Source organism: Chlamydotis macqueenii, chromosome Z, assembly GCF_036417535.1.
Source record: "Chlamydotis macqueenii isolate bChlMac1 chromosome Z, bChlMac1.mat, whole genome shotgun sequence".
Taxonomy (NCBI): Eukaryota; Metazoa; Chordata; class Aves; order Otidiformes; family Otididae; genus Chlamydotis; species Chlamydotis macqueenii.
The window spans coordinates 32,288,090-32,432,268 of NC_141593.1; the positions used below are offsets into that span (position 1 = coordinate 32,288,090).

At 39.3% G+C, this 144,179-nt stretch overlaps 2 protein-coding genes and 1 long non-coding RNA gene across 3 annotated transcripts; 2 read left to right on the plus strand and 1 right to left on the minus strand.

Moving 5' to 3' along the window:
• Positions 1–17,621: 17,621 nt before the first annotated feature.
• On the minus strand, positions 17,622–75,185 carry LOC147596300 (uncharacterized). The gene is made up of 4 exons (XR_015261493.1): positions 75,097–75,185; positions 73,083–73,200; positions 41,524–41,575; positions 17,622–17,719 (listed from the first exon to the last, which is right to left on the minus strand). It is a non-coding gene; the product is annotated as an uncharacterized LOC147596300 (long non-coding RNA).
• On the plus strand, positions 38,455–48,599 carry TYRP1 (tyrosinase related protein 1). Its single transcript, XM_010117834.2, has 7 exons — positions 38,455–38,852; positions 41,556–41,878; positions 43,228–43,432; positions 44,392–44,559; positions 46,160–46,339; positions 47,700–47,846; positions 48,394–48,599. The coding sequence occupies exons 1-7, from the start codon at positions 38,471–38,473 to the stop codon at positions 48,597–48,599; spliced, it is 1,611 nt and encodes a 536-aa protein (XP_010116136.1). The 5' UTR covers positions 38,455–38,470.
• A 251-nt stretch (positions 75,186–75,436) lies between the features above and the next one.
• On the plus strand, positions 75,437–97,913 carry LURAP1L (leucine rich adaptor protein 1 like). Its single transcript, XM_086771114.1, has 2 exons — positions 75,437–75,976; positions 97,004–97,913. Exons 1-2 carry the CDS (start codon positions 75,767–75,769, stop codon positions 97,376–97,378), a joined length of 585 nt encoding a protein of 194 aa, XP_086627240.1. The 5' UTR covers positions 75,437–75,766; the 3' UTR covers positions 97,379–97,913.
• The last annotated feature ends 46,266 nt before the right edge of the window (positions 97,914–144,179 follow it).

Below are 144,179 nucleotides of genomic sequence, written 5' to 3' on the forward strand. Positions count from 1 at the left end.
CACAACATCCTTCTCTCTAAACTAGAGAGACATGGGTTTGATGGACGGACCACTTGGTGGATAAGGATTTCGCTGGATGGCCGCACTCAGAGAGTGGTGGTCAATGGCTCAATGTCCATGTGGAGACTGGTCACGAGTGATGTCCCTCAGGGGTCCGTGCTGGGCCCGGCCCTGTTCAACATCTTTGTCGGCGACATGGACAGTGGGATGGAGTGCACCCTCAGCAAGTTCGCTGATGACGCCAAGTTGTGTGGTGCCGTTGACACGCTGGAAGGGAGGGATATCATCCAGAGAGACCTTGACAGGCTGGAGAGGTGGGCCCGTGCCAACCTCATGAAGTTCAACCAGGCCAAGTGCAAGGTCCTGCACCTGGGTCATGGCAATCCCAGGCACAAATACAGGCCTGGCGGGGAATGGATTGAGAGCAGCCCTGAGGAGAAGGACTTCGGAGTGATGCTGGATGAGAAGCTCAACATGAGCAGGCAATGCGCCCTTGCAGCCCAGAACGCCAACCACATCCTGGGCTGCATCAAGAGAAGTGTGGCCAGCAGGTGGAGGGAGGTGATTCTCCCCCTCTACTCTGCCCTGGTGAGACCCCACCTGCAGTACTGTGTCCAGTTCTGGAGACCCCAATACAAGAAGGACATGGACCTGTTGGAGAAGGTCCAGAGGAGGGCCACGAAGATGATGAAAGGGCTGGAGCACCTCTCTTATGAGGACAGGCTGAGAGAGTTGGGGCTGTTCAGCCTGGAGAAGAGGAGGCTCCAGGGAGACCTGATAGTGGTCTTCCAGTACCTCAAGGGGGCCTAAAAGAAAGATGGGGAAAGGCTGTTTAGTAAGGCCTGTTGCAATAGGACGAGAGGTAATGGTTTTAAAATAGAGGGGGGTAGATTTAGATTAGAAATTAGGAAAAAATTTTTTACGATGCGAGTTATAGAACACTGGAACAGGTTGCCCAGAAAGGTGGTGGAGGCCCCATCTCTAGAACCGTTCAAGACCAGGCTGGATGAGGCTCTGAGCAACCTGATCAAGTCAGGGATGTCCCTGCTCCTTGCAGGGGGGTTGGACTAGATGACCTTTGAAGGTCCCTTCCAACCCTAACCATTCTGTGATTCTATGATCCTTGTCACAATTTAACCGCAGTAGGTGGCTAAGCACCACACAGCCACTAGCTAGTCCCCATCCCCTGCAGTGGGATGAGGGCGGACTTCAGCCTCTTCAGGGACCTGATGGGCCAAGTGCCATGGGAGGCGGCCCTGGAGAGAAGAGGGGCCCAGGAAAGTTGGTCTGTATTCAAGCAGCACCACCTCCAACCTCAGCAGAGGTGCATCCCGACGAAGAACAAGTCAGGCAAAAAGGCCAGGAGGCCTGCGTGGATGAGCAAGGAGCTCCTGGACCAACTGAAAGTAAAGAAGAAGCCTATAGAGGGTGGAAGCGGAGACAGGTAGCCTGGGAAGTCTACAAAGAGGCTGTGCGAGTGGCCAGGGATCAGGTGAGGAAGGCCAAAACCCTGACAGAACTGAATCTGGCCAGGGATATAAAATGCAACAAGAAGAGCTTCTATAAGTATGTAGGGGACAAAAGAAAGTCCAAGGAAAACATAGCCCCCCCCCCCCCTAAAGGAAACTGGTGTCCTGGTTACCCAGGACACGGAAAAGGCTGAGGTACTCAATTACTTTTTTGCCTCAGTCTTCACCAATAAGAGCTCTTGTCCCATCACCCAAGCTGTAGAAGGCACAAGCAGGGACGGCGAGAATGAAGAACTGCCCATTGTACTCGAAGAGCAGGTTTGGGATCATCTGAGGAACCTGAAGGTGCACAAGTCCATGGGTCCTGATGAGATCCATCCGCGGGTCCTGAGGGAACTGGCGGATGAAGTTGCCAAGCCACTGGCTATCGTATTTGAGAAGTCGTGGCGGTCTGGTGAGGTCCCCGATGACTGGAAGAGAGGGAACATAACCCCCATTTTTAAAAAGGAGAACAAGGAACACCCCGGTAACTACAGGCCGGTCAGGCTCATCTCTGTGCCTGGCAAGGTCATGGAGCAGATTCTCCTGGAAACCATGCTAAGGCACATGGAGAGCAAGGAGGTGGCTGGTGACAGCCAACATGGCTTCACCAAGGGCAGATCGTGCTTGACCAATTTGGTGGCCTTCTATGACGGGGTGACAGCATCGGTGGACAAGGGATGAGCAACAGGTATCATCTACCTGGACTTGTTGCAAAGCTTTTGACACTGTCCCGCACAACATCCTTCTCTCTAAACTAGAGAGACATGGGTTTGATAGACGGACCACTTGGTGGATAAGGAGTTGGCTGGATGGCCGCACTCAGAGAGTGGTGGTCAACGGCTCAATGTCCATGTGGAGACTGGTCACAAGTGGTGTCCCTCAGGGGTCTGTGTTGGGCCCGGCCCTGTTCAACATCTTTGTCGGCGACATGGACAGTGGGATAGAGTGCACCCTCAGCAAGTTCACGGATGACACCAAGTTGTGTGGTGCCGTCGACACGCTGGAAGGGAGGGATATCATCCAGAGAGACCTTGACAGGCTGGAGAGGTGGGCCCGTGCCAACCTCATGAAGTTTAACCAGGCCAAGTGCAAGGTCCTGCACCTGGGTCATGGCAATCCCAGGCACAAATACAGGCCTGGCGGGGAATGGATTGAGAGCAGCCCTGAGGAGAAGGACTTCGGAGTGATGCTGGATGAGAAGCTCAACATGAGCCGGAAATGCACCCTTGTGGCCCAGAAGGCCAACCGCATTCTGGGTTGCATCAAGAGAAGCGTGGCCAGCAGGTTAAGGGAGGTGATTCTGCCCCTCTACTCTGCCCTGGTGAGACCCCACCTGCAGTACTGTGTCCAGTTCTGGAGACCCCAACACAAGAAGGACCTGTTGGAGAAGGTCCAGAGGAGGGCCACGAAGATGATGAAAGGGCTGGAGCACCTCTCTTATGAGGACAGGCTGAGAGAGTTGGGGCTGTTCAGCCTGGAGAAGAGGAGGCTCCAGGGAGACCTGATAGTGGTCTTCCAGTACCTCAAGGGGGCCTAAAAGAAAGATGGGGAGAGGCTGTTCAGTAGGGCGTGTTGCGATAGGACAAGGAGTAATGGTTTTAAAATAGAGGGGGGTAGATTTATACTAGAAATTAGGAAAAAAAATTTTTACAATGTGAGTTGTAGAACACTGGAACAAGTTGCCCAGAGAGGTGGTGGATGCCCCATCCCTGGAAACGTTCAAGGCCAGGCTGGATGAGGCTCTGAGCAACCTGATCTAGTTGGGGATGTCCCTGCTCCTTGCAGGGGGGTTGGACTAGATGACCTTTGAAGGTGTTTTCCAACCCTAACCATTCTATGATTCTATGATTTTATGAGGGAGAGAATCGTAAGGGTAGAAGTGCAAAAATGCATGGATTGATATAAAGCTAGTTCAATTTTTTTTTTTAAATGAGGTAAAAAAAAAAAAAAAAGCCCAAGAAAGAAAAAAACAAAACTAAGAAAAACAAGTGATGCAAAACAAAACAGTTGCTCACTACCAACTGACCAATGCCCAGCCACTCCTTGAGCAATGACAGCTCATATCAGCCTCCGCGGGCCTCTAGTTTTAATTGCTGAGCACGACGTCATATGGAACAGGATATCCCTTTCATCAGTTGGGGTCAGCTGTCCAACCTGTGTCCCCTCTCAGCTCCTTGTGTACCCCTAGCCTACCTGCTGATGGTGCTGTATGAGAAGCAGAAAAGTTCTTGATGCTATGTAAGCACTGCTCAGCAATAACTAAAACATCCCTGTGTTATCAACACTGCTTTCAGAACAAGTCCAAAACATAGCCTCATAAAATCTACTACGAAGAAATTTAACACTATCTCAACCAAAGTTGAGATTTAACACTATCTCAACCAGTACAACCGTTAATCAGTAGAATCTAATTTCTATCCCCTTATCTGAGTCTGTGTAAAGGTACACGATGAAATAAATTTGAGCACACTATTAAGAACACCAAATATTTCTATTAGTCCCATAAAAGGGACCTAGTTACAGGCATCTTCATTACAGAGTTATGCAGTGGTGTTCTCAGGGAATCAAGAATGGGAAACAATTGCTCACCTTGTTTCACTACATGGTGGCCAAGCAATTAAAGCAAGCAAAGAGCATCTTATATTATGACAAGAGAATTTTTATTGCCAATGTCTTTGTTATAAAATTTTCAGACTCCAGACTGCCACTACTTATGAATCCATAAATACACCACTAAGTCTTTTCTGTTGCATCCTGCCAGATCAAAATAGTGCTCTTTGAAGCCAGTCCATACAGTGCTCTCACTCCATTGCTTATTTTTAAAAAAAAAGTTTGGGTATTCCGTACACTTTCCACCACACTCGTCCTGTTTTCTTCTTCCTCTTTAAGAATCTTTTCTTTGGGACTTCTCTGAGATCTAAGGCCAGACTTCTTAATCTGCTCTTGTACCCACTGTTCCCTCTCCAACACCACCCATTCTGTCAGCACTTCCTTTTGTGTTCTCAGCACCACATTCCTAATGATGAGATCAAAGGATAAATCGAGTAGGAAGTGACTTCAGAGCTGTCTCATCTAGCCTCATGCCCAAACTAGAAGAGCAGACCAGTTTTTTAAGGTGTTTTTCAAGTCAGGGCTTGAAAACCTTGAACCATGGAGATGGAATAGCACCTCTGATTCCCAGTTTCAGCTTCGACTTTTGTGATCATGATAAAGGCTCACCTATTTTTCCTTCTGCTGCTGCCTCTCATCCTCCCACGATACAAACACTGTGAAGACCCTGGCTGCAATTCCTCCATCCACTCCCACCAGTGCTGGAGATGTTGCTATGTGCTCGCTTCTTCCAGCTGAACCAGCCTTACTACCACCTGAACCAGCCCTACTTCCACAGCCTCTTCTCGCAGAGCAAGGGCTCCAGCCTAGAACTGTCTTGCTGGCTGTTTGCTGAACTTGACCATGTTTATCAACATCCTTCAACTGTTTGAGGCCTCAAACTGTAGGCAGTACTCAGATGGGGTCTGACAAGCACTGAGCCGAGGGGAGACTCCTACCCTCTCCTGGTCCTCAGGCTCATGTCCCACTCACACTACCCAACATGCCTCTTGCCCTTGTGGCTATCTGGACACATGGTTGGCTCATGCTCAGCTCACTGCCCACCAGGGGAGACTTAGGCTGAACATTAGGATATCCAACCTAATGGTCCATCTAGTCCAAGCCCCCTGCAAGGCGCAGGGACAACTTCAACTAGATTAAGTCTCTCAGAACCCCACCCCACCTGGCCTTGAATGTTTCCAGGGATGGGGCTTCCAGCACCTCTCTGGGCAACCTGTTCCAGTGTTCCACCATCCTCATTGGAAAAAAATTCTTCCTTGTATCTAATCTAAATCTACCTCCCTCTATTTTAAAACCATTACTCCTCATTCTACTACAACAGACCCTGCTAAAGAGTTTCTCTGCATCTTTCTTATCATCTGCCTTCAGGTACTGAAAGACTGCAATAAGGTCTCCCCAGAGCCTTCTCTTCTCCAGGCTGAACAGCCCCAACTCTCTCAGCCTGTCCTCATAAGAGAGGTGCTCCAGCCCTCTGATCATTTTCATGGCCCTCCTCTGTCTCGCTCCAAGAGGTCCACATCCTTCTTATGCTGGGAGCTTCAGAGCTGGACTCCAGGTGAGGTCTCACGAGAGCAGAGTATAGAAGCAGAATCACCTCCCTCGACCTGCTGGCCATGCTTCTTTTGATGCAGCCCAGGATGCGGTTGGCCTTCTCGGCTGCAAGGGCGCATTGCCAGCTCATGTTGAGCTTCTCATCCACCAACACTCCCCTGAGTCCTTGTCCTCAGGGCTGCTCTTGATCCGTCCTCCGTCCAGCCTGTATCTGTGCTTGGGATTGCCCTGACCCAGGTGCAGGACTTGCACTTGGCCTGGTTGAACTTCATGAGGTTTACATGGATCCACCTCTCAAGTCTGTCAAGGTGGCGCTGGATGTCATCCCTTCCCTCCAGCTTGTCAACCACACCACACAGATTGGTGTCGGCAAACTGGCTGAGGGTGCACTCTATCCAATTGTCCATGCCACCAACAAAGACATGGCCAGTCCCAATACCGATCCACCAACTCATCGCCAGTCTCCACTTGGACATATGCTGTGCTGTGCTGTCCATCTGGCAGATATTGAGGTGGTTCAAGTCCACCATGAAGACCAGGGCCTGTAAATGTGAGGCTGCTTCCAACTGTCTGAAGAAGGTCTCATCCACTTTTCTTCCTGATCAGGCAGCTTAGCAGACATCCACTATCGTATCACCTATTCTGGTCTGCTGCTTAATCCTTGCCCAAAAGCTGTCACTAACTCATTATCCATCCCCACATGCTGCTCTCAGATAAAGGACAACTGCCCATACTTGTCTTCCCAGGCAGTTGTCACGCTCCGATTTCGGGTGGGAGGAAGGCCCCCTTGCGTTCTAGCCGACCTCAGACGAGTCTGGGAGGCTAGGGGCGGCTAGACCAACCTCACACACACCGGAGCATGGTTTTGTTCGTATTTCTCGGGAACAGAATTAAGACTCAAAACGGAGTCAAGCGCCAGGTAACTTTATTAACCCGACAAGAAGTTCGCAAATGCAAGAGAAAGGAGAGAAAGAAAGGAAAGAGGGAAAAGAGTTTCAGTTGCAATAGCTACCACCACGGAGCTGCGGCGTCCCGACAGTCCAGTTGACTCGGTGGGGGAAACGTTTCGTCTGATGTTGGTCATTTCTGTCCTTTTATCGTTCGTCTTATCCATGTCACATATTCCAAGAGCGGGTTTCCTTGGCCGCACCCCTCACCTGGCGGTGATACGCATGCCCAATACCGTCTCTGGGCCCCTCTGTTTTTCTGGCCTGGGTCTGGGTGCATACGTAGGGGTAAGGCTAAATTTTGCAGAATCAGCTCTGCATTCAGGTTTGTGGGAAAATAGGAGGAAAAAACAGGAAGCTTCCAGTCCTGTGGCTTGACTGGCTTGCAAGATAAGGGAATCATCTTGCAGGAAAACAGGAAGACTCCAGTCCTATGGTTTGACGGATGTACCATTGTTTAGGTGATGGTTTGACGCTTCAACAATGTTGAGACAAACATTCGACACAGTCTCTCACAGCAGTTCTTTCTAAAAAGCCTATATCCATCCATTATAGCATGCCAGTCATGGGAACCATCCCATCACGTCTCTGTGATCCCAGCAAGATCACAGCCATGCAATTCCACATGGAGTTGTGTTTATTCTCCATGCTGCAACCATGTAAGGGCACCTCAGAGAGGCACCCCAGCACGCTGATTTACAGAAAGGATCTGTGGTTTTTCCCCTGAAGTGATGCTGTGTAGACACTTCCTTGTTTACATGCAAATGTTTGAGGTGATTCTACTTAAGCCCTGTTTTGCTGATTATGCGTTCCCTTTTTTTTTCATGTCACTGCAGGCCTTTTGCTTGTCAGCGTTTTCCATTGCTCCCTCACAGGGCTGGGAGCTGGTTTAAAACCCTTCTTGTCACATCAGTTTGAGTCGACTACTCTGCTCAGGAGCAGAACAGTAGCAGAACCCAGCCAGTGGCAGCTCATCCAGTAGAGGGCACCCTCCTTCTGCACTGCATGAAGCGTGCCCTCACCAGCCACTCCCTCAGATAACAGCTGCCGGTACTAAAGAGGGACAAGAAGAGAGAGAGGAACTCTGATGAGACCTCGGCTTTTAGCAGACAGTCAGAGTCTCGATGTCATCTCTCCTTTCGGGGGGCGAAGTGGAGGAAATGCTTGTTTTGCTTTTACTTCTGTGTTTAGTTGGCTAACAATGGAAGCAAAGAGGTCTGGCATTTCAAATACCACACACACGAGTTTGTGTGCTTTAGCTAAGTGGAAATCAAATATCTTTATGTAGCAAAGAGGAAGGTCTTTAGAGGTATATACAGGGAAAAGAAGAAGGTGGGACAAGTTTGGCCAGTACTTGCTGACGTTTGCTGCGTTAGTGTCTGCTGCTGTTCAAGAAGGGTCTAGAAGTCATGACAGTCACTGGTGCTGTGTTCAGGGACAATCCATAACTTACTGACATCCTTTCCCATTGCAGAGTTTCAAAGGCACTGGACTAAGCAGTCTCTAAAAGTTGTGAAAGAATAAAGGAGAACTACTTTAAAACAATTGCAAGTTCCTTTTTGGTGAAGCGACTGCTGAAAGCTTTGGTAGAAAGACAGACTTCTGAGTTCTCATCCTGACAAATATATTGACATGGCAAACACATTGCTTTGCTGGGCTTTTCTGCACAGTATCCATTCTCTGAATGCCACATTTTGCTGTTACTAGGTGGAGAATCCTATAGATGGTCACCACCTTGACTCTGCAAATTTTAGTCTTGTTGGTGTTGCATGAACTGCAAAATCTGGAGACCTTATCACATGTGAATATCTGCTTCAGATATCTCCTGTGGATAAAAGTCCCACGATGGGGCAAGACGTGCAGCATCCTTACTGCTCCTTTTTTCCACTGAGCACTCCCTACTAAATGCTGAATGACCAACCTGTACAGAAGTTACCTTCACGAAGAACAGGGACTTGCAGGTCTGTAAATGACTAGAAAGAATACTGAAATATTGAGGGAGCTTGGTACACAGTTTAATATTACACAGAATTTTCCACTCTTTAATTCCACTCCAGAAGATGACTCAGACAGAAGTGCCTTTCCCCTTTTCATCCCCAAGCCCTGATTTGCAAATCACCTGTGTTCAGAGCTGAGCAGAAATATCCAGTCTTTGGTATTCTCTTAAAATTAAAAGAAACTACCAACTGAAACTATTTAATGATCATATTTTTGGATTATTTATTTTACATTCTTTCAATCTATAGCTGCCAGGAAACAAAGTAACAATTCAAAGTGCAAATCTCTTGTAAACTTGCAAAGCTCTAAGGAGCTTAGTCTCCTTGTCGACTTCTTTGCATACAATGCGACTTCACTTAAAAGACAAAAGGAGCATTGTTAGAAAAAAAAAAAAAAGGAAGCAATACGCATCATGCTAACAAACAAGAAAATCAATGACAAAATGCCTAAGTATTAAGCACTGGCTGAGATACTAAAGCAATATTGTACAGTCTTAGGAAAATATATTAAAGAATAGGGTTAAAAATAGGACTGGACATTAAAAAAAATTAGCTTTCTTGCTTCCTTTCTTCCTTCCTTCCTGCTTTCCTCCCTCTTTCACTGCCTCTCTTTCTTCCTCCTTTCCTTTTGTATTTCTCTTCCTTGATTAGCTTCTTCCTTTCATTTCTTTCCTTCCCTTCCTGCTTTCCTATAGTATAGCAGCTCCAACTGGCAATAAATCCTGTGTGCAAACTCATACTTCATAAGAGAATCAACAGGTGATTAATTTCCTTGTGAATGAGCAGCACAGGAAAAAAAAAAAAAAAGGACTGAAAAAAAGCAAAACTGGTATTACACTTAGTGGCACTGGTCCGTACAAAAGGACCTCTTAAAAGGAAGCAAAGCTTCAGAAAAAAAAATGATAGAGTAACATTTGATATTATTTCCCAACACTTATCAGCAACAATTTCACCTATGCCCTTACACTTAAGGACAGAAAGGTATACATATAATACAAGTTGTGTTTATTTTTTAATTTACTTGTCAACATTTGACCTAAAAAATCCAAATACTTTCAAGTTAGACTTTCTCAGTTAGAATCTGTTTCCACTTACTACCAACCTACTGATTTTTTTCCCAAAGATTTCTACTAAAAATAGTAATAATCTAAAGATATTATGCTTGTATCTAGGTCTAGTAACAATGTAAGATAAACCATTTTCAATAGATAAAATTAATTCTTTATAAATAGTCAAAATTTATTTTATGTGAAAGCAATGGTCATAAAATTTTAAGCTTTGTGATGCTGTGGTAGATCAAGTAATGAAGTCTCTTTGGCTTTCCTTTTTACTTTCTACATAATTGCTTTTATTTTCCATTGCAGAATATCTTTATTGTGTAGAACATTATTGTTTATTCACTTACAGTTTGTATAAAGGTGGAAATTTAATCTCTTTAGCTGATGATCAGCAACCTGATCTAGTCGGGGATGTCCCTGCTTCTTGCAGGGGGGTTGGACTAGATGACCTTTGAAGGTCCCTTCCAATCCTAACCATTCTATGATTCTATGATTCTATGATCTCCATTTGATATGAGAAAAAACACACTATGTCCTTTATTCATACAGTAACCCATGATATATTTTCACAGAGAGATTCTGTATTACTTTGTGTCACTTGATCGGTCACTCAGCAAAACTGGGTTGCTAATGTCATCAGCAGAGACCTTTCACGGCTGTTGATTAGCTCTCGCTTCTCTTGCCAAAACTGTCTGTGTCCTTTCACTGTTTATATCCAGTTTGCATGACTTCTCTTTCCTTCCTTCTTTCTTTTTTTCTTCCTTTCTTTCTTCATTCTTTTCTTCTTTTCTCTACTTCTTCCTTCCTTCCTTCCTGCTTTCCTGTCTTTCTTTCCTGTCTTTCTTTCTTCCTTCCTTTCTTTGTTTGCTTCTTTCTTTTTTTGCATTCTTTGGGGCAACAGAAATTTGAACCAGTTTCTCTTAGTTGGCAAGAATAATTTTTAAACAAAGCAGAGATATATTTCTTCAGCATCATGGTCTTCTATAGGACGTTTTTTATATTAAGAAGCCTATGTACCTAATTTTAGGTTGCAGTCACCATTGAATTAAATGGTCCGATGAAAAAAAAATTACTAAAAAAAAGTTATTTAGTTTACCATTACAAGGTATGTTTTCTTTAAGTACATTCTTACAGGTTTTTCTGCTTCCTTTCTTCATGAAATCTGGCAATAGTATGAAGAAAAATATGAGTAAAAAACAACAGGTTTTTTTTTAATATTGCATTTTCAATTCCTCTCCTTTCTTCCATGTATCACCAACAGCGTTTTCTTCATACAAAGCTGTGATCCTAGAATAGTACATTGTTAAGATATTATCAATGCCACTTTCATCCATGAAATAATCTGGACGATACCAACTTCATTAAAATGCTATTGCTCCTAGCTTCCATAACCAACCATGTATCAGTGATCTGCTTCTGTTGTATAGGACTTCCTGTATGTTTGGGTCATCCTGTTGTAAAGGAATAACTTATTTTCTTCCAGATATGTGGTGAAAAAGGCTGATATAGCTTGGAAGATGTACTCAAATAACATACTTGGAGATAAGGAAGAAAAGCTGATTTATCTAATAATTTGGCCAATTTTAACTAAAAGTATTTCACCTTCAACTTTCATCCATCGTTCTTATTATCTAATAAGAATGTGTGATATAAAGGAGGTTTCCTTCATAGTAATGCTTTACAAGGGCTACATCATAATTTGGTTCATGTTGTCAAGCTACCAGACTGTACTGTTATAAAATATATTTTCCAATCATTTATCATAGTAGATGAATTAGGTACAGCTTTTAGGAGTATCTGAGTGGCTTTTAAAACTTTCTGTCTGCTTCATCTCCTGCTGGATGTGCCTCTATCGACACACAAAATGGAGCAGAACAGAAGGTTTTCATCTTTTTCATCCATAGTACTACACTTATGCTCATTTAAACTGCTTTTAATTTCAATTCATGTCTGAAGTGGAGGTGGGAATTTTCTAGCAGAACAGTGGACAAAGTTGCCAGGAACATCAATGTCTTCAGGCAACCCAGAAATAAAAGTTGAAACACATACACTGCATTGGTAGCACTTAGTTTAATTGGCAAGTATGTTCTTACTCATTGTGACATTCTGCTTCTTTTGAAATAAAAGACATTAAAAATGAATGTCAGCTTTCCAGAAGAACAAAAACATCTTGACAAATCACCAAGAGAATTAGCAACATCCCAGATCCAAGCTCTCAGCAAGGAGCAAAACTCCTTAGACAGCAATTCAGGTCAGCAAATGGGAGATTTTTTTCCCCGACTAGAGGAAGTCGCTCAATACCACTACATATACTCTTCTTGGTGCTGTTATGTGGCTTGGGCTTAGCTAGATCTGGTGCTTCTCCAAGCTAAGCTTTCTCTCACTCATCTATTACTAGGTTCAGTGGCTGATACCAGATGAAGAGAAAAGATCATTCTGGTCAGTATATGGTTTCCATCAGCTGGTGGTATCACCAGTTGACACCAAGCTGGTGACAACATCAAGATTTTGGCTTTTATTATCGCAGAACCTTTGAGGATAAAAGACTGCTGGGGAGAGATGTGTTAGCTCTGGCAAAGTGGAGCAAAAGCACTTTTGCCAACCTGGTCAGTAGAAATTTAAACTAGGAAAATGGAGGAGTGAGACTGCAAATCACAGTCAAGTACAGAGATAAATGGTAGAAAAGGGTGGAAAGCAAAGGACACAGAGCAATGGTAACAAGAGAGACCTAAGAAATTATGAAACAAGGTGGAAGGGGACCAACGTCAAGTACATGCTCGCAGATGTATGCAGCCTGGGCAACAAGCAGGAGTAACTAGAGCTCTAGACACAAAATTGGGATGTTGTTTGAAAAAGTGAGATGTGGTACGACAGCTGCACAACTGCATTAAGTGATGGACAGGTGCAAGATCTTCTAGAGAGACAGAATAAGGAGAGAGGCTGCCCTTACTGTGAAGGAGCAACTTGGATACATGGGGCTGCTCTCTGAGATAAGCAAGAGGCACGGTGAGAGCTCATAAGGCCACATCAGAGGATCATGCCAGTAAGGATGACACCACAGTGGGATTGTGTCCACCCAACCAGGGTGAGGAAGTATACAAATCTTCTTCAAACCATAGAAGGACTTCTCTGTGTCACAAATCCCAGTTCTCATGGGGGACCTCAACATCCTTGACATGTACTGGCAGGGCAGTGCAGTGAGCTTCAAGCAGTCAAGATTTCTGGAAGGTGCTGGTGGTCACATCACGATCTTGGGTGACATACATCTGGATCTACTGTTTACTAACAAGGGAAAACAGGTGGTGGATGTGATAATCAGTGTCTGGCTTGTCTGTAGTGAGCATGATAGAGCAGAATGGTTATAAAACAGGATCTAAACCAATTTAGTCTTCCAGAAAATAATGACTGTGCCAGAACAAATAGTGCAAAGGTATGTGTTAGTCTGTGAAGGCAGCTGACTTTTTTACTCTGAAAAAAATGCCAAGTGATTACATAATTAGAATGATGTGCTCAGGTCATGGTTTTCAAGATCTCCTAGGAACCACATAAAATCTAGGAGAGTGAAATTTAAAAAAAAAAAAAAAAAAAAAGAGGTTCAGCTTGGAAGAATGATTTTATTACATGTTAACAGTCAAATGAAAAGTCTATCATCTGCAAGGTACTGAAATGGCAGGCCTGCTTTCTTCCTCTGCATGTTCACATAGTGTGTGTTGAATTTTTAATAATTGTTATTTTAACAGCAAGGATTACTCTCTTGAGATCACATCAGAATCACATGATACGGATTTTCATTTTCTTTTAGTGCATTTAAAACTTTGTCTAAATGAAATGAGCTTTGTTGATTGCCGTGTATGAGATGTAAATAACTCTTCTTGCATTTTGCAACAGAAATAGGACAGTAGAAGAATATTTTCAGCCAAAAACACTCTGGAAGTGCATGCAGATGACTTTAAGAGATAAACCGGTATAGACGGTAAAAAGAAAAAAGAATACTTAAGTACATATACCTCATTACTAAGTTAATATTAATTCATTATCAGTAAACAAATTATTTAGTAACTGCATCAAAACAAATGTTTAAGCTATTTAATTATCTTGACTTGTCAGGCTGCTTGCCTATAAAGAAAGTACTATCTACTGTAACTACGTAAGATGGACCACATAATTACAGTGGTTTTGAAATAGATGTTATTAAAATAACAACTCATGAGACATAAAAAATAATAAAAAACTTGAAAATGCAATTATTTATGTTTACATAGGAATACACTACATTGTTATATGAAATGTAGAACTGCTTGCACTGAAGTCTCAAAAATCATTAAAAAATCTTAAGAATCATAGAATGATTTGGATTGGAAGGGACTTCTAAAATAGTTTAGTCAAATTTCACTGCCATAGTCAAAGGCATCTTTCACTAGAGCAGGTTGCTCAAATCCTGTTCAATTTGGCTTTGAACACTTCCAGTGATGGGGCATCCACTTCTCCAGACAATCTGTTCCAGTGTTTTGACATGCTCACCATAAAATTCCAGGATAGGACTGATTTTCTAGGCTCCAAGCACACATTGCTGTCTCATGTCCAATTTTTCATATACAATTACCTGCAAGTCTTTCTCTGCAGGGATGCTCTCAAGCAATTCATCACCCAGTCTGCACTGATGTTGGAAATTGCCTCAACCAGGTGCAAGACCTTGCACTTGACCTTGTTCAACTTTATAAGGTTCTTGGCAGCCCACTTCTCAAGTCTGTCAAGGTCCTTCTGGATGGCATGCCTTCCCTCAAGCATATGAACTGCACCATTCAGGATGATGTCATCCGCAGAGTTGTTAAGGGTACACTTAATCCCACTATCTATGTTCCTGTTGAAGATTAAAGAGTCCTAGTCCCAGTATAGACCCTTGAGGGGCACCACTCATCACTGATTTCCTCTTGGACATTGAGCTGTTGACTAAAACTCTTCGGATATGGCCTTCCAGCTAATTCCTCATCCATCAAATAGTCCATTCTTCACGTGCACATCTCTCCAATTTAGAAGTAAGAATGTTATGGGGAACCATATCAAAGCTCTTACAGAAATCCAGGTAGATTACGTCAGTTGCTCTTCACTTGTCCACCGATGCAGACACTTCATTGTAGACAGCCACAAGATTTGTCAGGCGCAATTTCCCTTTTATAAGTCCATGTTGGCTGTTTCTGGTCACCTCCCCATCTTCAATATGCTTCAGCATAACTTCCAGGAGGATCTATTCCATTATGTCACTGAGCACAGAGGTAAGGTCAGCAGGTCGAAAGCTCCCAGGGTCCTCCTTTTTATTCTTTTTAAAAATGGGTGTGATGTTTCCCTTTTCTCCAGCCACTGGGCCTTAGTCTGAGTCCCATGACTTTTCAAATGTGTTGGAGAGTGGCTTGGCAACTAGATCTGTCAGTTCCCTCAATACCCTGTGCTGCATCTTATCAAGTCACATGGACTTATGTGTGTCCAGATTCCTCAGGTGGTCTTGAACCTGATCTTCTGTTACAGTGGATGAGACTTCATTCCACCAGTCCCTGTCTTGAGGTTCAAGGCCTTGGAGATGTGAGAAGAGTGATTGCCAGTGAAAACTGAGGCAAATAAATTGTTGGGTATCTCAGCCTTTTCCATGTTGTTATCATTAGTTTTCTTGTGAACAGGAAAATTATTTTCGTTTGTAAAGACTATATATTTATTATGTTGACACCCAAAGAGAAATTCAGGATAGTATTTGAACTGTTGGACACAATGCTATTTTCCGTATTCTCTAAGACAGAACATTTATCTTCACTGGGTTGACACAAGTTTAAATGCAGGGAGGGTTTAAGGAGGAAGTTGCTGCAACGTAAGTACAAACAAGGATATGCTCACTGATAACACAACTAAAGCTGTTTTGCCAAAATCCTACCTCTAAATGAATTCAACTAAATAAGCTCAGGAATACAAAAACATTATTTCAATTTTATAAGTGTCTTTTTTTTTGAAAAAGTATAAAGTGCACACATTATTTCTTAATACCTGTAAGTATAACTTTTAACTGAAATTATATTATAATTGTAGAAAGCTTTTTTTTCCCATATGATTTGGAAAATATATTTCAGTTATGTTTATATTTGTTTTAAAAATATTAAGAGATGTTTGGTTCTGACTCTCCAAGTTCATAGTTACATAAGTATTCCTTGTTGATACAAGAACTGTATGGAGCTATTTGTTGTGCAAGAATTGCTGATTTGCATAAATTTGTCAGTCTTTGTCTTTTCTGATGTCTTTTTTTTTCAAGCTGTTATCAATATGACTTTTGTCTCTCTGTTTCACAACAGATTCCGTAAGAAATTAAATGTACTTTTCCTTTTGATATTCATGACAAGAAGTCCATTTGCTTGCTTCTATGAGAGATTATGTCCTTGAGTAGAATAAGCACAGTTTATCATTTTATTCCCCACTGAACTCATGAACTTGAAGTATTCTTGGGCAGTATGACAAATCCCACATGGTAAAATTAGAAGATAATATATCAATGGTAATCCATCGCAAGTACTCTGTTTTCTTGACGAGGAGTAATCTAATTACACCTCTACTGATAATTAAACTTCTTGTTGTTGTTGTTATTATATTCCCCGTATTTCCCAATATAACTATTGCACTGGGAAAAAACAATGGCATTATTCTTCTCTTCATTTTTTTTACTTCTTTGAGCAATGAGTACATTTGAAAGCTGATCATGCCATTCATACATTTGACATCTTCTAAAGCTAACATATGAGCCCTGAGTACACTGTAAAAATAGCCCCAAGAAGCCCCATTTCATATAGCAGCAAAATCTAACTGGTTTTATTTAATGCTTGGTTCCATCTATTGCTTTGATTCTTGCCTAAAATATACACAGCTCCTTTGCCCATAATATATTTTATTACACATTATAGCTTTATTTAAATGCTGCTTTTGAACGACAGTGCAAAACCAAGCTGCTAACTGAAAAAAGTTTGAGGTCTGAATGCTCAGTATCTCTAAAAATCAGACTTTCACTGTAGTTCAGGGAAAAGAGTAGTATAATTTATGGATTGAAATTAAAGTAGACCCAGATAACAAACAATCTGTAATCATAGTTTAGCCAAGCTCAGTTCTATCACTTGGAAAACAGAGCTCATTTTCCACCTATGTGATGACCGCAGTGTTGATGACGATTACTACAGAGAACTCTTTTATGGAAAAGAAGTCAGATTTTATCATAGGGCATAAAACAAAGATCTTTGTTTCAAATGTCCTTTCATAAAAATAAAAAGCATTGCACTGCTTAACATACTTTTTAATGAAAAACTCTATTTCACATGTTTTCTTTTTGGTGTTCCACAATAAACCTTTTCCATGAGATAAACTCATGACTGGTGTCAACGCCTGCCCATATCTGTCTTAATACCTGTAAGAATTCCAATCTCCTACTCCAGCCATCACATGACCCAAAAAAACCTCTAAATGTTTAATATCTACAGTGAACACATAAAATTTCTGCCAGTGTTCAGGAGTTTAAGACCTAGTGGGACATGTACACAAAATACAGGAATAAAAAAAAAGTAGTGGGGCAATCAGCAATTTTAATTTTAAAACTCTTTGAAATATTTCATGATGGTAAATTTGACAGGGTTTTAAACCGTTATATAAAGCTCCAATAGTTTTTTTTTCCATATCAAATGTGTTCTGAAAGATTTAAAGCAAGATGATGTATATTTACCAGCATTTTTAGCCTGCATTGGATTCTGCTTCTGTTTAGCATGAGTCTGAATCAATTTATATAGAGTCTACACATCATAGTGAAAAAAATCCATTTTTTTCTTGTCTTACTCTAGATTGGGGAAAAGTCTTAGTGTCAAACTTTATTATGCTCCTATTTGGTGAAAATAATCATAAAACTTACTTTATTCTTTTTGTTATCCTCTTCAGTTTAATAGTGGGGTATTTCAATGTTTATAGATTCCAGCAGTGTCTCTAAATAACTTCCTTCTTATTCAGGTCTCGTCTCTGCAAGATGGGAGTGCCTAGGAGAAGATAACATATGCATAGTGGATGGGAAAGCTGAATGCACGAAAGCCTGTGCTGCTGACAGCTGCTCAACTGACACTCTTGTAATATCCAACACAACGGAGTTTTTGCCTAGGCTTGAATTTGAAAATAGATATGGTTTAATTATATGCTTGCTCAGTTTCCTGAGCATTTGTATCAAAAACTGTTTCTGAAAGAGGACCTGCATACATTGATTTATTATTCAGATTAGTTTTCCAGATACACAGGCCTTAAGCAAGGAGTACAAGGCAGGATATTTTACAGAGGATGCAATAGGAGTACTTATTCTTCTCTTCTTGCTTATGCTAGGACCTGGAGAGAATCAGTTTGGTCTCTCACTCAAATTAGATTTGCCTCAGAAGTCTCAGACTGCACCACCATTAACCTCTCAATGTTGACTTTATTATGATGCTTTAATAAAGTACCTGTTACCCCACTATACAATCATTTTAAATGTTCTTATGAGATTTTCTTACCCTAACAGTAATTTTTTTTTCCATTTACACATATTGTTCATATCAATCACTGTCCCTGTTTTCAAATAACATAAATATTCAGCCTTCTGTTTGAGCTTATCTTCTATTTATTAATTTTAATCTTTCCACTATTAAAACATCATCCAGGTGAAAATCAGATAATGATACATATTCGATTTTTTTAAGATGCATAGTTGTAATTCCTGACACTTAATTATTGAGAATTAAGTGGATTTTGCACAATGATAATTAATTAAATTGGTAAAGACAATCCTTGCTGGAACTATTTGTTAAGATATGATTAATTTGATCATGGACATATGAATCTAATCTTACTTTATCTTGTGTAGAACAGAAATAACTTTCCTAAAATTTCACAGATATGTAAAACATGAACTTGTCATATCATTGCTGTCCAAAGGAACTTAGCAATGCTGAAAAGAACTGAGAAAAGTCTGAAAAATACTTTAATGATGTAAGTCCAGTGAATGACACTGCTTTTTTCCTAGGCACTACTATCATATTACGAGTAGAAGAAGCAAAAGTGTTGGTTGCATCAAAAGTGTGAGAAAAAGACCAAAGTAATCACTCTTTTTTTTTTTTTAATTTTGACTCAAACATTCCTAAGAAGTGTTCAAAGGAATTTCTTCATGACTAGAGGTATATATATTTTCTTATCTTAAGTAAAGTAGCTCTACCTTTATTAGCATTTCTAACTCAATACAGCAATTCATTATGATTATGATTCCCTTCCCCAGCTGGAACATTCCCAGATAAAAACTTGGTATGTCCCCTCTAGAGAGGCCCCCACAGAAGAGAGTAGTCCCTAATGTAGTGAACAACTGTAACAGTGAAGACTCATCCTACAAGCCTAACACCTGCCTGCTCTTTGAAAACTCTTGTACCACTTTCTCCATGAGTAAGTGGCTGTCATTCTCCAGCATTCAAGACAGAGAGCCTTTCTGGCCTTACAACTCATAATCTAGGCCCATCACAAAATATTTTTAGTGTTTGCTATTTAGTAACACTTCGGAAAATTATCATATTGCAGTTATGATGCAAGACATACATAAGTCATACACTGTCTGTTAATAAAGGGACCAAATATTTTAACTTTTGAAAAAAATGCTAAGACTACATCTAGGTTTGCAGCTTCCCGAAGCATATCATAACTGTAGCATGGTTTTACTAAAAGTAAGATACCAGTTGATCTTCATTAATAATTACTTTTATTGCAAATAAACTTATTATACCTAATGTTAAAGACATAATTTAAAGAAAGAAAAGATTACTTTTTATGATCATTGTAGGATATAATTGAATTTTTTAAAATTCTACATATATAAAAGAATGGCAAATGTACAGTGTAAATAAATGTCAGTAAGATTTTTTGAATAAAACTAGTGGTCAGGAGCTCAAGGTTCAATTCGTGTCAGCTAACTAGTCTCCTGAACCCAAATTAGATGTGTGTGGCTCTCGCTGCAGGAAACAGTGCAATCTGTTAACCGTAAAATGAGCCTACAGTGACTAGTCAAGGTGTTGACATCCACAGCTTGACATTATAAATCCTAGGCCTGGTGCCTGATCTATATTGGCCATCATGTTGAGCCTTAGCAAGTATTTCTGATCTGTTGTGTGTAGTGTATCATTCCCTTTCTATTCAACCCTCAAAAGCAAAAACAGTCTGAAGAAATAGATAATCTTAGCAAAACACACAAAATCAAAAGGCTTGGATACTTTCAAACAGAAAATTGTCTTTCTTTCTGATATAGGCAGAGACTCCAAAATTCAAACAAGCTAGTAGCTCTCAATTGTCAGAGCCTTCTTGCAGAAATTGCTGATCACTGATACACAACTACAATTGCCTTTTAGTACCAGATGAGCTTCCAGACTGATGCTGAAATACAGCTATGAAAGTTCATTGCAATTTGAAAGGATCAGGGCAATGAGACAGAGGTGCTCTGAATGAAATCTGTACCACGTCAGCAGTGCTATTTCCATCTTACTGAAGACATCTTCACGAAGTGAAGGAGAAAGCCATCCATATATCTGACTTCGTTCCGTTTTTTTTGGTCCCCCCTCTCCCTAGATATTCAGTGGCATGGGTAACGGGTCTTATTCTCTGTCACATTGATTAAATTGTTTCTGACAGCATCTCTAAATTCCCTTTCTTTCAATAAACACATTTTCTGAAAGATGATACAAAATATAGTTATCAATCCTTTTTTTCCCTCTCCAATAACAGCAAAAAGTACATATATAATTTACGTTTATTTTGTTTCACTTTTTCTGACCACATTTATTGATAAAGGCAAATGTAAAAATAATATATTCAGTGAAATATTGTGAAAAATCCTTACTAAAGTCCATCCGATCATCCAGTCTTAATATTTATTAAGCTAAGAGTCTGAATTCATTACTTTATTCCTGCATGTGAGCTGTGTACTGTATGGATTCTTGCTGTCAAAATGACATCACTGCATTCAGAGCATTCTGTGACCAGAGAAGTAAAAAATAACTCACTCATTTGGAAATGTTCCAGTGAGCACAACTGCGAGGTACATCAATTTTTATTTCTTAAAAGTTGTACTTATTTTTTTTCTCTGAGCATCTTGCCATAAGAAGTACTAATTGTAAACATATACAAAATTAAGAGTGCTATATTTGGTTTTAGAAAAAACTGATTTCTTTAAAATTTTGACATCAAGATTAATTTACAACCTCTTTGACAAGTCTGACTTTCCTAAAAAGAAGAGCTGTTCTGGGATATATGAGGTACACACAGAGATAGGGAAAGAATTTTTAAGTATTTTCAGGTGATATATTTCTCTTTGTAGAAATGACAAACAATGTTTAAAAACATTGTCCATATATGGCTTTCTACTGGACCACAATAACACTTTCTTCTGGAGGAGGAAAAAATCCGTCTTTCCTCAGACTCAGCAAACAGTTTTCCCTTCTTGCAAATTCATTATGGATTTAAGATATCCGCTGTAGATAGTAAGTGATAGACTTCAGTCTTACTTAAACTCTAATTCAGCTTTTACGTTACTGAACTGCTTTATAAATACTGGAATCACATCACTAAATCTGGCATATGTTCTCAAACATTCAGGTATTTTTATACTGAATTTTACGTTTTCTCTGATTGACATAACATTATTCCCAGTGGTACACTCCTTTATAAATATTGTGTTTCTCTATCAGAAGGGCATAATGAAATACATTTGTCTAAATTAACTCAGTATTTACTACTACTTATTCAGGGGACAACAGTGAATAATACTTAATGCAGATTGAGAAACAAAACCTCTTGTATTACATATGGACACATTCTGTATTGTTTGCAACCTCACCTTCACAATTAATCCTTTCACAGGGTGATAATTATGGAGATTTTTGTCTTTAATATGAACATATGAAGTTTTCAGATTGGAGTGATATTCAAATGTTACATAGTCTTTGCTAATTTCATGTCAACATTTTTTCACCCTTTGCATTGATTTCTCTGCCATATCAAAAAAAAAAAAAAAAAAAAAAAAAGCAAATCTTCTTCCCTTGAAAGAGCCTTTCCTGCATATTCCCCTCCCTACAGACCATGTTTCATTCACTACTGGGAATGACTATGTCACCTATTTTTGTCTGCCCACAAGGCCAGACATCATTTTCCCTTTTTGAATGCAAGCAGACATGGTACGATCACCTTTACCTATGCATAATGTTTTTTCATTTATTTTCTTCCAATTTTCCTAGCTGCAATGTCCACTAAAAAGACTAATAACAGCTAGTCTGCTATTCTGCTGAAGCTATGCCTTTTTAGCATGACAAGTATTGTCCTGTGTAAGTGCTTTATCTGTTTCTGCACATCTACAGTTTCTTATTTTTTTGTCAGGTTTGATTTTGTTCTGTGTTGTTTACAATATTTGACATAATTTATTTCTAGACAAAGCTTCTAAATGCAATAATTAAAAAAAATTAATTCATCAATTTAACAATGAGCCCAATGCCACCCACACTCTGCCTTAAAAATCAGTATGAAGCATGATTGATGCACTTGCAGTCTTATGGAAGGAAGCAGAACAGATTAAACAGTGAACCAGGAGAGGAACTTTCATCTGGAAAATGAAATGTAGTACCTCCAAAACACTGCAATGCATTTTAAAAGCCCTAGAAAGTGTAAAGAAACAGCAACATTAGAAAGCAATTTTATTCTTATTTTTTTACTAGTGAAAATATCTTTTTTGTTTACTAGATTAAATTTTTGAGGATAACATCTTACATTTCCTGTATTTGATAATATTTTGTTTGGAAATAAGGTCATTGTCCTCCTTGCATTCAAGTCTACATGATCAGGAAATGTTCTTTATATACACTGAAAAGTTGCATAAAATGCATACATGTAGTTCAGTTTATTGAAACACGATAATGCTGATGCTAAGAACTTTGCAAGATTCAAGAACAAATAGATATTGCTATTAAAAACAAGAGTGAAAATCCCATGAAGAATTGTTTCTGCTTGAGATTCCAGCAGGCTGGAAGTGTGCTGATGGTGAAATAGCATGCAAAAAGAAAAATGAGGATGACTAGGCTGGTAAACTTCATATCAATCCCAGGGGAAAAAAAATACAGAAAATTTAATAGAACATCTAGTTAATACAGAAAACTCAATAAAATACTCGCTAAAAGAACCATAGAATTGTAGAATGGTTTGGCTCATGTTGAGCTTCTCATCCACCAACACTGCCAAGTCCTTCTCAGGGGTGCTCACAATCCATTCTCACCAAGTCTGTATTTGTGCTTGGGATTGTTTTGACCCGTGAGCAGGACCTTGCACTTGGCCTGGTTGAACTTCATGGGGTTTGCATGGGCCCACCTCTCAAGCCTGTCAAGGTGGCTCTGGATGGAATCCCTTCCTTCCAGTGTCTCAACCGCACCACACAGATTGGTATCATCAGCAAACTTGCTGAGGGTGCACTCTATCCCACTGTCCATGTTGCCAACAAAGATGTTAAAAAGGGCTGGTCCCGATACCAACCCCTGAGGAATGCCACACGCCACCAGTGTCTGCTTGGAGAGAGTTTGACCACAACTCTTTGAGTGCGGTCATCCAGCCATTCCTTATCCACTGAGTGGTCTCTCTGTCAAATCCATGCCTCTCCAGTTTAGAGAAAAGGATGTCGTGTGGGACAGTGTCAAATGACTTGAACAAGTCCAGGTAGATGACGTCAGTTGCCCTTTTCTTAACCACCAATACTGCAACCTCGCAAGGGTTAAATTTAAAAAAGGGTTGAATAGAATTATTGGAAGTTCATATCAATACAATAATCTTTAAGATTTTTTTTCCTTCCAAAAATCTATCACAAGCATATAAACAAGTGGGTTTAAAAATGCAGATGGATATAAGCAACAAATTATGGTTCTCCCTTTTACGTCTGACACAAAATCAATGATCAATCAATCTATCTAAAAAGATCAACATACTCTGAAAAACTGAAAAATGCATTCCTTCTTAGAAATATTTTGTTCAGCAAATTTCTCAGCACTGTCTAAAGTTATATGTCTGCCCTCATTAGACACATATTTGCCCTACATGCTTGTTTGATCCTCTTGAGTTCTTTGCTCAGTCATTTTTTCAGAAGTTATCACAGAGCCTTCTAGTCAATAGATATTATTATGAAGTTTTAAGGAATATCTGTGACATATCAGAAAATCTTTCTGTATATTGGAGCCATTAGTATTTAGAAGTAGTCTGTGATCCTTGCCCGAAATGCACTTATACAGTTTTGACCTTTAGTAGTGGAATCGGAACTCATAGTTTATTTTTCTTGCGAGGTGAGACCTCTGGGGTTTAGCTTTAATGTATCACATTTCATTTTTAAATCTTCACTCAATTAAGGGTTTTTGAGCAACCAGTGACAGTTTCACCATCAAAAATATTTCATCATTTTGTCTTTTATTAACTGCCCACAGACTGGAACGTGAGTCAGCATTTATTGCTGGTTTGCTCAGGGAGATTTTCTTTTCAAACACAACCAAAGTAGAACCCTAAAACCACCTAAAAACCACGTAGACAATGCTAAGAAATGGAGTGAGTGTGTAGATAAGTTAAAACTGCATTCATAGCTTCTTAGATTTAATTGTATAATGTTTATACTATATTGCAGTAGCTAATATGTTTTTATAAAAGAAACAAGTTTTTTTTCAAGCTAATAAGATGATAGTTCATAATATACAGTAGGGGATAATATGAATATCCTCTACAGATTATTATCACGTACCTCAAGGGTTTAGATCTGATCTGTGACCTTGATGCTATAAATTATGAGTGAGATTTTTCAGAACTGTTCGGTGATTAAATTTCCAAGGGCTTTAGTTAGAGTTGTGGGACTTACTACACCTTAACATCAATTCTTAACATACAGCAACTTCAGTCACAACTGGAATGAAACATTTTCAGACTGAATGGTTCAGTAGTAGCACTATAGAACAGTCTGCATCTTGAAATGCAAGGAACCATCCTATTTGACTGAAAATACTGAGACACATTAGATGAGCATAATGTAGTTCAGACTGTTGATAAAGGACACTGTCATTTTGTTGCAAAAAGGTGTCACTAGAACTTTGATATTCATAAATAAGAAACATGAACTTCTATTTCAAAATCTGTCTTCGGATATTTCTTCTAGGAAGTAAACAGTTAGTACTGTGCAATGGCAAAGGATAGTCTTAAAGGACAGACTGCCACTGTTACATCATTAACATTATCGCTCACAGCAGCGTCACTTGCTCTTCCTCGTACATTTTGACTTAGTTGTGAGACCTTATCTAAGGTAGCTGTAAAAATGTAAAATAATACTTTGTATGGTGATATATGGTTTTGAAAAAAAACATATCTTTTTCCTCTAATCAGGAAGGATTTAAATCATGTCTTTTAGTTTTGACGTCCAAAGCACCAGCATCAACTTCTAACTCAGCAACTGAAAACACTTCTGAAGCTATTGGGATGACAAAAAGTATCACAGAGTTTACTTAAGATCAGAAAATCTTCACCCATTTAATTAATAAGAGTTAAGTGATTTTTATCAAAGCTATTAAGGTAACTTATAAATCTTGGTGGGGCAGATTTAACATTGTGCTTCTTAGAGCAAGTCATTTGTGGTTGCACATTAGGAAATTCTGTCAGTCATTACGGACCTGGTCTACAGTCCAGCAAAGTCAAAAGAAAGACTGCTATTAATTTCAGTGGGCTCTGAGAAAAGCATTGACCCTGGAGATAGTAGCTGTTAGTTAGTTATGTCTTCTCTATAAATAGCTAAGTGGCTTACCCGGCACCGAGCTTCTGTTTTACCTACTTTGCAAATATATCAGTAATTACTCTTTAAAGAGAATTTACAAAGCAATAATGTATTAGCTCGGTACAATAATTCTCCACAAAGTACTTTTATCTGTGAAACTTAAGATGTGGATCATTATTACCCAGTGCACTATTTGCTTCAGACCCAAGGCTATGTAGCTATCAGTGGAATAACACAAATTTAAGAAAAAAAATTAATCTACTGCCAGTAATTTTTGCATTTTCAAGGCCTAGAACAAAATGCCACGTAACAGAAGGTATAATCCAGTGGGTCTTTCATCTCATAACACTGGAAGATTTTTTTTCAAGCAAACAACAAAGAACATTTCAGCAGAGGAAAATACAGATTCCTTTTCTTGAAGCACAGGGGATCTGATCCTCACTAAATATAAATCAGTGTGACTTCTTGGATATCAATGGCCACATCCTGAATAGTGTAATGGGTTGGAACTATGACAGTTTACTCCAAACAATGATCTGGCCTCTTGTGCCTTCAATTTCATGGTGCTTTATAAAGGATAAAATGCTTTAGACAAACACTATCTTCATCCTTGAAGGTGATTTGATTTGAAAGGGCAGGAAAGAGGATAATATAAATCAACAGAATCATCTAGCTTGCTTTGGGTTTGTTTTACTTCGGTTTTTTTTTTAGAATATGGTGTTTTCATTGTTAACTTTTAAATAGGTAACAAAACTCTCATTTACTTAGTAGGTTCGGATCTTGCCCAAAAAACATCTACAATAAAAATGAAGCATATAATGCTAGCCCTCTTGATAAGCAGCTCCTCCGACTGGGAGCGGAGGAGAGGAATTTCCTGAACATTGTGTTGGTAGGTGGATAGATGAGAGCATGGGGTAGGGTGGCACGTGCATGGCAGTGTTGGTGACACACACCTTAATTCCTGTAAAGTCAATCTCTGTGTGCAGAGACACGCCCCCAGGCCTCATTGACAGCCATTCTGGGCCCAATGACCATATGAAAGTATGTTAGACAATTTCTTATATTAAAGTTCAGAATTTTACGTTGCCCAGATGCCATTGCAGTGTGCCAATCAAAACAATATCTTCACTGTATATGCTCACAACACAAAGTCGACTTTAATATCAAGTTTGTCCCTAGGTCTATAATATACTTTATTTCCTTCATTTTAGGCTACTAAAGAAGTCAGATTTCATCAACAGCTACTTGCAACTAGAATTCATTACTCCAGGCTCATTCTATATATTGCTCTGTAAACTCAGGAAGCTCTATCCAATCCCACACCTTTGTCAGTCAACTGTTTCTCTGAAATACTGTTCTCAAATCTTACCTATATCATCAAGAGGCAATGATGATATGTGTTATTCTGGAGCTATTTCAAACTCTTAGGCAAGTGCTACTTATTTTCATTTTATGCCTATCTGCAACACTCTTCCAGGTCTCACTCATTTCTCTGTAGGCAGTCATTTGTCACCTCTGTTGCATCATTCTGAAACTGCAGATCTCTCTCTAGGCACTCGACTGTGTTTGGTGGAAGTAATAAAGACTCCAATCACTTATATATGTTTCCCTGCTGAAGGTGAACTCTTGAACTACAGACATAAACTAAATTTTCTGCACTTTGCTTTGCAGAAGCCACTGCAGGGCAATTTCATCTTTCAGCCATACTTAAGCTCATTGATATCATCTCAGAATAAAAAACACAAGAGAATATGGAGAACATGTTCAGAAATTATAAGCATAACTATGACAAATATTTAAGTACACTGGCTAAAACTTTAGTTTAGTTGAATAGAACAGTATTTAACACATTTAATGAAGTAGATATGACTGAAATTACTTACCCTGCTTTAAACTGTTTGTAGCCTATGTGAGACTAATCATGAAAATTTGGTACTTTCAGAAAAGCAATATCAATTTGTCTAAAATATGTTTTGACTTGCTTTAATACTTTTTTTTTTAATTTGGTTATCCAAAACTTCAATGAAAAATCTTGTCCTTTGCCTTATTTATTTTTGCTACATAGTTGGTCTGGCTTTCAAGAAAACTAATATGGATTTTCTCTCAATAAAACCAGAATTAGCCTTATCTCAAAAAAAAAAAAAAAAGTGGTTAGTAAGAAACTGAGAAAAACATCATTCAGTCTGCTGGATGAAGATGAGAAAATTATTATTCATAAGACAGATGATTGGTTAATGCTATTTTAATTATAATTAATCTAGATTTCAGTCTTACACTAGAATACAGTACAATGTACATGATTTCCTAGAAAAATTAATAAGATTGCTATATGTATGAGATGTATCTCAGTAATTATGGGGCTCTCAAAATTTGACACAATAAAGGGAAGATATGAGGAGGAGGCTAAACAATTTAATGAGTGTGTAGAAACCTCACATATAATCCAAGCCATGCAAAAAGTCTTTCTACTTCTATTATTTCAGAACAGTATTTCCAATTCTGTAAGGTTTCACTAAGTGGTAATTTTGTGTTCACCACTGATTTAACTTTCAATTCTCTAACAAAAAAAAAAAAAAGGAGAGAATATAGACTAGGACAATACATAATAGAACTAACTAACTGCAGTTTCTTGTAACAGTTAAGTATTAATTTTGTGTTCTAGATGGCAAATAAGTCTACACAAGTTAACCTACGCAAATGAGCCAAGTCTACACTGTAAACTGCCAAGCTCCCTCAGGCTCACTGTAATTCTGTCTGTTATTAAAAACAATGCAGCTGTGTTGATTTGCATTATCCAAGACTTGCACACTGTCTTTACCACTACGGCAAATTGGTTATTTAACAGACTACTAAAGTTTAAATGTTTATATTTGCACCCAGCAATTGTAGTTGGAAGTAATTTGCTAAAATCTGAAGGTTAGGCAGCCAGGAGAAATAAGACTTTTATGTGCTACTTATAATCGTATGTTTTTACAATTTGGATGATAAATATCAGTAAGACAACTTTTTACTGGTTTCACTGCATGTGCTAATCTAAGTAAAAGACTTCAAGCAGTAAGTTGGTCATTGGTTATTCTTCCAATTATAAACAGAAATTTATCTGCTTTACATCAACTAATGTCAATGATATTTGTTGCCCTGTCATTTCATAATTTTGTATAAATTCATACTCTTTTGCATCCACATGTTCTGCTAATGAAACTCCAGCACCTTTTCCTGAAATCTGGATAACTGTTGTAACCTCTGCAGCTGTTTACCAATGCCTTGAGACAGTAGTTTTGACTGCTTAATGCTTATTGTATGCCAGAAAAAAAAAAAATAACATGATAGGTTGTTCTTTTTTTTTTTTCACATTACTTTTCAGGAAAAAAAATATTGGGTGAATTTTGCTCTTCCTTAAGTTAGCTTTGCGCAGATCTGAACAAGCTTATGGCAACTGAAGAAGTGCAAAGAGATGGTCTACCTCAATAGATAACCTTGTTCCACTATATATTCTCTGTGAGTTTGCTGATAAGGATCTGTTTCCTGGCACTGACCTTTAATGATTCTTTAAGGTACCGTTTCACAGGAATAAAAATACATTATACAGATGATACAGTATCATTACAATCATATGTCTTTTCATGTGTTCAGTAACGGAGCTTATGAATGAATACGGTATTCTGATGCTCTAAACAAGCAGATGTGTGTATTCTAACTTCAGACTTTCTGTCTACGTTGATAATGCACTAAAAAGGTTTTTTTTCAGTAGGCTGCTGTGGAAAAGATGAGCGTTTCATCTGAGCATTATCTTCAATTCCAGATCTAGCCTTATTTCAGAGAGAAAGTGACTTTGGTTAACCGGCCATGTGTGGTATTCAGTGCTGTTCTTCAGTGCTGTCTAGTTGTTGATCGAAGACATTTATAACAAGAAATGCTGAGCTGATCCAAGATGAAAACATTTAAGGGCAAACACCAGACTCTTCAGAAGTCGATTTACATTTTACAGTAAAATCTATGAACCTAAGCAACTGGAGAGGAAAGGGGGTGAGGATCTTACAAATTCATTAGTGTAATGTCTAGGCTGCACTTGCACAAGTGATGATGGGAGACTCCCAAGAAGAGAGGGGTTGAAAGCTTATGATATCTGATAGCAGGAGAATTACTTGTCTGCCTTGAAAAGTTAATATTCACAACTGGTGTAGCATCTAAAGAGGCAGGAAAGGGGAGAAAACTCTACCAGAGGTGTTTTGAGAACCCATTGCACCTAAGCACCAAGTACAGGAAGAAGAAATGGGAGGTGAAGGTGGCTGGAGCTTCCCTTCTGCAGGAAATGAGGCACCTGTCTGCTGACCTGGCATGTTGTCACAGGTGATTTATTGATTGCCAGATCCTCAGATTTGGGATGTTGGAGGGATACTGCCAAGGTTTGTCTGGATCTCAGACTAATACCCCTTGTTGGTCATCCACACAGGCAACAATGGTAATGCCAAGGGACATATGGACTAAATTTAAAAGTACTACAAAATTCTGGATGCAAACATGACGTTCAGAAGTGGGATTAGACAGCTACCCGTGGAAGCCTAAGTAGTGTTCACCTACATCCTACAGACAAAAAGGAGACACTTGAGTAGAAAATTGCACAACTTATAAATTAACAGCTGGCTGAAGGTCTGGTGTTACAGGCAGAACTTCGGCTTTTATGGTCATGAGTCCATCTCTGAGGAATTATGACCATTGTCAACAGATGGGATCTGCTTGACAAAGCAGAGTAAGAGCATATTTGTCAACAAGCATGCCAGCCTGGCAAGAAGGATATTAAACTAGGCAGCAGGGAGGCTGATGATAGCAATTTAGTTAATTTGCAATTAACTCAAGAAGCAGAGCTCACAGGTGCAACGAATGCGAGCAAGCTTTTTGAAAAAGTTAAAACATGTTGAAATGAGACTCACCTCAAGTGCCTGCACAAGAACATAACCTTGCAGTTAGAGCTCTACATATTGTCACAGAGCTATGTCACCACTAAAATGACCAAGACACTTCACAGTCATGGAGTTCTCTGATGGTGGGATACATGCTGTTGAGAAAAGACAGGCAAGGATGATAAGGAGGATAGGTTGCCCGGTATGTGAAGGAAGACTTCAAATGTATGCTTTTTCATGGGACGGATTACAGGCTATGTGGAAGCTTAGGACTCAGGCCCAGGCCAATAATAGTGACATCATGGTGGTAGTGTGTCCACTCAAACAGGATGAAGAAGTGGGCAAAAACTTCCTCAAACCAATGGAGGAAGTCTCCAAATCAAAAATCCTACTTTCCACGGGGGAATTTAACCTCCCTGATATCTGCTGGCAAGGCAGTATAGTCAAGAAAATTTCTGTGTAAGACTTCTGGATATCAAGAGAGTATCAAGGATACAGGTACCTGGTGGGTCAACCAGGGCTGGCACACAATTGGATCTGTTATTCAGTAATAAGGAAGAACGGTTTCTGGATGTTACAACCAATGTTTATAGTAATGATGGAATAGTGGATCTTGAGGTTCTGAGGAGAGAGAGGACTGAGAACAGCAGACTCTGGATTTGAGGAAAGAAGACTTTGGATTATTCACAGAACTGGTGAGTTCCATTGAAGGCAACACTGAAGGACAAAGAAAATCTAGCACGTCTTCAGGGTGGCATCTTTCAGTCACAAGAGCCAAGGAAAAAGGAATAGGCACAGCAAGAGACCAATGTGGCAAAACAGGAAACTTACAACAGCTGTGACAGAAAAGGAATGTGTCTGGGAGGTGGAAAAGAGGATTGGTAATAAAAGAGGAATATAGAAGCACTGCCTAGTCATGCAAGCATGATATTAGAAAAAAACAAAGCTCAGCAAAACTGAAACATTCAAGTGACATTATGGGCAAGAAGAAGAGCTTCTATTCTCACACTAACAGTAAGAGGCTAAACAAGGAAAATGTGTTCATGTTCTGGTGCATAAAAAGCAGGATATCACAGGGCCTATTCTGGAACTTGTACCGCTTGACATTTCTACCAGTGACCCAGAGGAGCGGACAGAGGGCAAGTACATCAAATTCACAGTTGGCACCAAAGAGGGGGCAGGTGGGGGCCAGCAGGGACGGGGAGCTGCTCTAGGGCATGGCCATGGACTGTCCTCTCTGCCCAGTGCTTGTCAGATCCCCACAGTAGAATAAGTTTAGAAGTGGCCATCAAGATGGTGGGGCTGGTGCCCTTGCTCCACAAGGAGAGGCTGTGAGACTGGAGCTGCTTCAGCCCGAAAAAAAAAGGACAGCTTTGAGGGCACCCAACAACAGCCTGCCAATGTTAGATTCCAACAGCACCGAACAGGTTCTGGCCTAGAGTAAGGAAGAAATAATAGCTATCCCAAGAATAGCCCAGTAGTGGAACAGAGAGGTTGCGCCATTGCCATCCTTTGAGTTTTCTAAGATCTAGCTGGATACACACTTGACCAGCCCATTATGAATTCATTGTCAACTCTGTTTTGAGCAGGAGTTTGGACTAATGAGATCAAGCCCCTTCCACCCTAGTGATCCTCTCATTCTGTGATTTTTCTTACTTGGACCTCGGCACATAAGGTCTAGACAGATACTTCTTCTTCTTCTTTTGTAAATCTTCTTTGAAATGCTCCAGTTCAAATCACTAATAATAGTAAATTCAACTCTTAGGAAAAAAAAAAAAAGTGAGATCTGATGTACTGAGACATCTTCTTGACTACCTATAATGTCTCTATAAATGGGTATCACTAGTACAAAAGCTACAATTTATTAGAAGAGCAAGAAAGACAAATAAGAGTTTGTAAGAAACACAGATGAGGAAAAGACCTGAGGAACAGACAATTTAATAAGACAAGGAAAATAGAAGTAGAAATGAAGGCCTGATTTTAATCATGCTGCTTGTTACTGTGCTTTATAAACTACTAACAAATCTTCTTTAGGGACAAGCAGTAAGAAACAACCCAAGACCCCATAGCAGGTGCTTGCAACACAGAGAAAAAGTTCTGAGGCATAAAAATGGAGCTGTCGAAATAGAAAAAGAAGGGTGGTATACTAGAAAGAATGAAAGAGAAAGAGCAGATGTAGAAGAAGACTGGAAAAAAATATTTTTAAAGTGAGTAGGCTGGCATTAAGGCAGAAAGAAAAAAAAAAAACCATTATCTTAGGATCCAGTATAATTACTGTATGCTGACATCTTCTTCCTAATTATATGGATGTATGTGACAAGGAAGTCCTTAATTTTGGGATGATAAGCATTCATCAGTGGACACTAATCCAAATGAAGTGTGGAAAAACTCGGCTTGTACTGTGAGCAGCCAGACTTCATTTTTCCATTTTGGTTCATACACATCAAGAGATATTTCTTCAAAAATATCAAATGAAAAAGTGGAAGCTGAGGAAAAAAAAAAAAGAAAAGAAAAAAAAAAAAGAAAAGAAAAGAAATAATCTTTAAAATATTTGGGCTGTCAAACTCAGGACGTTGACATTTACTCAAAAATGCATTTGAGTCATCTGGAAATGTGCTGTTAGTGTTGTTACCACCTATCTGTGCCATCAGTCTCTGTGTGCTTATCGAAAAACCCTACTCTTTTGGAAACTCAAATGTTGGGTTATTTATGAATATATTCTTTCATTGTTTCTAAAATAGTTTTGTCATTAAACTTGTTTTTTTTTTAACATGTGAAATATTTTCAATTGGTTCCAAAGATTGCCTAGTTCATTTCACATAAAATTCTACATTTCTGTAGCTTACTGAAGTAAAACGGAACAATCTTATAGCTAAACCTGTAAAATCTATTCAAATGTGTTCATTTCTGGAATTTCTTTCTTCTCAAAACTGAAACTTTCGTAATTATTTGGTTTTTCAGAAAAAAAAATGCTTTTCAAAGAAATATCTTATCAGAAATCGTATTAAAATTAATGATCCAAGTGGTTGTAGTTATGCTATGTCTTGTAAAAGATATTGCTGGGCTCACTGTGAAGCTGGTACCGTAATCAAGAAATTTAATATAATCTATGGCTTAAAATACTTTTCCTGCAGATGCAAAACATATGTTTGGGGATTGTTAAAGAACAAACTGTTAAAATCACAACTTTAACCAATTTGTTTTGCATGATCTCGCATTCTCTTTATCTGTTTCAGTTATATAACCATTCAACTTTACATTGTGATGACATATACAAACAGGTAAACATTGCTATTGAGGGATACAGGTCAATAGCAAGCACAGTGCAGAGTCCCGGATTCTCCGCCTGGGTAGCACAGAGCAGCTGTCAGGCTTAGAGCACAGTGACATCCTCGTAATGATGGAAGCACAAGGTTGGAAGGGGAAATTGTCAGGGAGGAACAAGAGCTGGCTGCTCTCCACAGGAAGGGAGCCAGGAGTTGAGGGTGAATACCAGGCAGCCTGGGCAGAGACACGGCTGCAACATGGCTCAGGCAGGAGCAGCAGAGACAAACTCTGCTAAAAAGCAGCTCCCCAAGGGGAGAGGGCAGCCCAAGCTTCTGGCTTCTCATCAGTGATGGAGCTGACTTTCAACTTAGCACTGAGCACCTTAATGCATGCCACTGAGCCCCTTAACTCATTCCATTGAGACCTTCATGAGGGCATACATACCCAGGGTGCTGACAGAACACGGGATCCTATTCAGAGTTTTCACAAATATTTTTGAGGTTCTGCCAGCTCAAATGGAGGAGCTGGTCTTCTTTTCTTTTTTGCTTTTTAATGTCCTTAAGGGAAGCTCTGCAACTTCTGGAGGAAGAGTTAAAATGACCTTGTTTCTTTAACTTTGAATGTGAAAGCCTCATTTAGTCAGAAAAAAAAAAAAAAAGAAAAATGTCATTTCGTATTTTCCTGTATATACATCACAAGTTATGACACATCTCAAGAAATACTAACATTTTCAAACTGAGGTAAAGGTCTTGCAGTACTATATGATCCCGCAGCAAATTCTAGCATACCTAACATCTCAGGTAATTCCTTTCCATGAAAAATGCAAGTTTACTTTTAAAAAGGATTGATAGAAATGTCTTTTTTTCCAGTACTCTTCTCCTTACAACTTGCCTGTGCTTTCAACAAATTTTATTTATGTGTAGCTATAGAGTAAAGCAAAAGTAAGCCATCTGGGTTAACAATAATAAAAATATCTTTAGAAAATACTAGAACTGTATATCACATTCAGTGAATAGAAATGTCAGTTTTATGTATAAATATTTGAAATTAGTATCTCCCAGTTCAAATGAAAGATGACAATGGCTCCTCAGACTAATTTTAATATTTTAAAAATCTAATGAACTAAAAATCACTTTCCTTGTGTTGTATTATATAATAGATATAGCTTCATTCTGGAAAATTATCTTTTCACATTTTCACATCTAGACACAGATCAGGATTAAGTGTGCTCTGGTTACTTGTTTTTCACAAAGAAAGATCCCATGCAGCATTTGGATTCACATGTGAACCCAAATTTTCTGAATATTTGTGTTTGTACTGAGGTGTTTAGATACAGGAAACAGAAGGTTAGTTCTGACTCATCTTCAAAGCCCCCAGTTACCATATAAGTGATATTTAGCTCTGCTTTTTTCATTAAAGCAGCATTATTTGCTTCTGCTCAGAAAGAAAAAGAAATTCAAGACAATTCAAAGCTGACTCTGTAAACTGAGAAGCTGGCTTATTTTGTGAAAAGACTGAGTAATAATAGCACTTAGAATGAAAAAGAAAAATAAGAAAACAGATAACACTAAAAACTAACAACAGGATGCTAGGGGATTTAAGACTTACCCAAGATCCACAGGTGATGGTAATCATTGATCAGTTTACACCAGTTGAAGATGAGGCTGTTAGTTTCCAAACCCTCAGAAGGTTAAGACTGTGATGATGATAGTTACCACAGTTGTACCTTCATTTCAGATGCTCATTTACCCACTGCCAAATTCATCCACTTGACCACTCCAATATTCAGTTCACAAACACTTGCAGTGTGGTGTCAACACACCAGAGGTGATACACAAATAACAGGAATAACACTAAACTATTTCTGATGCAACTTAGGTGAAGTTGACAAGATCTAATTTTTCAAGGGGTCTGCATTTCTTCAGATTGGAGAATAAAAATCTTAATGAATTATGGTAGCTCTCAAAGTACAATATAGTCTAAAGAATTTGTAAATCGTGGGCACTCAGTAAATACCATAGGGTAGCTCCCAGAGTACTGATTGTTGACTGTGTAGCTGACATCATGAGGGAGGACAGAACCAGCACACCAGCTTTTGTCACTACTCAAGCACAAATAGAACTGGCTATATTTTCATTATGTTCTCCAGTAGGTTAAGCTATAGGCCACAGCTGAACCTCATGTGGCTGTGTAGAGACCTGTTCTCAGCACCAAGAACTAATGCTTACACAAAAAAAAAAAAGTGTACAAACTATATGCGAATGCCTAGCATATTATCTCACTCTCTTTGCAGGGCTTTTAGTCCACACAGGCAATTAGTGAGCTAGGGGTTCACACACCAACTTTTTCCTCATTACCTTGCTTATGTAGACAAGCCCTTTCTGAACAGAGCTGCAGAAACACAGATATTGTTCATTTGGATAGTCTCCAAGGTCAAATCTTTCCAGGCACAGTAGGGGAGCAGGTGTCTCTAAGGGCAAGAATATCAAAACAAAAACTATAAAAAGGATTGCATACCGCCAAACTGTTCAGTAAGATTTCCAGCTGGAAGCCCAAGGGAGCATCTGAGGGCAAAGAAGGGAAAGGATCCTCAGCTGTGCAGCTCTAGTAGCCTACTGAACAAAAGTCATAAATGCCGGCTACACAGAAGCCTTACAAAAGGTCTGCCTCACATCCATCATTACAAGGGGAAGTCTTATGATGCCAGGCTAACCCTGGTCAGTATGCCTATTTGCTCTTTTTTACCTAGCCTTTGTTGAAGGAGCAGGATTTATCCTTTCTAAGCTTATTGAGAATTTGCTGTATTTGCTAAATATTCAGAGTTAAAACCTGTATGTTTCTTCTTTGATCTGGGAGTTCTTTTCAGATAAAATCTCAAGAGTTTTATTACCATTTCTGGTTTACCTTCTGATGTGATAACAGTGCATTTGTGTCACGTGCATCCCAATAGACATGTTAAAAACAAAAGGTTTAAGCTTGGAAAGAAGCAGGGTACAGAACAAGCTAGTAAAGAGGAGAAATTAGGCTCAAAGGGAAAATAAAATGAAAGTGAAAAAGGAAAGAGTTTCATTTAAGGATTATCAGATATTCCTCCGTGCAAACAGAGAGTTAAAGATATGGAGAAGTGAACTAAAAGCCTTGGTCCTACACTGAAGTAAGCTGTAGCATGCTTGGTTATACAAGCCACAGATGGCAAGGTTCACTGCTGTGGTCCCTGGCAGGTTGGCAGGAAAGAAGGTACAAAAAACCTTAATTTTGTGGCCTGACAGAATTGGCTGTGCTCTCACATTTTGACTTGAATACAAAGAAGCAGAAGAAGGAGCAGGTAATCCATTTTCTGCTCTATGTCATTACAATGTGGTTGAACCTTTTCCCAGAAAACTTGTTAATGTGCTGTTTTGGTGCCAGTTAAGATGTTTCTTGATGTTTCTTTCTCACCTCACTGAAAGCCATCCTTATTCATTGATCGGAAAGAGAGTAAGGCCAGTTTTGCTCAGTAGAAATTGTCCTTGCAAAGAATAGAAAAGCATTTTGTTCATTTCAGAGGCTGCTTTTCTCTATTTCTTTGTTTCATTACCCTTCATAGCACTTGCTCAGAATTTAGCATTTCAGGATACTGCAATATGATCCTTGTCTTTTTATTTGATTATCAAAATAAATAGTTAAACTGAAATCTGTAAGTTTAATATTGGGGTGTTACATTTTCTAAATAATGTATCTTCGTCACTTACTTCAGTCTGATCTTGAAAATGCCATTTGAAGAACTGTTTCTTTATAAAAAATCTGTTAAATGTGAATTTCCCCAGTGTTCTTTGTCTGTTTTCAAGTAAGCCTTTCTTTGCAAGTAATTAAAAAAAAAACCTTCACAGTTGTTCTGTTTTGAATTCAAGTATTTGTCTCTGACCTTTGCTAAAACTTGTAAAATCACAAGGAGATAAGCATGAAAGAAATCATGTGCTGTTCAAGTACTTAAAGTCCAGGGAAATGCACTGAAGTAGAAAGGGGATTAATAGAAGGAGGGTGAGGCCAAGCCATACTGTGTTGGTAGAAGAAGGATTAGTAAGCACACTGAACCAAGAGAGAAATTAGCGGTGCTTATTTTGGGTTAGACACAGCCATAGGACGTGCAGAGATAGAACAGGATCTCAGCAAAGAAGAGGTACCAAAAAGAACAGGTACAATGCATGGAGAGTTGTAGCTTTACTTTCTAGTGGAACTGCCACCAGGGAAGAGCAAGGGGATGCAGAGGGGAACTGCTGAGTAGAGAATAAGATAGAGGAGTTAAATGCAGAAAAGAAAGGCATGAATGGGGAGGGAGGAAGATTGCTTATGAAAAAAAAAAGGTTCAAAAACCTGGTACCTTAGACAGGTTTTAGCATTTTGTGGTAGTGAAGTAAATCTGACTGGCAGTTGTACAATGTGAATGAACATTTGGGAAGCACTTAGAAGTCAATGAAGTCAATGAGCAGATATAGCTCTAGGTAGTTACTGTCTTTTGTGCAGATAATGAGAGAAGGGAAGAACATTAGTGTCTGTAGTCAGAGTTGTTCACTTTTCCAGTTAGACTATCAAAGTGCAGGGTTTGGAGGCACTTTCTGGCCTGGAAGGGGTAGCCTGGAGGTTTGTATAACTTGTTTTTATTCTTCTCTCTCCCTCCCTCTCTCTCTCTCTCTCTCTCTCAGTCCCTCTCTGTAGAGGGAGCTGGGTGTCCCATCGCAGGAGAGGAGAAGTCAGCGTGTGTGGATTGCCGGCTCTCAGAAGGAGCTGGCTTTGCTGGATCTGCCGTCATGCAGCTCCCTGTGCTGATGCTCCTTTCCCTGCCACTGCTTCTCAGCATGTTCAGCCATGCAGGGGCTCAGTTCCCTCGCCAGTGTGCTACCGTCGAGTCCCTGAGGAGTGGCATGTGTTGCCCAGACTATTTCCCTGTGTTCGGGCCAGGTACTGACCGGTGTGGTGTGTCCACGGGGAGGGGCCGGTGTGTTCAGGTGACTGTGGATTCGCGACCCCATGGCCCACAGTACATCCATGATGGGCGGGATGACCGTGAGCAATGGCCCATACGCTTCTTCAACCAAACCTGTCGGTGCAATGGTAACTTCTCTGGTTACAACTGTGGGTCGTGTCGCCCTGGCTGGAGTGGACCTACCTGCAGCCAGCAAATCAATATAGGTAAGAGCATCACAAATATGACATGAAAATTGCCTGCTGGCGGTGCTTGCTTCTAAATGTACTTAGTGTATTTCTTTTCTTTAAAATACAAATATCCTTTATATTTATTTAGCAAATGTACATTGCCATAGGAATTATTGAGGCAGCTGCTAGATAAGTTGTTCAGCTTGTGTACCAAGCACCTGTTTTTACTACCCAATAAAAGGAAGAAATAAAACTTGTACTCAGTGGAGGATTTGGACCAAGTCTATTAAAGAACATAATTTCTAAGTTGAAAAAATTGTATTCTTTGGAATTATTTAAGAGTAAAAGAACGTACATAGACATGTTTTTGTGAATACGTCTGCAAATGATACATACCTAGGTATCATGTTTAATACCTTGTAAATAGTTTAAGTGTAACAGCAGTTCTTTTGATCCAAAATCTCTAAATACATTTCTAAACTATGTACCTTGTAAATTTTTACTAATGTAGTTGCCGTCAATGTCTTTAAAAGCCTTAACTCACGACTGAGCTGTTCAGATGAATCAGCACAGGGACTGATGAGCCTTTCTGAGAGTTCTCCAGTTTCAGTTTAGTTCAGAATAGCAGTAAACAGATGTCTAAATGTTTTTGAGATGGTTATGAAACCCTGTGGGACTAGAAAAATGTTGAATATTGTAAATAAATTGAAAAAGACAAGCAGCCTTGGGGACAGATCTTTGTTCTCAAGTCAAACCCATAGGAATGAACAAGATTTCAGTCTATTAGTGAAAGTTGCAAAGTATTATTGAAATGCTGTAAAATCCATAATCCCTCAAATGAGTGGTGGGTTCTGTTGACATGAGAAATGACAGGTCTCTAGCATAAATGCACAATGTCTCTTGCAGAAACAGAACTCAATGCTGCCATTATTTTCACCAGATAAGAAATGCTTCAAGAACATGAGTGCATGTTCCAGCAAGGGTTAACAAAAGACTGCTTACCAATTCAAAATCTTAACAATAAGACTCCCTAAAAACAACTTATTGAGTGCTGTAGGAAAGACCTTAGGATTTTATTCATCATTTGAGCTCCAAGAAGCAAACTAGAAAGCAGAAAGTGTGACTCATGAATTGGATTTGCTAAGCCAGGTTGCACCCTCTGATGTTCTGGCCTGTTCTCATTACCAGTGATGATAACCCTGGAAAATAACCAAGAAATAAATGTTAACACACACAAATTTAGCAAAGTAAACCTGGAGATACGCAAAAAGCAGCTTTAGCTGATTTTCCAAGGTATACAAGAGCAGTTTTTACTTTTCTCACTTATTAAATCCTTTACTACTTAGTAAAATGCTAAGCAAATCAGATTTTTCATGCATGACAACATGAGTTTAAATAGGGGAAATTAGCTTCTCATTATGCTTTAAGTTTCTACATGGAGGTCACCTCTCTTGTCCATCCATAAAGCTGACCTCAGCTGCTCAGACTTTAGAAATAATTATTTGATTACCGTTGGCATATCCATATGAAATATCTGTAAAATGCAGTTTGGTACTTTCATATATTCTGAATTCATGCCTAACTTTAATAACAGTTCTAATTTTTTATTGTGGTTCAGACAAGTGTTTTGAAAAATGAAAATGTGAAGATGTCTATGTAAATCAAAATTAGATGGATATTTTTAGTGCGCTACTTAAAATTAACAACAAAAAAACCCTTCAGTGACCAGGGCTAGCATAGCAGGTCAATTCTGCAAAACAGAAAAGAATGTTTCAGGATATAAAGTGTTTGGATGAAATTAATGCTTTATAAAAGTATTTATATAAATTTCAGTGAGACCAAAATACCTCCCACTGGTCAACTTTATATAGTGAAATGTAATTCACATTTGTTTTTCATATTGATTCATGCTGAAGAACTGTTGCTGCTCACATTAACACAGTCTATCACTCATTTTGAGAATTATGGATATTACAGTATTTTTTATAATGACAATGGGTGCAGATTGAAGAATAGTTGTGAAGACTTCTGCCTGTGTCTTAGTCTAAACTTAGCCTGAAATTTTCTCAGTATAGGTGAAAGAGTGCTGGCTGGGACTGAGGTGATACAGACTCTGTTTCTTTTGCTGATATACAGCTATTTCAACAAGTCAACTTTCCTGTTTCATTGTCTATATGTGGATAATGATATTTTTAAAAAGGTTTAAGCTATACTGCTAAAAAGGACTAATATATGGCTGTTGTTAATAGTAGCAGGTAATGACGTTAAAGACAAATGTTGTAGTGTGTGAAATTCACCATTTACTGGTGAAACTGCCCTTTTTCCTACAGAGGTTCGAACATGAACAATGTATCATTTCACTAAATTGTCAAGCAGTAGAGCTTCTGATTATTATAAATCACTACACGGTAATCTTTTCTTGTCAAGCATTACCACAGGATACCTTAAGTATATTGGATGAATTCATGAAAGGATGGAAATATAATCTGTAACAATACTTCTAAAAGCAGTAAAACTACAAGATTTCAGGTTTTATTTTTATTCAGCTCAGCCTTTTGATAGCATATAATATTTTCTGTTTATGCTCAGTAGTCTCTGAATTGCCAAAATAAAAAATGTATAAATACTTGAAGAAAAAATAATTTACTTGAAATTATTAGGAGCAAAATGAATTAGTCCTGTGAGATCAGACTTCAGTGTTTATTACCTTAGTAACTTGCTTCTTCTGTATCCTCACAGTCAGGAGGAATCTTTTGGATCTGAATGCAGAAGAAAGAAGGCGTTTTGTGAATGCCTTACACCAAGCCAAGCTGACAATCCACCCTGACATTGTTATTGCCACAAGAAGACGTGAAGAAATATTTGGACCAGATGGCAACACACCACAATTTGAGAATATCTCAATTTATAACTACTTTGTGTGGTCTCATTATTATTCTGTTAGGAAGACTTTCCTTGGTGCAGGGCAGCAGAGTTTTGGCGGAATTGATTTCTCTCATGAGGGACCAGCTTTTGTCACATGGCATAGGTACCATCTACTGCAGCTTGAAAGAGACATGCAGGTAAAGTTCAGGTTAATTTTGAGCTATGTGTTCATGCTATGTTTTGTACAGTTAAAGAATTTCTCCACATATATCAATAGGCAAAAATGATAACAACTCTTTCTACGTGTTGAAATAATTCTGCTTCAATTTCAGTAATTCATTTAGGTATGCTAAACTTTATACAGTGCATTTAGGTTTTAGCCTGTCATTGTTATAGACATGCTAAAAGTAATGTTTCAATGAGAATAATGGAAAATGTAAAAGTTATTTTAAAGTCTCCCGTAAAAATAGATACAAATTGTAGATAATCCATTGAAGGCGTTTCATTGGACCAACAAAAGTTATTGCTAGTGTTATTTTTAAAATAGGCCCTGATTCTTGATTAAGTTAGACTAATCAAAGCAGTAGAAATTCTATTAAAAAAAGTATTACAGAGATGGCTCAGGGATTTAGAATCACATTTTATTTGTATAATTAGTGCAACTGGTTAGAGAAATTAGTGTTTTGTTATACTGTTTTCCATATATCAGTGATTGTCTTGTTTCCATTTCCTCATACAAAACTATCTATAAAATGAATAAGTTATTTGATGGACTATCATCCTTCTTGAAGAAGACAGAATTAAAGTTTTCAAGGTCAGGATTAAATACACTTTGAAATAACTTCAAGTGTTTCCACTAGCTTTAACAGCTCTGCATCAGGCTGACGCACGAACTCCTTCCAAACACTCACATCCAGCATCAGTGGCACTTCGTTAGGTGGAAGCCCTGAGGAGTTCTAGCTCCTAGTGATTTAGTATATATTCCTATTTATGTGAGGAGACTTGATCACTAGTTAAGCTCTGATATATAAATACTGGAAGCCAGGACACACTCTAGAACTGTTCAACTCCAACCCGTCTTAGAACCAAACACTGACAATTTGAGGGGCTAGTATCCCTGTTCCTTACTTTACCATCTGCTTAGCTGTTCCACAGTTGGCTTAATTATTCTGTGTGCTACAAATGCTACTGTTGTTGACAGGCCATTAAAAATATTTGGAAAAATGGAGTATCAGTATTAAGTGATGTTTCTTACTACTCACAATACGGTTGCATGGAAGAGGTGCTGTCTTATTAAAGAGGGAGATCCATGACTGAATTCAATAGTCCAGCTATCTGTTTTGTTGAACAGTCGAAGTCATCCATGCAAAAAACTACTGAAAGCTTTTTCTAGATTTCAAAGATTTTCCATAGATTTCCTCTCTCCATAAGGCAGTACTCTGACTCTTACTAAAATGTATTTAACTGTGTTTTAACATCCATCTAGCAGTAAATACTATAGCCATCCAGGGCACACATGTATTAACACCATATTTACGTGGTTTAGAACATGCTGCAGGACCCCACTTTTGGACTGCCCTACTGGAACTTTGCAACAGGACAAAACACCTGTGATATCTGCTCAGATGACTTGATGGGAGCTAGAAGCATTTTTGATGTCTCTCTTATCAGCCAAAACTCAATCTTCTCTCAGTGGCGAGTTCTATGTGAAAATATTGAAGACTATGAAACTTTGGGAACCATCTGTAATAGTAAGTATGACTGGTAACAGATATTTGGAGAGAAAATCCTTTTAATAATGAGTAAATATAATACCTTACATTGCAATAGCTTTTCCCAGCCAAAATGTCTTAAAGTGGTTTTTGAGTATTCTTGATTCAGGTTTCATCAGTCTTCTGAAATACTTATCATCTTTCTTGCACTATGCCAAAAAGCAGTTCAAAATTTGATCAGGAGCTTGTAGCAGAGGAAGAGCTGAATGTTTTGACTTTCTTTCTTATGCAGTATCTATTCATCTCCTGTGCCATAAAAAATTAAATCTAGTAGTGTCATTTCTTAACAGAAGCTAAAGTTTTCTTCCAACTACTCCACTTATCAACTTCATGGCATTCTGCTCCTAAAAGGAGAACATCTAATGAATCTCTGTGTTAACTATGTGGAGCACATTTTGAATGTGAAGAATATTGAATCCTAACATATCTACCTCAGCTACAAAAGCTAAAAAATCCCAAGAAGATTCTTGTATATTAATCACCTTCAAGCCACAACTCATCGTCTTCTTGGAGATAGGGGGAAAAAGTAGGGAAAAATCACAATATTGTGTTATTCACCTACATGGTCAACTATAGTTCTTTCCCCAGCTACTCTATCATGATATTCTCAAAATTTTTGTTCTAGGTCTCATTCAGAAATTACATTGAAAAACTATATAAAATTTTCCCAAAGCACTTACAGAACCACAAATTTCAGTAAGAGGATTCTAGATGCCTTTTTAATCCTAGTGCAAACAATTCAGCACACAGGACCCCATGAAAATTCAGCTTCTTTGCTGAGGAGCTCACCCATTTGCTGAGGAGCTGATCCATTCACTCAGTTTAAGTGTAATTTGCAAGGGATTTTTTTTTGCCCCATGGTTCCGTTATTAGAAGGATGCATTCTGTGGCCTACTGTTTTGCATCAGTATCATTTTCTTTTTCCTCTCCACTGCCAGGCACTGAGGGTGGTCCCATTCGAAGAAATCCTGCTGGAAATGTTGCACGGCCTATGGTACAGCGTCTCCCAGAGCCTGAGGATGTTGCTCAGTGTTTGGAAGTTGGTGCATTTGACACTCCTCCTTTCTATTCCAATTCAACAGACAGTTTCCGTAACACAGTAGAAGGTAAACATGGCAAATAAAAGGACTCAGAACAACTCCAAATAAGTGAAGGGAGCAGGCTTGCCATTTTTCCTGTTGGAAGTATAAGTTTAGAGATTGTCTATTGGACACTAAGAACATGTTGTTCTTACTGTTAAGTATTATCTTATTATTAAGTGGAAATAAGGTCTGGGTAAATTACTTTATACCTTATGACAGCTCTTTAAATGTGTAAAAGCCACAAAAGTCTGTCACTGGTGTGCTAAGTAGAAACTAGCTCACATCAGGTCCTTGCAACATAGTAATAGGTTGCTGTTGCTGAAAACAGACAGTCATTGCCTGCAAAATGATGCAGCTGCATCCTTAAACAAGAAGAAAAAAAAAAAAAAGAAAAAAAAAAAAACAAACCTGCTCATAGTAGTTATTCTTGTATCTGAATTAAAACAAACAAACAAACAAAAAAAAAACAAAAGAAAGCAAAAGAAATTGTAAGCCTTGGTAGTACTTAATGAAATTGTATTGAAGTAGGAATTGAGGTCTGGGTACAGGATTTACTGGTAGACGTGTTAGTCCTTCTCTCTGGGCCGTACAACTCTGTTCTACTCTAAGCTGTACACATTTACAAAGAAATTTTCAATCACTGGCATCTGAAGACACACCCTCCAACACAGAAACCAGTCTAAAGACTTGATACATGCTGTTCAGCCAGTATCCTGACAAATGCTTCTGCACTTTAATAGTCCAGAGTTTTTAACAGGAAAGATTAATGAGAAAAGAATACCAAATGACAGTTCAGATCCCTGCCAGACCTCCTGTAGATCCTCTGGCTCTTTTGAAGAGGCATAACTCCTACGACAGGGAGGATATGCTTAATTTTCTTTCTCTTGGAGAACAAAACCAAGAATGTGCACCAACAAACCAAGTACATACGAAAGTTTTGGATGCTTATCACATTTGACGAATGGATTATCAATATCTAAGTATCTAAACACGGCTTTAGCCAATTAACTGTACAAACTTCTCCCTGGAAAGGGAGAACAGGAAAAGTTTTCATGATGCTTCAGATCCTGACAACTGACATGAGGATTACCAGGTGTTGGCCACTAACAAAGTTACAAAAAGTATCTTTACTGAAAAAAAAAAAAACAGAGCATGTGAAGCTTTCTGAGATGTGTTCACAGAAAGCATGGAAATTATGTGTGGAAACGTAACAGCTGGCTCATTAGAATAGATGGCAACATATACATACTTAATTCAGCAGTTAGAAAACATATACCACTATTTCAGTTATGCTGAAAGATATGTAGGTCCTAACCATATACCTTTATTTTTATGCTATGATGTGGTATATTTGGGCCATTTTTGCATTAGCTTCCAGTAGGCTTGCACTCCACATTCTCAGCATTCTTTTATAAAGGCTATTTTAATCTGAAAATTATGCATGCTAGGGACATTTCTCAAATGCCAGTAGGTGGAAAAGTAGCTACTCATTTATGTTAAGCAAGGTAACAAAACAACATGACAGCCTTTCAGAGGAAAAAAAAAGTATTCAGTTGGGACTGCAGCTTCCAAACAAAATCTTCACTGGGATTTTTTTTTTGTGGTGTTCTTTGTTTGCATACAGGGTACAGTGATCCTTCAGGGAGATACGACCCAGCAGTTCGAAGTCTTCACAACTTGGCTCATCTATTTTTGAATGGCACAGGAGGGCAAACTCATTTATCACCAAATGACCCCATTTTTGTCCTGCTGCATACATTTACAGATGCTGTTTTTGATGAGTGGCTGAGAAGGTATTCTGCAGGTAAGATGTGCACATGCACAGAGGTGGGATGGCTGGTTGTAAGCTCACAAAAGCTCGGCTGCTTCTTGTGAGATAGCAAGAAGCCCCTAAACTTAGGAGAGAGGACTAGAATTTTAACAGTTAGTAAAGTTTAAAAAGACAGAATAATAACAAGCAAGCTCCCTTCCTCATGTCACTGACATCCATTTTCAAATCACTGTTTGTGAAAAGACTTCGTCAGAGATAACAGACACAATTCAAGAAAAAAAAAAAATTGTGCAACCACATTGTCTCTACAGAGCAAAGATAGTGCAAGCATGGAAGGTCCTCACACTTCACGGACATTCCGTCACTGTGTGGAGTAAACATCCATGTTTCTTCTTGTCAAACAAGATCAGATGCCATGCACAACCTTACGATTCATTTTGAACACCTTCGTGATTTACTATCAGCATTCCATTGCCACTTCCATATCCTTTCAAAGGGTGGCCACTGTGGCTGCCCTTGCTTTTTTAACTCTGAAAATAAGAGAGAAAAGGAGCAAGGGAGGAACTGAAGGAGAGAGAGGAAGGAAGGACAGAAGGAAGGAGCTGCAAGGAAGGAAGAAAAAAGGAAATAAACATGGAAGGAGATTGGCATCAGTGAACTGGGGCAAGAATTCTATGTAAGTCTAATGTCTGTGCATTAGTCTGCACAAAGCAGTGACTGTATTGCTCTAGGACAATCCAGTCCCGTCTTCTACAGAAGACAGCTGCTGTTACAGAACTGAGACTTCTTTGTGCAGCTTCCACAACCTGCATCATGTATTTTTCCCACATCAGCTATCAGAGAGCAATTGTATCCCCTTGTGGTACTTACATGATCTATCACAAGCTTCTGCATCATCTTACCAAGATGGATTATTTTTTTCTTTTGTTTTTGCTTCAGCTGACTTTCTCCTGATTTACCATAGCATTGCAAAAAAATTCCACTTGAGTTCATATCAGCTGTCCTCCTGAACTGCATGACAGAGCTCTTCATCACTGTTACAATCAGACAAAGCCAGATTGTAGCAAAAAGATTTTCCAAGTCCTCCATGTATATATATTTCTCCTTTTCCATGAAAGAAGAAATTAAAAGCCCAACCTAGGCCAAAATCTTCACCATATCCTAGTAGTTTCTGTTAAAAATCAGAGATATCATTGGTGGTCTTGCTTTTGGACAGAGCAGAGCCTTCCATTCTGGATCTGTCACAATGGAAAACTAATTTAATTTAAGTTAGGAACAACTGAAAAAAAAAAAGCTGAAAACACTGAGCCACTGTTGGGGAAAAAAAAAAAAAAAAGTAGTGCAAATTATTTTGATTTTATTTACAGAAGTGTGATTTGACTTTCAAATTTAGATATCTCAACATATCCACTGGAGAATGCCCCTATTGGACATAACCGACAGTACAATATGGTACCTTTCTGGCCTCCAGTTACCAATAATGAAATGTTTGTTACTGCACCAGAAAACCTGGGATACAGCTACGAAGTCGAGTGGCCAGGTAAAATATCCAACCTAGATCTTTCCTCTTTTTTTCTCATCATGTCTTTCTCCCTTTAAGTTCATGCAGCATGTAACAAAGTTGGTTCAAATTTCACAAACAGTATTTGATGCTTTCATAAAAGTCTGTTTCTCTTTTCTTGCCTAGCTTTCCAAATCAGTTTTGTTTGGGATTTAGTACAGCTAAATAGCTACTAATTATATTGTTTCTGCATGAAGCTTCCACTGTCAGTTTCCATTTTTGGAGAAGTTCTCATTTGAATCTAAACCTTGGAGAAAGTACTTCCTCCTATTTCATATGCCTTCATTAATCACTACAGAGGATGCAAATCCCTCACAAACCAGACAGCAGAAGAAGGGTCTAGGTCTGGTTTTAGAGTGTAACAAGAGACTGACATTTTCCCACATTTTGGAACAAATATTACCAACCAAAACTAGTTCTGCTTCACAACTCATCAAACACTGATCTCCGTTTTTTCCCTCTAATTTTTACCCATATATTTGACATTTACTTTTAATAACTTTTCCTTTTGCTTTCTTTCCTGTAGGTCGAGCTCTCCGAGTCACAGAGATGATAACTATTGCAATAGTGACTGCACTGGTTCTTGTTGCAATTATCTTTGCTGCTGCTGCATGTATTGTACGCGCCAAGAAAAATAAGGATGAGTTGCATCAGCCTCTTCTTACCGACCAGTATCAGCACTACTCAGATGATTATGATGGCATACCAACACCAAGCCAGTCTGTTGTTTGAAGAGATGGCACTTTTTTTGCATCTGACTGAAACTGTTTGTTTTGCTGTATTTTATAAATGATGGTCATCCATCAGCTTTAAAATAAAGAGCATAAAATGTCAGCTGTCTTGATATGTTTGCTTCAGGCTCTTTCTTCACATCTAGGCATCAATAAATCACCTTTGCAATGCTAATTCTGTGTTGATTTTAATAGAATTCCACTAACTCTTAAAGGCTCACTTGCAAGCCTTTTTTGACACGTATTTCTGTAAAATCTGGTAAAATTTATTTAACTTCCCAACAGTCAATGTTATCTGACATCACCTAGCCTTTATACTTAGAATTCTTTTACAACGTACTTTTGTGAAAAGGTCAAGTCTAGAATGGGACAGAAGCAGAATCCAAAATACAAGTAGATATCTTGGCTAGGTGGGTGGAAATATGTTTCAAAATAGCCACCTTGCCAGGCAGGGAGCTACAATGGAATTCTGAGGGGAACAGTGGTTTGAAATCCAACTGTATTCACAGAACAGTTTTGATCTTATTGCTGCTTTCAGATGGATCTGTGAAAAAAAAAATCAACTCCAAGAAGCTACTGCAGCATTTGGACCCTTCAGCTGTATATTCAGCTGAAGAGCATGTCCACTTGAAAGGACAGTTCGCATCAGCTTCCATCCTAATTTTGGTTTTATTTTTCACTCTCTTCTCTCTTCTATTCTCTCTCCCACTATCCCCATGACAGGGCACTCTCTCCAGCAATGAGAGACCTTGCTTCAATTGTCTCCTGCAGAAATTTAAATCTGCATCTCTTGTACTTTGCAAGAAGGCCCTAGGTATCAAGCTGTCGAATAGACTTGGAAAAATAGCCATATGCAACTGCTATTGAAAGTGCTCAACATAAGTCGGTAGGAGAGCAATAAACTGACATCTTCCTTTACAGCCTGAGGTAGGGCTTGAAGAATCTGTCTTCAAGCCTCATCTCCTCCCTCATATTATAACTGGGTACCAATAAACCATCTGATTGTCTCCCTCTGAAGGCTTACTGAATCTAAATTAGCAGTCATTAGCTGACATATAGAGATGTTCCTGGGTTCAGACTACTGAATCCCACATCATGTACTCAACCCTCTAATCGTCAGACTATAAAGCCAAGCTCTTTTGTCTTTCTTCCTGTCTGACCCCAGCTTCAACAGAAAAGGCAAGTAATTTGAACAGAGCTCCTTCAGTCTGAGCCGCTTTCCTAGACATCGTTGTTACGCAAAAGCAAGGGTCGTTTATCTCCTCCTTCCAGTCATGTATTGTATATGCTGTGTTAACCTCAGTGGTTTTAGTGAGTACGAGGTGTGCTCAAACACACTTACTCAGTTGCAAGGAGACATGTATTTTTCACATTGAGAATTATGTAAATAGATGAGTACTTTTGGCTAGGTGGGTGAAAGAAGGGTTATCATCTTAACTCATCTTACCAAGCAGGGGGCATGGACAATAACAAAAATTTACACACATAACTGAAATCTAGGAAGAAAACCTTTCCCTGTAGCATCTATGGCACAAAAGGAAATTAGACAAAGATCTTTTGGGTTGTGCTCTTGGTTTTATCTACAGTCTAGCCAGTGAGTATTCCAGGTACACAAGCAGCAGCTTGGGTTTCAACTTAAATGCCTGTTTCTGCCATTCTTGCTTGTCATGAGTAGCAACTTAACAAGTCATCCACTTTAGTGATTTCAATGGATTAAAGCAGGGTGATTCAATGTACTTTGGATTGGGGTCAAGAGACCTGGATTTTATTCTTAGCACTGTTACTGACGTGCTAAATGTTCTTAGCTATCATATTTTTACCTCTGTGATTCATTTGACTCATTTATAAAGTGGAGACAATACAACTTCTTTTGTTAAGTGTTTTTACTTCAGCAGATGCAAAGAAGCATATAGAAGCTTGACAACAGAAGGAAAGTGGCATGGCAAAAATCAGATCTTGTGTCGAGGACATTAGCCATTAAAGCCATTTAGTCCTTAAACCAAGAGCATAGACTCATGTTTTGAGCTGGCCATAAGTTTTGTGGGTCAGGGAATGAGGAGACCTGCCTGCTAGTTACAGCTGCCACCCAGGAAACAGAGTAGATTTTTATAACAGACTTAAAAATAAAAGGAAGAACAACCACAGGAATTAGAAGAGGAAAGAAAGTGAAGAACTTTGTGTATGACCCATTCTTGATAGAAGTCTTGTAAGTCCTTCTTTCTTTGATCACTTTTTGCAGTACTCTGAACTATGTGTGTGTGTGGAGAAAGAGTTCCTGACATTCATTGAAGCTGCTTGCTATTTGTTCCTGAATTAATCTGATGGTGAAAAACTGTTCTAGGTTTGACATCTGAAATGGTCAGCATATGATAAAATTAAGAAAAATAAATAAACACCAGAAAATCAAGTGTGTGATAACTGCAGGCTTTCACTTTGTCGTAGTTCAGCCCCGATCAGGACCAGACTACGCAGTCTCTCTCTCACTCCCCCCACCCTCTGAGAGAACAGGGAGAGAAAATATAAGAAAAACAGCTCGAGGTTTGAGATAAGGACAGGGAGAAATCCTTAAAGTTACCGTCACGGGCAAAACAGACTCGACTTGGGGAAAACTATTCATTTATTACTACAAACAGCAGGATAATGAGACAGAGGACAAGACAACCTCCCCCCACCCCTCCCTCTTCCCGAGCCCAACATCACCTCTACTACCCTCCCCCGCCAAGCGGCACAGGGGGGAAGAGGGAATGGGGGTTGCAGTCAGTTCATCATACGTTGTTTCACGCCGCTGCTTCATGGTCGGGGAAGAACTCCTCACATTCCTCCCCTGCTCCATCGTGGGGTCCCTCCCACGGGCCACAGTCCTTCGTGGAACTGCTCCGGCGTGGGTCATCTCTTCCACGGGTGCAGTGCCTCTAGAACAGCTGTCCCAGCGGGCCCTCCACGGGCCACAGCTGCCTTCAGGCATCCACCTCCCCCAGTATGGGGTCCTTCACGGGCTCCAAGTGGATCTCTGCTCCTCCGTGGACCTCCATGGGCTGCAGGGGGACAACCTGCTCCACCATGGTCTTCACCACAGGCTGCAGGGGAATCTTGGCCAGGAGCCGCATCACTCCTCCCCCTCCTTCTGAACTACCTTGGCGTCTGCAGCCGTTCCTCACAACAGCCTGGTAGATGTCTCTCAGGATCCTTTTTACATCTTATTCACTTCTCATCTCCTCTCCACTTCTTGCAGCCGGGCTGGACCGAGTCAGGCCCAGTCGGCTGCCTGGCAAGAGGCCAGAGGGTGAGGCCTGCAAGGCCCATGAGGTTTGTGCCTCCCCCTCTGCGCCTCTGCCCCCGCTCAGCTTCTTCACATCTTCTCTTCTCTCTCTTTTTTTCTGTTTTCCCATTCTTAAATATGTTATCGCAGAGGCGTTATCACAGGACATTCTGCTACCAATTGGCTCGGCCTTGGCCAGCAGCGGGTCCGCCCTAGGCCCGGCCGAGTCCACTGAACAAAGGGGAGCAACTTCTAGCAGTTTCCTACAGAAGCTACCACCTTAGGCCCCCCCTCACTAACAAAACCAGGACACACTTGTTACAAAGATGCAAGAACAGGTAGCAAAAGTCATGGGAGAAATGAGAAAGTGGAAAGCTGCGAAAAAGTACTAACTGAGAAGTCCTAGAAGTGCAGCAATTATGGCGCGTGTTGTGTCACTTCTCCCCGTGACTTTTGCTCCCTGTTCTTCTCATTAAGGTTTATTCATATAAGGGTTGTATAAGGCAGCTATAAAGGATATCTGGAAATGATGAGAAAATAGAGTTATGTTCATGCTGAACTGATGACGATGCCAAAAGGAATTGTGACATAGGTAGCAAAGGGTTGGCGCTATTAAGGAAAAACTGAAAGGAGCATCAGATTTTGATATGAGTAGAGATCTCTAAACTGCGGTCAGATAGAAATTCTCATACAAATTAGAACTGCAATTTATGTAAAATTTGGAGATTGTTGAAAAAATACTGAAAATAATGCTAAGTGAACCAAAATCCATGGATGTAATTGGTGATAGACCATTTTTCCACAAGCAGTTTTTCGCCTAATAAAATGTGATATTGTTATTGTTTTGATTTAGATTACAGTGACTGGATCATTAAAAAAAAAAAAAAAAAGAAAGAAAGAAAGAAAGGAAATAAGAAAAAAGAAAAAGAAAAGGAAAAACAAAAGACTTTTAGGCGTCTTAAGTGTCCCCCTGCAACTGAGACATTAATGACTTTTTATATTTATTTGCCTTCTCAGTTCTCTAGCAGTACATAAGTTTGGCTGTTGAAATTCATTTCCCTTAAAAAAAACAACGTAGTAGACAGTAACTAGTGAACTCAAATAATAAAACATTAATTCAGTTTCTCTCTAGACAGTATTAAATGAAAAGAAGTTTTGAGAATATGTGAGAGAAAAGGAACTAAGGTCAGGAATTTTAGAAATAAAAAGAAAGCTGTCAAAGCTTCATTTGAGCTTGGAAAGGAAACATTGAAAAGATTCTTTAACCATATAAATGAAAATGCAATAAATGCAGAGTCAAGATTAGCACAATCCAGATACATTTTTCTACGTCAGTGATAGCTGATCTCGGTTTTCACTAAGATGAACTATGCTGCTCTTGTACAGAAAGAGGTAAAGTTTTATTGACTGTGAGACAGAAATTGTCTTACAAGACAGAAACTAAATAGCATATCTGCATCAAGACAGCAGGTAATTTCCATCAAGAACCTAAAAATTACATACAAAGTGCAAGTCCACATGTAAGGTGTTTGAATAATATTATCAGGTCAGTCAAAGTACTGTGCAATTGAGAGCATCAATATTTTATAAGGAATGGAAAGTAAAAATGTTCTGTGCAACTACAAACTTAATAATTTAGACTCAATAGCATGACAGTCTCCAAAACGAACTGTGAAAAGACAATTAGAATCATGTATGGCACAGATGTATCAAAGTTAGACCATGATAGCTAGCTTAACAGCTTTCTTTGGTAAGATAATCTAAAGATTTTATTTAGGAATTATATTGACGCTGAAGCCTTTGATAAAGTGGCCTGTCCTTAAGCCTGAAAAGTTAGGAACTGGAATAGGATCTGCAGACTGGGAAGAGAGTTAACGAAGAGAGATGATGATACAGTATTGAAAGAAGTACCAGACCTACAGGGCTAGTCCCTGTAGCCCTTTACTAGCAGAATTATGAAGACTGAATCAGCCTTACTCAGTTCTTTTGAGAGAGATGTTGACGCACAAAACCACACTGCATGGATAGTTATCACCCCTAGGACGGTACTGGAGAACATACAGATGGATAAGGATAACCTGCAGAAATACCTTGTGAACTTTAAGATCAGAAGAAAGGTGAGAGGAAGTAAAACAGTACGATAATGATATCTCCACTCTTCCTCTACATTCCAGTAATGTGAATTTTTATTCCCACATGCAAATTTTTCCAGTAATGAACAAAAAATGTTGCAAACAAGCTTATAACAGAAAACCTTATGCCACTAGTGTGATACTAGTGTGAAAACAGCAAAGGCAGTTGGTTATATGATGTAGTATATTTGTTCAATAAAGGGACCATATATCCTTGAAGCTTAAAAGATTTCATAAGTTGGCTGCTTACAAAAAAGGCAGCATCTGCGGAAAAATTTCCCTTACAAATTAGTATTTCTATATGAGAGAAAATATTTTCAAGGGCAATTTGAAGAATTTAGTGGAAGCTGGTAAGTAATTAGGCTCTCTAGGTAACTTCCTCTTTTTGGTAGAGTGTTGATATTGCTTAGTGGAGGTGACCACTGTGCCAGCTTCTGCAAGAAGCTGCTATAAGTTTCCTTTTTGTCTGGGTGACTCAGCCTGGTCTAGGGCGAACCCACTGCTGACCAGAGCCGAGCCAATTGGTGAAAGAATGTTCAGTGATAACAGCTCTGTGATAATGTATTTAAGAAGGGGAAAAATAAAAAAAAAAAATAGAGAAGATGTGAAGAAGCTGAGCTGCGGCAGAGAGGGGGAGGCGGGAGCCTTGTGGGCCTTGCAGCCCCCACCCTCTGGCCTCCCACCAGGCAGCCGACTGGGCCCAACTCAGCCCAGCCCAGCTGCAAGAAGTGGAGAGGAGATGAGATGTGAATAGAACCTGACAGGTGTCTGCCTGCCTGTTGTGAAGAATTTCTGGTGGGAGGAACGGCTGCAGACGCCAAGGTCAGTGAAGAAGGAGGGGGAGGAGTAATGCGGCTTCTGGCCAGAATTCCCCTGCAACCTGTGGTGCAGCCCATGGTGGAGCAGGTTGTCCCCCTGCAGCCCATGGAGGCCCACGGAGGAGCAGAGATCCATCTGCAGCCCGTGGAGGACCCCGTGCTGTGGCAGGTGGATGCCTGAAGGAGGCCCATGGAGGGCCCGCTGGGGCAGTCATGGAGCAGGGAACAAATGTGAGAAGTTCTTCCCCCAAGGAGGAAGGTGCAACATAAAGCGACGTGTGATGAACTGACCATAACCCCCATTCCCTCTTTCCCCCTGTGCCACTTGGGGATGGGAAGGAGGTAGAAATTAATTGAAATTAAGTTAAGCCTGGGAAGAGGGAGGGGTGGGGACAAATTGTTTTTGTTCTCTTCCTCATTATCCTGCTTTGGTTTTATTAATAATAATAAATAAACAGTTTTCCCCAGGGCAATGCTGTTTTGCCCATAATGGTAACTTTAAGGATTTCTCCTTGTCCTTATCTCAAAACTCAAGCCTTTTTGCTTGTATTATCCCTTCCCCATTCTGTCAGAAGATGGGGCAGTGAGTGAGAGACTGTGTAGCTTGGTCCAGAGCAGGGCTAAACTAGGACAGGTGGGTAGTAAAATTGTAACTTGGATGAACATCTGCTTTGGACACAAAGTTGAACTATTTTTGTAACTTCTAAGAAGTTACAACTTCTTATTGTAGAAGAAACACTTCTAACCCCAGAAGTTTCACTTCTCCTATGCATGGAAGGGCTATGCAATACTGGTTAATAAGGGCTTTATGTCGACATAGAATTAGAATTAGTCAAAAAATGAGATTTATTGCTGCAATGTATTCAGTTTGTCATCTTAAGTATTTTCATTGCCCAAAAAAATGCCTCCCAGCTAAACAGTTGACTATCAAAATAATAATTTGGCAAGGAAGGCTGATTAAAACTAAAACATTTATTTTCAAAATATTAATTTGGAATAAAATGTATGGAACTCCTCTCTCAAAACTGGATTTTAACTTGAAATCTCATTTACCTTCAATTTACAATTACAGTGGTGGCTTTAGCAGATGCTTTGTTCAGGTGCTGGTTTATGGGAAAGGGAAATGACATTCACAGTATCTGCCTCTTGCTGCATATTGGAGAGAATTAAAACAGCACAATTCCAACTAAAATAAACCTTGGACTGATTTCTGTGTAGATTTTTAAAAACAGAGCATTCTGTGCATCATTTTTTGTCATGCTACCAGACATACCTGGTAAGCCACTGACAATTCCAATTATGTGCACCTCTTTTCCCCCTTCACCTCTGAAATGCTGGGGGCAAAGAAGGAGATCTAAACAGTAATTTTACAGTAAGTTAGGTTTGCATGCAGATAGAAACTGACTTTAAGACCTTTGGCAATCAGCCAAGCATGGATTTGGATTTTATAACTGGTGAGAGCTCTCCAAGGAGTAGGACTGGTATCTTGCTGAACTCAGTGCCCCTATTGAGCACATCAGGGACCCATGGCCCTTTGCTGGAAGCGAAGGAAGCTGTAAAGGAAGACAGAAGCAATGCTGCAGAATTAAACATCCTTAATTTGAGGCTGTACTGGTGTTGAGATAACTGCCTAAGAGGATTTTGAGCTGTCCACACAACCGGTCTGTTTACTACTGGTGTTAAGTTTTATTTGCTTCAGTTCAGAAAGGTTGAGAAAAAACTACTGATATAGATAAAAGGGTTTGTGCTGATGAAAATCTTTCCAAAGAAAAAAATCTCAAGGGAGAAAAGAGGAGGAGGAGAAAATGTTTGTTTAGAACCTGAAAGTTCTGTTGCAGCTAAAATGGTTTCAGGCTATTAAGCTTGAAGTTTGCAGGAAAAACAATATTTCTCTCTAGACTACCAGATAATAAACCAGAAAAAAAAAAAAAAAAAAAAAAAGTAGCTCAAAACAATATCATTGCACCTAAGGCCTCCAAGTTGAATTTTGTCTCTTTGTAACACCTTCTACAAATCAATATATAGGAATGATTCTCAGTATGAGCAGCATAGCTAAAGACAAAGAATACAATAAAATGAAATAGTACTGAGTGATTGAATTATTATGTCATGCATGAATGAAAAGTGAAGATGCTCGTTTCAACTGGACTTTGCATGACAGAGATCATCTGTACTTCTTATTTATTAATTTATATGGCAAAAAAAAAAGTCACCCTTCCTAATACCTACGAAGTAATTGCATTTAATACGAGCATAAAGCAAAAGTCGCAAGTTTTAAATAGGGTGAAATTCCCATTCTAAATCTCCTTAGGAACACTATTCTTGCTTATATCATGGCTTCAAGCTGCCCACAGTAAAATTTCTTGTGCTGCGTACACACCCAAGCAGGAGGTACGCAATGAAGAGCCTTCTGCCGCAAACGGAGTCTGCTGCTTGCCACAAGGTGGCACTTCACCAAACAATTCACGTTGTTGCCTAGCACGGCACAGACAACTTCTCTACCTAACTAAAAAGTCACTTCAAGTTCTAAACGCAGTTTTCTGGAAAGGTATTTTAGCTTGCGTCCCTCAACATCTTGCTCCAAGTTTAGCTTATTTTTCTTTGGGACAAGCACAGGCTTATTACTTCAAAACCAAATCCTTAACAGAAATAATACATGTCTAACTTTCTCATATCTGCAATTATTGGTTCACAACAGCAAGTAAACACTGTCCATTGCAGAAGGCAAATATTTTTTCTTTTTTTTTTTTTCAATAGAGGCAGGGAAGTGATTGTCATATTTCCTTTTTTTATCCTTTCATCTACAAGTGAGAAGAAAATGAGGGCCTACCAAACACTGATACTACTTGACATTAGCAATTTATTATATTAATTTTCACTTTTAGCGCTGCTAGTGTTTTTCTACTAGCAGTCTTGGAATACAAATCACCAGCTGCAGCAGCAGGGCCTCAAATAAGAGCATCGCTTTATCAGGTGAGTAAGAATTCAGAAAAGTGATACTAATAACAATTAAGCTGGGATAAAAATGGCCACATACAATTTTTTTTCAGGTAGATGCCATCACTAAAAGGCAGCCCCTGGCCTGGATTTTTACTTCAGTTTGTTTTGGGTATAGGTGCTGGAGGTAATCTAGAGCAACTCCAATGCTTTGGAGAACATTTGTTCCCTGAAGGCTCCCTGTGGACCAGCAGCTCTTGCTGCCACTGTGTGTTTCCCCTGTAGTATTCTCTGCAAGGGTGAGCAAAAGAGATTGCAGTCTCACTGCATAGGAGACCTGCTCAGCCATTCTTGAAAAACTGTATGCTAATTATTAATCAATGATAACTTGGAAATAGGCTAAAATTAGGCCATTAACCACAGAAAAGAGGCTGAAATAGTATTTCACTCATGATGTTTCCTTTTTTGCGTAACTTTTCCACATGTTCTGTCATTAGTCTGAGGCTTGCTATAATTACCTTTAAGGGGTTCTTTAAAATGTCTTTTCTAGGAGTGGAGATTCGGGGTCAAAGAGAAGAATACTTCAGATTTCAGCCTCGTCACAGACAGCAGGTGCTGTTTCTGCATAAAATTACTTCAAAACTATTTCTGATCTAGAGTAAAATAGCCACAAATGTTAATTACAGCTCTTACACTTTAAATGTTAGTGAAGTGGCAGGAGAAATAAAGCCTGTCCTCTTAGCCATGGAAGATGAGAAGACGTAAAATGAGGGACAATGAAAGATAACAACATGGAAAGCAAAGTTCAAACATTGTTCCTGGTAATCAACCAACAGTGGATATCTGGCACGAATGCTGTGAAGCTTGACATCTCAAGGTCATGTTCTGTATCATCCTCAGGGGCTGCATTTCACATTGCATGAAGCAGGACACTCAGCTCTGACATTTGCTTGAGTCATGTGAGACTGTAGGAGCTCCTCAGGCCTAACTGATCGGTGTCCAGTGGTTCATCCTGCTTCGCTGTGAAAAGACACCTCTTGTTCTGACTTCTCTCTCAGTCCTTATTCAGATGAAGCCCAGCAGCACCACCAGAAAAGGGAATGTTTGTTTTTCAAATATGTCATCAGCCTTCAGGTTGGAAACCTGCTAAGAGTTACTCATCATACCAGTATTGGAGAGCTGGACAGCTCGGGAAAACTCCTTAAAGAGGGGACAGAGGAAGACAGTAATTATTGCTGGTTCATTCAGGGGGAAAGTTATCTTTGTGCACAATGTCTGTTCACTATCTGAGTTTTCAAAGGATTTGTGATGTTTGCCATCATGCCTTGCTGAAAGTAGGCCCTCTGTATGTGGATGAACTTCTCTTTCTTGAAGGAAAACTTTGCCTTCTGGAAAAATATTTTCACACAAATTTTTTATTTGAAAACTTCCATCCAAACTAGGATAATTGATTGCTTTGTTGACAAATGAAAAAAACAAACAAACAAACAAACAAAAAAGAAAACAAAAAAAAAGAAGAAAAAATAAAAATAAAGGAAATTAAGAAAGATTGAGAGATGGGACACCAGAAAGGGACATGAGAGTTAAAACATTAATGACTTTTGCTTACTTTAATCAAGTTTTGGAGAGATGTTTAAAAAAGGAGTAATGAGTATTCCATCATGGAAATATTTGCCTATATTTAAACAGCTGTAGTTTTAGTTTCCCTCTTGCATGGGTCTTTCTGTTCAAGTAGATTTTACTCTATCACTGTAATACAGCTTGCTTTTCAGGATAGCAAACAGTCTTGTTTATTGTTTGACATCCATGTGTTCTGTACAAAAAAAAAAAAAAACTGCTATGCCTCCTAACAACTTTCTCAAAAGCTCCAAATCCAAACTGAAGTAGCCCCTTCTAATTGCCTCTTTCTGCAGGCAATAGCCTCTTCTAAAATCCCATGGGTCTGAAAGGGTATCTGTGACACCATAAAACTTGTCAATAAGATATCGCATTTCCTTCTGGACTTGTACTTACTTCAGTGAAAAGGGTTTGCAGACCAAAGATAGTATTTTAAAAATAAACCAGAATTTCAGAATAACACTTTGTGGCCTCACACATCAAATGCTTGAGTGACTATTTACTTGACAACACCATGTATTTTTAAGTGAAGAGATACTTCCCTAAAGGTTCTGATTTTTTAATTAATTTATCTTCATATAAGGAAAATGCCATTACTGTCGAAGTCGAAAGGCTTTCTGTATGTCTTAACAGCACATAGAGTCAGCCTGTATAACCTCCACATCCCAGGCTATCCATTGGCATAGACTGTACCTCTGGACCTCTTTTCATGAAGCACAGAGGGTAACTTCCATACAAAGCAGAAAGATAACTTAAATTCTTAAATCTATTTCAGGGTTAGAATTTGGGCTGACATATTCTTCCAGTATGGCTAGGTATGGTGATCTTCCATCTAAAATCAGTGATCCTCTTGCTAGATACAGATTATCAGAAGAACAAACATAAGACAGAACACATCAGCTAGGGAAAACATCAGTGCCAGGAGATTGTCCAAGAACTGCATTTAGGGTTCATGAAGACAATAAAAATAGGCTTTAAATATCTGACTGTACTTAAGATTTCTCAGACCCACCCAGACCCCCTTGGTAAAATTATATCTGTGGTGGTCACAATCAGCTGGCTGCAATTAACCTTAGCCTGAAACCAAACCTACATGTGATCACTTAATCTTTAGGCTTAGTCACCTCATCAGGTTGCAGTCTGGCTCTTCTCCCAAGGCAGGTTGAGTTTAATTAGGATCAGGAACACCAGGAGAGGTGATTTAGGTTACAGTCCCTGCTAGGTAACTGCTGCCATCAGAGGCTATTAATCTTCTCACTTGCCTAACTAAGGCAAGCTATGGATTAACCAATTCAAGCCAGCAGGAGGGGATCAGCTGGAGTTAGAAAGTTAGGCTTTGTAGGGGGTGCCCAGTTAAGTTTAATGCTCACAGTGGCTTGTGTTAACTACAGTTTTAGGTCTAGGCCATACAAGCATTACCAGCTAAGGTAAAGCAGTGGGGATGGTATAACAGTGCATGTATATGTAATTCCCAATTACTGCTGACAGGCAAAGTCCAGCAGGGTCAGACTGGTCAGGGTATGGGGATGGACACTGGTAGGGGACTGCAAGAAATAAGGATTACTCCCCTGAGCTGTACATCTGGAGCCAGTGCTGTAAGTAGAGACTTTACTTAGACTTGAGTAAATGCATACAGTATTATAACTGGTCAGAAGGCTTCCTCCAGGTCTTGCCTCAATTTATAAAGTTGATGGGCTAAAGCAATGATAGTATTGGGATTAACATTCGTGCTACCAGGGAAGAGAAGTAGTAGGAATGACTTTTTTGAAGAGAAGAGTTTTCAAGGCTAGATCTGTGCTTAGTGAGGGTTATGGGGAAAGGTAGGCGGCTAAAGGCACTAAGAAGCATTTAAATACAGGTCATTGTGGTCCTGATTGGGGTTGCTGTCTATATGTTAAAACAGATGCCTTTAAGAGATGCTTTGTAGGAAAGTGCATGCTGGTATACAGACAACGTCTGGAATAGGTTTGCTGATCTGGGTTAAGGTTGTCTGTCTAAAGAGAAAATATTAAATTAAATCAATGTTAAAAGAAATAAATAAAAGTATAAAAGCCATAGGGACTACCAGGATTCACTGGTCTATTATGAGATTAGGGCTCAGATCCATGAGGACCGATCTGCTGGTTTGGCAGCCAGAATTTGGATTAGAGAATTTGATTTAGCAGCCAAAAACATCCTACAGGCTAACTCTACATTTTGAGTGTGGTTTGGTTTTAAAACAAATGATGCTTCTAGACCCGAGTACAAAATGGCAAATAGAACGGCTGGGGCTGGTTTAGGGCTGACCATTGGGGCTAGAGATCAATCAGGGACCAAGGTTCAGATTAACAGGCAAAATTAGGTTGATGGAGCCATTAGGACAGACCTACAGACTGTCCTGGTTGAACTTGCTGGTTGGATGGTGGCACAGAGTCACTGTGCTGAGGATGAAATGAGGTTGGAGGTGTGGTGCATGCTTACTACGGTTGGAATAGATCTCTTCTTCATATGAAACCAATGACCATGACTGCCAGAAAGGAATCTTTTGGTTGACCTTAATGGACACTGGTGTTTGCCATTAGTTTGTTTACACTTAACAAGGATATAAACTGAAAATCTTCACCTGAAAATTCCATGTAACAAAGTTGGGAATGTGCTAGAGTTTTGGTGTGTTTTACCTATCTAGGCAGGGGTTTTTTTACCCCTTGATCCCTGCCCATAAATGTTAGTGAAGTTACTGTTAAAAGCTGACAACAGGAAGACTATTGATTCCACTATGTTTATTTCATGTTAAATATTTTCCCAGTATTACTGGGAGGGATGGAAATCAATTCAAGCCACTTAAAATAATGAGCTATTTCCTCTCCTTCCAGCACTAAAAATAATTGTCTTGGGGAAGAGAGAGTAATCATTCCTGGCAATAATTTGAATGGGTTCTCTTCATTTTATTCCTTTCAAAGGCATCAAAGTTGTCTGTATTAAATTATTCTTCTACACCTAGCAGCTTTGATAACACTGTTCACTTCCCCTAATAGATAGGATCAGCCTTCAGCAGCACTTTCATTGACATTTATCTTGTGACCCTATGTTTTCTATGAGTGCAAGCTAAATGCAGACCTTACCATGTTTGTGACAGTTCTTGAGTCTGTCTACATGGCTGCTACTGTAGTGAGTAAACATCTCCTCCCTTTATTTAATAAGTAAAGACTAGCTGACATCAAGTGGTGTGCAAAGGAAAAAAGGGGAGAGTTTGTATGAGGACTGTCTTTACTAAAACGTCAAAACTGACTCAAGAGCAAGAGGAAAAGTAGGACAGGAATCGTGACCTCCCTTGCACGCCCTTCCTGACCTCCCATGCTCTTCCACTGTCTGCCTGGGGAGGATGAGAAGACTTGTGCTTTGAATAACGAGCGTGCTATCTTGCTAGGAGAGCCTAGAAGTTCTGTGCCAGATCTGGGTTCGGATTACTATCCTCTCCCTGGGAAACTATTTATTTGGAAAACTCAGAGCTGGTAGAAGAGCTAGTAATATGCTCTCAACAAGGGTATTGCTGCCCCAGTACAGAAGACAGAATCCTTTTGTTATTGTCTCAAAATTTCTGAGGAGTAAAGATTTGCCTTAGCAGCAAGCCACACCAGTAAGTACACATTATGAAATCCTGCAAATCCAAGAGAATATTTTAGCTTACTTACCAACACAAACCTATTTTATTTATGAAGTGAACTATTAGAATCCAGAGAATTTAATTAAAAAAATAATCCAAATTGGGGTCTTAAAAATGAAATATCTTCATTCATGTATATTTCTAATGTAAGGGGGAAAAAATCCTTTGTACTTGAATTTAAAATATTTTTTTTCAGTAGAAATTTTTAGAGACAGATTGGAAAGTAAACACGTCTTTAGAAGCTGTACAAATTCTGGTGCTGTCAGAAGCAATTTGTCCATTTTGAACCTTCCTTCCACCCTCTGCCCCTCAGCCTTCCCACAGTGGATGGCTACAGGAATGGATTTTAAAAAACTTTTACCTGCAAAACAGTTTCTTGCTCGTGGTCAAGAATACAGGAATGCTCCTTTTTTTAGTGAAACTAAACGTGAAATAGAATAAACTCTCAAACTTTTCAGCTGTTACCTAGGAGCCATGTTCCTGCAAGAGCAATCAAAGGTTCTGAGGATGGAAGATCAACGATGAATGCAGAGACATATTGAGCTGCACTGCATGGAGGAAGGGTTGAATGGCAGAAGGAAGTAGTGTTGCAAATGATCAGCAGCTTTCTGGGACAGGGAGAGAAGTAAAGAGAAGCAAGGGGACAATACCTAAATTATGGAGTGCAGAAGATTTTACATGGATATTTGCATGATGGAAAACAATCCTAAATATATTTAGGGTGTCTCAGTGTCAAGTTACATTACCATGGTTTCTCTGCACTAGGAGTTTTACAGCTCGGACCTCAATAGTTCGTTCATACAAAAAGAAGAGTACCCTCCCTAGAGACTGAATTGATGGAGGCTGGGAGTAAAATGTCTTTGCTCCTGTTGAGATTGTGTAAGCTCTGGTGATGTACTTTTGTCCTTTATAACTGTGATTCTTTTTCTTTGAGTTATTTTTGCCTTGAATATCTGACCGGCTTCTACTGTTAGGAATATAGCTAACCTGAGTCTTTTTACTTTGAAGTCTAAAAATTAGCATAATGCTAGTGATAAATACATCATTAAGAAGAACAATCCTATCTTCCACTACTTAACATAGCAAATGGATGGAATACCTTACATCTGTGCTGCTGGAACAACAGAAATAGGAGCAAGCAGTTTGTTCCCTGTGCTGTCGCTGAAACTGAAAATACGCACCTTCACATTACTCAGTTTCATGTGATACAACAGTTTCAGGATGCTGAATGTCTTCTTGGTGTCAGAGAGTACTAAAACATCACAGCTGACTTACAAAGACACAAAGGTTTCTCCGTCCAGCCAAGCTGAACACAGAAATTTGAATGGCTTTGCAAGTATTATGTTTCTTAATGAATCAGTCTAATAAAGAGAATCTTACACTACTCTTTGTTTATTGGTTAGACTGGCATAACTGTATGTGCTATTATTGTGGCTTTTCTTTGCACTAATGATGCCGCTTCCCATGCTTTCTCTTTTCATCTCTTGCTCTAGGCAGAATTTAAATATTTTGCTACAATTTTCCAAGTAAACAGACTTCATTTCAATACAATATGAAAAGATGCTTCCATTTAGGTCTTTCAGGTGGAAAATAGGGTGTGGTTTCTACAGCTTACCCAGAACTGGCCTCTGCTTGAACCTAACTCTATTTCGTTCCTTTGGCATTTCTGAACAGTATTAGAATGGCTGCACTCCCAGGAGTACTTTACTGAGAATACAAGCTCCTTTTAGCAATTCTTGAAGCCCTGAATAGCTTTGCATGGTCTGCAGTCCAATTCTGTGCCTAGCAGTAGTGACAGCCCTTTCTTAAAATACAGCTTTTCTTCACCTCTGTCCCTCTTGGACATATATCTGCAAATTAATATGCAAACACATTTGGTAAAAATGGCTGGTTCTGAAGAAAATTAATTGGTTCAACTTCTCAATAATCCACTGTATCCCAGAGGTGTAACTTCAGCCTTTTATTCTTAATTCTTTCCAGGGTCACACCACGAATCATAAAGCCACAGAATGTTTTTTATTTCTACAAATCTATTATAAACTCTAAACTGTTTCACAGTACTAAAACAATGAGATCACCAGATGTCTGGCCACTTCCTATAGCAAGGCTGAAACCTGGGATAATATTGGCATAATTAAAAGAGGAAGCAAGCTGCAAGGGGTCTTCTGGGCTGGTCAAGGACAGTAAGTCATAGCACTGATATACCCTTTTGGCCTGCTGAGCACAATCCACCTGGAGCAACATTGGCCAAGTTTATGTAGCGTGACATCTAGTAAACCAGTAGATTTTCATGGCAGCTACTGAAATAAAACAAGGGAAGTTTTGAGGTTTTTTTTTTTCTCCTTGATTAAGAGAGGAGAGGTAGAAGAGATGTGAAAACTAAGACAAGAGGTATACAAAACAATACAACACTTCTCACCAGGCAGAAGAAAACGGGGGAAGGACTAGGAAAAAGAATCAAACCAACAAACTGCCACGTGTATTTTTTAATGTTTGGATATGTGCATTAGTTTTTCCTCTCAGAAAGTTTGTTACTTTTCTAGCACCTCCTTGCTTTCCAAGTAAAATGTGTATAATGTACCCACAAACCTTGTAGACCTGATTGTTGTTGAAAAGGATACCTTATCTATGCTCCCTGGCTTGCTTCACCCTGAGCTCCTAAACACCTCAACAATTTATGCACCTTCAGTGAGCAGAGGGGCTTTACTCTATCCCCTTACAACCAAATGCATTGAGAAGGCACATACACCATTAAGCTGACCAGTGACTGCTTGGATAGACTCTGATGCTTGTTTTCAGCAAGTCCAAATATGGAGTCAGGTGCCAGATCTGAAAGTAGAAAACTACTCTCTCCTTCATTTTTACTGAGCCCACCATGCTGACTTTCAGGAAGTAAGGGAAAGGAACATGTACTGTATTCCACAAAAGGAAAAAATAATTTCAAACCTGCGAGTCAGATGTAGATTAAGGACTGAGAGAGAATGAGTGGAAGTGAAGTAGGCAGGTGGAAGATGAGGGAGCAAAGTCTTATTGGATGGAAAGTGAAGGAGATTCTGAAGAAAACGAGTGCTGGAGACTCATCTGGAAAGGAGCCGGGTTTAAGCAGAGAGAGATGGAAAATGAAGGGCTTCCTGGTCATACATGATGGTTCGTAATGGTTGGGAGGTATAATATGGAATACAACAGCTAGCTGGGCTATAAGTACAAGAGGATAAAGAAGGAGAAATGGGATATTTTTGAACTTGGACTGACACTTGACTGGCAGAAGGAAAATCAGACATTCAGCAGTGAGCTCAGGACTAGCAGAGCAAGAAGAGTAAGACTGAAATGAGAAAGCTGAGAAGAGAGCAGAAACTGAAGGATGTGGGTGAGAAAAAATGATGTTGAGTCAGGAAACAGTTGAATGGGAAGAGGTAAGATGTGGGTGAAAATAAAGCCTGTGATCACATAATTAAAGGTGATATTGAAAGTATAAAGCACCACAGTTTGAGTTGAGCTGCACAGAGTTATACATACTATTGCAAAACTTCCCAAGTTTCTGAATACTTAATTTCTGGGACTGCTACTGGAGTGGATACATACTGTTCACAGGAAGAGGTAATTTTGTTAGCAATGAAAGCTGTAGCAAGTCTAAATCTTAACTGAAAAATTATGCTGCCTATTGACTGTCCTTTAATTGCAGCATAAAATGTACATTGCCTCCAAAGACTTGAAGAAAGATGTAAAGACACTGAGTTCTCATGCTGCAGTCCAGGTGATTTGAAAGTTTTCATCATATGCTACAAGGATCTACCATTTTGTCATGTATGTTTGTCTTGGAGATAGTAAGAGAAGTTTGAAGGATTCATCAGCAAGAATATGTTTATTTCATGACCTACCTTCTGAAGTCTTTCTACAGAGAAATATTTATTCTATACTTAGTAGGAAGATATACAATTGCATTGTTGGCCATAATAATGTAGAAAGTTGATAATGTAGAAAGAAAAGTTAAATCAAAGCAGCTGTTCTCCTCAATGTGTTAAAGCACATGACGGCACATGGCCAAGACTCAACTCAGTAAGGCTGCATTTGAGTATGCAAAATTGCTGACATACCTTTGACAAGAAGTGAATTGTAAAAAAGACTGAGAAGGTGGAAGGGTAACATGTTCCTAAATGCCCAGGACAACTTCTAAAATACCTTTTCTGTTTCATTTGTTTGCGGGTTTAGAGTAAGCTGTAAACAAAAAAGTCTATCATTTCTGAGACTACCCTACTGTACTGCCAGCCAACTTCCCTGTTCCTCTTCTTTACAAGTTGATAAGGAAATTTCTGAGAAATCTGCTGGATTTTATTGCTTCAGTATATCTTGCGAGAAGAATTGGAGGTCGTACTTATAAAAACTGCTGCTATATGCAAGAATATTTTTGGCAGTTGGGTGGAATACACTTGATGCCTTCAAGACACTATGTGAGAATTATGTGAGGAAAGACTGGTGTTCCGGGCCTCAAAAAGGTGGTTGAGTTTTCACTAGCATGGAAGTTCTTCTTCAGGTAACATTTCTACACCAGTATGGGACAGACTGAAAAATTGTCCCCTTGGGTTTTCTCTAGCTAGATATCTTTAGATATTTTTCACCTGATCTTTCCACTGTGGATACTGGATGCTGTCTTCTCAACTCACAACACAGGCTGGGATTTTTAACAGAATAAACCTACTGATATTTGTGTGTGTGTGTCCAGCTCTGTCAGCAGTAAAAATAAAGAGGGCTCCAGTAAAGCCATGGTGTCTGGAAATGGTGCTGCAATAAAATAATTGCATTCATTTGACAGCAAAAGCAATCCCTATGCTCAAGCTTTGCGTTATGATGCCTCTGTGATAGTAGAAGAGAAGCCAATCCAAGGATTTAGAAATTCCCCTAGGCAACTCTCACATTTCCTTCTGTAACATGTCAAAACAGCAAAGGATGAGAATGATTCATAGAATGTTGTTATTCTGCTGCTTCCTTATGTGGCAGAACTGACTGCTTCTAGACGTTTAGTTTGCTTTCTGTTGTAGATGTGACGTAATCCAACACTTGGGCCTGATGTGACGATTTTGGCACAACTCTAGGGGAAACTGGATGGTTGGAGGTTTCTTGTTCCAGGAAAAAAAAAAAGGCTCTTGCATTAACTAGAGTTCTCTTGTTTATTTTATTTGTAAAACCGATACACATTATGAATTTCACAGCAGCTAAAGGAACGGCAATGAGTGCAATGGGAACACAGCTCATTGAAGTCGTTTTTCAACTAGTGGCTCACAAACCTTTGGAGATCTGTGAACCGTTTCTTTGTTACGCTTGTTTTGCTAAGGAGACTATAAAAACTACTGTCAGTAGATTTAAAGCTATTGTACAGCGACATATCTTCCTACAGGAAAATATTATGAAGTTTGCAACTGGGAAAAAAGGTTAAACCACTGAACTTAGAGGTTGCTGTGATAGCTGCATGCTGGATGTTACCCAGAATTCTGCAAACAGTCTCCAGTGTTGCTTACAGCCTTATGTAAATCAGTACAGTTACCACTGTAACTCTGAGACAAAAGCTTACCGCAACCTTTAACGCTTTTATATTAAGCCTGACCCATAGGTGCAGTTCATTGCTTTCTGTATTTTTAAAGCAAAGGCTGGGTTATATAACTGGTATCTACAGTCTTTGCCCAGTGACGGTAATGGCTAACGAAATCATGTACGCACATGGGTAAAGCAGGAAAGAAAGAATAAAATACTTTAGATATGCTTCTAAGGTCTCTATGTGCAATGATTAATGTCTCTGAAGCCAGTGGGGTGCATTAGTACAGGGTGCTGTGAACACACTGAAAAACTGGCCCTTCTCTGTATGCCTTCAGTTCTGATTCATCTGAGTTCCTGTACAAGCCTGCGAAACATCAAGTGCAGCAGTTTCTCTTCCTCCCTTTAAATAAAGCCAAGAAAATACTAATCTGTGTTCCTAATCTGCTCTCTTTTCCCAGTCTAGAGCAAGGAGCTCAGGAAAGTGAATTAATTACTTTCAGAGGACATCACTGAGATAATGTGTCAAAACTGGCAGAAATAAAATGCCTTGCTTTTTTCTCCACGCCCATGTTCATGTTTCACTGTTCACCAGCCTTTGGACACAGGACAATGCACCACAGCAGTATTCCTGCTGCTGCTGAGGTAACAGGTTGTCAGGGCAAGGTGCCCTTGACAGCTATTTCAGAGTTTCACAGCTCTTTTTCCGGCAGCTGGGTACAGTCTTAAATTTGGGAAAAGACTGTTTTGAGGTGAACTACCTACACTCTTTCCTCTGCATTGCTCCAGATGAAAGTTCTGACTTTGGTTGGTATGACCCAAACTTCTCATGCTCTGTAAGCACGTACCAGGCTTTATTTTGTTAGTGGATTTGAGTAATAATCACCTTGATGATTATTATTATTAATGGCTTCTGTTAGTTTACCTGACCTTACTCATCTGCAGTAGTTCTTCAGTTCCAGAGTATCTTCATTCCTCCTAAGGGACCTACTTAAGAAGTTCAGCATTATCCTGCCCAGGTAGGAGTCACGCAATGTGACACCAAAGCATGACCAATGAACATCCAGCTCAAACATCCTCACCCTCCTCTGGGTGTTGGTTTGAATAAACAAATAATGACTGCTTCCTAGAAGCTTTTGACAAAGAATATGGCATTAGTGAGGTAACTAGCTGAAAGCAGGAAAGGCAGGACTCCTGTCTACCACACCCTGTGCTGTCATGTACCTGGAACTCTTTTAATGCTTCTGCAGCCTTTGAAGACAAGACAAAGCTGCTACTTTTGTAGCCCATACTTCCAAGGGAAGGTCTACTTACAGCAATTATTCACGTAAGGCTTATTTACTCCATTGAGACTGTGAGATTCCTTCAGGATCTAGCTTACTAAAACCTCATCTTTTACGGTTTATTCATCAAAGTCTCCAGCTTCTTGGCATAAGCAATGAAATTAATATTTTCTCCTCATTATATACAGTATTATCTTTTTTCCAACATTTAAGAAGTATACTTTATTATTGGGAATAGTTTCCTCACTTAAAAAAAAAAAAGGCTATTTTATTACATTATGAAAAACAACCCCCACAAAACTGGCTGTCCTCCAGGAAATTTTTTTCAGCCCCTTACTCATCCATAGTCTGATACAACATAACACCAGGTTAAATATCAACCAACCTTTTTGCTGAGCCATAGGAATTTGCCTAACACTGTCAATAGATCAAGGAAACAGAACACTTGTATGGATCTAGGTACCTGCTGGCTACTTTCCAATATATTCTTCTAGCATAATTTTTATAAAGGGCAACTAGTGATGACAACATCTGAGCACTTGGCTCAGTATGGCTAAGCATTTTATGCTGGCCAAAGGTTGAGATCTGTCTGACTGTTCACTCGAGCAGCCTCTGGATTGGGCTAATATTTGCAACATAATTGAGTTAAATTCATCTTGGACAGCACCCTAGCTGAGGGAGGGCCTGACTACATGTGCCTCCTTTGGATATGGCAATCCTACAGTACATTGTAGGATTGTATTACAGCTACTTTTGAACTCTGAGACATCTTGAAGACTTTATTTAATAGAAATTGAAAAGAAATGTATTATAAAGAGATACATTATTATTAAAATTGATGTAAAATAACCTGAGCTGCTGTGTCTCATCTCTTAAGTATAACATCCCTATAAACAAATCTGCTTTTGTTTTATTGTTCCTATCTATTTTGAATTCTAGCACTCCTCAATAAGCACCATCTTTTATGGAAAGCAAAAGAAAGCATAAACTGAAAGCCTTTTCTTTCTCAAGCTGCCCATTGTTGTCCTGTTTAATAACTTTTGTCCTCTGATCTCTATGTGATTAGGCTCAAAAATCATTCAAGAAATAAATCTGCGAAGAACTACCATTAAAATAAGGATTCTACCTTACAGGCTGGAAAGTAGTTACCTGGTTAAATTATATGTCCAAAGATCATAAAATCAAGTTGACAATGTGATCTTTGGAAAACGTAGGTGTGTTGCATGATGGCACTATGGTTTTGTTTACAGTATTTTCACCCGTCTGGGCAAAGACAGTACTATGTTCCAGACCTCATAGGTTTAAGATGTCAAGAAAAATTACACAGTGGAATAATTTTAGTATCACCAGTTTACTTTCAAAATGTTTAGCATAACACCCACTATCCAATTTCTTATGTAAAACCATGGTTTGGCCTAAGGCAACTTTAAGGCAGTGCTCAGTGAGTAGAGTCACGTGAAGAAAGTTTTATTCCTTGGCTGTTACACCCAGTAGGAGATGCAGATGAGATGGTGTGACAACAGACAGCCTATTAATCAAGAGGCTGAACAGCCTCTTCTCTTGTCTGCACAAGCATTCATGCTTTGCTGGACTGAACACACAACTTCCGGCTACAGAAAGAATGAAGTAGTTGAGAGGATGATATAACAAGGAGTTAAACTCACGGAATATGTTTATCTGGACTTAAAAAAAAAATGCTCACAAAAACTGATCTAAATGGCCTTATTTAGAGATTCACAGTAAGTAAAAGATTAAAAAAGCTCTGAATCTCACACAAAGAGTGAACACTGCAGGACAGAAGAGAACAGGGTGACACAAGAGGACTACAGAGATGCTCTTCACCACTGTAGGAGGAAAACTTGTGTGGCCAAAGCTTGTTAGAGTTCAAGCTGGCCAGAACTGTGAAAGATAACAAAAAGGGCTTTTTAAAATATGTTAACAGCAAAAGGAGGACCAGAGATAACATTGGTCCATTGCTTGATGAGGACAGTCACCTCAAAAATAGGGACACAGACAAAGCAGAGACATCTAATGTCTTCTTCACCTCTGTTTTCAACACTGATGATGGGCCCTTGGACCCCTGGAGCCCTATGTTGGAAGACCATGAGTAGGGGGATGATAAAGTCCCAGCTGACTCTGAACTTGTTTAAGACTTGCTGCTCCAGCTGGATGTGCATAAATCTATGGGGCCTGATGGGGTTCATCCCAGGATACTGAAAGAGCTGGGACCTCTCTCCATTATTTTTCAATGGTCTTGGGAGACTGGAGAAGTCCAAGTCAGCTGGAAACTGGCAATTGTTGTCCCAGTTTTCAAGAAAGGTAAGAAGGAAGACTCACTTCAGTGCCTGGCAAAACTATAGAGAAGCTTATTCTGGGAATTACTGAAAAGCACTTGAGAGACAATGCAGTCATTGGTCGCAGCCAGCATGGGTTCACAAGGGGAAAGTCCTGCTGAATTAACTTAGCTTCCTTTTATGACAGGTCATCCATCTAGTTGACCAAGAGAAACCAGCAGATGTGATTCTTTTTTTTTTATTTTAGCAAAGCTTTTGATACTGTCTCTCACAGTATCCTTCTAGACAAAATGTCCAGCATGCAGCTAGAAAGTCCATATTACATTGAGTGAGAAACTGGCTAATGGGTCAGGCTCAAAGGCTTACAGTAAATCACATCAGGCTGACAGCCCATCACCAGTGGGGTTCCCCAGGGCTCAATTTTTAGGGCCAAAGCTTTTTAATGTTTTTATAAATTGCCTGAATGCAGGAATAGAATGTATGTTAAGCAAGTTTGCTGATGATAGTAAACTAGGAGGAGCTGTGGAATCCCTTGAGGGTAGAAAGGTCTTACAGAGAGATCTGTATAGACTAGACAGCTGGGCAATCACCAGCCATATGAAATTTAAAAAGACCAACTGCCAGATTCTCCACTTGGGAAGGGGTAGTCCTGGTTATACATACAAACTGGGGGACAAAAGGCTGGAGAGCTGCCCCACAGAAAGAGATCTGTGGGTTTGGGTTGATGGCAAGTTGAATGTGACTCAATGGTGTGCCCTGGCAGCCAAAAGGACCAACCTCATCCAGGGGTGTATCAAGCACAGCATAGCTAGCCAGTCAAGGGAGGTGATTGTCCCACTTCATGTTGCCATGGTGTGGCCCCACTTTGAGTACTGTGTGCAGTTTTGGGTGCCCCAATATAAGGACATCAGACTGTTAGAGCATGTGCAGAGAAGGGCAACCAAGATGGTGAAAGGCCTCGAGGGCAAGACTTACAAGGAGCAGCTGAGGTCACTTGGTCTGTTCAGCTTGGAGAAGAGAAGGCTGAGGGGTGACCTTGTCGCAGTCTACAGCTTCCTCAAGGCGGGCAGCAGAGCGGAAGGTGCTGATCTCTCTGTAGTGACCAGTGATAGATAGGACAGGAGGAAGTAGAATGAAGCTCCATCAGGGGAAGTTCACATTGGCATTAGGAAAAGATTCTACACTGAGAAGGCGGCTGGACACTGGAACAGGGTCTCCAGGGAAATGGTCACAGTACCAAGCCTATCAAAGTTCAAGGAGCATCTGGACAACTCTCACAGTCTTATGGTTTAGTTTTAGGTGGTTCTGCGAGGAGCAGGGAGTTGCACTCTATGATCTTTATGGGCCCCTTCCGACTTGAAATATTCTGTAATTCTACAATTCTAAAACGAAGATGGATGATTTGTCCCTCAGGACAAAAATAATATTTAGATACTGTTTGATGGACATGTTTTTGTTTACTTGAAAATAAACCTATTTCCTTGAAATGCAGATTAGCTTGCCAAATCTGGTAACCCTGAAATCCTTAAACCCTGAAGGTTTACATGGTGGCTTTAACACAGGCATATCTTTTTATCTTTGTAATTCAAGAGTAAACTCATTGAACTACATATTGTTACCTAGATATAGAGCCTGTGGGAGATGAGAATCAGGTCATCAAAGAGCAAAGCATAAATTCATGAATGCATAGGATACATTGTATAGTTTACTTTCTGAATGTTGCTCCTCTGGAACAACAGAAGTAACTGATTTTCATTGTTTTCAAATTATTTACAGTAGGACTTGGGGAACTTTTTTATAATAGGAACACTTTTTTAAAACTAATACAAAACTTTGGCTTATTTCTTCCTACATTTTCATTTTTAAAAGCTTGATAATTCAGGCAACATGAAATCTTTAAAAAATCAAATTTCAGATTTTTTTTAAAAGTCCCTTCAAAAAGAGAGCTTGACTATAGTTGAAAAATGACCTTTTTTATAAGGTGCTTCTTGCATAACACAGAACACGTCTTTTAGAGTTCAATATGGTACCAACAGTAATTCAAACTTAAACTTTTCCTTAACAAGATGTTCATAGTTCACATAGGTAGAACTTCAACATGACGTCTGCTAATTTACAGAATGGCACAAATCAATTAATTTGAGGTTATATAGAAGCTGTTCTCCAAATATCTGTAGATTAAAACAGAACTGTAGGACTAATTTTGGGGTTGTGGCAGTAAGAAGGGTGATTCTAATTTTGTGCATGTGACTGTTTTTGGCTTGTTTTCTGACAAGATTATTGATGGTTCTTTCTGTCATCTGAACTAGGCAGTTTGGGCAAATATGAGAGACATAAATGTCTTTGCATGTGTCTTAAGATTTCAAGATGGTTTGATTATACTGATGAAATAAGGGTTCTGGTGTAAAATCAATGTACCTATATTATATTATCACACATCTCTGTGGGATTTTTGCTTAACTGCACTAAACCCTTCTAAAGTTCTCTGACCAGTAATTCTTAGATTTCAAAGTACTAATGAAATTGACAGAGAATACCCAGTCTGCAGTAGCAATATTTTGTTTTCCCAAGCTCACCACATCACTTTTTGTGATTCTAGTTGTTATAAAGGACCTGGCACCCAAACAGAGTGGCTGGCCTCGCTCTCCCAATCCCCCTGACAAGCATCAGCTGCAGCTCTGTGGATGGGGCTATTCATACCCCAAGTTTCATGCCTGAAAGGTTTTTCAGTGCCGTGACAGGTGCATGCAGCCACATCCCCGGCCAAGGAGCAACAGGGTGCTTCCAGCACTGCTATCTGCATGGCCAGCACGTGCCTCACTATCAGATTTTCAGCAACTGGCTCAGTTGGCAAACTCTGCTTTTTAAAGAAGAGGAAGGGAGCACAAATGTAATAGTAATAATAATCAGGCGGGGGGAGGGGAGTGAATCAGCCTGCCTGCAATAAAATCTGTTTGACAAGTGGGAATAACATTCATGGTGTACTTACACTCCTATCCCTTTCAGAAAGTGCTCTTGGGTCACAGCGCTCTGGAGACGATGTTATTTTCTTTCATCTTTTTTCACTTTTTCTTTTCTCTTTTCTTTTTTTCCCCCTCTCTCCCTTTCTCTCTCCCTCTCCCCCTCCCTTGAAGAAACACGCCGTTCCCCAGGTCTGCCCGGAAGCTCCCGGGTGGGGACCGCACTCCCCGCCGTGCGAGGGCGCCCCGCCGCCGGCGACAGGCCGCGCCTCTTCTCCAGGCATTACGGTAGGAGGGCCGCGCCGCGCCTCTTCCACCTGCCAGCGGGCTTTAAAGTTGCAGCCGGCCGAGGCACCCGATGACTCGGATCCCGGTACCCGGGGCCGGCGGGCAGGGGGCAGGTGCCGGAGTGCATCGCCGTCCCGCAGCCGGGCCGGGTTGCGCGTCCGCGCCTTGGCCAAGGGGAGTTTTTCTCCGCCGCCCTCGCCTGCCTGTTTTTGTCATTCCAACCGGTGGCAAAGGAGGGCTGGGGAAGGGCGGCGGGGAGGGGAGGAGCGGGTTTTCCCAGGAAATCCCCATGTCCATGGCGGGTCACCTGCGCGGCTCGGCCGCCGATTACCGCCCCTCCGCGCCCCTGCAGCGGCCGGGCGGGCGCGGGTAGTGCCGGCGCCGCCGCCGCGGACCCCGCCGGGGCGAGCCATGGAGGCCGGTGCCCCGCCAGACCTTCGCGACGTCGAGCAGAAGCTGGGGCGCAAAGTGCCTGAGAGCCTGGCGCGGCCGTTGCGCGGGGAGGAGCTGCCGGGACGCCCCGCCGCCGCCACGTCCGTCGCAGCCCCCGGCCCCCGCCGCCGCCGCGCCGCCGCCCTGGCCAGGCTGGAGACGAAACTTCACCTCTTGAGGCAGGAGATGGTGAGTAGCCGGGCGCCGGCCGAGGAGCCTTGTGGCAGCGCCTGGGCTGCCGGCAGCCCTCCCTCCCCGCGGCACTGGCCCTCCGTGGGGAGCTCTCCCTGCCCCCCGGCCCCGCCGCCGGACGGTGGTGCCTGCCCCCGGGAGCTGCCGCCTCGCGTCCGCCCGGTCCAGCCAAGCCGCCGGGGTGGCTGTAGGGTGGCTGCAACCGGTGGTGCTGCTGCCGCCGGCCAGGTGAGGAGGAGGCTGGACGGCGTGTGGCTTTCGGCTCTCTTTCTCGCCCAGTGGCTCGCAGTTGGCTTCTGTTCCCCTCTCAGCTCGTTAAAAGTACTGAAAGCTGGTGTATCAATAAACGAAACAGTGCACTGACCTCTCTCTGTTGTAAATGCCTTTCCTGCATCACACCTGTTCCCTGCCGATGGCTAATACCTAAAGAGACACTGGACGTTTTTGGGCTGAAAATTTAGCCTGGTATTCAGTGACTCTGTTTCTGGACACTGATCTTCAGAGACTTTCTTAGTTCCAAACTGACTGTGCAGAAGATGCACAGTAGTTCTTGATCAAACAACTGTTCATAATTTGGCTCAGAGGGGTTTTTTTTTTTTGCCCAGTGGTCTGTGATGGGACTAAGCTGTATTTGGTTCATAAGTTCTAACTTGTTTACTGTGTTAATGCAGGTGCTTGGCCTACTTTTTATGTCACTGTCTCAATAAATTTATTTTTTTTTATGATGCCCTAAAACTGGCTTCATTTTTTTAAGGCAAATAAAAAAAAAAAAAGCAATTTTTTGCAAGTAAGTAAGCAACTAGTGAGCACTCAGCAGATATGATTCTGATGATGCAGAGTACTTAAGATGTGCAAGCATAGTTGGCTTCCACTTTTATTAGAGTGTAATTGTTCTGTGAGGTCCCCAAAGAGTCTTTTTTGGTAGCAGTTCTTTCCATAGCTCTTGCCACTAGCCTTATTTGAAAACAGTATGGAATTTGGTTGTGTTGGGATGAGGATTTTACTGGCAACATGTTGAGATGACTTTATGCAGCCATCTTGGAACTCAGCCATTTACAGCAAACAAAGCAATGTCATCCTATGTGAACAAATGCAATGCCATATGTAATACCATACATAAGATCCCATTGCAACCTTACATGTATATATAAGCAAAAGGGGAGTTGGTTTCTAAGAGTTTTTAAATAATAAGCTTGCGAGGGGAAAGGGCACATCAAGAATGGTTGTTCCGAGAGTTAATAGTCAAGATGATGACCTTAATCTTGAGAGGTAATTTCTAAATCACAGTTGCTGTTGTATGGCTTCATAGGTTTTAAGAGATCCTCACAAATCAAACTATCAATGTGTTTTAGTGTAATCACTGTGAATTTAAATTTAACACAAAGTTCCACATTGTCAGCATATCTTATGTTTATTTTTGTATTTTAAGCTTGCACAAGGGTTGTAGAGTGATCTGCAGGTAGTTTATAATGTAAAACTGTTAGAGATGTTGGACTGAAAAGGAAACAGATAAGGTAGCTAGAGTTCTTGGCGTGACTGTCTAGACCTGTCATGATAGTTAGGCCTATTAAGGGGGGGTAAAAACCGAGTGACTTGCCTTCATCGCCTTTTCCTTTCAAGTTGGTGGCTTCATCTACTTTACACTTTCAAGTTTCACGTCACAATCTTCAATTTGCCTCTTCTTCCTCCTGCCACCCGGTTTCCCTCTTTTTCCTCCCTGCCCTCAACATGAACATGTTTTAGTCCAACATCCTTGACCTCTCCCTGTTGTTTGTCACTTCAGGGACTGACTTCTGCATCTGAACTCATTGTTCCTACAGAGTAAGGAGAGTTCTGTTACACACCTCTTCCCATTTGACTTCTAGTGTGTGTATGCTCATTAAACACCAATGTAATGACTATTTGTGAAAGGTGAATTAGTGGTACTTTGTCTACATCTTTTTTTTCATGCTCTTAGCTCTCTCCTGTAATCCAGAGTATGAAAGTGAACTATCTTCCTGGGATTTTTCTCCACTCTCTTTAGCAACTCAAGGATTTTCCTCTATTATTAAGGTTTCTTCAGGTTCTTAATCTGTGACTTTCCCCTCTGCAATTTTCTTTGTGACATTGTGCAGACCTGATAAATTTAAGAAGAATATCAGGTTAAAATCATGGTTTCTTTCTATGTATCTTTCTCTTTTTTTTTTTCTGTACATCGTTCCTAAAACAGAGCCCAAACTTCTAGCTAGCTTCTTATTTCACACCTCTTTGTAACATACTGTTCTTTGGCTTCACTGCAAGGCCTAAGAGGCCTTGAGTATGTAGAAAAGTACTTTATAGCTGCTGCAATAGTAAACAGATTAAAAAATTGGAAAATATTAGAAAAATCATTTCTCAAACTGTCTTTTTCTATTTGTGCCATGGTGGCAGTTTCTGCAGCCCATTCACTGAACTTTGGATAGACACATCTTATTTTACTTGCTTGCTTCAGGCTTGAGACAAACTTTTTTTTTGTAAGCATTTACAAAACAAGGTTATTCAAGCTCTTCTTTTCTAGTCACATATAAAAAAAAACTTGGCACTGGTTACTGTGCTGACATCTTGATCTTTGATGCTGAGCAGTACTGCCTCATTATCTTCTTGTATTCTTGTTTTTGTTAATGAAGATATTTTGGACAGATGTGGCTATTTTCATAGGGTTTTTTTTTTTTTTTAAACTTGGCTTTATACAATTTGTGCCGTTATGCAGCTCAACTTTTGTCCTTTCCCACAGCTATTGTTTGTCACAATGGCTGTGCCTGCACAGACAAATTTCAACTAAATCTGACAAAACAAAGTGATTTTATAGATACTGCCTTAGCATGTTTTGACTTATTGTTGCATTTAAATCATGGTCATCCCAAAGCTCTTGACTGATAAGACTGTATTTTACTTTTAAGTACATTTTCTCATTGCTTTCCAGGTCATAGCTACTATAAAATACTTCTGTGTTCCCCCAACATCCTGTTGTTTGGCCCCTGACAGTAAAGAACAAGGGAAGCGTACCTGAGCCTGTTTGTAATGCTTGAGAGTAGACACCAAGCCTTAGCTCAGGCAGTATATAATCCTTCCAGTGCAGAGACTAAGTTCAAACATACAGGACTGGAAGCAGGGGGAAGTTTTTGTTCATTTAAACCTGGAGGGCCATCTCCTTTCCTGTGAATCACACTTTGTCCTTCCAAATAAATTGATCTTCTGTTCTTCCATCCGTCTTGTATATGTGAAGCCAGTGCTTATCTTGCTTCAGAACAAACTAGCGGTATCTGTAGGACTGGATCCTTCTGTGGAAGAGAGAGATGGTGGAAGCTTTAAGAACTCGATCTCATCAAGTTGCCATGTCCTTGGGCTGAAAGAGCATGAATGAAATGGTGGAAGTTATAACCTCACCTGTGTCATCCGCTGCAGGAGAATGTTAAGAGATAAGTAATATTTGACTTAGAAATGCTTCTTTTGACTGTGAGTTAAAGCACCTGACGGATAGTGTGTGTGTGTGTGGGTGGCAACTGTACATCTGCTGGCGAACAGCTTTGAGGCTTGCATCTTGCTTCCTCAGATCTTTTTGCTTTTCCTAATGTATGGTTCTTTCCTCCTCAAGCCTGATTTTGCTGGTAGTCACTGGAATCACACACATATTTAATAGAATCATATAATGGTTAGGGTTGGAAGGGACTGCTACATGTTATCTAGTCCAACCCCCCAGCAAGTAGCAGGGACATCCAACAAGGTCAGGTTGCTCAGAGCCTCATCCAGCCTGGCCTTGAATGTTTCCAGGGATGGGGCATCCACCACCTCTCTGGGCAACCTGTGCCAGTATTCCACCACCCTCATTGTAAAAAATTTTTTCCTAATATCTAATCTAAATCTACCTCCCTCTGTTTTGAAACCATTACCCCTTGTCCTGTCACAACAGGCCCTACCGAGGAGTTTCTCCCCATCTTTCCCGTAGACCCCCAATATTCTTGAAATATGGACCTGCTTGGCTATTTAATCTACTTGGGGAAGACCTCCTTTGCCTTCTTTACCTTCAGTTTTTCCCACCAAGGCTATGATGGAGATTGTGTTGGATCCTGAAAACCTTTGAGGCATAAGGCCATCAAGTAACAGGAGAAGCAAGAAGTAATTGCCTGTGTGGATGAAAAAGCTGTGCTCTCGTCAACCTAGGATGTGATGAATACTGCCTACTAACCGATGTGCCCTTGATTCAGTTTGAAATTTGTCACAATGTTAATGTTAAACTCTTTCCGCCTGTGGTATTTTAGGTGGAATCTTCCATTAGGGATTAATAATAACCCTTTATGGCTGCAGCCGTGTTTCTGTTGTATCGTGCTTCTGAGGTCACTGCTCAGTACATATGACCTCAACAGCTACACATTGCGGCAAATAATCAGTGAGGTTTGTTCTGCAGGCCAAAATGATACTTCTCCAAAGGCTTCATTTCTCTTTCACAAATTATGGGGTTACTCAAAGGCAGATTTTCCTTAACACCTGAAAAAAAAAGGGAGTGTGGGGATTTTTTTTTATTTTCCTTCAAAAGTTTACGAAGTCAACTTTATATTGCCTCTTTGAATGCTAAAAAAGTTAAACAGTGTAGTCTGCCTTACATGTAATAAAAAAAGCATGCTTTGCATAAAAGTATGTCAGACAGAAAAGGTAAACTCTCTTAGAAGTGAGGGGTAAACGGCACTGCTGGGACTTTTAGATGAGATTGATTCCAGTCAACACTGTTGAGGATCAACTATTGTTGAGTCTGAAGGCCAAACTGGGTATTTTGTGTGCAGCAGTTTTCAGGGTGAAGGGTTGAAGAAATGGAAACAATCCTATTGCCAAGAAGCTCAGAGTGTCGGATTTAGGCTAAAGCTGTTTGAGATAAAGACATATGCCTTTGCTCCCTCTTTAGATGAGTTTTCTCCCCCTTTACTCTCCTTGTTCTATTTTAGTATAACTGTTTTTAAAAGGCTAATTAACAAAATGAAGGAGAACTGAAAGTACTTTTTACTGATTGGAATTAAGGCAAATTGATCATTACAACGACAGTCCTTCGCTTACTTTTTTCTTTTCTATTCAGCATATCCTTAGCGTGTAAATGAAGGTGCAGGTTGGAGGGCAAAGCTGTTGTAACTCTATTCTACCAACACTTATGTTTGAACAATTTCAGATTTGCTTAGACTTATTAGATCCACAGTTGCGGGGGGTCTGCCTTTATTAGTTTATTTAAAGGACTTTTTTTAAAAAAGTCAACAACTGTGACTTGAAACGTCTCTTTAACACATGCTGTAGGTACAGGCTGCTACATTCACTGTTTCATATGATAACATCAATTGACTTAATTGAAGCCAAGGTCTGGTTCAGTGTGTCTAGTCAGCAGTGCAAAGCGGTGTATCAGATGCTGGTTTTCTATTAGATTAATTGGAATTTTTGCTTAAAAACTTGATTGAAGATAAAATCTTAAATATAAAATTACTAGTGGCTAAGCCTCAAGCCTGCGTAGGAGGGTTTGATTAACCTTGATTTCTTAGTGAGCAGTTATTCAGTGAATCTGTAAAGAGAGGCTCTTCTTAGAAGTAGAAAAAAAGTCATACAGAAATCAAAATGAACTTATTTCCCCAAGTCCTCCTGAAGTTCACTGAAAAAGCTGGTAATCTTGGATCTTGCTAGCAAGTTCTGTCCTTCATACCCTCCGATTTGCATGATGTGGTGGAGGAATTTGTAATTTTTGCATATAGTGCAGATTGGGCAGTGATACCAGGATACTCGGGCTAAAAAGGATTTGTAGACTGATCCTTAGGGAAAATGACCGAATCTAGTAAGAAAAAAATTGCAACCTAATTGTAGTAGGAGAACTTTGCCAAGTTCTCCATCTTTTCAGACCGTCTTTGGAAGCATATTTAAACTTATCTTTTGACTAGCAAATATCACCCAGTGCCTGGCAAAAAGATTTGAATTGTGGAACATCTCTGTGTTGTACTCAGTCAGTGCTTATGGTCATTCTCATTCAGCTGTAGCAGCTGCTGAAGGGTTGAAGTCCCCAGGAAGTACAGAGGAGTATGTGCTTGCATTATTAGCTACTGCTTGACCAAGAGTCCGTGAAACATTGCTGATACCTTACCTAGCAGCAGCAGTATGAAATACTTCAGTACAAGTGCTTCTGTCTCATGTATGGATCATCGGCAGTGACGGGGGATACTTCATTCGAGACTTACAGATAGACTGCCCAGGTACAAATGAGACTTCTGCCAGCCTTTATTTCAAAGAATATATATTATTATTCAATGATGTTTCTTTCCTGATTACTTTGTTTCAAGGGTAGAGGAAGCGTTTTGGCTTTGAAGTTGCTTTTTAAAGTCAGATTACTGACGATTTGTAATGAAGAGACAGGAAGACTAAACCCTTTCTGCACAAAGCTCTACAGTTTAAATGACTTACAATAGTTTTGAGCAAATAGATTATGAACTTTCTGATGAAATTATCAGAACAGCATCATTTTTGTAGAGTAGCCCAGGCTAGAAGGGATCTTGAAATATCATGTGGTTCAACCTGTTGTGGGAAAGGGAGCCTGAATGAGATTGTCTAGCACCCTGTCCAATCTCGTCTTGAAAACCTCCAGCAATGAGGACTCCACCACATCCCCGGGGGTGGTAGTTCTAGTGATTGTTTTTTCTCACTGTAAAAAGTTTATTTCTTGTATCAAGATGAAACCTTTCCTGGTGCGACTTGTACCTGTGCTCCTTGTCTTCTCTGTGTGGGTCCTTGTGAAGGGACATCCTCTGTCCTCTTTGTAGCAAGAGGATCTTTAAGTACTGGAATACTGTGATGAGGTCACCCCCAGAGCTTCTCTTCTCCAGGGAGAAAAGGCCTAAGCCCTTCAGTCTTTCCTCATAAGGCAAGTTCCCCAGCCCTTTGATCATCATCAGTTTGCATGGATACTTTGTTTTCTGTGGATGCTTATGGCTAACAAAAATTTAAAAATACCTTCTGTGTGTGTGCAGGAAAAAACTTGAAATGGACAATACCAAATCCATATATTAAGTAGAGGCAATGGCCAACAAGTGCATTTCTACTTTTCAATACTTTTTTTCCCTAACAATAAATAAAGAAAAAGAATATGTTTACAATTAATTTTTAAGGGTTACAAAGGCCTTTGTCTGTTCTCTGCCTTCAAGCTCAAAACGCAATAAACTTTCCACAGTGGATGTGTTTATTTCCTACATGTTTCATTTTTGTCCATGTCCTACAAGGGAGGCTGGACACTGGTCTCTGGAGCAAATTAGGATGAAGTCACAGGATTAAAAAGACAGAAGGTTTGAGTTGTTGAGAAGCAATTGGACTTTAATGAAATTGAGTAGAATTTCTCCCTTGGATTTTCACCTGCATTTATAACTATGAAAGCTAGGCACCTTACATGTAAGCTGTGTCAAAAGATAGTTCACAGGTTACTGTTTGTAGAGATGAAGAGCTCTTAACAGGAAATTATGGGCAATCTTGTAATAAAATGATAACTATTTTGTTACGAAGGCAGACTTACAGCCTCAGGAGCTCTTATAACTACAGCCCTCACTCTCATAAGCGGGGCTGCTAGTTATAAGCATTTACTCGTGGTGGATTACGTTTATCTTCATGCCAGTTGTTCTCTGTGTTGAATTTGGGGTTGAATGAGCTGCTTGTCCTTACTGGTGTGGAATGGGAGCTGGTATCTAGTAGGGCAACTGGAGCCTGAGATGACATCAGTGTATCATTTCATTTCTTAATTTGAGAAGTTTGTAACTATTTGGATAGCAATGTTAAGGCCATTTCAGATCAGAGGACCTGTGCACTACACAGTCTGTAATCTTCTGTATGGATTTTTTTTTTTTTTTTTGCAGTTAAGGATATGACTGTGATGGGCTTTTCCTTTATCTGCTGAATGGCTACAAACCAGATCTAGCTGAGAAACCGGTGCCTGCACTCACCATAGTAGTGCTGATTATGAAGCAGTAAGCTTTGCCCTGAGAGTAAGTTGCATTCTGGCTTGATTTTACTCTGTACCATGATGTACAGAGCCACGTGAGTATACAAAGAGCCTTGGTATCCCTAGGGCCAAGTATGCTCTTATTTTGAGTCTACAGCAAGCTGTAGCTGTGCTAGGAGTAAAACTTGGAATGACAGAAGCAATATTTTTGTATGCATCCATCAAAACCATTGCATTGTATCCACATGGTATTGCTATTTGTTTTCCTGTTGTAGATAGGTGTCTGACTAGGATACTTAATTCAGTAGCTGTTGAATTTACAACTATGTAGTGGCTTCTGTCAAATTAAAACCTTGCTAAAGATTGTGCCTGCAACTTGTCTAGATTCTGTTTTTTTAAAGTAACCAGTACTGGAGGATGTGATTTGGAGGAAGGTTTTAATTATACTTGCTGAAGTAATCTTCCTTTTGCAGGTGAGTGTGTGCAATAAAATGTATCTAAGGCTCTCCCCATCAAAGTTGCTCCAAAGGAGGTTTCCTTCCTTCCATAAGAGGAGATAAGAAGAGAACACTTCAGAGTATATGTGTCAGGTGTTGAAGTTAGCTACTCTGTTTTGTCAGAATATGCCACCTCTTTCAGAGCTACCATGAACATGGAGAAGAGCAATACTGGCACAGCTATGCAACTCTGCTCTCAGCAATCTAGTTCTCCTCCTCCCTCCCCACCCATCTGGCATTTCTTAACACTTATATTTTGTCAAGGGAATGGTACACCACTTTTGTTAATTAACAGGAAACACAAACTACTTAAGCTGCTAGGAGAAGTTATCTGAATGTTTCATTTGCTGTACTGTAAAATAAACTCCTTGCACGACTGTATGGCCCTGCTGGGTGCAGTGCCATGTGAAATGAAAGCATTTAGTGCCTGTAAAGCAATGTTAAATCGCTGCTTAACTACTGGGAGTTTCAGATTTTATAAACACTTTACTGGCTTAATTTGTAATTTTGTTCACTGTTGTTACATACCAGCTGCATTCATTACTAAAGTGCTTCCAGAAGGAGCATCATTTTACTGGATTACTGCTTTGGCCATGAAACCTACCTCTCTAGATACAGAATCCAAGAATTATAATATAACAAATGTGTTGAATTTTTCCAAGCTCCCACGTTTTTACCCCAAGGTAGGAACAATGGTAAAACAGCTCTATTGCTTTGAATTTTTCTGAGTATTTTTTTTTCTCTCTTTCTACAGAGTTTCCCCTGGTTTAAAGAAGCGTTCTGTTTGGAATGGTTGCACTGCTTTTTGTAACTCAGATACATGCTTATGAGACATAGTGAACATCTCTTAATACTAAGTGTTTGTTGAAAAGACTTTTTAATTTACAAAGCTTTAGATTCTGACCTTGACCCTTATAATACTTATAAATGACTAGGACAAACAGTCCTGACAGCAAGGAGGAAACTGTGAAGCATTTCTATGTAAGCAGAAGTAGGATCTGCATTGGTTTGCCACCTCTTCAGAAAACCAGTGAAGTGAATATCTAGTGGCTTTCCTGGGATGAGACTAACACTGAAGTTTGGAAGGGTGTCTGGAGAAGGCCTGTTCCAGCCACATCACAAGCTTGAATTTGTTCTCTAATTTTGGCTGCTAGTATGGACCATTTTAGCTGTTGGGAAGGCCAAATGATATCTGTTTGGAACAAAGTACATGATGGTATAAGAGTGGCAACATAGAGTTTTTATGCAGTTTGGTACTGAAGAATCATTTCCACGGGCAGGAAGGTTTTCTGACTAACAGAATTTGGATGGGTCTGCTCAAAAACATGGCAACTTTGAGAAGTCATTCATTGTAAACTCCAACTTTAGACTATTATTCTAGTAATCTCAAAATGATACAGTTATGAGAGGAGCAAACATGAAGCCAGAATGATAATTTTTAGAGGACTTTTCCTGACCTGTGACTACAAGTGCATTTTGCCTTCACGCGCCATTTGAACCCCTGTAACCGTTAATGGGCTGTCCATATGTTGTGGGAGAGTTGTGTCATACACTGAAATATTTCAGTCACAAGTGGTGGCCTGTGGCAGGTTCCTAGTGTTGCTGAGTTTGTAGGAGAAAACTGTAAATCCTGCAACTCTAGAGGAGAAAGCCTCTTTGCAAGAGCAGAGCAGTACTATTGGCACGTGAAAGTAACAGTAGTTTTCTTCAACTTCATATGCCCATGGAATTTACGTACTCCTTCATTAGTGCCTAGCACTAGTTGCTGTGACTGGAGCGATGGAGTGGAGGCACAGTTCTTGTTTTCCCCAAAGGCAGATGAGGTGACTGTCTGCCATCACCACAGTGACCATCAATTCATGTAGCTGGTTATGCTTTCACCAGTGCAGAGCAGCAGTCCTCCCATTTCAGAGGAAAAAAACAACGCAACCCAAACGACAATATGATGTTTAAGCTTTTGTCATTTCTCTCTCTCATTTTTATTAAGTTATAATCTGTAGAACTGTAATGACAAAATTACTTCAGAACAGCCCTAACCAGTCCTTTTCAAATACAGCTATGCTTCTCTGATCCAATTCTGTTGTGTCTTAGATTTCCTTGTCTAGTTCTCTCACTTCAAAGGTCACTTTTGATTATTGGCAAAGGCCATATTTGTCTTTTCCTAGCATCTGGTGTGAGCCTTGCACATTATTTCTGCTCCTCAACTAGCTTAGTAGGTAGTATTTTCTCAGCAGAGGGAGAAATAGGAAATGTAATCAATGACCTTACTTCCTTCCCACTCTATTTATACCTGTAGTAACTGCATTGATAGTTATGATTAATATTCTTTACTGGACTAGGATCAAGCCACACTGCCCCAGTAGTCTGCTCTGTAGGATTCTTTGCTAAAAGCAAGTTTATTAGAAGAGTAATATGACATGAGCTAGAGTGTGTAGGAGAAGCTGAGGTCTGCACCACATGGTGTGGATGGTAATTGTTGGTCAAAGGAAGGACCAAATAGTACAGAAAGATGAGTACTTAGAGTGCCTGGTTTTGCCCTGAAGTTTGTAGTTCATGACAGATTACTGCTGTACCTTCTTATGACATATCCTTGGGTAGAAGCATAGGATTTCTATTTATTTAGATTTTAATATGTGCTTTCATTTTATTACCTGGATAATCATGCCTTGTGACCTCTAAAATGTAATGCTGCAGTGTGTGCTGTAGGAGCCAAAGGGGCTCTTGGCTCTTTTGCAGCTAGTATAGCCTGCAGCAGCCTCCTCGGCTAGTTGTATTGGCCAAATTCAGAGGTTCAGCTTGCTAAAAATGGTACTAACCTCTCATTCGCTTCTAGCTTTTTAATCTGGGGATCTTGGATGCTAGCTGTTTCATACGTTCTTAGTGGGTGAAAAAGAAATAAAGCAGTTAATAATTTGTAGATATATGAAAATTTGGAAGGGTATTTTTTGGTTGAAAGACTCAAAATAGGCAACTTTGCTTCATTTTATCTGAAAGATCTCAAATTTGCTAGTGCAGTCGGATGGGCACAAAGTCCGTATTTTAGCAGGATGGTGATCACACCAGTGGGGAGATTTGGATGAAGTTTTTAATTTAAAAGAAAAATATAAGGCTGCATCTGAAAGACACACAACTTTAAAGTGTGCATAGATTAAACTTAAGAGAAAAAAAAACAAGCATTATTTACTAAGGTGTTGACTCATTTTTATTCAATAAGTTTGAAAAGATTTACCACTGAAACATGATGTTCAGAAATTTTTCATAGGGGAAAAAAACCCAATGATCAGCATATCACTTCCTAACTCTCTTAAAGCAGTTCTCAGAGGACATGTGATCACTTATAATTACAAGCCTTTCTTGAAGTTGCGGTTTTTTTCTTATTCAGATAAACCTTCAGTAAATAGAATGCGAGTTTGCCATTAGTAAAGATTTGATTGTTAGATAAAAGAATATGCTTTTAACAGAACCTACCCCACCTCTAGGGCCACAGAATTATTGCAAACAGAATCTCATTTTGAATTCTGTGAGATTCAGACAAAGATTTGATTTTTTAAAAAATTATGTTTCTCCAGTATTGCAAAAGCAGACTTGAATTTCAAGAAAGTTCAGATTTGTCTCCAGTAGTAATATTGTCATGTCTCAGTTCTGACTTAATGAAACAAGTTGGTGTTTTTTGTTGATTTTTGTTTCCTTTTAAAAATAATGACAAGGTGGCAATCACTACTGTCCTGGGAAAAGCAACATTTTCAAACTTTGAATATACCTGTAAGCAACACCCATAATCCTCTTGTATTTCAGTTATATGCTTTTGAGCATACTTACACAGTGCCAGTATTAAAATTAATTAATTGTACAGGGATGAGCAGGTCTGGAATGCTCATTAACCAAACCTAATTCTGAAATGAACAGATCTTTTATCCAGGTTTTGCATTGTATTTTTAAGAGCATGTTTTGGTCAAGACAAGCATAAATAAGGCAGAGAGTGAAATCAGATGAAAAAAAAAAATCTAGATATTTTATTAAGCCCAGATACTGTCTCATCTTGGTGGGGAGGATGCATGCAGTTCTGTGTTGTGGCTGGTGTCCAGGACACGTGATAGTGGTGCTGTGATCGACCATCTGCTGTAACGCTTTCTGACACTGACAGCCAATTGTTACCACTGCATATTGAGCTGAATGTTTGCACTGGTATTATCTTGTCTGTCAACACATGTGGGTCCATAATATGGATTTTTCTGGACATTTTCACCTCTGTCATAGAAGATACGTTTCTCAGGTCAGATGCTGCTTTTATGACATATTTGGAAACATTCAGTAAAAATTTCCCATAGTATTAGAAGCTTTTTGCTCTTCTCAAAAAACCTGTATTTCCTCACTGCTTCCTTTCACGTTCATTCAACTAGCTTTAAAATAGTCAAGACCTTCCTTTTATATTCATTCATCCTTCTAAGGCTAGGTGTTTCTGTCTCTGAATTCTGTGGTGCTGCTGTGTTTAAAGAGCTGATTTAGCGTTTGTTTTTTGGGGGGCAGGAGGTGATGAAATAGGGACTTAACTAACTAACCTGCTACTTGCTCTCTGATGTATAGCATATTTCTCTCTGATAATTATCGTCATATCTACTTAGTAGGTATTTAAATTGTTTATTTTTCACAGTAAAATAAAAAGATGGCCAAAAATCTAAAACAAACAAATGTTTTTCCCCCTGAGAATTTTGGGTTGCACTTAAGCATGCAAAATACCTCAAAAAGTATAATGTTAAAAAAAAAGAATGAGAGTTGTACCCTACCGAGTGAATGATTAATCCAAGTCATTGAGATTTTACTAGGTATGAATGCAAATGGCAGGCTGCCCACAGGTATGCCACAGAAAAGGATCATGCACATACCAAGGAGGTGGAAAAAGGCCTTGAGATCCACTTTTTTTTATTATGGAGAGAATGTAATTAAACAATTGCACAACTTGGTGGTATGTATTTTCCTGTCAAGTCTGAAGCGGATCAATTAGTATGTATAAAATTAACATATTTAAATAGAGTGTTGTAAGAGAAATGTAAATCATCAACACTAAGTTCCTACACCAGAAGATAACTAGCATAATACTACATAATCCTATACCAGAAGATACTGGCATAATACTTTGTTCATGTATTTGCAATAAATGTCCTTAAAAGCTGTTCATTAGATTATTTTCACTCAGTGCTTATGGAGGTAACATGCTCCCTCATGAAGTTGCTCTGCCTCCTCATTATTCTGGTGGTGATTCTGGTTCAGATCTAACCTGCTCACTTCCTTACTTTAGCTAATGGGTCTTTGGGAAGCTCTGCTTGTAGAAGGAGAATCCTCTTCTGGCTGATGTTGAATCACCCTCTCTCTCTTTCTCCTTCCTAGTTAGAAATCACCATTCACAAAGCTGTTATGTTCTTGCCAAATTTTACAGAAGGACCTGTAGAAATATTTGTCGTAAGCATTTGGTGCAGCATTACACTGGAACTGCAGCAGGCTGAGACAAGTTCATGACTAGGCTAGAACTTCTTTTTAAACTAGCAAGGTCAAGGACGCAGACAGAAGCTGAAGACTCATGACGACTCACTTTCTGAGCAGCTGAGACTTCAGTGATGGTAATGAATGCTGCCTAGAAGTCTACTGTAAGGGTTTTGACAATTTTGAAGTCTTCAAGAGAAACAAATGTATAATTCAACTCTTTTGCAAAAGAAGGCAAAAAGTAAAGGGATCAAGACTGCTTCTGCAACCTGCCACAATGTTTTATGTTGTGACTCATTATGGAAGTGCTGCTGAGAAGGGTCGGTGTAACTTGCTCTATTTGCAAAAATAAACTGGATCAGCAAACTGCAACTACAAATCAACTATGAGTCACGTAAATGTAGCTTTTTTATGTGCTCCCCAATTTTCTGAAGATTACCAGAAGCCTAAAAAACATGAGGAAAGAATGGGGAAATGTTCCAGCAATACATTATAGCACAAGTCCATGTTGAAAGACACCAGATGTGCAAAAAGCTGTTGATCTACATTTATAACAGTTGAGTGAAATTTCCTTTACTTGAATCACGGTGAGGTAAATCGCAGTCAGACACATGTGGCACAGTGATGAACACTGGAGCACCTACCTCGGCTCTCTGGCAGTCTCATCCCTGCCAGACTTTGTCCCCATCTCCATTGTTTATGCATATGAGGAAAGTGGAGAAATGAGAGAGCTCACATACAGTGTCAGGTCAACTAGGTTAGCTTTATTGTAGTGCCTGAGTTAATCTAAGCTAGTTGATTTTACAACGGAGTCGATGTGGAGCATTTCCACAAGCAGCTACGGTTCCGTCTGTGCATAGATTTTACTATCCTTCCAGCTAAGGATAGTAAACCTGTGTTCTTGTGCTCTGTCACATTAAAACTTCCTGGCTTTCTGACAGGTGATGCTGAAGATTGCATTCAAATTCAGAAGTCCGTCTAGGCATTCTGCTTTTTCATCTTGATCCTAAAATACCGTTGCCTAAAGTGGCTTAATTATATGAAGAAACCAATGCAAACATCAGTGGCTTAATTATATGAAGAAACCAATGCAAACATCAGTGGCTTAATTATATGAAGAAACCAATGCAAACATCAGTGACTTAATTATATGAAGAAACCAATGCAAACATCAGTGGGAAAATTTTGAAGGAGGCAAGAGGTTTAAAGTCATGCACATGCATATGTACTAATTAAAGTAGGACGGAGCTCATGCACAGCCTATGAATTGTCCTGTGTGTTTAAGGGTCTGTCGTTGGTTGGTTTTATTTTAGACATGTTAAATGGGAAAAAACCAGCATTTCTTTACTCACTGGTGTTGAGAAGCTGTTGTAATATGAATCTGAGCTTGCTAACCTTCAAGAGGCTTGCTTCATGCTTTATGGTGGTTGCTTATTAACAAAGCCTGTGAGTGTGACCACACTTATCCCTGTTAAAAACATGTTAGCTTAGTGACTCCAATTAAATAATCCTTGCATTCACGTATTCTGAATTTTGGTGGTTGAATAGGTTGCTTTTGGGCTTTTAGCTTGTTGTGTATATTCTCTCACAAAATTGGTTGATGATGTTTTATTGATGAGTTTTATATCCTTTTATATCTGCTTGTGAAATTTTTATCTGCATAAGACTCAGATAATTCAACTTTGTCAAACACTGTTTATTTTATTTTTCACACTCTCACCTTCCTTCTTGGAAATTAATTTTCTTAGTTACTTTAAAAGTTGTTATTGGTGTTTGTAATAGCGAAAGTAACACTAGGAGAAAGAGGAATAAGGTTAACTTTTGTGAAGAAAGAGACCAGAATTCAAAACAAATTATTATTTGACATTGATTTTTAGTTTTTTTTTTTCTTTGTTGCATCTCAAATTAATTAATGGAATTAATTATTCTATGGAAAACGGAGGTAATCTGCTTTTAAAAAAAGAAAGGGGAGGTAGGCATAGCTGCGTAACCGTAAAGCTGTTTATCCTGAATGGCACAGAGAATGTAAGAAATTGAATGGGAAAGTGGAAAGCTGTCTCTGACACGCCCTAGAAAAAGGAAAACAGCAGTACAATTAATAGTCCTAAACTGTAGTGGTCACGCACACCTGTTTGGCATGGAAAGACTCTACTGGTTTGAAATTATGTTTGTAAAATGGGCAATAGAGATGGCAGTGTTTAACAATAGATGGAATAGGTTCCAGGACCTATTTCATCTAACCTTTTCATGTGCTAATGCTCTTCTGCAAGACTGCTGGGGCACTGAACTTTTGAGCGACCTTCAGTGGGCTACCGTATTGTGCTACTGTTTCCATACAACTTCCGTTTGTTGTGGAATATCTGTCCAAAATTATATTGCTTTAGAAACACACATTAGATAGTAGCCAATCCTAGATCCGTGTTTGAGTCCTGCCTAGGATCTTATGCAGAGCCAAGCTTCTGAACTGAGTGACTTAAATAGCTTCCTGAATCCATTAACCTGTAAGTTTAAGATTTTGTCTCTTGTAGTGCCTTATTTCACTGTGCTCTGACTAAAAGATTTGTCTTGAAGGAAATATCTTGTTGTTCAGGCTCACTCCTTTCCTTTCCTTTTATTAGGGGGCTCTTTACAGCACAGTGTTGAGGAAAAAGTTAAACTAATATCTTTTAAATAAACTTAGGAGTATCTTTTCCTCAGACCACAGACCTCATTTGCTGGTTACTGTTAGTATCCCTGCAGACTTCCTGTAGTTAGAAGAAGAAGCAGTGACAGCATGTGACCCCAGAAATCTAAAAGAAAGTAGTTTGCAAAAAGAACTAGAGTTGCAGACAGCTTGACAGATTAAAAGGATGTATTGAACAGAGTTTTTATCTTTGTCATTTTTGGAGGGGAAGGGGACTGACTGTGTTTGGAGCCACCTGGAAGGTATGTCTGCGGAACACACAGCAGGAAAACACAAGTCTGTTCTGCCCGTACACTGAGGGCAAGTGCGACTTTGATCCAAAAGCAAAGTGACCAGGCTTGCGGCAGCTAATGCAGTATTTTGGATGACTGCCAGGAAGCGGTAATTGTCTTTGTTAACAGCCCTGGTCATTAAGAGTTTTATTCTAAAACCAATAACCTAGTCAAGCCCTTTTTAAAAAGCACTGTATGTATAAAAATAACATTAATATTTGGATATCTCTGTGTATACATGTATGTTTGTATATATATATATAAATTCTCTTCAATAAATTATTATTACAGTGTTGCACATGTTATTATGGAAGGCCATGAGCAAAGCTAGTTGTGTAAGGAAGTAATACCTTGTTATAACAACCAGTATGAGTGGAAGGGAGTCACAGAGAGGTGTTTAGCCCAGTTGTGCTTTCCAGACTGAAGATCTGGTTTTGTCTGAATGCTAATCTCTGCCACACCAGACTGTGTTACTTGAAAGATGATCACTTGAGATGTCACTTTAATTTCATTGGTTTTTTCTTGCCATGGCTAGCTGTTTAATGTCAAACATTTATGGTCCCTCCTGGGGATTTGCAGTATTTTGATTATACAAACTAAGCAAAAAGATATAAAGGCTGACCTGTAACCAGAATTTCTTTTTTGCTCTCTTGTCACAATTTGTTTCCTCTGAATGCCACAAGTTCGTTCTGAGGACTGATGTAAAGTCATACACATCTTCCCTATGAAGGTGCTCTGTGTACTCTACCTTTTGCTCAAAAAGTGGCTGTAGAACTGTTCTGAAATAGCTACAATAGCCAGGAAACACTCTGTTTAGATAATTTCTGAAATGCACCTTTTACTGTGCGTAGCAAATGGAGCTATCAAACACGATAAGATTTTATTGTGCTTAGACCCTTTAGTTGATCCATTTTGGAACTGATTTGTTTACTCCAACAGTTACGTGGGTTGCAGCTACATCACTGAGTACGAACTAATATGATTCTGTCTGGGCTAGAGCAATTAATAGGCAAGAAATATCATAGTGACATTTTTGTGTTATCAAGAAGATGATGAAGTAAACCATATTAAAGAAGGATGACACTTAGTGAACTACTTGTTAATGTTTGCTTTAGAAGCAGCACACTCTTGATGTGGGAGGTTTGTGACAGTGGTAGCTTGGAGTAGGAGGACTCAAGTACACAGGAATGCAAAGAATTACTCCCAGTAAGGCTGAAGCTGTGGGTGTATTTAGAGCAAAAAGTGATTTCCTGGAACTGAATCTGAAATATATGAAATGTCTACTTTGTCTAAAAGGGACTGTTTCATTAGAGGCGTATTGGTGCTAGCTCTGTTAAACATTTCCTTAATTAGCCTTTTGGCAAATTTGCTGTCTCCAAGATTGCTTATATTCAGCAAGTTGCTGAAGTCTGTAGTTGCGTTTGGGAAGTCAGGTAATTTGCTATTTTCTTGATAGCCTAGTTGCTGAACAAATGGTTTATAGTGATTTATGGGTAGGAGTAGGGGAACTGGCTTGAGCAGGAGGGCAACAAAACGATCAATCTGTTTTCAGAACCTCACATCTGAAACAATGATAGATGGGCAGCGTTGTTAAGACTGTGAATGGTAAAGCTATTTTGCACAGTACCAGGTTAACTGTGTTAAATCCTGTGATATTGGATTGAGGATAATTCAGAAATCATTCTGGGGACTTACGAAGGAGACTGGGAGTACATACGAGAGTTACTTAGACAGTATGTTGCTAGCAAAGGTTGAAATATCTTTGTGTTGGGTTCACTCTAGCCAATAACTAAGCACTCACTAGCTGCTCATTCACTTCTCTCTCCCTTTTAGTGGGATGAGGAGAGAACTGGAAGAACAAAAGTAAGAAAAATTCATGGGTTCTAATAAAGGCAGTTTAATAAATGAAGGAAAGAAAGAAAAAAAAAAAACAAGTGATGCAAAGTCAGTCACTCACCATCTCCCACCAGTGACTGATGCCCAGTCAGTCCCCAGGCAACAGCTACATTGAAAAAAACAAACTCACAGCTTTTATTGCCCAGTACAACATTATATGTCAGGGAATATCTTTTTGGTCAGTTATGGTCAACTGTCCCAGCTCTGTCCTCTAGAAACATCTTTCCCAGCCCCAGCCTACTCACTGAGGGTGCAATGACAAACAGAAAAGGCCTTGATGCTGTCTGATCACTGTCCTGAAACAGCTGAAACGCGGTTTTAGTCACAGATACAGAACACAGCGCCATACTGGCTGATACGAAGTACAGCCAGTACAATCTTCTGCAGTATCTAACAGAATAAAAATACATGAAAATAACTTTTTGAACAACTGTATCAGGTGGGTTAATTTAGGATGTTGAGAAGACTGCATTTGAGGATGGAAAGAATCATCTCCAGATTGTACTCTTGGCAAAACAAGATATAGTCTTTGCTTCCTGAGAATACTGATTCCATTCCAGTCCATTGTGAATGAACAGTACAGGTGCTGTATTTCTGTATAGTAATTGTGGACTTGGAGAACAGCATAAAATGTCTCTTGTCTGTCTTAACAGATCTTACTTGTTTTTTTCCGTATTTCTCAGTTGAGTGAAGACATTAAAATTTTCAGTGTACTGTATTGTCTTTTTTGAAATAATAACCTGAAAGTTAAGATGTTATACCCTATGGAAGAAAAACATGTCATATATATGTATATATCAGACGTTATGGCACACGTATTTTTGTAGAGAAGTACACTCAAATTATGTACAAGGGGAAGTATTTTCCAAATGCATGTGTTAAAGCAGTGATATATTTGCATCTAGGATGCTTAATTAGTACAATTAAAGGATGTGAGAATATGTGATAAAATATTACACAAATTACATGCTATACATGTTATCCCTATGAGTTAACCTGAAATAACTGGCATCTTTTTTTTCAGTAGTTATAAGCACGCATGCCCTATGTTGGCACTATGTTAAAAGTTCATCTAGGCTGAGGTCTTACTCTGGAGGTGATGAGACTAGAAGCGTGTCTGTTGTGATGTCAAACATTTAGTAGTGCTGAGGTGCTGTTGGAAAGGACTGGAGAGTTGATTAAGTCACAAACTGGCACTGTCTTCTCATAGTATGGATGGAAGTAGCTTCTGGCTCTCCACACTTGATATTATGATCAAACACAGAGTCATCTTCAGTTTGTCAGACTGCCTTTTCAGTATTTTCACATGTTGCATGTGATGAATGGGAGATCATACAGGGTTTGGGTTTTTTTTTTGCCAGCAGTTCTGATGTTTCAGATTAAAAGAAAGAAGCAACAAATAAAACCCTTAGGCCGTACCTTTATATGTCATCTCATTGGGGAAATTTGAGTGTAACAGTGTCTTATAAAGTTTGTCTGTTAAGAAAAACATGAAGTCAGTTAACTTAAATATATCTGTAAAATGCAGCACTGTAATATTCCACTGTGCTTTCCATTAACACTTCTGTGCGTATGGGTCAACAAGCACAACTAAGTTGGGAAGTAGGATTTTGTGCTTACTGTGTATTTTTTATTTAGTTATTTTTTTGAACTTGTTTCTCTTTACGTTAATCTTTAATAAGCGCTTGACTGTGAAGTCATCACCTTAATCTAATACGAGTTTAAATAATTCAAAATTTACAGTTTCAATAAGTTCAATATTTCAATTTTCAGACATTTATACAGCAGCTTGCAACCTGAACTCAGGTGTAGTGTGAATAAAAATTAAAGGTCTGCAAGCCTTTTTCCAAATGATGCACATCTGAAAATTTTCATTTACCCAAGTAGCCATAATAAGGATAACTAGGGGTGAACGCTTAGCTGCCTGGATCTACTAAGTAGCTTAGAGTAATTGTAAATGGAAATGAGTTTGTCTTTCTTTTCTGAATAATAAAAAGCTATCCCCAAGAGCTGCCAGATCAGCTGTGTTTCTCATCTAAATAGCATGGTACTACTGTGTCTACAAGTCTTGTTGTTGACTAGCATTCCTGTTAATGGACTGCTTACCTAGCCTGATCAGGTGAAAAGTGCATTTTTTTTGGTGGGTTTTATAACCCATTCATTGCCTCCAACCTGCTTTTTAGAGTCTGATTTTGAAGAAAATAAGTAATTTTTTAAATCACTTTTGCCTTGTAGGTTAATCTCCGAGCCACTGATGTGAAGCTTATGCGCCAGCTACTCATCATCAATGAAAGTATTGAATCAATCAAGTGGATGATTGAAGAGAAGGCCATTGCCAGCAGAGGTAGCAGTTTGAGTGGCAGCCTGTGCAGCTTGCTAGAAAGTCAGGAGATGTCCCTCCATGGCAGCTGTAACAGTTTACAAGACTGTAGTGATGGACTGGATGGAATATCAGTGGGGAGTTATTTGGACACCTTAGTGGATGATGTCCCTGGTCACCAAACCCCTTCAGATATGGACCAGTTCAGTGATTCTTCTATTATGGAGGACTCACAGCCTCTGCATAAGCATCCCAAAATTGATTCTGATGAGTACTACTGTTTTGGTTAATAAAACAAGTTCCAGTGGAACTTATCCTTTTTCTTTGCTGCTATTTTATTTCATGTGCAAAATGCCCAAACTTCTCTTGAAAGGAAAACATAATATGATACTTTGATTCCACTTCATAGCTTTTCTTTTGCTTCTAATATGTTTTCTCCTTGGTGGGTTAGGCTTTTCTCCTCCTCACCTTTTCTTTTTCTTAATTTATTGTTGCAATTTTTTCTTTTTTTTTGTTTTAATTTTTTACAATGCTCTATTTACAGATCTTTAAAAGTGGTGAAGGAAAAGCTTTATCTTTAAAATGAGACATCAGGGAATAAGAGCAACAATTTTGTATTTGTTGACAATAAAATATCTTCTGATAAATATATGTTGTGGTAAATTTTCTTGACTGCCAGGTTTGGCCTTTCCAGGGATACTGTTCTTATTGAGCCTTAAATCTGAATCTTGAAAATACCTCTACAAAATAATTTTCCTTTTGTAAGCAGTGATATTTGATTCTCTTAAGCTGTCTTCACTTGGAATATAAAGTATCCTAAACTTTTTTGTGTGAGGTTTCTTTCTTCTTGAACGTTCTAATCCTTCTTGTTTAATTATGATTTTAGGTTCTGCGCTTCATTGGTGTCTTGTAGTGATGTGTTCCAATAATGAAAGCTCTGTATAAGAGTATATTTTCTGCTTCATACCTTCCATTTTCGTTGAACCTGCTGTTTTATAAGCACAGTCAGTATCTGTAAAAAAAATTAAACAGGCATGCCATATTAAAAATATCTAATTCAAATAGTTTCTATACTGAGCCAAAATTCCCCAGGAGAGTTATTTTAAAAATGTAATTTAAAATCTTGACAATTTGAAATTTTGAAGGATTTATAGAGCACTGGTGAAACATTTTACAGGGTGCATCTAGAAGGCATGTCCTGTTTTGTTTGTATGCACAGCCTCATCCTTAACAAGTTTACTTTGTTTTTACCAAATACCATAACTAAGAGAAAGTATTGTCCTGGTGTCTTTTTGTTTCCTGCTTTACAAATAAATTTGCTTTAACCTGTTTGTACCTACTGGTACAGTTTAGAACTATGGCTAGTCATTCATATTGGAAGCATCTGAGAAGAAAAATAGGAACAAACTGCTGGGCGGAAAGTCTCTTGTCTTTGAGACTCCCCTGGCCCATGGTTTTGTGCAGAAGATTAGGAGGCAGATTGTTCTTTTAATTGCTTCGGAATTATAAAGAAACAAAATTTTATCATTCTACGGTAAAAAAAAAATAAGAATGAAAGAAATAGAATTGAACTGGACACTTTAACAGATTAATAAACATGTATTTCAAGCTTACAGATAGTGAAATAATTGTTGATACTTACACATCATCTAGAAGTGTCCTGTCTTGCCATGTCTATATTCCTACCTGCCAGTAAGGCATGGAATTCCCTCACTGAATAAACTAATGTTTAACAAGTATAATACAGGCTCCCTATTTAAAATACCTTTTGCAATTCTGAAGGAATAAAACTAGTATATGCAGTAGTCGACATATGTTCGTTTGGTTCATTTTGGGATAAAGAAATATTCCAATAAGGTTCTGTTCTTCCAAACCATGTCTCCGTGGTCCTGTCTTGTCCAGCCTTGATCAACATCAAATGTGGAGAAAAGGTATAGAATCATAGAATCACATGGTTGGATGGGACCTATAAGATCATCTAGTCCAACCGTCTTCCCACTACCATTGCTGCCACAGCTACTAAACCATATCCTGTAGCTTCTCATCAAGCCGCCTCTTGAACACTGCCAGGGACGGAGACTCCACCACCTCCCTGGGCAGGCCGTTCCAGTGCCTTACCACTCTTTGAGAGAAAAAGTTTTTCCTCAAGTCCAATCTAAACCTCCTCTGGTACAACTTGTGGCCAGTTCCTCGGGTCCTGCTTGTTGCCTGGAAGAAGAGGCCAAACCCCTGTTCATCACAACCTGCCTTCAGGAAGCTATAGAGTGCAATGAGGTCTCCCCTGAGCCTCCTCTTCTTCAGACTAAACAATCCCAACTCTCTCAGCCGCTCCTCATAAGACTTGTGCTCCAGACCCCTCACCAGCTTTGTTGCCCTTCTCTGGACACGTTCCAGGGCTTCAATGTCTTTCTTGTAGTGAGGGGCCCAAAACTGAACACAATACTCAAGGTGCGGCCTCACCAGTGCCGAATACAGGGGGATGATTACCTCCCTGCTCCTGCTGGCCACACTATTTCTAATGCAGGCCAGGATGCCGTTGGCCCTCTTGGCCACCTGGGCACACTGTCAGCTCATGTTCAGCTGAGCATCAACCAACACCCCCAGGTCCCTTTCCTCTTCACAGTCTTCCAGCCACTCAGCTCCGAGCCTATAGCGCTGCATGGGGTTATTGTGGCCAAAGTGCAGGACCCGACACTTGGCCTTGTTGAACCTCATGCCATTCAGCTCAGCCCAGTGATCCAGCCTATCCAGATCCCTCTGAAGGGCCTCCCTACCCTCAGGCAGATCAACACTGCCACCCAACTTGGTGTCATCTGCAAACTTACTGAGGGTACACTCAATCCCCTCGTCTAGGTCATCAATAAAGATATTGAACAAGATGGGCCCAAGTACCGACCCCTGGGGGACACCACTTGTAACAGGCTGCCAGCTGGACTTGACTCCATTAACCACCACCCGCTGGGCACAGCCCCCTAGCCAATTCTTTATCCAAAGAAGGGTATACCTACCCAGTCCACAGGCAGCCAGTTTCCCTAGGAGGATACTGTGAGAGACCGTGTCAAAGGCCTTGCTGAAGTCCAGGTAGACCACATCAACAGCCTTTCCTTCATCCACCAGTCTGGTCACCCAGTTGTAAAAGGAAATGAGGTTGGTCAAGCACGACCTGCCTTTCGTGAACCCGTGCTGGCTGGGACTGATCCCCTGGATGCCACTCATATGCCGAGTGATCTCACCCAAGAAGATTTGCTCCATAACTTTCCCGGGTACTGAGGTCAGGCTGACAGGCCTGTAGTTCCCCGGATCCTCCTTACGGCCCTTCTTGTAGATGGGAGTCACATCGGCAAGCCTCCAGTCCTCCGGGACCTCCCCAGATAACCAGGACCGCTGGTAGATGGCCAAGAGCGGCTCGGCAATCACCCCCACCAACTCCCTTAGCACCCTAGGATGGAGCCCGTCCGGTCCCATGGACTTGTGGCAGTCCAGATGGAGAAGCAGCTCTCTAACTGTCTCCACCTGTACCACAGGGGGTGTACTTGGCCTGGCATCCCAGACTTCCAGATTAGGGCATAAAGTGCCCTGAGGATAACTGATCTGCCTATTAAAGGCAGAAGTAAAGAAGGCGTTGAGGACCTCAGCCTTCTCCTTATCCTCAGTGATCACATTCCCCGCTGCATCAAGTAAAGGGTGTAAATGCTCCTTATTTCTTCTCTTACCACTGATATATTTGTAAAAGGGTTTCTTGTTCTCTTTTACTGCAGTGGCCAATCTGAGTTCATGCTGAGCTTTTGCCTTCCTAACTTCCTCCCTGCATACCTTAGAAACTTCTCTGAAGTTTCTCTTCTTAGAAACTTCTTGAGGTAAGAACTCAAGAAACTGAAAGTGGCAATTTGTGCTTTGTTGATAGCTCCATTATTTCTCAATACAGTAGATGTCTATCTCCCTCAAAATTGAAAAACAAGATAAACATATTTTGCTTTGGACGTCATGATTTATTTAGATAGAATGAAAGTAAAGAAATGGGTCATTACCAAGAACGAGTCTTCTCAGTCCAACTTCTGAGAGCAACCAGGGTACTGCAGATAGTTGAAAAACAGAGGCAAGCCCTCAAATGACAATATTGTGCTGACTTCACATTTTTAGATTTTTTAATTCTTTCTCTAGCTTATGACTGCTGGACATATTTTGAAAAAAGAAGTTTGAAGAAAAAATCTTGGAAAAAGTTATTTCTCAGTGTACCATTAAATAGAACATTAACTGTGAATTTAAAATAGGTTTTATTATTTTACTTTACATTATTTGAATCTAGGGAACAGAACTAACTCCCTGATGTAAAACTGTGACTCTCTTGAAAGTTTTTCTACCTTTATTGCTTAGCATGGAAGTTAAACATCAGGATGTATAGTCCTTCTGAATATAGTGAATGTGCAATATGTACAGCCTTTTCTTCTTCAACTGAGATTTTGGGCAGTAGGCCAAGATGCACATAAAATTTTTCTACTATGAAGAAAATTCAAAAATATTCTTAAAATACCTTCTCAAATATCCCCTAGAGTTATGCTGAAATTACTTCAAGGAAAATACAGGCTTTAGCTGTCACCCACCCACTCACAGCTGTAATACTGGATAAAGAGCAATTACATCAGTGATAGATTTATCATATTATAATTTAAAAGTTCATTTAAATGAGAATCAAAACTGTCAGGAAAAAAAGCCTACTACTAGAAATGGTGAAATAAAAAGTGTATGTGATTAGAAGGTTTTATTCCCGTATGTCTCTCGACTGGAAGCAGAGAAAGAGTGCAGATGGAAAAACAGAGATGCCAGGAGAGTTAGAATGAAACAAGAATTTCCAGGTGTTGTGTTTCTCATATCTAGGAGCACGAACACCCCGGTTTTTATTTCTGAAGCATAAAAATGTCAAAGTTTTAGGTTTAACTTAGATTCCTTAATTATATTAATAAGACTTCATGGCCAAGAGATAGTAATTTACTCTGAATTCCTGCTTAAGACAGACCATGAAATTTGATCCTCTCCTAAAATGAACCTAATAACTTACAATTGAACTACAACTTCACTATATAGACAATGGAAAATGTTCAATGCTCCTTAAAAATGTATTCCCAATGGGTAATTAGTTTTGCTTTTAAACAGTTTACATATTTCTTACAACTTCCTCTTGACTTGGTTGACCTTGGTCTTGCAAAATCTTTGTCTAGATAAAAAGGATCTGGATGCCCTCATCTAGCATTTTGCAGAGCTGGCTTCTTTCTTCCCTTGGGTTTCCTGTAATCTTTTTTTCTGATTTACAGAACTAAAAAGCAATGTTCAGTAGTGAAGGGCAGAGTATCTGAAAGCACTTTACAAAGCTGTGGCTGTTTCAAATGGGTAAAAGCAACAGATTTTTAAAAGAAAATGTGGAAAAATAGCAACTGTCATTCATTTATTTGCTGTTGTTTTCTGTCATTTTGGCACTTCTGTCACTTAGCTTGCTTCCAGGCATGACAAACAATTTCAAGACAATTTGTGAAATTACAGACAATGAGCAACACCAGCTCCATTCCTATTTACATATTGCTGAAGTTTTGTCTTTGAAAGACATTCCAATATGTCAGCTGTGTAATTCAGAGGCAATAAGAGAAAGTCAAGAAAGATAGATTCAATATGCTTTCTGTTTTAAAATAATTATTTCTTACTAACATAGTGAACGGATGTGCTCTGGATCACAAACAAACTACTGACGGAGATAATAAAAAAGCTCAAACTTTCATATTTGAAAACTTTGTTGCTTTAAAGATTCTGCCAAGACAGTCTAGCTGTGAAGTTTTGTTGCACTTTCAAAAGAGCAATTAAAATCCTTTGAAATCTCTCTACTTATTGATCTCAAGGTGTCATGACTGTGTCTCCACAAATGCTATGAGAGGATGAAGAACCAAGCAGGAGCTCTTGGATCCATCAGTGGGCCAGAAATGTATTAGGACACTGAAGAGAGAACACCATCTCTGCCTTTGCAAGGTCCACTACTATTATCCTGTGAATTGAAACAGGATGATAAAAAAAAAGGCATAAATGTGGTATGTCTTCTTAAAATGAGCCTTGACTTTTGAAGAGAATGGTAAAAGTGTCTAAATGTTTGAAGTTTCTAACATCTTTCTCTGCATTTCCCTTTGAAAAAGAGAACTGGTTAGTCAAGGTGGACAAAGTGAAGTCTGAAATTATGTCTGGTTACACCGTGTAGCTGCATCTCATATAACCGTATATAATCCACTGGGAAACTGGGGGGGGGTTTGTTTAGTAATCTTAAGCAGTTACTAAGCTGTCTAAAAAGCCTGTGCTAGTATTTTCCATGTTGCCAACACTTTCTCTGAACCAAGCCTAAAAGATATGTCTTTGATGTAAAGAATTAGCATATACCTAATAAACATGAGATCAGTAGAAAGCATCCATCACCTTACAGCAAAAGAGGCTTTGTTTCACTTTAAATGTGCTCTGTTACAGCAAGTTTGTCTTTCTCAGAATAGCTATGAATTTACTATAGAAACAGTATAAAAGCATACTCCTCTGAAAAAAATAGAAGCTTTTTCCTTACATAAATTAAAAAGATTAATAATGCCTGTACTTGACCTTTCCATTGGTCAGAGGTTAAATTTCCCTAGTAAATATATTTAGAGTGAAAAAAAACCCAATTTATTTTTTTCCCCCCATGGAATTTTCTATGCTACATCATACCACTAATAAGATCTTCATGAAGTCTTTTTAAAAGCATACTCTTACAGCAAACACGTCTGGTCTTCAGGATTGACATTTCCCTATAGTCTTGCTTGGTTTCATGGCTCGGTACCGAAAGAAACATGTTTGAAGAGATAGGTCTTTAGTTGCTGTTAGGGGACCACGTGATATAAATGTCTGAGAATAAATATTAGTTAACACAATTTTTTTTACTTTTTTTCCAAAATTGGCTGCAGAAACCGTGTTGGTATTCCTGAGCGTTTTGGGGGGTTTTTTTACCACATTTTTGTCTGACATCCATATGGAGAGAAAACAGCAGACTGAGCCCAAAGGTCTGAAATCACGCTTTTACCTGTGGACCATAGAGCACACTTACCCTCAGTGCAAACTTGTCAGCATTACTAGGTCCAAAATTTTATAGCTAACATCTGTAACATTTCAATACATTAAAATCCTTTCATATGATGACTGTATTGATCATCTTCTGGAAACCTGCAAGGCCACTGAAATCTTTTTAATTTAGAAAGGATACTGCTTTGATTTTGTGAAGGAAAATGCTATTGTTAGAACTGCGTAAATTTTGGTCTATGAATTATGAACTCAAAGAACAAAGTACACGGTAAAATGAAAAATCTTTTGTGTTAGGTCTGTCTTATAGTAGGTTCTTTCTCTTCAGTGTTTGTTATACCACTTGAAAATAAAAAGCAGCTTACTTTTTTCAGATGGCATTATGTGAGTTTTTATCACAACTTTTCAAAGTTTCTGAAAGGCAAACAATTGTAGTATATTTAAAATAATTATTTAAAAGAATTATTTAAAAGAATGCACTAAAATACTGAGCTATAAAGAGATTTTAAGATTTATAAATGTTAATTGTAAACTAATTATTTGTTGTTGAGCAATATGGCTATCGCTACTAATTCTGTTTTGAAGAAAAAAAAAATCATTTTTGACTCTCAAGTTCTTTTTTCTTTGCATTCCAAGTCAAATTCCAAGAACCAACACTGCAGAAAGTGAACAACAAATGCTGTATGTGAGAGTATTTGTAGAAAATGGCTTGGTTAATTCTTTGTTCAAGTTTTACTGTCAGAAATGTTCCCATCATCCTACCGGATGAATGTCTAAACAATAGCATATGACTTATCAGACAAATCAGAATTCAGCAATACAGCATAAAATACTATTTGTAGTAAAGTGATTGTGCTGCCTTTTTAGGGAAAAAAAAATCTAGGAAGGGAAGGAAGAGAGACAATAACAGAGAGGTTATCAATGCACACAGTACTGCGTGCGTCGAAATGATAGTGGATCTCAGTATGTTAAGGACAGATCTAATCCTATACCCAAGCTTGCAGGAAGCAGCTTAAGTATTTTACACATCAAAAACAAAACTGAATGCCTCCTCTGCATTTTCCATTGCAAACCAATTTCTGAATTCTATGTAAAAGTGTTTCTTGAGGGAAAAAAAAAAGACGAACCTAGCAATTGGTAGTCTGGCTTCCTAGATTACTCATTCTAGCCCTAAGACACACTGGTTTCCAAGGGACTGCTCAAATGTTTGAAGACAAAGTGCTACAGTTGTCTTAAAGTTGTGCCCGAATATAAAAAAAACTATATAATAGGAGTATTTGGTATTTATTTTTCCCCTATACATTTTTGAGAGCCATATCTTAGTCATAGTTGGTACATTCTTTTGAAAAGGCAGGTTTTGTCTGTGGACATGAGAGGACTCTTCTAATATTTCTATATTTTTCAATCAAGATCTTTAGGCAAATTTATTAACTGCCCAGTTGATATCACAAATTATCAAATTAGGAAGAACCTATTCACCTTTTGTGCATCTCTGAGAATATTTATTGCTCAGAAGACCATCTCTTTCCCTCAGGAATACAGTGCCCTTTGTTTCCTGACAACTGGCTATCACACCATTCGCTCAGTCAAGTAATCTTAAAAATATTTTGATGATGGGGGAGGAGAAAAGTAATTAAAATGCGCCTTGCTTTTTGCACAGAGAGGCTGTGTTTGGAACAGTGACATAATCCTTAGGACAAATATGGCTTTCATTGTGCCACCCCACCTCCGCATTGCCTGAAGGAATGTAAATATTTGCTTCAGTCGGTGAAGCTACCCAAAGTCATTGCTGGGTCACTTTCTTTCTGATATTCAACATACTGGTATCAGCACAGAGATTTCCAAAATGAGTCACAGTGCTGTATAGGAAGATACAAACTTGTTTTAAACATCACACAGAACAGATTGCTTCTTCAGACCACCATCATCAGGAAAGATAGAGTTGAGAAAGACTTTTAGATAATAATCATATTCTTTTAAAAGTTAATGTAAGCCTAGGGATTTCAGTCTTATCATTCCACTTGTCATACTGCCATTTAAATTACTTGGACAGCTAAAGAAAGCTGAAGGATGAGTTTCAGGCTGTAACAGGAAAACTGTGATTTATTGATGACTTTTTTATGTGGAAGCAGAGGTAAAAGAGAAAGATACTATGAAAAATGTTATGAAAATACTATCATGGAACTTTTTCCTCTGAAATTAATTAAAATTCAGAATATGCCCTTGGATTTGCTGAACGGTAATATATTTTCTTTCTTTTTTTTTTTTTTTGAGAGACAAAGAACATAAGCTCTGCAAGGAGTGTAGTTTCTCGGTGAGCTGGGACATACAGATGAGGGAGTGAGTGAATATGGAGAGAATAATTTGAATAAACAGAGTAGGCTACTGATCCTGGTGAAGTATGCACTAGCAATAGTCCTGGAAGCCAATTAAAATCTGAATGTGTTTCCAAAGGTGAGCCTTGCAAAGAAAAGGAAATTTGATAGGGTATTTTTGGAGACTTCCTTTTGTGTAAGGGTTTGGTGGCTGTGGTGTTGGTGTTTGAGTTGGGTTTTTTCTGGTTCTTTTGTTGTTGATGGTTGGTTGGATTTTTCTCCTTACTAAATGGTAAGGTAAAAACCTTACATTCCTACCAATCTATGGTGTGGGAAACCAAATAACTTTCCTTTTTCTGTCTGTATTTTCAAGTGCTTGGCTATCAGAGCCAATAAGAGGAGGTCCTCAAAAAGTTTTGGATTAGAAAGGCATTCAATGAATAATGCTAATCTGTAACACCATGACTGGAGTTGGACTTTCTGTTAAAATGCTGACATTTCTGTACCTTTAAATAAGTATACATGAAATACTTTAAAATATATTTGATTTTCCTCAGTAGGAAATCAACTTGAAGGAGATTTACTGAGAAAGTAATTCCTGTACCAATGTTTCCTTACATTTCTGCACAATGTGAGTTCTTCAATTTTTGTAGCTTTATAAATCCATAAGACAGTATATTATAAAGCTTTTTTCCCCTTCACTTTGTCATTTGGGGCAACAAAATTCTAGCAAGATTATTACGCTCTTTTATTTCATAAAGATGCAAGAACCGTTTAGAAAGACAGTGAAATTTACTGTGTTTTTTCTGAAGTTCAAAAATTACAAAGAACTTAACAAGGCAATGGCCATCTCAGATCTTCTACGATGGCAATTAAGGCAGTAAAAAGTACAAGTTTAGTTTACTCCACATTTCTAAGTGGATGTTAATCTTGATATTATGACAGGAATATTTAAAGCCTGAATTGTCAGTTTTGCCATGTCATCATGCTGATGAGGCATTGACAATGTAAACATGATATATTGCCATAGTATAAGACTAAGTGGCATATGATCTAGCCTGGGAAATGTGTTCAGTGAGGCATCCTAGGAACAGCTCATTTGTGCTACCAATCCCAAGTTGATTCTAACGCTTTTATATGGATGAATATTAATCAGGTAGGACCTGGGATGGTATTTGGAATGTACAGTACACAGAATACTGTAACATTACAGTCTGTCATGAACAATGTGCAATTCATTCAATTTATTAATGCTCTGTTTCCCCTTCAGGCAAATAATTTCACTAGTGTGTGATAATAAAGGGCTTCAGTCAGACACTTTTGCCAAACTTGACATGTTATTGGACAGAAGCCATGTTCTCAGACATAAACTCATGGCTTGCTTTGCTGGGTTTTCTCACAACCAGGCCTGGAAAAGGAACACACGTTTCCATCAGTGCCAGATTATTTGATGCAAAACTTCAGAGGCTGTTGGCATGCATATGATATTGAGGAGAACTCTTTAGTAAGAAAGATGAGGAGTTGGGGAGAGGGGGGAAATTATTTTAACACAGCCGATGACAAAAGATGCTGGTGTCATGTATGTTCCAGATGGAGAGTAAGAACCAAGAGCACAAAGCAGGATCAGTTATGAAAGACAGGAACCAGCAAAAGAACTGCATCTCTTTTGTCCAGTCTATCTCCTTTCACCCATAGCAGATCTCATGGCTATGCATACTTGTAGGGCAATCACAAGCCATCATTCCTTTTCACTGGCTGTTTCTACACATATAGTGGATAATTTCATGAACACCTTAAAATGCTAGAGCTTGCTTGCCTTTTCTATCTCTTGTCCCACTTTCCATTTTCACCTTGGGAATAGCCTAGAAGAAATCCTAGCCTGTATCTTTTAACACTCAGGGAAGGAATCTTGTCAGATAGAGAACTGGCCGCTACTCAACTCACATTCCCTTCTCAGAACTGCACTGCAGGCTTTGCCAGCTGCTGATTTGCGTTAACTGGCACAGTAAACAGAGCTTTATTAGCCAAAAAGTAGTGGTGAGGGGACAAAGTTCATGGGTTTGGTAATTCCTTAATTCAGTGGCAGTCTGTATTCTGTTTATGTTTCGGCAGCTCGAGGGCACCCAATAAAGAATAGGGCTTTATTTTGTCAAAACATAGCAATACCAGATAAGAAAAACCAGGCCTCAGCATGATTTTTTTTTTTTTTTAAAAAAGGAAGAATTATCTATGGTTTTGATATGGATCAATAAGGTACAAAGGTTTGTCACTTTTCCCTGATAATGAGGGAAGTTCAAAGTATGGTTTGGAATAAAGCCCAGAGTACCTCAAGTCACATAACTTTGTCAAGGACTACCTTTTCCTATCGACAAAATATTATTCTCTGCTGTGGGTATCTCATTTTCTTATATGGCTTATGACTTTTATCCTCTAAGGGAAAAAAAGTGATGCACTGTGTAAATCTTAATGTTTTCTATGTATTTCATCCTTCACGTGTAGAATTTGTTTTTTCCAGATAAACAAGTCATAATCATTTCTTGGACAGTTAGGCTCATTTTGGAAATTAGGCAAGTTTTAGTTCTGTCTACAGGCTTATTGTCCTTTGGGTGTTTAAAATTATTTTAAATGAATGACTCATCTTTTTTGGAACGTTTTGTCTTCATAACACTGAAGCATGGACATTGGTTTCTCTCTTTTGTTGCTCTAATTGAAGTTAAAGAAGAATAATAGTATCATCTTTCCTTTCAGCTTCAGTTTATTTTCAGCTGAGAATGCTGATCATTGACAGTGATAGGGCACTTCCTCTCAAACTTCTGAAATAATGCTATTGGGATATTTTAGCCTTTCTGAAAAACAACCAACATGAATAACGTTTGCAAATCTTGCAAATCAATCAGCACTTGTTCTGTAGTTTCATTTTAGAAGTGCTTCCCAGGAGGAGGATTTGCTGCAGTAATAAGCTCACTCATTAAAATTCAAATATGAGAAAATCAAGTCCAGAAAAAAGTTTACTCTCTTGACACACAAGGCAAAGTGGAAAGAGGTTACTCAATGCCTCAGCATAATCTTCTTAAAGAGAAAGGAAAGGACTATTTTATCTGTTTTACCTACTTGCCCCTAGCTATCCTGACGGTTCAAAGAGGTGGAGAACCTACCTTTTCATGGGAAAGTTCTAACAGACTTTCCAAACAAACATTACAAACCTGACTCATAGCCAGTCTCTGGCAAACCAGTTTCCTACTACCATTCTGCAATCGTGGGCGTCCATTTCAGAAAGATGCTTAAGTGTGTGGTTAACTTCAAGTAAGTGAGTAATCTCATTTACTTCAATGGGACTATTCATGTCCTTAAATGCCTGGCTGAATCAGGAACTAAATCTTCCTGGTTATCCTTTCAGCCTGCACAGAGCTGACTCTGTGCAGACACTGAATCTTTCCAAATGAAACTCTGCCAAATAGTCTTCTCTTGGTATCCACAGTTCATTGTTTTCACTGCCTCTGAAATGCCTCTGCAATCATCACATTACTGGAAGATGAATCAACTTTCTGTTGTTTCCTTATTTTTTTACAGAGATCACCATGTAGCAATATTCTCTGATAATGCTGTAATTGAAATTGTGACCATACTAAGGTTCAGTCAAAGAGTAGGGAGTTAGTAGTCAGAGTATGAGTTAGTTTTCTTTTTCAAGAGCAAGTGATTGTTTTAAGGAGTGTGATAATCTAGGCCAACTTTTCTGTCAGTCATTGTAAAAAAATGGAAAATACGTGTTGGGCCAGGAGTAGGGGAAAATGCCAATCATTCAGCCATAGCTAAATCAGTATTGTTATGTCATGACACCTGCTTACGATGTTTAAAATTTCTAATTTCTCTGTAAGCTTGTCAGATATCTTAAAATTAGCCCATTAAAAAAAAAATCAATTGCTTTCTTTTTTTTAAAAAGAAAAAAAGCATAAGGGAAGATGAAGAGCTGTCCTACACATTGCTAGTAAGCACTCCTGTGAACTGTGTGCTAACATACCGTAGTATTGTGCATGAAAACATTACATATGTTACTAAAATCCAGAAAAGTAAGAGCAGAAGAAGGAATGATAAATCTATTTGTATTTCTCTAACTGCTCTATATGGATACTGTAGCTAGGTCCTTATTATATTTTTACTGATATCCTCATTCCATGAATTGTCAACTGGTAGTGACTTAGGCTGGACTAGAGACAAAGGTTTGGGGTGGGGTTTTTTTTGCTAACGCTTCTTTTACCACTGGAGTTCCATTGTTGCCTATCTACACAAACTAAACAACAAAAGCCTCTTATTTATTTCCTCCTAGGTAGCCACAGGAGAAATACCTAAAGAGCCTGTGAAGTTGTGAGACTACCACAGACAAAGGGAGAGAAATGCAGCAGAAGGTATCCTTATCCTTATAAGCATATAAGCACATGTGAGTGAGCTTCTGAGGCTTTAGGCACTGGAGCCCAAGATTGGAAAAAACTGTGGAATTGTTACCTGATCTGATTGTTGCATTCACTGAGAGGGAGAAGCATTACAGGGACAGTTATTCTTGTCAAAATATGAATATATGTTTGTGGCAAAAAAAAATATGGGTGGCATAAATTCTTTCAGAATGGTCTAAATGTTTACAAGCATCTGATGTAGTCTGACAAGAGCTGGAATGTCTGTAATAACTTTAGGACAAAAATATCAATCTACACTCACTTCAGTCTGTATACTTATGTAGTAAAATGGCTCCAGGGGATTCCATGCTGATTACACAGGAAAGACTTCCAGGTCATTGTGAAGGACACAGAAATATTTTGGACCAGCATCTCATAGAAGTGAGATAGACTAAACACAATTTGCTTTGCCAAAAAAAAAAGTGAAAAGAGAGCTATCTTATCCTCTTCTTGAAAAATCTGGCATATCAGTGTCCTTCACATTTTTGTACTACTTTTTGGAGATATTTCTATGTGAGATTCATATTTATGTTTTCCCTACAGAAAGTAAGTAGCCTGGTGCTTTTAGAGACTCTGCAGCTACAGTCAATATTTTTCAATGTGAATCTCTTACGTGGTTGACAGACAACTTCTGTGAATAAAATAGATTAAAATTGTTGTTCTTTCCAATATTATGAGATACAATTTAACTACTTCTGTAAAATTCAGTGAGAGTTTGCCTTTGACTGGAATGAGTTATCCTAAAATAAAAGTCAAGAGCCTAAAACTGTGTTGTCTAAAGTTCAGCAAATAAATCTGTGTTTAAGAATGCAAGGAAGTGATCCAGCTTCCCAAAGCACTGAGCAGCAGTGCAAAACTACGTCCTTATCACAGTTAGTTTTCTACTTAGCAGAAAGTATTGTCTACGTCTTAGCAGAAAGGAACCAATATCTTAAATTCTCTGTGTCTGCAAACATACAGCAAGTGCACAACACATTGTGGAGTCCTTGAATTCTATAAAGCAGGCCAAAATGTCCGTTCTTCATAGTTAGCTTGAAGATTTTGGCTCAATTGTGTTCATTAGGAGCCCTACTGATATGACTCTGGCTACTTATTTAACTTTGGCTAGTTGCATGACTGAAGATCTTTCCACTAAGAAAGATTAGTTTTACCAGCCCTAAGTCCCTAGTGGTAAAGCTAAGTTTAGAATGCTCATTCTAGATACTTCCCTATTGAGTCACATAGCTTATAGGTTAAATCAGTCCCCTGGGAAATGATACATCTGAATTTCGATCCTACTGTCAATAAATATGTATGTGTTTTGTATAAAATGGAACCATATCATCAGGGGAGATTGAAAGACTCATACAGAATACTTCCTCACCTACTTCTAAGGGTATTTTTCTGTGAAGCAGCTAACATTTGTCCTAACGCCTTCTCTAAACAAAACTGAAAGGGAGTAAAATTAACACAATATTTCAAGCTGGATAAAATGTTTACATTTTACCTAAAAACTTTTTTTTTTTTTTAAGTTTGACCTCTGTACTACCACATCCATTTTTGAAAGGAATTTGAAGTAAGATGAAAGAGGTCATATGGAAGACAATACAGAGCGTTTTTTCCAAGCATATGGACATTAGGAAAGTAGATGTAGAGTCAGATCTTCTACGCATCCCATTTATCTTCTTCCTTGATCATAACAGTCCTGAAGTGTTTGAAGAATGTAATCATATTCCCTCCTAGTAACTATTTAGCCAAACCAAGGTATTTATTTCATTGGAGCTTTCCTCATAAATTAATCCCTACAACCACATGTTTATTTCTTTTGCTTTCTTTGAACTCCCTCCAGCTTGCTGAAATTTTTTGGCACAGAGGTGCTTATAACCATAAGCAGTAACTGTGGTGTGGTCTCCTTTATACTACACAGATTCGAGCGATCATCTTTTCTCTAGTCTGCAATATTGTGCCTCTACATGTACAGCCTAAATTTACACTGGCATTTTTTTGTTGCTGCGTTCCTTTGCAAGCTCCCTTATAATTTGCTATCTGATGTCACCCTGAGGGATTTTGGCTGAATGCATCTGCTGCTAAATATCTGTATTTCAGGTTATTTTTTCCCCTAGATGCAATAGCCTGCGTATTTTCCATTGAACTTTATTTAATTCTTTCCTGCCTAAGTTTCTAAGCTTTCTTGTTTCTCTTCTGGCTTTAGTATTCTTCTTTTACCACATTAACCCTTATAATATGTAAATCTCATTTACATTCAATTTCTCATTCTTTTTTGTTCATCAATGGGCAAGTTAAATGAGACAAAAATTAAAGTGGGTCTCTTTTATGTCCACTAGCCTCTCTCTGTTACTGGCTATTTTGCTACTTAAAGCATTATTTTTCAATTAATATTTTTACTATAGCCTCTAGCAAAGTCTAAATATGTGCTATCAGACACCATTTTCTTGGCCAACTTCATTCCTGTGGTAGCTGGTAAAAAAAGGATTCAGATTAGTAAAATGACTATGAGACTTAGAGGCATAACTGCACTATACTTTGAGAATGTATATATACGTGTTATTTTTGCATATGAGAACCTCAGAATTTAAAATTTAATTAACTTCTCATTATTACTGTCCTAATGCAAATGCAGGACTAGGGCACAAAAGACTGAAGCTATGACTAACAAGAAATCTAGATTTGCCATGCTTGGACCGTAACTGCTATATATCATATTAATGAACTGGGAGTCCTTGTCCCAGGTAACCCTCACAGAAATTTAAATCATTGGAGAGAATGAATAATATTATTTCATTAAAATAAAATTATGAAACAGTTGAAGAAGATGACCTGGAAAATACGAGAATGAAGGACCTCCAATTCCTGTTAAAGAGAATTGTTCCCAATGACGTAAAAACTATGTATTCATATGTAGAAAGAAGAGGAATGTTACAAAAAGGTTTAATTTGCCCATAGAAAATTAATTCCAAGGCTTACTTCAAGGTATTTGCTCTGTAATCACCATGTTGTTGAAAAAAAAGAGGCCTGGGCAATGCAAAATCACCACTCTCTGAGCTGTTCTGAGTAAGCATCAAAAGGAGCTTAATGACATTACTTTTAAAGACTTTGTAGATAAATAATAACTATGGAAAAACTTGTTATTTCTTAAGGAATGAGAGATGGCTGATATGACTTTACTTGGAATGTGGGAAGGCATCAGTTTTATTAAGTACAGGTCTGGATTCCACTTTCTTGTTAATGGAGGAGCAGTAATGAGAGGGGTATCTATGATCTGAAGAGGAAATAATATTTTATTTGACACTCTATTACAAATAGGATGGAGAAATGTGGCCCTAATGTTTTGAAGGCTTACTTAATCAGCAAAGAACATTCCAAATGGTTTTGATCAGGAAATAAAAAGAAAGGATGCTTTAAAGTTAAATTTTTGAAGTGTAGATTTATTGGATAAGAGGTTTTGTTTGGGTTTTTTTTTTGTAACAAAAAGAAAAAAAGCCTTGGAAACTTAAAGTGGTAGTTCTGAAAACTGTAGTTCTGAAACCTTTCCTTAACTGCTACCATGGAATTTGATCTGAGGTGCCATGGATATCGCCAAAAAGGACTTCAGGAAAATGAAGACTTCTTTCCTTGAAAGGCATTACTCATAGGCAATTAGATGTTAGTGTGTTATTAGTGCATACACACTACATACATATATTGCTGAAAGTATTCCATGCCTTCAAGTTTAGTGGAAAATTCTGAGTTCTCCCTTATGGGGCATCAAATTGCTGTTTATTATTTTGTCCTATCATCTCACATGTTCTCTTTTTTTAAGAGATACTTTAGGAATTCCATTCCTAAGACAGTCTGGAAGCAGAGAAATCTCAGATTTCTTTACATTTGGTGTGGGATAACTCAGGAGACAGAATGCCGCAGGCCAGGAGTCCTACATATTTTTGCTGTGCACCGTGCTGTTTCTGATGTCTCCAAGCTAACACTGAAGGTATGACACAGAGACTGGGCACTTTGCTTCCTGCATGTTACCTAGGAGGCATATCCTCATTTCAGAAGAAAAGGGTGATTAAGCTATATGAAATTATTACAGGTACAAGACATCCCATGAGCTTTACTCTCTTTAAGAATTAGCTTTCAGGTCATAGAAGCCTACATTCCCCAAAGCAGAGATAATGGAGATGGAATTGTGGAAAAACTGCTCTGAAATATGAAAAATATTATTTATGTAGTAGCAGCAATGTTGTATCCTAGGGTTTGTGTCCTTCCCAAAACTGCTATTTATTTTCCCAGCAATGGATAAATTCTTGTTATATCTTAAACCTTTTGAACAGCCTTAGTCTCCTGAGTGACTTCCAGGAAGATTTATCATCAGTCCTTCCTTCACAGTTAAGACATTTGTGATGTTAAACCACTCTCCATTGTTGTTACAAGAATAGCTGCTATATCAACTGTTAGAGATTTTCTGTTGGTCAGTAGAGAACCTAGAGATCACAAAGTATATGTCTTGAGTATTAGGAAGACTAAGATGCTACTCTGTAATAGCTTTCTTCAGACACTGCTTTGGTAAGCGTTTTAGAATCATAGAATCATAGAATGGTTAGGGTTGGAAGGGACCTTCAAAGGTCATCTAGTCCAACCCCTCTGCAAGGAGCAGGGACATCCCTGACTAGGTCAGGTTGCTCAGAGCCTCATCCAGCCTGGCCTTGAACGTTTCCAGAGATGGGGCCTCCACCACCTTTCTGGGCAACCTGTTCCAGTGTTCTATAACTCGCATCGTAAAAAATTTTTTCCTGATTTCTAATCTAAATCTACCCCCCTCTATTTTAAAACCATTACACCTCGTCCTATCACAACAGGCCCTACTGAACAGCCTCTCCCCATCTTTCTTGTAGGCCCCCTTGAGGTACTGGAAGACCGCTATCAGGTCTCCCCGGAGCCTCCTCTTCTGCAGGCTGAACAGCCCCAACTCTCTCAGCCTGTCCTCATAAGAGAGGTGCTCCAGCCCTTTTATCATCTTCGTGGCCCTCCTCTGGACCTTCTCCAACTGGTCCATGTCCTTCTTCTGGGGCGGGGGGGGTGTTGGGGGCTCCAGAACTGGACACAGTACTCCAGGTGGGGTCTCACCAGGGCAGAGTAGAGGGGGAGAATCACCTCCCTTAACCTGCTGTCCACGCTTCTCTTGATGCAGCCCAGGATGCAGATACAAATACAGATCATTTAGACAACTAATCTTGATAAATCTATTTTACGTATTTTTTAATTTGTTTCCAGATGGTCTTTCTAAACTACTCAATTGAAAGAGAAATAAAAATATTCTGAAAGACAATACTGCATAGCCAAAGGCATATAAGAAATCCTTATGTCCCTTTTTTTTTTTTTTTGTAAAGTATTTATTATCTAAAAGTACATGTTCCTAATCCTCTTTTGGTATTACAAAATTTTCTTTTTGTAACTGTTTTGGACTAGAAGACAGTAAAGTGTTCCAAATAAGTAAGAATTATTGAATTGCTGTTAAAATGTGTTGGATTTAAGTCCGTAGATAATCTTAATTATATGGTGGAGAATGAAGGAATGAATAACATGTATAGTGAATTAATGCTCTATTTCAATTTGACTATGGCTTCAGATGTGCTTGGTGTTGGCTTAGTATTCCGAATCAGTAATAAGGATTTTAAAAAATAATAAACTAGAATACTTAATTCTATTAATTTGTTCCTTATTAATGAATTCTTGCTTGTAAATTGCTTTGATACTTGCAATTGACGGCATAATTATTCAAGTCGGTGGACCAGATCTTTACCTGCAAACAAGAACATAGAGAGCAGAAAGGAAAGACTTCCAGATAACAGTGGTCTCATGAGGCTGCTATCACAGCTGTTTATCAGGGAGCATTAGGAAGACCTTTTCTCCAATTAATGAAGTACAAGTATCAAAAGTTGCCATCCTAGTGGCTGGTGAAGGAGCTAAACAAATCAGATGCATTGCATTCCATGTCTTAGCCAGGGGTTTTTCAATCTTATGCAAGTAATGATTTTAAGCAAAGTAATGATTTTAAGCAAAATTAGGTGGCAGTGGGAGTGGAGGCTGTGTCTTGTATCAGCACGGGCAAGTGCTCTTGTCTTTTCTCAGGTAACTTGCTCTCCGATTGACAGGCCCTGACACCAACACTTCAAACATGGTCCTCACCAGGAAACGGGCTTCCCACGCGAAGACTGTGGCAACCCAGACAGAGGGTCTGCTCCATAATGTGGCAGTTCAGGTTTCTGGCTGCCGGGAGTGCCTCAGACTGCTGCTGCCAGGGGAGGATGGGAAGGATGTGACTTGCGTGCGGTGTGAGCAGCTAGACGAGCTGCTCAGCCTTGTGGTGGAGCTTAGGGAGGAGGTAGATAGACTGCGGACCATCAGAGAATGCGAGCGGGAGATTGACTGGTGGAGTGACTCTCTGCGAGAAAGGCGCAGAGATTGCACTTCCCAGACTGAGGGAGTATTGGGAGTAATGGCCCCTCTCTCTCACCATAGTCAAGCAGGAAGAGACAGCTCGAGAGGAGAGGAGGAATGGCAGCAGGTCAGGCAACCCCCATCCCGACCTACCTCGGTTCCCCTGGTCCCTCTCTGTAACAGGTATGAAGCCCTGAAACCAGAGGGAGAGGTGAGTGATGATGACATGGGAGCGCTGCCGCCAAGCTTGCCCAAGGTGAGGCGGACGGCTCCACATTTGAAGACTGCCTCCTCCAAGAAAGAAAGGAGGGTGATAGCTGTGGGCGACTCTCTTCTGAGAGGAACAGAGGGTCCAATATGTCGGCCTGACCCTACTCATAGGGAGGTGTGTTGCCTTCCTGCGGCCCGGGTCAGGGATATTTCTAGAAAACTCCCCAGTCTTATCCGCCCCTCTGATTATTACCCTTTATTGATAGTTCAGGCTGGCAGTGATGGGATTGCTGATAGAAGCCTGAGGATTATAAAACATGATTTTAGGAGGCTGGTGAAGTTAGTTGGTGGAGCGGGCATACAAGTAGTGTTTGCCAGTATTCCTTTGGTGGCAGGGACAAACACTGAGATAAGCAGAAAAAGCCATCTTATAAATGCATGGCTGAGAGGCTGGTGCAAACGCAAAAATTTTGGATTCTTTGATCACGGGGCGATCTACTCGGCACCTGGCCTGAGGTCGACTGATGGGAATTGCCTGTCTCCAAAAGGGAAACGGATACTTGCCCAGGAGCTGGCGGGACTTATAGAGAGAGCTTTAAACTAGATAGGAAGGGGGAAGGGGATAAAGCCAGGCCTGCTAGAGATCGGCCTGGGGAAGTGGTATTGGGATTAGGAGAGAGGCGAGGGGCTCAGCTGAGGTGCGTCTACACTAATGCATGCAGCATGGGGAACAAGCAAGAAGAGTTGGAAGCCATAGTGCGGCAGGCAAACTATGACCTAGTTGCCATAACAGAAACGTGGTGGGATTGCTCCCATGACTGGAGCGCTGCAATGGATGGCTACAAACTCTTCAGGAGGGACAGGCAAGGAAGGAGGGGTGGTGGTGTGGCTCTCTACGTTAGGGAATCCTTTTCTGCTACTGAGATTGTGACTGGGGATTATAACATTGAATCCCTATGGGTAAAGATCAGAGGAAGGGCTGACAAGGCAGACATCCTGGTGGGCGTCTGTTATAGACCGCCAAACCAGGATGAAGAGACAGATGAGGTATTCTACAAGCAGCTGGCACGAGCTGCATGGTCGTCAGCCCTTGTCCTCATGGGGGACTTCAACTTCCCTTACATATGCTGGGAGTACAGCACAGCACAGAAGAAGCAGTCTAGGAGGTTTTTGGAGTGCATAGAGGATGCCTTCCTAATGCAGTTGGTCAGAGAGCCCACGAGAGGAACTGCCCCGCTAGACCTGCTGTTCGCAAACAGGGAAGGTCTGGTGGGAGATGTGGAGGTTGGGGGCTGCCTTGGACAGAGTGACCATGAAATGATAAATTTCTCAATTCATGGTGGAGCTTGGAGGGGGAATAGTAAAACTGCTACCTTGGACTTCCGGAGGGCGGTCTTTGAATTGTTCAAGAGACTAGTAGGGGGAGTCTCCTGGCATTCAGTCTTAGCGAACAAAGGGGTCCAAGAGAGCTGGTTGCTCTTCAAGAAGGGAGTCTTAAGGGCGCAGGAGCAGGCGGTCCCCCTGAGCTGCAAAATGAGCCGGCGGGGAAGACCGGCGTGGATGAATAGGGAGTTATTCTTGAGGCTCCGGGAGAAAAAGAGAATCTACCGCCTGTGGAAGGAGGGATGGGCAACTGAGAATGAATACAAGGAAGTCGTTAGGATGTGTAGAGGTGAAATCAGAAAGGCAAAAGCCCAGCTTGAATTTAACCTGGCCACTGGGGTGAAAAGGAATAAGAAACTCTTTTATAAATACATTAACAGTAAGAGGAGGACAAAGGAAAATATCCACTCTTTGCTGGATGAGGCTGGGAATGTGACCACTGAGGATAAGGAAAAGGCGGAGGTTCTGAATGCCTTCTTTACGTCTGTCTTTAAAGGTCAGACCAGTTATCCTCAGGGTACTCCTCTCTCTGACCTGGTAGTCTCGGCTGGGGAGCACGCTAACCCCCCTGTGATTCTGGAAGAAACGGTCAGAGACTTACTACTCCAACTGGACTGCCACAAGTCCATGGGGCCGGATGAGATCCACCCAAGAGTGCTGAGGGAACCGGCGGAGGTGATAGCCGAGCCGCTTTCCATCATCTATCAGCGCTCCTTGTTGACTGGTGAGGTCCCGGAAGACTGGAGGATTGCCAACGTGACTCTCATTTACAAGAAAGGTTGTAAGGAGGATCCGGGGAACTACAGGCCTGTTAGCCTGACCTCGGTTACAGGGAAGGTTATGGAACAGATAGCCTTGAGGGAGATCATGCGGCATGTGCGGGATGGCCGGGGGATCAGGCCTAGCCAGCATGGGTTCATGAAGGGCAGGTCCTGTTTGACCAACCTGATCTCCTTTTATGATCAAGTGACCCATCTGCTGGATGAGGGAAAGGCTGTTGATGTGGTCTACCTAGACTTCAGCAAAGCCTTTGAGACTGTCTCCCACGGTATTCTCCTGCAGAAGCTGGCAGCCCATGGCTTGGATGGGTACACTCTTGGCTGGGTAAGGAGCTGGCTGGAGGGCCGGGCTCAGAGAGTGGTGGTGAATGGAGTTAAATCCAGCTGGCTACCGGTCACAAGTGGTGTTCCCCAGGGGTCAGTGCTGGGGCCTGTCCTCTTCAATATCTTTATTGATGATCTGGATGAGGGCATTGAGTGCACCCTCAGTAAGTTCGCAGATGACACCAAATTGGCTGGGAGTGTGGATCTGCCTGGGGGTAGCGAGGCCCTCCAGAGGGATCTGGACAGGCTGGAGAGCTGGGCTGAAGCCAATGGGATAAGGTTCAACAAGACCAAATGCCGAGTCCTGCACTTCAGCCACAACAACCCCAGGCAGCGCTATAGGCTTGGGGCGGAGTGGCTGGAGGACTGTGTGGAGGAAACGGACCTGGGGGTACTGATTGATGCTCGGCTGAGCATGAGCCGACAGTGTGCCCGGGTGGTCAAGAAGGCCAACGGCATCCTGGCTTGCATCAAAAACAGTGTTACTAGCAGGAACAGGGAGGTAATTGTCCCCCTGTACTCGGCACTGGTGAGGCCGCACCTCAAGTACTGTGTTCAGTTTTGGGCCCCTCACTGCAAGAAAGAAATTGAGGCCCTGGAACGTGTTCAGAGGAGGGCTACGAAGCTGGTGAGGGGTCTGGAGTACAGGCCTTATGAGGAGCGGCTGAGGGAGCTGGGGTTGTTCAGTCTGGAGAAGAGGAGGCTCAGGGGAGACCTTATAGCTCTCTAGAACTTCCTGAAGGGAGGTTGTAGTGAGCTAGGGGTCGGCCTTTTCTCTCGTGTAGACAGTGATAGAACTAGAGGCAATGGTTTCAAGCTGCGCCAGGGGAGATTCAGGCTGGACATTAGGAAATATTACTTCTTGGAAAGGGTAGTCAGGCACTGGAATGCACTCCCCAGGAAGGTGGTGGAGTCACCGACCATGGGGGTGTTCAAGAAACGTTTGGATATTGTGTTGAGGGATATGATTTAGCTGAGAAGTATTGGTGATGGTTGGACTGGATGATCTTTTAGGTCTTTTCCAATCTTGATAATTCTGTGATTCTGTGATTCTGTGATACTTTAGGTACCTAAAAGTAATGTAGGTCTATTTCTTGTTTCAAGGTTTATATTTTCTCTCTGTTTCCCTTAATTAATTTGATATCACATTTACTTTGTCTTTCTCTCCATTTAAAAAAAAAAAAGTCTTATGCAAAGCAAGGTGATAAACAGTACAGAAATAATTCTTCATTTTAGCAGCTCCTTTGTCTGCCATAGTGACTAATGTTTCTGTTTCCTGCCAACAGATTGGCAAGGAACAACAAAAATTTTGCTCCAAAATTGTTCCAATTTTAATCTACTTAGGATCAGAGAAAGAATTTTTTTAGAGGACATCTTACGGAAGCCATTCATCTTAACTCAGTGGAGAATCAAAAGTTATTTACTGATACAAAAGCTTTTCCTTGATAGCCATCTAATAAAGGAGCAAGGACAACTCCATTTCTTCTACCATTATCAGCTATTTGTCTACAATGCTTTCTACAACAATAGCTTTAGAAAGAAGAAAAGAAACAGGCAAACTCTTTCAAACAGTTTCTTCTGTGCTCTATGTTCTACTGGCAGCAACATGTATAGTTTGAGGTGGTTTTATTTTATGCTAGCTCAAAACTAAAAAAAAAAAAAGCTTCATTTTAATAAATGATCCTGTTATCATTTAATAGTATGAACTTAGGTTTTTCTTTCCTTCCTTTCCACACTGAAATGATTTGTACGTATTAACTCTTGTTACCATGAGAATATCTGGGGAGCCGAGTACTGTAGACATCTACATGAGGTCAACATTACACTGAACCACGTATCTGTGGTTCAGGTTACCTTATATTTCTCACAGTACACACCTAGATGACATGAGGATTTTGAAGTCAGCATTTGATTGAGGTAATGCTACGTATCTCATCCCTCTCCACCTCAGAATAAGAAAAAAAAGACATAACACTCTGCAAGTATCCTGAGTGCTGTGCACTTTGCAATGAAGACAGAGCCATAAATAACAGTAATGTTTGAAGGCAAGCTCTTCGTTTCCTAAGGAAATGGAAATCTTATCTTATGGAACTTAAAGAAATATATAAATAAATTTGTTCTGAATCTTTCTTAGAAACAATACTTGTTTTTTTTCAGAATGTACTCAATATGACACAGTGGCCTGAAAGTTACAACCTCCATTCTCAAATTGCTCCATTTCACTTCAGCTGAAGAGTGACTAGTGACTTGTAAAACAGGTCAGGGCTATTAGAGTACTTTAATTTTCATTAGCAGGGAATATAAACCGTATAAATGCTAGTTGCTGGTATAGTATTTGAGATATTAAAATATCTAATAAATGGTATCTAACCTTATTACTTGCTCCTTGTTCTACTTTTTTTTTCTTGCACACTATTGTTCTGTCACCCTTACTGTATTTGTGAGTCACTAAGACTTTTTAATGTAGGCAGGATTATGCTATGAATTGGCATAAAAGGTTAAAAGTACTAATCTTGATCCATACCAGAATCAGATAACAGCTAAACGCAAGTTTGCAGCATCTGTATAGTAATTCATACTTGGTAGATGTTTTATCTGACACTTTTTGTTTTTATCTGCGAGAAGCAGAACAAATCTGAAATCATTATTATTTAAAAATCCATGAAACATGCCACCAGAATGGTCACTGTGTGTTTACCTGCCTCAAAGCAAACAATAGCATCCCTGAACAGAAATTGAACTGTTTATATCCTGAGGAAGAAAGCTTAGGAACATTTAATGGAGAGAATATCAAAGACAGAACATGCTGCTAAGTGAGTGTCTTTCCTTACTTTCCCTACTTTCCTCTCTTTCTTCCTTCCTCCTTCCTCCATTGCCCCTCCTCTCTTACATTGGTTTACTGCAGCTATTTAAATCAAGATGAGAGAAAAACTCTAGACCTTCATGCTTTGAGGTTACTTTGTTAGGGGTTGAAACAAAATCTTGAATGCCCACCTGTATGTTAATCCCCACTTCCGAAACTCACGCACGATAAGCTGGAGAGCCCAGATTTGTTCTCCATGAGTAGCTGTCAGAACTATTTTCTTTCTTCTGGTTTATATATCTGTTTGTGTCTATAATTCTTAGGGATTAGCCTAAGCCTAGGGTAGCAAGTAGTTTTAATTAAAAATAGATTGAGTAGACCAGTGAACTGTAACACAAAATCCTTGTGAACTGAGTGCTATACTGAACCTGAATGCTATATCCTATGCAGCTTTTAAACAGGAACGGGTTTGCTCTTATCACTGATCTTTGGTTTTAGAATGGAATGCATCTTTATTATATTTTAAATTGTATAATTCATTCCTAAAACTCAAAATATTTTGATCATCCTCTGGAAGGTTGAATATTTGAATCCCCATATGACACCTATCTGTCATCTGTAAAATCGTGTTTCTTTGTCCAACTCTATGAAATGGCAAATAAGCTATAGGTTTCAAATGCCGCAGAAGGATAGATCTTTTGTATAAGCATAACAACGAAAGCATAATATATTGCTACTTATTAAAAGAATTTCACAATGTTAGAAATTCTAGTCATGCTAAATCCTTGAATCTAAATATTGAAATACAAAAAATTACAAGAGTAACAAGATTCTGTAGGTGATGGCAACAGCCACAGATCTCTTCTGCTTCCTATGCTTATCTGTATGCATCATGTTTCATAAAACAATCATATAATAACATGATTAAAGACTCTAAAAGTAAGGGTTATTGAGCCATCTCAAGGCAAGACAAGGTTGTTTTCCTGTTCACGAAGCTTTTCTATAACATTTTTTCTTATCAGTTTCTACTGTCTGCAGTTTCTTAAGTCATAAGTCCTGGGTCACTAGACTCAGAAATTAAATGAGTCAATGGTAGCATGAACATGTAGCCTCACAATTCTCATCTGCAGAGTGAATAAGAATACCTTGACCTGTACTTTAGCAATCTACCTCAGTCAAATGGTCTGTGTTTAAAAAAGAAAGTACAGACTACGTTTTGGCTATGATAAAAAAATCTTGGTTTAGGACAGAGACCCTTCTTGTAAATGCAATTTCAGTCTCCAGGAAACATTGCTAGGCTGTTTGTTTTTTTTTTTTTTTCCTGCAAAAGATGTTTGTTTTCTTTTTGTAGCAATACAGGTTTTGTGAATTTAGACTTGTAAGTGCAAGTTGTATGTATTCCTATCTGATTTTCACTTTTGTAACCAGTGAAGTTTGGTATTTGTCAAATACCACTTCCATTTTTTCTCCATCTAAAATGGGTAATAGTACACATAAGGAGAATTTTGCTGCTTTTCCTGATGAGAGTCTCTGCTGTTAGCATGGGAGACACTGTTACCAGTTAGCTGCGCTTTTTCTCATCTGGACAGTCACTAGTGATGAGTGAGTATTAGATTAAGCAAATTTTTAAAATCATTGGTCAATAGCATATTCATTTAAAAGTATGGGACACCTTGAACTTGCTCTTAACATGCTCACCTGCTGCTTTGGATACTATAAAATTACTCTGATGAACTAGAGGTCAGGATGAGGAATGCAATCATGATTCTGAAAGCAATGGGTAGAGGAGAGCTAGAATAAAACAAACTGACCAAAGCAACTGAAAATTGATGACTGCCCTAACTACTAATGCTATAAAGCACAATCTGTGTTTCAGACATAGTTTTATTACTTTCTAGTCCTGCCAAGAATCATTACCTTATATGTATAGTGTGTTTTGTCTCTTTTAATAAATACAATACTTGCGGAATGCAAGCTACCCTTTCTCTGTAAACTCTAGCAAAACATCTAGCTTTAGAATACCCAAGAATTCCATTTGTTTCCTCAGTAACCTGCGACCTTCCAGGTGGCTCTTGGTGTTGCAAATACTAAAGTCCCATATCAACCCACTCAGGAAGCCTCTAGAGAAGAATGACAGAAACATTCCCTTCAGAATCAAATATATAATATGGAAAAAAAATCATATAAGCTCATATTAAAACAGTTGTTTATTTCAGAACTCATTATGGTACATATAGAGGTAGATTTGTACATAAAAACGGTGAGGTTTTCGTTTCCATATTAGGATTCTAATGGAGTCTTTAACCTTCATGAAAACTGTTTAGTATTCATATTAATGTTTCTCAGCCTTTTCTGTTTCTCTGGATTCCTTCAGTGTTGGCCGTGCTGATTGCAAGAGCCAGTGGCAAAGGTAAAGGGATTCTCATGTTCGTAGGTTCTCTTAGAGAGAGCTGGTGTCACTACACTGGGAATCCAGATGGATTACTGCTGGCACATTAGTACATTGGCATATCTGCTTTTAATAATATGAAAGAAAGAAAAGTAATTTTAAAATGGATACATTTATTTACGTGTTTAAAATTTATTTAGGTATTTGAAGATTCCTACAGGCCTGCAGTCAGAGTTTGAGAAGCATCTTGGTATGCATTTCTAAGAGATTTCAGTGAAATTAAGGACCAAATTAAGATCAAGTTAATCTTGAACACCTCCATGAAGTTACACTGCACACTTTAAAAAAATGTCACTGTCCACTTAGATATATCTTTGATTATTTAAGCACCTGGTAGGCATGATCTTTAACTACTGAGTGATAATTGGAGGAAAGGAGCAAAGCACCCAAAGTTTCCTTTCAGTTTGAAACTACTTTTAAATTTATACATAAAAAAAGCCCTTCTCCAAGACATAGCTTTGCACTATGTGTGAATGGCCTCCCTTTGCAGCCCCATGAAGCTAATCTGCCTATCACTGGACCATGAAGTGTCCCAAAACCAGTGACTTCAAGGAGCTCTTACATGCACCTCTTGCAAATTTACTTCTCTCTTTTTCTCCCTTGTCAGTAGCCCCACAGCCACACACGATTCCACAAAACTTGTTAATACAAATGATATTCAAAAGGACTGTGCAAGTGGTAGGCAGGTAAATCTTCACTGAATGTTTCTTTACGGACTTCTTCAAAGCACTGCTGTGTTTAGCTGTTTGGGGGTGCACCAGCCTCGTGGCTTAACAATGTAAGGGGAAAAAAAGTCTTGTCAATAGGATAAATGTGTTGTTTCTTTCTTCATACTCTACCTTTAGATATATAACATTCACACTCCACTGTGGGAAACTGGAAGTTTGAAAAGCACACAGCCTCGGTGCTCTTTTCTGTTGAATCACATGGACTGAAACTCCTTTCTGTATAAACACTGAAATACCAGAAATGCCAGTGCTGAAGAAGCTTATCCATCCTGAGTTTTACAGTGTCTGTCTGACTCGTTTGTCAAAGAGATTTGCAGATAAAAGGAGAACAGAAAAATTTTGATGCCAGGTTTCTCAAAACAGCAGTCAAAGCAGTAGGGATGTATGTGAAACAAATCAGGCCATGAAAGGTTCTTAACTTTTCCCTTATCACTTTTTCCCCTTTTCTTTTCCAGTTCTTTGGCACATTTATGTCTCCTGAGCAGATTAAGTTTCAGATTCCTCAGTTTACTTGAGAGGAAAATCTGAAATTTTCCACACAGGAAAGAGCTTTTGCAGTCTGCAAAGGATGTGTATGTGACATAGTTGGTTTCTCCATCACTAAGACTTTGAGAGAAGCCTGAACTTTATGAGTATTTTTTTATAATGTAGTGTCTGCCAGAGGTCTCTAGTTACCCTAATTATTGAAAACCTGGAACAGAAAGGCAAACTTTCAAGACAGCTCAGAAGCTAGTCTAAATCTGTGAAGGGAATGTCTCCAGTGTCTGAGAAAGGGGAAAGCATTAGGAGGAAATAACAGAGTAAGCTAAGGAAACTTTCATTTTTGTAATTCAAAGTTGTTTGTCTAAGAAAATTAGCTTAGTCTGTGATTGCACACGTCAGGGTATTTTCTTATTGCACCGAGATGAAACCAGAGCTGAAAGAGTTGTCTGGGGCTCATGAAACAATAAAACACCCTTCAGTTTAAGAAACAAGGAAGAAGGAGCTCAAATGCTATGGCTTCAGAGAGCTGATAAGTGACCACGGTGTTGTGGGAAAGTGCAGGATAGTTTATTCAGACATGGAGTGCATGAAGCAAGAGAGGCACTAGCAACGTAAATCAGGCAGCTGTCATGGATGGCCTGGCTCTCTGTACCGCAGCAAAGGGCATAATAGTCATGCTCTTCTGCCTGACAGCTGGTGAGTGAAAGACTTTAGGGTGAACTCAGGTGAAGTTGTGTGGGAAGCACCTAATCCTCTAATAAATATATTGAGTAAGTCCCATGCATTGTGACCTCGTACTTCGTACAGCAGTTTGAAAATAAGACCTTCCTCTTGTTGATTCTTTCCAAATTCCACAAGTAATATCCATTAATGAACACTTTTTTATTAATACTCACAGAAATGTTTTCTCTAACTCTTTTCCTACGTACTTGTCTATTCTAGGCTTAAGGAATGCAAACACCACTAAGTGAACTTTTAATTATTGTAGTTAAAATTACAGCTACATATACAAGTCATCTGCATAGTGTTTACTGTTCAGTGGCACAAAACTAATCACCAAGGTCAGGATAAAAGTGACTTAAAAGGGATAAAAATGATGATGTGCCTGAGTCCCATTTCCACTTTGGAGTGATTAGAATATTCAGCTGTCATAGATGGAAAACTAAAGGCAAAAGACAAAGTTTTATATCTGTTATGAAAGAGCTTTTCTTGTAATATTCTTAAAGAAAAAAAAAAAAAGTAGGGCATTCATTGAAAGTGGCAGAACCAGAATCTAGGACACAGCAATTACTGTGCTGAAAGAGCACTGATGGATGAAATGTTTTGCCTACATGCAAGCCAGTAGTGAAAGGACAAACATAGACACAAATGTCTGGGTAGAGGCAGGGTCTGAATGAGCTCTTCAGTTTCTCCACAGTAAATGTATTTGAAGAAATCTTGATTCTTTGCTCCAAAAGCAATTAACTTTAATGCTACTCAACATAGATGTTTCTCTCCATTTTATATTATTATATTTTATATTTGTATATTCTCTTTGTAGAAAGAAACATTACTATTATATAAAGGGCTGCAGATCCTGGTGAACCAGAGATCTCTGTGATTTAAAAGAAAAAAAAAATTGCAAAAATGTTTCCATTCATCTGGAGTCCTTTCTCATCCATGGAACCACCAAGTCCAAACACAGTAATTCAATATTAGCACTTTAGGCTGTCTTGGCCTAATAGAAGGATCTTTGGCACTAAAGCAAATCAGTCCTAATACATTATCCTGTTAAGATACCTCTGATTCTATTGTTAAGAATAAATATAAAGAGATTATGACAGAGAGGTATAGACATATTTACAGAATATTTACGGGTTAAAACCACCACCTGTGGAATCAAGCACCACCCAGTTAGCAAATGACAATAGATACTGGCTTCAGGTATTCATTTTGGGCTACAGAAAGCTGTTATATACAAGTCCTTCAACTACAGTGATTTCTGCACATTCTCACAATTTTTTTTTTTAGTATTTACCTCAATTTAAGATTACTTGCTCTTTTTTTTTAATAGAACAATTTAGAGCTTTATTTGTCAGGAAGTTCATCACAGATTAGCTCCTCTTAACATCTTGTCTCATTACAGGGTTTTCCATGACAAAGAGTCTGCAAATAATGATGTCCTCCTACAATACATTTGACCTTCTATGTGTTCTGTATTTTGGCTGTTGATGCTTTCCAGTTCAGTGTGCATTGCTGAAGCTATAAACAGAGCAGAAAGGATGTGCAGCAGAACAAACAGCTAAGTGGACTATATAATCAAAACAAAAGATGTTCTTTGAAGATGTCTTGTATTAAGTACTGTAGGGGCACCAGAATCGGACAGGCTTAATATTTTGCTTCAGTTTCATAAGTAGAGGAGCTGAAATTATGCTGTGCATGTACATGTTCATCTATACTACACAGGTGAAAGACAAATTTATGCCAATACACTGTGAAGATTTCAGAACTGTGCTTTATTACACAGCCACCCTTGTAGACAGCAAATAGAAATAGTGTAGGGGAGCCTTTCAGCCTGACAAGATACATTTCTTTTTTTCCTCAGAGATGTTCTTCTTTGGTAGATGACTGCACCATATTGCACAAAAACAGCATACCTTACTGCAGTGCAGCTGTGCAGTGCCTGCAGTTTTCCTCAGTTGGCCACAGTCTCCAGGGTGTCTACGTGACACTGGGGAAAATGGCAGGCAGTGTCAAATCTGGGAAAAATATTTGTTCTGCTTAAAGAAACTGCAGTAACTTTTGAGAGCTAGGAACTGCCTTATTAACTTGCCGACAAGCTACTCATAAATCATTTTAGTTCTTGGCACACTGGAAAGATCATAACAAGGTAAGATCAACCTATCTTTTGTATTTGTGGATAGATGTCCTATATTTGGTGTTAGGAGAGGAAGGAAGAAGATCTGAGTAGGCTGAAAACATTCAGACTTTTTGACAATTACTAGTCCCTTGAAAAATATGATGAAAGATGAAGTTAGCTGGGCATCTTAGTGGGTATATTTGCTGCATAAGCACCAGCTGTTTTGTATTAGAATTAGAAGAGATTTAGGGCTTTAAGTGGACTTCTATAATTGCTTTTGCTAACTTTTTATACTGTCATTATTCAATGTTCAGTATCAAAGTTTAATTTTTCCTGGGGAGTCTATTAGAAATAGTTTTATTTTGCTTTCTCAGTCATGTACATCTGACAAAGATGGCTAATGAGATAATCTTCCTTTCTCATTGCAGAAATAGACTTTCTGTGATGAGATAGTCATCAGACTCACTGGCTTCATTGTTTCTATTTGTTTTTAGCAATGCCCTAACTTAATTGAAAAATATTTTAAATTACATTTTAGAAGTTCTACTAAGAGAGTTTACAGCAAAGCCCATAATGACCTTGAAAATGTTTTTGACATCCAAGAAGAAAAAAATAACAATATCAAGTACGTGAAAGCTAGGAAAACTTTATTACTTTCAACATAAGGACATTTCATTTTCAAAAACAAATTTAAAAATCCCTTTCTAATGCCATGTCTTATGACTGCCAACTTGAAACAAGCCAGAAAGAGTTTGGATCTGGCTATAGTCTCATTTAAACAACTTTACTCTTTGGGTAACACACGTGCAGCTTTGTACTTTCTCTTTTATTAAATGCAAAGACGTGGAAGACACATTTCTCTTTCAGAATCCCAGAGAGCTGGAATAAAGACATTATCTTTAAATTCCATCCATATTAACATCATTACTATTTATCTTACCTTTATTTTTTTTCCAGATTATACATGAGAGGCTCATATATTTCCTGGTAAGACTGCAGAATTTAACATTGCAAACTAAATTAGTTTTTATTCTGGCCACACAAATGCAAGATCACAGCTATTGCAATTTTGAGACACACTTTCACCTCGTTTCAGTTTATCACTGTCACATATACTTCTACAGAGCCAGGGCACAATATTAGCAGCACATACATAAAATTATCATTGATAGCTATCTTTGACAGCAAAAGCCAAGCAGACTGTAAGGGAAGAGTATAAAAGCTACGTAAAGTGCAATTTGGTCAGAGAAAATATCCTGAATATAAGTGAGGTTTTATGTAGTTTGAGGGCAGAAGATACTATCAATTCAAATCTTTTATCTTTTCTTTTATTCTTTGGTCATATCTGCATGGAATGCAATTGTCTCTAAGGACCAGATTTTACCAGAAAGATGTGCAGAGGAAGGAGCAAAGGTTCTCTGAGGAAAAAAAAAAAGTTATCTACATTTTCTGGCAATTAAAGAGTAGTCTAAGCCATAGATTTTGATCTGTAACTACTTTTATGTTGCTTTTTTTTATTTATTCCTCAGTCCAGTATGATACGTATAAACAAAATTTTGCTTTCAAATGAGTTGCCAGTGCTCCTCATCACTGTTGCTATTCAGTCTGTGAGCATCTCTTTGACAATTAAGCATCTGGAACCAAAATTAACATTGCTATTCATTGAGTTATTTATGATCATATTTAGCTGTGGATAATAGCCATGCTGACCATCTTGGAGAATGAGGAAAAAGAAAATTCATTCCTTTGATTTAATTTCCTATAGATCGGAGTAACACAGGTGTATGCTAGTTATATTTGTTTGCTAGGTATAGTAGGAAAATGCAGTGGATGTCACACTGCAGTTTTGCAGTTATATCATTTAACCCTTTATGAGAAATTCTTGGTTTAGCCCTCAGAGTCACAGATATTATCCAGCTCAAGCTTTTCTCATTCAGTGCCAAAGTACACAACTTTTGCAGAAGTGCATATAGGAGTAAGAGGTCTGTACATGCAGAACTTTTATTCTGTTCCTCATGTTTCTGTATTTCTGTCTCCTGCAGTGTTATTTATGCTAGAACCTTGGCAATAGTGATACAATCTTGCTTTCTGGTTTGATCTCATTTATATATATTCCAGTATGGTGAAACAGGAGATCTAATGTTAGCATTTATCAGTGTTTTTCAGCTGTCTTAGAGCTCTATTTATTAGATCTCTTCTAGGCAAAGTGGAAAGTTTGTACATGATCAATAGCCATTTAAGCAGTGGTAGTTTATATTCTTCTCTTTCTTTCCCCCAACAGTTCATTTAACATCGAAGGTGATCGAAGTTTGTGGAATATCCTGATTAATAGTATCTTGGATCCTTGGGAAAGACAGAGCTCAGCGCAGAATGAACTGCTTAGAAAAAGAAGATAATGAGCTGTATCTTCCTTCCGAATTGATTTTATTTGGAGCAGCCAAATTCCTCTTTGCTTTTCCTTAAAGGACATTATAGATAGATGGACAGAAAGATAGATAGATAAGTGTACATAATACACTACATACTTATTACATATGATTATATATATGCTTATACATGTACAGTGAGACTGTATCCCCATACCCTCTTTCCTCTTGGCTGCCCTCTGCATTCCTCGGGAAGGCTGGCAATAGGAAACAGTATGGAGGTGAAGACTTATCCTAAATTTCCTCCAAAGCCAGGGCTGGAAGAAATTTAAAGGGATTTAAAACAGAAACTGATGCTACCAATTTGTTAAAGGTTTGAATTGTTGGTTCATTTGAAAATTTAGAGCAATATATTTCTTTAAAAGTATTTTTTCACTAATTCATGGTTCAGTGGTCCACATCCTTAGGTACACTTGTACTTTCCATTACATTCCTTTTATTCTTCCTTCCACTTACCTTATCTCTATGGCTTTCAATGTTATGGCTGAAGTGGCAGCTGATACTCAAATTAATTTTCTCATCTAAGTGTAGGAAGCCTTTGTTTACTCTATCCACGCTCGCCCAGAACCCCAGCTTAGTTTAACTGCAGTGTAAGTCAGGGTCATCTATTCCTTTTTTCTTTTTTGCAGTACGTATATATGTATATGTATACTACAAAATACTTACTTGTTTTTTTTTATATGTTTTTATGTATAATACATAATGAGTTAAAGCTGTAAAGAAGAAACTCTAATTCATACAACAGCCTGAATAGATGCTGTTTCCTGCTTTCTCTTGCCCCTTTCACTGCTGTGTTGGGATAGTCTTTTTGTGCAAACAAGCCCATCTGCTTTTCTGGCTAAAGCATGAAATGTGCAAGATGAAACTGAGCAACATCTGAATCTTTCTGATGTACTTCTGGTGAGAACTGTGCTGTTCAGTATAGGAACTTCTATAGTAACTTTAACAGGTATCAGCTCTGCTGAGGTAGAGCAGCATTGCTGTCAGTGGCATTGGTACACCCCGAGACATCTGTGATGGTTTAGCCCGAACCACCACACATTTCTCGCTCACCCTCCCCCTCCCCAGCGGGATGGGGGAGAGAATTGGAAAGGAAGGAGACCTCGTGGGTTGAGATGAAGACAATTTACTAAAATAACAAGGGAAAACTACAATAATAACAGAATATAAGGATATTAAAATATACAAAGTGAACGATATATGTTTTTTCACCACCCGATATCCCAATGACTGATACAGCCTGTCCCAAGCAGCGATCACGGAAACAAAACCGAGTGGCGAGCAAAGGAGCAAAAGGTAGAGGGAACGATGCCAGCAAAACGAGCAGGAAAGATGGATGCCAGGAAGGCAGATACGCACCCTGGCCTGCCCCCACTTATATACTGAGCATGACGTTTATGGCATGGAGTACTCTCTTTGGCCAGTTTGGATCAATTATTCTGTCTGTCTTTCTCCCAGCTTCCTGCATCTGCAAATTAGAGAGACTTGGAAAGCAGGATGGTGTCCTTGGTCTCATTCACAACAACTCATATCATCAGGGTGTTTATCCACATTCTTCACACACAAAATCCAAAACATACCAGCTACTGAGAGGAAAAATTAACTCCATCCCTGCCAAAACCAGTACAACATCCTCTCTTGGACGTGTCCTCAAACTCCCTAGGAAATTTATTTTTAATTGCTTCTCTGGGAGTTGCTTGTAGCTCACAAGTTACAAGCAAGTAACTGGCTTACTAGTTTTCCTTTTAAGTAGGTCTCTCTGAGATTTGCAGCTCTCCACCTAGCTAGTGGCAAGACTTGTTATTTTCTTATAGTAAACTTCATTAAGACTAGCCAGTGAAAGTAAGTAGCCCTGCTGCCCTCTAAGTCTGACTTACAGCTCTTTGCAGTGTGGGAACAGTGTTCAGCCCTCTGCAGAGAAGAGGACAGCTGTTATCAAAAGCTTTTGAGCATAGTCTCTCTTAGCATGACTGACTCCACACTTGTGCCTGCAAGCAAGTGCCACAGCCACAGATGTGCCTCTTGATGTGGTCCAGTTAAGGCTGACCTTTCTAGCACGTCAAAGGCTAAATGGTGTGAACAGTCACAAACATAGCAAGAGTCAGATGACCTTTGCAAAGAAAAAACATGGGACCAAACAGATTCCCTGAAGTCAGTGCTACAACCTACCTTCACCCTTTATGAACAAAAATGTTTCTCCTAGCAGCAACAAAATGTTTCTGAATTTTGTAACAGACAGTGAAGACCACAGTCATTGGATGTTTTATGACAAGCAGTCCCAACTAAAATGCATTGAGTGTTCATAATTATCTCACAATTTCTTTAACTCTGTTTACCTAGCAGAATGAATGAAGAAGAGGTTTTCCTTTCAGTATCCACAATGAGCTCATAGCTTACTACTGATAACAATGGAGATTTTGAATCTGCATAAGCCACTTGCTAAGCCTCTATCCATCATATTTGAGAAGTCGTGGCAGTCTGGTGAGGTTCCCATTAACTGGAAAAGGGGAAACATAACCCCCATTTTTAAAAAGGGAAGTACGGAAGACTTGGGGAACTACAGGTAGATCAGTCTCACCTCTGTGCCTGGCAAAGTCATGGAGCAGATCCTCCTGGAAACTATGCTAAGGCACTTGGAAAATAAGGTGAGTGGTGACAGCCAACATGGCTTCACTAAGGGCAAATCGTGCCTGACAAATTTGATGGCCTTCTAAGATAGTGTTAGTGCTTTGGTGGATAAGGGAAGAGCAACTGATGTCATCTATTTCGACTTGTGCAAAGCATTTGACACTGTCCCACATGACATCCTTGTCACATAGATTTGCTGGAGGCATTACTTGATTGATAAGGAATTGGCGGGATGGTCACACTCAAAGAGTTGCAGTCAACAACTTGATGTCCAAGTGGAGACTGGTGACAAGTGGCATTCTTCAGGGGTTGGTACTGGGACCAGCACTGTTTAACATCTTTGTTGGCAACATGGACAGTGTGATTGTATTCACTCTTAGCAAGTTTGCCTACGACACCAAGCTGTGTGGTGCAGTCAACATGCTGCAGGGAAGGGATGCCATGCAGAGGCACCTTGACAGGCTGGAGAGATGGGCCCATGAGAACCTAAGTGCACTAATAATTTACAACTTATATCCTAGGGGTTAGAATTGAGTTCTACTCAGTGGCATCACAATGACCTGTGGCTCAGTTTTGTACGGCCTGAATATTAACAGGTTGGATTTCTTAGGTCCAGCACTTTACAGTAAGGGTGGAGTTGATCTCACTCAAGTACAGCTGTATTAAAGGAAGTGAACTACCTGGATGGATTCCCAGTTTAGTCATTGGCAAATATCATATTCAGGATCCTAGTTATGCCAGCCTGAGATAAATCAATCAGAGGAGGTGCTAATCTCAGTGATTATCTCTGAGATAAAAATAACAACAAGATCTCAAGGTTTAGGATCTCTGAGAGTATCTTGTCATCCTGGAAATGTTCCCCAGCAGCAACAAACACAGGTCTACAGTGCCTTTGCATATCAACTTTGAGACATAGTTCTTAATGCATAGAAGTTGTGCTCCATCATAAGGTCTGTGTCTGACAGTTTCTGCTCCTGATGCACCTATCCTCAAGCAACCTATGACAGCTTAAGTAACATTGAACTTCTGATTTTTCAGCAACTAAAACCACCTAAATAGAGGGGCTGATTTTTTTTTCTTCTGAACTTTGAATTAATGTGAAATAAGTTTCTCTTAGTTACAGTCTCATTTCCATAACAAGAGTGATTGTTTGGTGTCAAAAAATAAAATAAAGTGGCAAAGATTCAAGGAAAGGCAAAGGTTTAATATGCTCTTTCCAACATAAGGCAGAACAGCTTCAGCTCATGTATGAAACTGTATTTATAGACGAACAGACTGAGTAGGAGATCCTCTTTTTCTATCAGTATATAGAAGAGCTGTACTAACATAAAAATATAAACACATTCAGCATGATGTAGTGTATTTTTTAAGTATTCAATTTTAATAAGATTTTATTTAAAAATATTAATTATAATTGTCAGTTAAAACATTTTTAGATTAGTAAACATATTTTCCAAAATATTAAAAGGAAAATAAAAACAAATACTCTGAGGAGATTTCAGCTGCAGAGAAGGAAAACATGTCAACAATTAAAGTCTTACAAATGGACTTTAGCATACAAGAAGCAAAGCAATAAACACAAATTGTAAGTAGCTGCTAGTCATAATTTATGCAGAGAGGAGGCCTTTCAGTTGACTCAGTAGAAAGAACAATGGTTTGTTTATTTGGGCTCATGATCTCAAAATATTGACTATGAACATATGTCCTTCCAGCTAAACTTCACTACCAAAACTCCCTGTGTTCTGGAAAGAGTCATTATTTTGAGACAATGATGTCTTCTAACATCAAAGCACATGAGAAAGATCTAATGAAGAAAATTAGGAAACCATTTCCTCATAGATGAGAGATTTTAATATGTTAGTTTACATACAAGTGCTTGACAAACAGTATTTGGATTTACTAAATGTCATGAGTATCTTTTCATGGCTGCCTTAAAAAGCCATACACTAGAAATATGGGAAAGCCATAATCATGGCGGAAGACATGATGCTGGTGTTTTCAAATGAGTTTCTTGAGCACTGAGTTGCCTGGGCAACAGCATCAGCTTTGAATACACAACAGAAATGTTAATAGGACTAGGGTACCACACATCAGTGTTTCCCAATATTTTTATTTATTTAGGAACACACACTTTTAGTAAGCTCCTTCTTGGTATTTAGTGTTGAGCTCTTTTGCCATTGGAACTATATTAGAAAAAAAATGCTGACTATGAGATGAGCAGACAGGAGGTCATTGCCTCTTGCAAGAACTCTTGTAACATAAATGACCTTTTTAGATGACTTTTGATTTGATACTGACAGCTAACATAGTACACACTAAGCTATTGGAAAAGAAAACCCATAGGATGTACCACAAGCCAACTGTAACAACTGACATTTCAGATAAAAATTAATTTTCTGATAATGAGCCCAATTTTAATCCTCGATTTAATGCTGGAATGTGCCCTCTTCCATCCTACCAACTCATTTGTAAATGATCCTCTGTCACAACTGGTCCATCATCTACTGTCAACTGTATGAGTTTTTCTTTAGATTTTACCAAGATTTACTTCAAAAGGTAAACCTGCATAATGGTTAGGGGAGGAATAGAAAATTTTTTATCCAAGAAATATTCCCTCCCATTAACCACTTTTCTACTATGAATATAGTTTTATTTACTGATATCTGGAATAATTTCAATGACTTATGAATTATTATCTAGAATACTATCTGAGTAATTTGAATTATCTTTCAGGACAATCTCATGATGCTCCTTTCATCTTTGTGTATTTTGTGCTTAGAATAAGTATGACAACACCAAACTGAACAAGCCCCATCCTGATACTCCCTTCAGACAGACAGACATCCCAGTAACTCTTTAATCTCCACTGTCATAACCCAGAAAACCTTTTTAGGAATCAAAGTCTAAAAATTCCTAATATATAACTTATCAAAGCTTGTGAGAAATTGATTTATAGGCCTCTTCAACAACCATCTTCCTCGTAACTCTTAATATAACTCATTAACTGAGATAGAAGACAAGTTGTAGCAACAGAGTTATCAAACCCTACAGAAGCAATGGCCAAGCTCCGTTTGATTTTCTTCCCGGTAGCTTATTGAGGTATGTCACCTGAGAGCTAGGTCATTTCCCAGGTCATTTTGTTGAAAGAATTCACCAACAGTCTCTAGATTGAAATCTGCCTTTGTTTTGGCCCTAAAAATAAAACTGCCCTATGATATCCTTTGGAGCTAAAGCAAGCTCTAGGTTGACGAAGTGGGAAGGTTGCTCTACCAGGCTGAGAAAGATATTCAGCTTAATTTATCAGTGGGTGAGGAAGTCATGAAATATAAGCGTTGCTTGAGAGTTCCCCCCACATACTTTCTTAGCATCAGCCCCCAGGTTCTCATTACTTCAGACCTCTGATTCATTGTGTGATTACCAGGGTGTAATCAAACTCTTCCCTCCAGAACAGCCTGCTGACTGCCTTCCCTCCCTTCAGAAGCTTAATGTGCCAGCACTGTGTCACCGAGAGCAGAGAATGTGCACCAAAGAGATGATATTACACAGAAAGGCTTACGAGAACAAACAGAGGACAAGATATTACATTTTATTTCTCAAATTGCACTGCATAAAAGGTATTAAAGTTACTGGAGGATGGTTCTTGATAATTCTCCCAGCCTTCAAAATATAAACCCTTTTTTTAAGCCTTCAAAGTGACTGAATACCTTTGCACTAAAATGCATACTAAATCTTAATTATAACACTCTGTTTCTTTCAGAGCTGTGCATCAGAAGACCTTGAAAGCCACTAAGGCGCATCTATATAGCTCAAAAAAGGTTAGCTTTTTAGAAGATGGGAGGCTTTGCAGTGTATACTGATGCTCTGATTTGAAACTATGTAAAGTACTTTGTCATTGCAGAGTACATAATTTTCATTCAACCTAAAATAAGTCATTGTCCACATTTGTCAAGCCATATGGCTATCTCATGGCTAATTGTCTCACTTGAAGGCTGATCTATGGCTAGACTGCTAACATTAATGACACCCAATTCTGAGGATAAAACCTGTGAGTTGATATAGCAACCTAGGGCCAAGCAGTACCCTTGCCATCAGTGTAGAATACATTTACATGAAACCCATATTCAAGGCCTTGGTTTTGAATAGCAGACTTGCAGTTTGGTATGGGGTCAGAAGCTTTGTCTGAACATCCTCCTCAGCAGTTTTAAGACTAAATGAATCTGAGTCGTTCACTCTCTAATCCTCACACTAGCTACCTCTTAAAGTAATAGAGCAGTAGATGATAGAGAAAATATATCTCCCTCTCTCCTTCAAATTTTGGTGATGTGGTGTGGAGGAAAGAGTGCTAATCTGTGGAAAGCTTGTTAAATGTGTGCCTTCCAAAGGCTATGTATAGAGTGAAGACATGTACATTCAGTCCTGCACAAAAGGCTTATGATGCCATTCTACTTTCATTATTTTAGTCATGAGTGGCTATTAACCAGCATCAATTTACTTCTTGAAGTCATGATATGGCAAGGAGGGGAGGATGGCTGGAGATGGTAGGGAGAAGAGGAATTTATGTTTTTCTAGACAGAAACTCTTTGGTCACGTAGTTTTTACTCAAGATCATTATAACTACAGAAAAGAAAGCTTATTTTGAGAAATGAGTCTGAAGGACATGTGGAATAAACTGCTGGTCCTCATGCTTTTCTTTTTTAGTCTAGTATAACCAAGCACTGATGGCATCAGCATGAATTCCTTTGTTTTCTGCTGCTTAGGCAGATGACAGTGCTTTCCTTACCACCCCCTCCTCAAAAAAACTTAAGGTGGGCCAGAGAAGAGAGAGAAAAATGGACTTCAAATATCAAACACACAGTGGTTTCTAGGGAGAAGCTAAAGAAAGTGTTAAACATTCCAAATATTGTTTTATTTTATAAATTTACCCCTCTGATGATTTCCTAGAATCCAGAAGTCCACTGTTCAGAGAACAATATAAGCTGTCAAGTGAAAAGCCTCCAAATGCACTTTCCCTGGTGCACTGTGTATATGGAAGACAGGTTTTCACAGTGTGCATCATAGCACAGTCTTTCATCCAGTGAAAGCAGAACTGAGCCTGTTGCTTTTGGTGCCACACAAGGCACTAACATACTGGTGATGGCAGGCAAAGGATTCTACACACAAGAATGTAAGGACCTAGCTATCAAACTTTCCAGGATAAAGAAGGAGTCTAAAGTTGATTTGGGTTAAGTTGTCTTAGAAAGCAGACTCAGGATATTCAACAGGAAACATACGAAGACAACTGTGTTTTCTCCTGTTGGAAAGATCAGAAACTGTCACAGCAACAGTTTTCAGATAGATTTTTTTCTTTTACTGCATTTACAGTATCTTCAAAAACTACTCACGAACAGCTACTGTGGTATATAAATCCTGATTTCAGAAAAATAATCCTGAATCTTTTTTGGTCTTAGACACAGATGGTTTGCTTTATTCTCCTGAGAACTGCATTCTGCAAATCTGAACTTGGGTAACAAGTGGGAGCTGGACAAACACATCTCAGCCTAGTGGACCCTGATGAGAGAAAGGAAAAATGTAATTTATAATTTGTAAAGCTTATTATGAGTTTAGTTTAGTGTAAGGCACACTCAAGACTAGAGTAAAAAAAAATGGAAAAAATTATTCTCCTGTAGAATCCAACTTACCATCTAGAGACAGAAGACTTCTGTGCTTGCAATTCTCTAAAAAGTCATCAGCTGAGCCCAGAGGAAGGTTCAGCCTGGAACAGCCAGAGCTCAGCTAAGCTCACTGAAAATAAAAGGGGGATCAGAGAGTCATAAGCAATTGAGGTTTGCAGCCTATGTAGCCATTTTCTATCAAGAAGGCTAGTAACGAGAAATGGATTTCAGCCTTTTAGATTTTCTATACATTTTTATTTTTCTTGTGAGAAGTGTGTATCATGCTTGTTTCACAGAGAAGTAAACCACTTTGAGGTATCTGCTCACAAACCTAAGGGTCTGTGGTGTCCACAGTGTTGATACATACACCTGTGGTTCTGCCTGTGTCTGCACAGGTGTAGACAGTACTGACCTACGCCATTACTGATGCATTACTCATGTCAACATGGTATAAAGTAAGCCTCTAGAGTGGAATGTAATTAGAACTATAAATTTTTATTGTTCTATGCCTCAGATATGCCTCATCAAAATTCAGAACATTCTCAAACTTTAAGATTTTCTCTATCTTCATAGCAAGCAACAGATTTCAAATTTCCCTCGGCAGTAAGATGTACAGTCACTGGAAATTCCATAGAAGTTAAAGGTATTTAAATAATTACAATAATTCCTACGCTGACAATAAGCACCCAAAAAAGGGAAAAGCAACTAATGTAAGGCAATATAATATTCACTGATTGCTTATGGTAAACATGGGAGAGTCTTCCCCATTGAAGTGCAATCACTTTGATTATTCATGTTGGGCATTTGGACACAAGTTCTGCTTTTGGTTGTGCTAATGTAACTTTGAACTAAATCCTATATGAGTGCAGTTAATACAAATTCATACAAATGTGTTTACCTGGCCAAACAGATTTTTTTTGGCCTCTGATTTCTGGCTGTGTCCCCAGATCTTTCATTAGATGTGATCTAACTGGCAAAATCCTATGTAAAGGCTGTCCAGAATATAAATAAAACATGGAAGAGGTGACTTCTTAAATGGTTATACCTGCCAATACCTTGGGTTTGCATCCATTTTGGAGTAAAGCCTAATGTCTTGAAGTTTGGCTTCCAATGGCAAAATATGTTGCTCCACAAATACTTCAATTCATCACAGTGACTTCCATGTAAAAGCATGTGTTATTTTTTTTTTCTGTGCTATTATAAGGTCGACTTAGCTCCAGAAGTAATAACCCTTCTAGGCTATAAATTTGATTTCAGCTCAGAAAAAAAAAAAGCTAGAGGAAGAAATTCATCTGGCTAGAGAATATTTCAAGAAAAGACAGTAAGTTGAGGGCTTACTGTACCTTCTGCTCTTCCCCTATGCTTGCACTAAGGGAATGCATAAGGAATTTATGTGTAAAATAGGAGTCTATTATTTCCTCAGCAATAGCCTGAGCTAAGGCTATTGGCCTTAGCTACAACTAGGTCTGCTTAAAGTAGTTCTATCTTTCTTTTTGGGTTTTAAACTAAGTTTTTCTTCACTGTATCATTAAATCCATCAATCCATATCACCAAATGCCATTAGTCAAATTAAGAGGTGTAGGTACCTTGAACAAAGATTGCATCCATAAAAGCTGCCTATTCGTGGTTGTGCCGTCTTCTTTTGCGTAACTGTTTTTCCCTCACAAAACATATCACCATACTGAGCAGGATCTTCCTACTCTCTCCTACTGCCAATCCTGCTGGGAGACAATAATCCTAGTGCTGAAATATCTTACAAGTAATTTGTGAATTTTTGTTTTCTTTTGTTTCATTTTTACTTAAGGACAGTGTCCGAGAGCAGCAAGATACTTTTCTAAAAAGAAATGTCTTCATTTCAACAGAAGAAATACCAAACTATCAAGTATGTAGTAGGAATGTTATTGCTGTATTGAGGTGAGAACATACTGAAGTTGTTGAAGTAATTTTGTAAAAGTTGGTGAGTGTTTAAATATCAATTACTGCTTAACCACCTGAAGTACCTTGGATAGTTTAGACTTACAGTGTTTCCCAGCCTCAAGTTATTTGAAATTCAGACTGGTTTCTCTCATTACAGTTTACCATAGGTTGACTGGTATTCAGCTGTTTTCCTATAGGAAACAGGAACTAAAATTAAGGAATGCCCTGGCTAGACTGGAAAACAGAAGTGCAGTTACTCCTTGTACAGCTCTCTTTACTGGAGATAGGTCGTTAACTTAGTTTACCACCTCTCCTACAGATAGTTCGTTAACTTACTTTCCACAATTAACTTGCAGAATTCAGAGACAGAGATTAGTTTTAAACTTTGGTGTTTCACTCTTAAACACACAAAGAAGAAAAGAAATTCTGCTTAAACAGGGCCTAGTTATTATGTCTACGAGTCAGAATTAAGTCTTTTCACAATTTTCCCAACTGATGACTTCTGTCTTTCATAAGCAAAAACATGATGTCTAAGGCCTCTTGTTACTTTCATTCATGCTCTTGTGGCTTTCTCAGCAATATTTGCTGTAAAAACTCACTTAAAATTCACTTTATAGTATCTATAAAAGAACGTAAGCTGAAATAAGATTCTGACTCATGTTTAAGTGACCATTTGATTTAGAGCAATCAAATACTTCTTTTCAAAAGAAGATTTCCAGTATCAGAACATTGTCATGATAATGTTGCATGGGACCTTTGTGGCAGAAGTCTAAATTCAGCATTAGTCTGATTTTTATTACATGAATCCTCAAGTAACAGAGGAGAAAAATTTGTAATGTCAAAATATTCCTTCCTCTGCTTTCCCTATCTTGTTCCTCACCCTGAAGTGGTCCACATAATATGCCTTTTTTATCCCTCTTTTCAAAGACTAGATGTATGCAGTTAAAAATCTTGAAAAATACTACTTTCTTCATTGTCCCATATGCTAACTAGTACAGTCTCATTTATCTCCTGTGCTTAAGGAGAGGAAGAATAAGAATCTCTGTTCCATAAAGTAGGATGATGAATGGATTTGGAAGAAATCTAAACAAACTTACCCTTCCAAATTGTTGCATTAGTCACTCTTTGCAGTTCAGTGCAAGCTTTTTCAATCTCATCACAGTAAGTGAAATGTAAGATGTTCACACTTGGGAATGAATGGAGAAAATGGAGATACAAAAGAAAAAATACAAATCTCTGGCAAACTCAGCTCTCTCTTTCCTCATACACTTTATCCCATCCCAGTTATATTAAAAGTGTTCCACTTCAATGTAAAAACTGGAAAATGAAAATTGTCAACCTGAAAATACACACTCTACATTTCCTACAGTCACTGGTGTGTGATAACTGTAACCCTAGGCCAGTAACATATTCACATGAGTTTCTCTCTTTAGTTACTTAACTAACCCCACTGAAACAAGTAGAACTACTTGCATATTTAATACCTTGTTGGATTACCTTCAGTATGTGGTAGTCATTTTTATCATATGCTAACTAAAAGAATATGCATATCACCTTAATTCTACCTAAATTATAATGCTAGCTTGATTAATCTAAAAAAAAAAAAAAAAAAAAGAAATTCTGCTGTGTGTAGAATGAAGAAGACATAGGACTATTAGTGGAGACACCCATTGATACAAGGCAATACATGAAAAGCTCACATTTAAATATCTGTCTCTTTGTTTGATCTCTAAGTCTAATTATCCCACCCACCACAAACCCAGAAAAAACATCTGGCTTTGTAGTTTAATAAGTCTCCTGACATCTTAGCATTTTAAACATGGAAAAAGTGCATTAAAAACATACATGAGTTATTTCAAGTCAGTTCAGGCTAAATATCAGTATCCTAAAGAGTTGTACTTGTTTCAGTTTTTAAATACATAGGTATTCAAATTAAATAGCTCCAGGATACATGCTCAGCAGTTCTCTTATCTAACTCAAAGCCATTGAGATTCCAAAGCGGGCTCTTCAGAGCAAAACTCTCATACATCTGCACTTTGGAGTTTTGTTGCGGACTCTCTGGGGTATGCATTTCTCCCTGTGAGTAGAAATGCCTGGCATTTCTTCTGTCCTAGAGGAAGTGGAGAATGTCTCATAAATTCTTTGAATCTATTGGTAAAGGGATTCTGCCCAAACCTGTGAGAGTCTGTGTATGCACAGAAAACCTGGAACTGTTTA

What these genes read in the sequence shown, in the direction of transcription:
- TYRP1 (XM_010117834.2), top strand. Translation starts at nt 38,471, where the DNA reads ATGCAGCTCCCTGTGCTGATGCTCCTTTCCCTGCCACTGCTTCTCAGC. An exon ending in CAGCCAGCAAATCAATATAG is followed by an intron (nt 38,853 to 41,555) that starts GTAAGAGCATCA and finishes GTATCCTCACAG; the next exon opens with TCAGGAGGAATCTTTTGGAT. An exon ending in TTTGGGAACCATCTGTAATA is followed by an intron (nt 43,433 to 44,391) that starts GTAAGTATGACT and finishes CTCCACTGCCAG; the next exon opens with GCACTGAGGGTGGTCCCATT.
- LURAP1L (XM_086771114.1), top strand. Translation starts at nt 75,767, where the DNA reads ATGGAGGCCGGTGCCCCGCCAGACCTTCGCGACGTCGAGCAGAAGCTG. An exon ending in ACCTCTTGAGGCAGGAGATG is followed by an intron (nt 75,977 to 97,003) that starts GTGAGTAGCCGG and finishes TTTGCCTTGTAG; the next exon opens with GTTAATCTCCGAGCCACTGA.